Below are 129,835 nucleotides of genomic sequence, written 5' to 3'. Positions count from 1 at the left end.
CTTGTGGAGGAAAGTTGTTATTAAAAATCTCATTGTTAAACATTGGCCCGTGCCCGTCCAGATAGAGCACACCAAACCAATACGGTTCCACGTGGAGAGATTTAATGGGAGAACGAGACAAGGGGAAGGGGCAAGAAGAGGAGGAGGGCAGAGGAAGCCTGCCTTTTGTTTGGAATGTGACGTAACTATTCCCAGGTGGAGGTGCAAATTGAGCCAAAATGTCTTCTGGGAATGCATGGCAGTTGCCAAGGCAACAGTGACCAAATGGTGTGGCTGCTGAAGGCAATTCCTGATACTAAAATACCTCCCTTTTTCTTATCATAAAAGGAAAAAAAGGAAGGGGGAAGCTGATGGTGAAAGGGAATAGGGGCGCTGTGTCTCTTAGGCTACTTCCTGCTGACTTGGGGCGTTGTCAATGTTGGGGTACAGCTGACTTTCACCATCAGGGTCCACTTGGTAAATGTTTGCATCCAGCTCCTCAGTGGACAGCGGCTGGTAATCCTGTAACGGGAACTGATTAATAGTTTGATTAGAAATTTTTGTTATCTGTTGTTGAAGGAATATAGAGACAAAATTAATGAGGCAGGGAGTGAATAGTAGTGCCAGAAAGGGGACTAGAAAGGGTGTTATGAAGGGACTGTCCACTTCCATATAGGGGTTTTCAAAAGTCCAGGAACTGGAGGAAAAGGCAGAATGACAGGTCAATGCCATTTATGAGAAGAGGGGAGGATATTTGTCCAGTCTTAGAGTTGGCTGTTTTATTGTCCATGGTCTGTGGAACTGTCTGAGGATAGATCAGAAGGAACAGGTCCAATAGAAGCATCTGTGTCTGTGACAAGAGATTGGGACATCTGGAGGTCACTTCTCTGGAGTGTCCTGGGTGTAGTAAGCGCCTGGACTTGACAAGATGCTAGAACATACAAATACATATATTTTATAGGCAGAGAATAAGATTAAGCGCATGTGGGAGAAAGAAATTTTTTTCTTAGATGCACATTTGAAACCCAGAGGAATTCCATCCTTTAGGATAGGTAGTAAGTGGGAACTTCGGGCAGGTGTACTTATCTGGGTGGAGTCTATTTGGTCCATGAGAGGTAGGTCTGAGTGGGTTGTCCTGTAGCTTAGAAGTTTACAAAAGAGATAACAACATGGGTTAACAACCTGAATATTCTTTAAGATAAGCTTTTTGTGGAGCAGAAGGAATAAGGATTTGTGATTACAGTTGGGTCCTATAGTGGGAAGTTCATTAGTTGCAAATTTGTAAGAACTCGAATAGGACAGTGGTGTAGCAGGAAGAGGAAATATGAAGCATTTAGTCAATGAAGACCGAGTTCAGGTGAGCAAGTAACAGATTACATCTGTGAAAGCTTCATCTGAACTAGTTGCTAGAAACTGAGTTCAGAGGTCTGTTTCTTAGTTAAGTTACAGTTACCTTAGCTGTCAGTGTAGTCAGAATCTGGGGAAAAATAAACCATAATCTACCATTCGTGTATTATTAAAAATGATAAGAGTCCATCAGTCAACCATTCCCTGTGGTCTCTGTGGTCTTCATGGCAACCTGGGCAGAGTCAGTCTGGCTTTCGAGCCCAGAAGACGCAGAGCTTTTTTCTGTGGAATGGATACGTGTGGCATGAGAAATGATTTACCTTGATTTAGATAAATCATCTGACTCTGAGGGTATCCAATTTTGTCCACTGTGTTTCTCCGCGGTTGTCATAGCATAATTCAGGCAGACTGTTGAAGCTGTGTTCACATCTTCTGAGACCTTGTAGGGCAAACTGTTAAAGGCTTTGGGAACTTCTGTCTGTCATAAACTTAAACATATTAATAATCACCAGACTTCTGACAAGATTGAAGGCTATGTTGATTGGTTACATAAGAGTTATATAACATGTGCCTGTTTCATAGCTAAGAGGAGTTGGGTAGGGTTGCAGGAGGAACACAGAGAGGGTTAGAGCGAATGTTTGGGCATAAAGAATCTCTTTCCTTTTACCAGACTGCTGGCAGTAATTGTGAAGATTCTGTAAAACTGAGGAATTCAGAGTGCCATTATGCGGCCATTTTGAACCATTATCTAATGAATACTGGGTCCAGACATTGTTGCAAAGGTGTATCAATTTTGATGTCCTCAGAAGAGGCATTAATTTTAAAGTTTTGAAATTCTCCAAAAGACATCCTAATGGTGTATGTGGGGATACAGTCAAAGACCTCGAATTTCCCACTGGGGGAAGTCACCAATTAATTTCCACCAGCGTCCCAGGGAAAATTAATGGCAACGGAAGAAATTTGCCAACGCCAGGTATTTGAGTTGTCACTCAGAATCCTGGAGGCTATGATGGGCTCCGACCTGCCAGAAAGCAATCCCACCCAGGCCTGGGGTTTTCCGTCAGCTGTGAGAGCCCAGATCGAGAATGGGGGTTGAGGGGAAGAAAGATCGCTTTCGAGGGAAGCTCTGCCCAATGATCGAGGTCCTATCTCATGAATGTTAGCTAAGGAAACTCCTGGAATCCCAGAAAAAAACTGGCCAGATTTTTGTCTGGGAAAGCAGGGTTCCCCCTGCCAACCGGGAAAAGAAAAGCCTAACAATAAATCGGGGTGGGGGGATTATGCCCGCAATCTGGTAGCAGGAGTGTGGAACTCTGGGGTCTAGGCAGCGAGAACTAGCAAAACGTGTCACGGAAGGCAGCTGCGGTTTACGCAGAAGTCCGTGCCAGCCAGGTGAAGCAAAACTCACATGGTCGAAGAAGTCTCGAACCTCACAGCAGCCAGCAGGTGGCAGTAGAGGCCTAGAAGACCCGGTGATTCAATTTGGAGCAGCGTGAGCAGCAGGATGAGCACAGAACTGTAGCGGTCCCCCCTCGGCCTGTCCTGTCCTGTCGATGCCGAGGCTGGCTTGCAGCGGTGGCCAAGGGGGAGGGGGGGTAGTCACAGGGAAATCAGAAGCTGCGTGCGAGCCACCAATGTTATTAAAAATCTCATTGTTAAATATGGGCCCATGCCCATCCGGATAGAGCACACCAAACCAACACGGTTCCACGTGGAGAGATTTAATAGGAGAATGAGACAAGGGGAAGGGGCGAGAGAAAGAAGAGAAAAGAGGAGGAGGGCAGAGGAAGTCTGCCTTTTATTTGGAATGTGCTGTAACTATTCCCAGGGGAAGGTGTGAATTGAGCCAAAAGGTCTTCTGGGACTGTATGGTTGTTGCCATGGCAATAGTAACTGACCAAACAGTGTTGCTGCTGAAGGCAATTCCTGATACCAACAAAAGTTACTTTCTAGAGAAAACTTGTCAGTATAGATGAAAATCTTCCCAGTCTAGACATGAATGCCCGGCTGTCCTACCGTTCGTTACAAAGCCAAGTTAGTTCAAGGCCTTTGGGGTCCAGAAACAGTAAAGTGACCCAGCTCCTCCTCCAAGATGCCCCCCCCCCCCCGAAATGCTGTGCAAACGGAATAGAAAAGCCTCTTGGAGAATAGCACTCCATCCAGATTTTGTTCCCACACAGCCTTCTGTTAGTGATCCTAATCCCCACGTCAAAGTGGAGTTTCTTTCTCCAAACGCAACTTGTGATCCAAGCAAAGGATCAAGAAATCATAACAGCTTTTAAGGCCATTAACTGAGGAGATTAATTGCCACAATCGAGGAAGACACACTGGTAGAGTTCTGGTAGAGTTTTAACACCTCTGACCACCATCAAGAACCTCGAGTGACCTAGGCATGATGTCACTAAGGAACGAATGAATGTCATCTGGAAGAGAACACTCAAGAAGTCTGTCTAACCAGAGGCTACGCCACGGATGAGATGGCGGTTATCCGTGGTGACAAACTCCAGGTGCGTCTAGGACTCTGGAGGAGCTGTGCGTTACTTTTCTCACTGTGGGGACAAGATGTAAGTGGGGGGAAGAAGGAGGATTGATTGTCTCATGGTCTGAGAGGAGATATTTATCTGGGTTCATGCAAGCACAGCCTGGGATGAGCTCACCTAAGGATGTGCTTCTCAAAATAGGCCTCAGTCATCAAACTATGCATTGCTGGATCTGAAGGCTCGCTGGGGTTTCAGATGCTAGTTTGTGGGTATGTTCTGCCACCTAGTGTTCATATGTGCTCATTACATGATTAAACATGCAAATAGGTTTCTTTTTCCTTTAACATCGGATCTTTTTCCTTTAACATCGGATTTTTTTCTTCCTTTTTTTTTTTTTTTTTTTTTTTTTGGAGCCAGGGCCTTGCGCTTACTAGGCAAGCGCTCTACCACTGAGCTAAATCCCCAACCCCTATTAACATCGGATTTTAATATACATATTTTTAACTCCATAGCCCTCCACCGCTACTACACAGGCACAGTCCAGCACAACGTGCTGGCAGTTCTATGCTGCAGTGCCTCCTGCGCCCCCTACAGTGTACAAAAACCAAAACACCAAAACCAAACCAACAAAAAACAAACCCACCCTCCTTACCTTCTATTCTGTCTAAAGGGTGGATTCTTTCTCAATCCACCTAGGTCCCCCGCTGTGGACTTTTATGTTGGACAAAACTGGAGTAGGCTACTACACATGGATCAATTGGCCATTGTGCTTGTTGGCAATAGTATTCTAACTAGAAACCCTGGTGACCCTAAGGGACAGTAGACGCTTCGCCTGACTCCCAGGCACCAGGCTCCATTCACTAACCGCAGCCCTTCATAGATTTGTGGCAACGCCCCAAACCCCTCCACAGGTAGAGGCCGTGACCACAGACGTAGGCTCAAGACAGATCTCCATTTTAACAAGGTACCTAAAGGTCTGGAGGTTTAGCCAATGAACTTTCCTTCCCAGACTCTCCTCCCTGCAAAAGGTATTTAATCTCAGGCCCACCCTGAGGAGTGGGGTACGGTTTTACTCATCCACTTTCCTCCATGACAATAAATGCCTTAAAACCATGGACTGTCCCTCTTCATTAGGATCTGCTGTAAGGAGCCATGGAGAAGACCTTTGCCTACAGAGTCGTTGTCTAATCTCCTGTAGAAGGCCTCTCTGTGCTCCCAGCCATGGTCGCAGCCAAACCAAGCTCAAGCCCATTGCAATCAAGCCAAAGGCTTTCCCTGAGACAAGCCGGAGCTCTCTCTTTCCCCCTGGGCCCCGGGCTAGAGCCAGACCCAGGCCCCTACTCCGTTCTCAGCTTTCCACAGCTCCCAGCTGCGCCTGGATGCCCAAGAGCCTGAGAACCAGATAGCCCGGGCCTCCTTGAAGGCCTGGGGATTCCCCCACCCCACCCCAGCTATGTCCTGCGCCACAGACAACGCTTCCCGGCCCCTGAAACAGTGTCCCAGAGTGCCCTATACAGCCTGACACCAGCCCTTCCACAGCATCGGGTAAGGGCGGTCAAACTTCCCACATCCAGCTTCCCCGGGCATCAGAGCCCTGTGGCGGAGCAGATGTGGGTCCCACAACCCTACATAGGCTCACATCAGAAAAAAACGTCATCTTCTATCTTCCAGTTCATCATGAAGAGAAGTCAGTGCAGGAAGCTGAGGCAGGATCTGAAGCAGAAGCCAGGCTTTAAAAACAAACAAACAAAAACTCCTGGGGCCACCTGCCGGGGACAGAAGGACTCACAATGGGTTGCACCTGGCTACATCAATCACCAATTAAGAAAATGCCCCACAGGCTTGCCTACAGGCCAATCTGATGGAGGAATTTACTCCTTGTGATTCTATCTTTCAGATGACTGCACCTGTGTGAAGCTGACCCAAACCAAACCCAAACCCAAACCCAAACCCAAACCCACTAACCGGGACTCCACGACTCAAACTTAAAGGGTTTTTTTTTTTAAATGCAAATTTGATGAGTGTGCCCATGAGTAACATACGAACCTGTGACATAGGAGATGCGGGTCTATATGGCTGTTGCTTGCAGGTCCCAGAAGCGCCTGGTAAAATATTGCTACCTGTAATACAGGGGGCTTTAGAGCAGTTACTGTATCGAGAACGCTGTTCTAAATGCTTAGCGGGGTTAACAGATATTTGAAATGGATATTACCTCTGCCTTCATCTCTCAAATGAGGAATCTGAGTACACAGTATGGTCAAATTCAGCATTTTTGGAGGATATATATATATGCAAAACAGAACGTAAGTCGATGCACGCTGGCTCTGAAGTTCAAGGTCTATTGCATTGGACAGACCGGACTCTGCAGATCTCCAGAAAGCCAGGCATCAGTCAGTGGAGGAGCTCTCAGCTGATGCTGGTTCTGTTGGTTTGAGGTTGACTATGAAGACCATTTGAGAAGTCAACAAACTGCAGAGAGAGGTTCGGTTACGCAAGCTTCTCCCTCTACCTTTTTTGAGATAGTGTCTTAGGGTTTCTATTCCTGAACAACATCAGGACCAAGAAGCAAGTTGGGGGAGGAGAGGGTTTGTTCAGCTTACACTTCCGCATTGTTGTTCATCCCCAAAGGAAGTCAGGACTGGAACTCAAGCAGGTCAGGAAGCGGGAGCTGATGCAGAGGCCATGGAGGGACGTTACTTGCTGGCTTGCTTCCCCTGCCTCGCTCAGCTTGCTCTCTTATAGAACCCAGGACCATCAGCCCAGGGATGGCACCACCCACAATGGGCTGGATCCTCCCGCTTTGATCACTAGTTGAGAAAATGCCTTACAGCTGGGTCTCATGGAGGCGTTTCCACAACTGAGGCTCCTTTCTCTGTGATAACCCCAGCTTGTGTCAAGTTGACACACAAAACCAGCCAGTAGAGACAGGAATTCGTGGAACGCAGGTTGACCGAAAATTCACCAGGTGGAGGAAGATCTTTAAATGACAGTCCTCTTGCCCACCCCACCCCAGCCCCTCACAAGTGTGGGGAATCTCAGAACTGCATCACCACACCTGGCTCTGTTATCCAAACTTATGATGCAAATTATGAACTGTGAGACCTCTGGGTTTGGGGTGAAGTATACTGCCATATTGTCTCTCCTTACTACTAGATCATACAAAGGATTTCCCTCCCTAGACCAAAAACGAATGCATGCTTAGATTCTGACCCTAACCTCCAAAGGAAATGACACGGTGATGGCACTTGGGGACTTTGTCTCTTCATCATCACCCAGCCCTTCCAATTCCACCTAAGCAGCCAAGAAAGGGTCACATTCTGAAACTCGGTCATGCTAACCACGCTAACTGTGAGAACCTGACCTGGGTTCGACCCTGGAACCCACGTGGTGGAAGGTGAGAATCCGCTCTCACAAGCTGTCCTCTGACCTCCACACACATGCTATGGTACGCTCACCCGCACTCACACATGATAGTTTACCAAGCAACCATGCAATTCCATATTTAGTTTTTAATATTTACTCTAGAAAATAAAACATATTGGGGGTGGGGAGACGACTCGGTGGGTAAAGGACCCGCCTCGCAAGTGTGAATGGCCAAGTTCAGATCCCCAGAACCCCGTGTAGAGCTGGATGTGGTGGGGTGCACATTTGTAACCCCAGGGGCTCCTGTAGTGAGAATCTTCCCCTAATGAATAGAAATTTCAGGAGACCAATCACTGGGCAAGGAGTAGGCGGGAGTTCCGGTTCGGAGGGCGGAAGAGAGGAAATGGGAAAAGAGAGTGCTTTTGGGGACAGGAGATGAGATGGAGGCCAAATGTAGGTAGAGGACCCCAATCCCGCCAGCACCCACCCCTAGTTCGGGTGGCGGATTGATCGGGATCTGCTACCAGAGGATTTAACTTAGAATGGCTTACAAATGCTGCGCCCAGCGATTATGGTCCCTGTTGATTCTGAACTAAGTTTGTGTGGTGTTTTCCTTCCCGTGGCGACTCGACTGGGTTCCAGAGAGACAGGTAACGGCGGCAGAGTGTGGGTTTGCGAGAAGTGCACCTCTAAAAGCCGTGGGAATTTGGAAGCGTGGGGCTGGCGTGGCAGCGACCCGCCATGGGAACTTAGTGAGCCAGGTGGAGAGATTTTGGAGCTCTGGGTCAGAAAGTCTGCCAGGCTGAGAACAGGCCAGGGCGGTGGCCTGTCTTCGGTGCCTTGAGGCGGTAGCGTGGGGTTCTTATTTATATTTCTCACAACAGGGAGACAGGAGAACCTCCAGAAGCTTCTAGGCCACCTCGCACGGCCTGTGCAGTTCCAAACAACAAGAGGCCCTGATCCAAACAAGATGGCAGGTTAAGGCGGCCACTTGAGATTATTCTCTGCCCTCCATATGCACAGTGCGACATGCACAGACCTGTGCTCACACACACAATCACACACCTCCTCATCCACACATAACTATGCTCACATACTTTACTTTCACTGTGTGTGGGTGAAGGATCCTAGTTCTTAATGAAGCATAAGAGCTATTAAGAGGCTTAGCCTGGTAGAAAGTAGGTGGGTTATGAGGACCCTAAGGGCTTTCACCAGCTTTACACTCACCATCTCAGGTCAAGATTCGGCCAAGTTCCATTCTCCACCCACAGTTCTTGGGAGGAGCAGGGACATTCTTGAAAGTCTTCAGAATGTACTGACTGATAGTCACCTGACCCTCTGACCCCAGGTACAGCTCGAAGGCATGCCATATAAGTTTTAAACTGTAACCTTGCTGATGTAGCCGGTACCTCTAAAAAGTATAAAAACTGCTTGCTATAACATTCAGGGATGCCTTCCGGTCACTCACCACAAGGGGCTGATTGAGGGTCGACCCGGACGGCGCCGGAAAAATAAACCTTACGTTTGCATCGAACTCCGTTCTCGTGTCTCACTTGGGGGGTCTCCCGGTGGTTAAGACTCGATTCGAGCCTTACATGGGCATATGTAACATATAGCATGCATGTTAAATATATTGGATACCCAAATGGCAAAATTAAGATAATTGCAGGAATGATAAAATAATCTAAATTAATAAGAGAATAAAAAGTGAGTCATGCATGGTATTTAAAGTGACCCAACCACAAGGATGTTCACATCATCTTGTCAGTAAAAGGAGCAGACCAGAAGCAGACACCATGTCCACAAATAGGAGAGAAATTAAATTTGGTTCATTTGCCAAGTGCACTAATATTCAGCCTCCATAAATAATGAAGCAAATGCTATGCTCTGGCCCTGAAGGCCTGGGATTAAAGTGGAAGAGTCAACACTCTAGGACCTGTTTGACTGTATTTGCAGAAAAGTTAGAAAACACATATGTAACACACACACGTTCATCCACTATAAAATTTTACGAGGTATCAGTTTACAAAGTATGTGTGTAGGCATGGTGTGTGTGTTTGGTTGCCTGTGTGTGGAGGCCAGAGGTCGAAGTTAATAATCTTCCTCCATTGCTTTTTATCCCAGCTTCTAAGACAAGTCTCTTCCTGAGCCTGGAGCTCTCTGGCTAGACTAAGCTGGTCAGCACACCCCAAGGATTCTCTATCTCTGCCCATGCTGCCCAGCTCTGGGGTGACAGGCACACTGAAAACCTAGCTTTTTATGTGGGTGCTGGGTGTGAAACTCAGGTTCTTACACAGCAAGCCTTTTGCCAACTGAGCCATCTTCCCAGCCCAAATAGTATCTAGTTTGTTTTTTTTTTAATATGTATCTATTATCTTGAACAATGCTTCTGTGTTTAAGTGTGGCTATGTGGGCATGAGTGCAGCTGCAGGAAGAGCCCAGAGGCCTCAGATCCCCCCTGGAACTGGAGTCCCAGGCAGTTGCAACTTGTTAGAAACTAAAGTCCTCTGCAAGAGCAGCACTCGCTCTAAACCACTGAACCACCTCTCCAGCACCAGTATCAGATTTTTAAACATGTGGGTTCCTCCCCACACCCCTGCAAGAATCCGAGTTTAATTTTACTGCTACTTCAAATAAACAGATTATAATTATAAAAAGACTGCTAATAATAGAGACAGCATTTACTAAGATCGAGCTATGTGTTTTTAAGACTTATTTTTGTGGGGCTGAAAAGTTAGCTCAGAGTACACACTGAGGTGTATGGCCAGCCCCACCCCCCACTCCAGATATGTTTAAGATACTTTTATAGACACTGAGATGTGCATAGAAATCCCATAATAACTCCATCAACTATGTGTATTTTTATATTCCTTTTAAGTTGATGAAACTAAGCAAAGAAAGATTGGGGAGAGGCAACTTTCTCTTCAGTGAAGTGTGGGCTGTGTTCTTTGCTCATCAAAAGTGGTTGGAGTCAGGGCCTTTGTCATCAAATTTTTGCTCTGATTCAGGCAACATCCTGCCCACATGAACTCTTTGGTCATTCTGACTCGACACAACCCTTAAAATGCTTGCCTTTCCTCCTTCAGAGCTCTAACGTGAGCGGAGAGGCCGGCTCTTCACAAACCTCAACTCAGGCCACCTTGCCAGTTATCTACAGAAAGAAAAGCCCTTTTTCTCTTCGAATCCCCTGCATTTTGAGAAAAACTACTTCCCTTTCCAAGTCATTTAAAAGAAATTCCTATTGGAAGGAGAATGTAAGCAGGAACTCCTAACAGAAGCACAGAGGTGACACAGATGACAGGGACTCAAGAAAAAAAGGGGAGGGGGGAGGCCGGTGTAAAAAATAAACTTCCGGGGTTGGGGATTTAGCTCAGCGGTAGAGCACTTGCCTAGCAAGCACAAGGCCCTGGGTTCGGTCCCCAGCTCCGAAAAAAAGAAAAGAAAAATAAATAAATAAACTTCCCACTGTCAACTATAAAACACAGTACTGAGCCAGGAGGTGGTGGCACGTGCCTCTAATCCCAGCACTCGAGGCTGAGGCAGGTGGATCTTTGTGAGTTCAAGGCCGGCCTGGTTTACCAAGTGAGTTCTAGGACAGCCAAGGCTCAACAAAGAAACCCTCCTTGTCTTGAAAAACCAAACCAAACCCTATAACCACCACCAACAACAACAACGCAGTACTAGAGACACTGTGTTCCTTACACGAAGTGTATCCCAAAATGGTGACCTGACAACCCAGTGCTCTCTAAAGCAGGCCTCCTGCCCAGAGTGTCATTCACAAAGGCAGGGGGAGATGTTGGCCTTTTGATTTTGGACTCCAAATCTCTCCTAAAAAACTGGCCTTGTGATAAACGAAGCACTGACTCCAGCCAAGCTCAAGCCGTAAGACAGTAGGCTATGTCGTGAAAGAACAGAGACTGTCTTCATGGAAGGCCTTTCCCCAGTAAACCAGCTCTGGAGTGGGAACTGGACCACTGCTCTGCTCTCAGCACCATGGAGGCTACAGAACGGTTGGCTGTTTTCCTCTGTAAATGAGATGATTTATAAAAAAAAAAAGTAATACTGAACAGATAGTGATACCAAGGAGGGTGGGGAGAAAAGAGGAACAAAACAGGGTGGGATCGTCTAATTGTTGATCCCAGATGTCGAAGGTTCTATTTCTAGCTACTTAAGACTCCTTGATGACACATGGAAAAAGTAGAACTCACACACACACACACACACACACACACACACACACACACACAATTAAAAGAGGAGTCTGAAATGTCAGCAAAAGATTTTGTGTTTTTTTTTTTTAAGCCTTTTTACTAGGAAAGCCATTGTGGAACTACTGTTTGCTGGCCTAACAGAAATGAAACCAAGGCTTTCACAGAAGAGCCTCTCGTTCTTCTGCCAAATGCTGAGTCCACAGCCCCATTTCTGCAAGCGCTTGCTTAATGACCGCAGGCAGCTTCTGTTTGATGTAATGGGTCACCCGGAAGAAGAGGTATAACAGAAAGCAGGACCAGGCAGGAACTAAATTAGTCCTTTGAAGGCTTGCTGGGCTGGCATCACACCAGGCCTCTCCAAGGAACTGTCCGCTTCCTGCAAAGGTGTTTGGTAGTCATTCCATGTCGTGGGGGGAAAAAAAGTAATACTTTGTAAAATCTCCATGTTTCTCATTGGACAGAGAGCATGACCCACTCTCAGTAAGTCCTTCTCTACTTCCCTAGGAATTATGATAGTATTTTATTTTTACGTGTATGGGTGCTTTGCTTCTATGTGTAGGTGTACCGTACATGTGTCGTGTCCACAGAGACGAGAAAAGGGTGCTCATTGGGTGCCCTGGGACTGGAGTTATGAGGTGCCATGTGGATGCTGGGAATTGTACTTGGGTCCTCTGGAAGAATAGCCAGTGCTCTTAATAGCCCTATGATTATATTTTTTTATAAGTCAAGGCTGGCCTTGAACCCATGATGATCTGCTTGCCTCAGTATGCTGAGTACTGGGATTAAGAGTTAAAGGTGGGAGCAACCATACTAGGTAATTCTTAAACTGTCACAGCCTTACCTGCGAAGCACAATAAATTTTAAGATTTATTTATTTGTTCTATATGAGTCCTCTGTCGCTGTCTTCACACCAGAAGAGGGCATCAGATTCCATTACAGATGGTTGTGAGCCATTAGCTGGGATGCTAGGAATTGAACTCAGGACCTCTGGAAGAGCAGTCAGTGCTCTTAACCGCTGAGCCATCTCTCCATCCCCCCACAATCAAGTTTTAATGAAAGCTCCATGAGCAACATTTGATTCCCAGGGTTTGTGAAGTTTGGGGAGCCATGTGGTTCATTTGGGCCCTTCAAGAGGCAGGCCTGCAGGTTATCCCTCCATCAGAGACGCTGTGAACTAGAGTAGGATGCCAGGGTTGTAGAAGGGAGTAGTGTCACTGTTGTAATCTGTGACAGTTGTTACAAGACACTTTGTGTCGGTTACTTTCCCATCAGTTGCTTTCCTATTGCCGTGATAAAACACGGTAAGCAAGGCAATCTATAGAAGAAAGGTTTACTTGACTTATGGTTCCTGCTGGGTAAGAGTCCATTACCATCACCAGGAAGGGACAGGCATGGTGGCAGCTCACATCTTGAACTGCAACTAAGAAGCAGAAAGAGTGTGCATTGAGGGTGGCCCTAGGCTTCGAAACCTCAGAGTCTGCTCTGAGGCCACACCTCCAACACCTATCGAGATAGCACCATCAACTGGGGCTACTTCAACCATGTATTCAAACATCTGAGCCTACGGAGGACCACCACAGACACTTGCCTACAGAGCAAATGTTCCTTTGAGTATATGTAGGTCAATGCTCCCTCCCATCTTTCAGAAAATCTGTAGTGAAGGATGCTAAGCGCATAATGACAGAGGGCAGGCAGCAGAGGTGACTGGTTGCAGCTCTCAGTGGAAGCTACAACAATCTGATGTTATAGCAACACAGTGCCAGTTGAAACCAGTGGATCCTGAGAAATAGCAATGGGTGGACTCCGAGAGCGCCCTTCAACTCCCCTGGTAGTTGAGTAAGGTTCCTTTGAGGCTAGATTATCCTCGTGTGCTTTTTACTGTTGTTGTTGATGGTGATGGTGATGATGATGATGATGATGATGATGATGATGATGATGATGATGATGATGATGGGATAAACATCGTGATCAAGAGTAGTTTGGGGAGGAAAGGGTTTATTTCCTCTTACACTTTACAGTTCAGCGGGGAAAGGCAAGACAGGAACTCAGGCAGGTACTGAAGCAACAACCATGGAGGAGCGCTGCTCACCGGCTTGTTCAGCTATGTTTCTAATACAGCCCAAGCTTACCTGCTCAACTGTGACCCCATCCCCAGTGGGCTACCCCTACATCAACCAACAGGCAAGAAAATGGCGCGCACACATGCCCACATGCCAGTCTGACGGAGGCAGTTCTCGAGCCGAGATTCCTCTTCTGAGATAGGTCAGGCGTCTTATGTCAAGCTCTCAGAAGCTAACCAGTACATGGGTGATATTTAAAAAAAAAATGAGGCAGAAAGAAAAAGAAATGAAGCCAGAGAGAAAGGGAAGAAGAAGAGATCGATTCAACATTTCCTAAGAGGAAAGTAGCAACCCGTGCCGCTCATGGCTCGTGCAAGCCACCAACTCTGTTGTCAGCAAACTCAGTAACATCACACAACCATCTGCTCCTTTCTTAAAATACTTGGAGTTTCAGCCCGGTGTTGGGTGTGGGGGTTAAGCTTCATCTTTTCCTCAAGACACACTGAGCAGAGGAGAGAAGAGGTGAGGTAAGGGTTGGGACTCGGGGAAAACCAAAGAAAGACTGGGGAGCTCCCTTGGCTGCTCAGCGTCGGTGGCCTGATCTGTTAATTGCCTGCTGCCACGCAGCCTTGGATTCCAGCTTCACAACAGCTGTCATCATGAAAAATTAACTCTACACTGAGATACAGCATTTAGGAGAGAGGGGGGAGGGGGAGGGAGGGACGGAGGGAGAGAGGGAGAGAGAGAGAGAGAGAGAGAGAGAGAGAGAGAGAGAGAGAGAGAGAGAGAGAGAGAGACTATGGAACTCTTGTTCTCTGTCTGCCAACTTCGACAGCACACAGTTCTGTCTCCTTTGATTTTTGTCTTATTCGGCAGTGTTACTTCCCCCTTGTCACCGATTTCCATGTCACTGGAAACAGCGCACTTTCTTTTTATCTTAACTGAGGCTCCAGATGGGACAAAACAAAGTAGACTACAGATGTAGGAAGGCCATGTATTCTGTACTTGAAGTTACTTGTTACTGAAATTCTGTATTCATAGATGCTTGGTGGCTCTCAAGAGTTGATTTAACTAGCAGTCATTTTCAACAAGAAGATCAAATGTTGGGGCTGAAGGGGATGTCTCGCCAGGTAAGAACACAGGCTGTTCTTCTAGAGGACCCAGGTTCAATTCCCAGCACCTACATATTGGTTCACAATTCCAGTTCCAGGGGATCTGATGCCCTTTGTTGGTCCTTGATGGGTACAAGCTAAACACATGATACAAAGACATCATGCAGGCAAAATATCCATAGAATAAAATAATAAAATAAGATAAAATGCTTTTAATGTTATATTATAAAACTGATGTTGATAAAAATGAAACTCAAATTGCAGGCCTTTCGTGTCATTCTGGGGAAATGGCAGTAAACATGACCATGCTGTTTCTACTTTAAACTCTCTCACATACACTTTTCTCCAGATGATCCCAGTGGTTACGCCTGACCAATGGGAGAGGAGGGCATGGCTATTGCAGTCTATGTTTACCTGGAACAGAACATGGATGTTGAAATCCAAGAGTCTGTCCTGCTGAGAGACATTACTGTTCTCCAGTGGCCTGATGCTACAAAAGTTTGTACAACTTCCTGTAAATGTTGGGTTCCTAACCTGAAAATTGGGAAAAAATGGCAAGGTCTTTGTGTGTGTGTGTGTGTGTTACAAAAATTAAATCAGGAGAATAGAGAGCTGGCTGAGCTGTAAAGAGGACATGTTGCTTTCACAGAGGATTGGGGTTTGTTCCCTGGACCACGTGGTGATTCACAATCTCTACTTCTTGTTCCTGATAGACTTTGACCTCATCAGGCACCCAGAATATAAATGGTGCGCATACAAACATGCAGTTAAAACACTCACGCATCAAGTGAAAATAAGTGTAAACAATGAATTAAAACACTTGAGACAGTACAGAAAAAACTTGTTACTTATTTACTTGGAAGGTGCGCCACAATGAGGCCTCATCATATTTCATTTGTTGCCTGGCTAAAAGCACCAGACAGTGACAGTCTCCTTGGTGCTGCCTATACTAGTGACCGGCAACATTTTTGCAAAACCTGGGCTTAGTTGCTGTCTTAGTTACCTTTCTTCCTGTTGCTATAATAAAATGTCCCCACAAAAGTAACTTGAGGAAAGAAAGGACTGATTATTTTGGCCCCTAATTCTAGACACAGTACATCATGGAGGGCAAATCAAGGCACACTGAACCCGCAGTGAAGAGGAAGATGCTGGTGAATGAAATGTGTTCAGCTTATTCCTCCTTTGTCTACAGTCCATAATCCCAGACCAGGGAAAGGTGCCAGCCACAGTGGGCAAGCCTCCCACATCAATTAACCAAATAAAGATAATCCCTCACAGGAATGTCCCTTTTAAAAATAGCAGAGACTATATAATTATTTCTGTATTTGGAGTTGAGCCTGGTCTCTGTGTACATAGATAATCCATTGAAATGTTCCCGAATAAAGTTTCTTATCAGCTTTAAGGAGTACAGGGTAAGTGTCCTTTCTTTAAAATGCTTTTGTCAAAAGTCTTTCAGATTTCACATTCTTTTTGTTTGTTTGTTTTAAAGATTTAGTTATTTATTCTATATACGTACACTGTAGCTGTCTTCAGACACACCAGAAGAGGGCATCAGATGTCATTACAGATGGTTGTGAGCCACCATGCGGTTGCTGGGATTTGAACTCAGGACCTCTGGAAGAGCAGTCGGTGCTCTTAACCTCTGAGCCATCTCTCCAGCCCTAGATTTCACATTCTTAAAAGGGGGCTAGAATGTGAGTATGTAGATTTTAGTAGATGGACATCCATCATTGAAAACTCTGAAATATGAAGTGCACCAAAATCTGAAACCTCTTAGTTGTTGACATAAATGTCAAATTTTGGAATATTTCGGATTTTCTGATAAGAGATGTCCAACTGGATTGGTGACCAATATCTAGCTCAACACATATTATATTAGTTGCTGTTCTGTTTGTGTGATAGAACGTCATGACCATGATCAAGGCAACTTATAGACCATGTGTGTATTTGGGCTTATGATTTTAACCAGATCAAAGGCTTCCATGGTGGGGGAGCATGGCACTGAGCGGCAGGCATGGGCGTGGTAGCTCTAGCAAGATGCTGAGCGCTCACACTCTTCACCAAAAGCAAGTAGCAGAAAGCAAACTAGAAGTAGGTGAGGTGTTTTACTCTCAAAGCTTGCTTCCAGTGACAGGCCTCCTCAACCTTCCCAAACAGTGCCACCAACTATGGGCCAAATGTTCAGCTGCCCAAGAACATGGGGCTACTTCTCATCTCATCACACATACCATCGAAAATAAGTTATCATGTGTTATTTTGCACTTTTTTCAAATTAATTTTACTTCATGTTCAGTAGCCACATGGAGATGGTGATTAACGTATTTAAAACAGTTTATCTGTGTGTGGTCTTGACTGTCTATGGTCAAAGCATTCCAGGAGCTAGAGAGATGGCTTGGCTGTTGCTTGTACTTGTTGCTCTTGCAAAGGTGCTGAATTCAATTCCTAGCACCCAAGTGGTGGCTCAAAACCATTCAGGAGTCTAGTTCCAAGGCACGCTTCTGGTCTAGCCTCTGCACACACCAGGCATGCAAGAGGAGCACATATAGACATGTGGGCAAAACACTCATATACTAAAATAAGTAGATCTAATAACATTTTAAATAAACTAAACCCACAGAGCAACAACAAAGGAGGATTGAAAATTCAAGGCTAGCCTGGGAAACAAAGCAAGAAACCATGCCTCAAACGGCAAAACAAGACAAAGGTGGCAGTGAACAAACAAGATATGGCTCAGAACACTGCAGCGTGGTGTAGCGTTCTCAGTGGTGGGTCAGGGCATTGATACGATCAGGAAAGCCACTTCAGCAGTAGCAGGGAATTCAATAAACAGGCTTCGCCATGCGGATTTTTAAGATCTTGAAGCTCTTCTAAGTTGAATGTCAACTTAGAACACAGATAAAATTACGGCTGTCTAGAAAGCAGTGAGGTATGAATTTTAAAAGCTTCGAAATATTATACTGCACAAATTTGGTCTGAAAACTTGATAGGTGTGCACTATGAAAAAAAGTATTGGCAACTGTGTTTGCGATCGTGGGCCTTGAAGAAAAAAGATAAATGCAGAAAGAGAAATCTGAAGGTATACCTTGAAGTTGACACCCCTTTCAAAACGTTCAGGGTGTGGAGAGCGAGGTAACAACAGAAGTCTAGGGAAAGATGAGCCAAGTATTCCTATTTGCCTGATTCTTGTCTCTAGTTCTAGCATCTTAAGAAGAGTGACAACTCTGTGTAAACCTGTCTAAGGGAAATGAGGAAGCTGCACAGAGACTGGTAGGAGAGAACATAGGTAAGGTTGGGATAAGATGATATGGGCAGGGTCCTGGCAGATAATGAAAGGCTGGGACATGGAAAAGGAGGAGAAGGAGGAGGAGGAGGAGGAGGAGGAGGAGGAGGAGGAGGAGGAGGAGGAGGAGGAGGAGGAAGAAGAGGAAGAGGAGGAGGAGGAAAAGGAGGAGGAGGAGGAGGAGAAGGAGGGGGGAGGAGGAGGAGGAGGAGGAGGAGGAAGAGGAGAAAACAGCAAAACCAACCACCCAAACCCTGAAACGATTCCTGCAAGTGAAGGCCTGTGGGAAGAAGAACACACAGTTTCTCAACTTCAGGCTCTGTTCAGAGGCAGGAAATTTTCCACTATGGGGGACAGAGGTAGTTCATGTTATCTAAGCTCCTTTTACTTCTGTGAATCCATTTATTTGGTTCCAAATATTAAATAGAGAGGCAGTGTCAAGGGTTTAGTAGTTTGATGACCTGGGTGTTACACTCTGGGGCCAGATCTTGGCTCAACCTTTTGGATAAACCTCACCTTGAATTAGTCACTTGGACACTCTGGGTCAGTTTCCTCTCCCAAATAGAAATAGGACATCCTGTATCTAGTTCTGGCAATACTCTAAGGGTCTGTAACATATAAAACATATAAAACACACAAGCACATGCTTTTATTTCCATGAGATTAGCCACGGGGCCCCTTAACTCAGGCTTCTTGTTTTGTTTTGTTTTTTCCCCCTTCTCACTTTACTTCGGGTCCCATCTTTCCATTTCTGGCTGCTCAAGGCACTTTATTTTACTGGGACAGTGTGGGAAAGCCTAGGAAAAATGCAAGTCTCCAGTAACAAAATTGGGTCAATCGGCCAAGATTCAAAATCTGTAGAAACCGTTTTATATGTTTTTCATCCCATAACCACCATCTATGAAACGATTCAACCACAGGCAGGGTCCCTGAGAAATTTCAATTCCAGCGTTGCCACACAAGAAGATTGAACTCACTCGAGCGTTTAAACCTAAAACTGTGTGTCTACACAAGTTTTTTCCCCCATAGAATCACGTTTTAGAGGGTAGTCTGCCCCTCTCACATCTGAGATGAGACACTGACTTTCCATAAACTTTGACACAATTGCCCCCTGTAACTTTGTTTCATTCTGATACTCTCGGTCTTGTGAGTCCCTCTCTTCTGATAGTTTCAGTGAGTTGCTATCCAGAGAGCGAAGTTCTTGAGTCAACTTACTTGAACTCAAATACTAAGTCTATTACCGTGGGACTAGACCTGAGTTTATCTGAAAATGGAGGAAAATCCCTATCTCAGACGGCTGAAGGTTAATTGCCCTTAAGTACCTGGCCAATTCAATCTTGGCTCTGGGATCAGAAGGCAACGAAGCCAGCAGTTACCTGTCCAGCACTACCCTTGCAAAGGCCTTTGACCTCTGAGGCTCCATTGTCTCCCTGAACATTCAAAACTTAAAGCCCCGCTCAGGGTGTGTCAATAGCGAGTAAAAGTTATGCCCACAAACGCAGCTAAACCGTAGATGCTCACTGAGGCTTTCAATGGCCTCGTGGATGCGCTAGGGCACTGAAGTCTAGGGCTAGGCAACAGAGACACGCCTTTCCAGAGTTACAGTAGCCAATGCCGGCGCTGAGAGGCGTGTCTCCATCTATTCAGGGGGCGTGGCCTCCCGGGACGCTCCAGGGGGCGTGGCGCCTCTCCCCCCCCCGCTGCTTGGCCCAAAGCTCTCTTTCGCTGTGCGCACGCGTACTTCCCGAGAGGCGGAACGGCGGGCGGCGCGCACGCGGCGCTTCCCGGAAGACAGCGAATGGACCGCAAAGGGAGGGAGCAAAGTGCACCCGGGGGCGGGGCGCGAGGCGGAAGGGCTGAGGTCAGCTGACAGGGTCTCGTGACGGCCGGGGCGGCGGCCACGCACGCGCGTTGGTGTTCAGCGCTCGCAGCCTGGTGGAAGATGGCGGCGTCCAGAGCGAGCCTCTGAGAGGCAGAGGGAGGAGCGGAGGGGTGGGGGCCGCGGCGCAGGAACCCGCGGCGATAGGCCCCGGCGGGGAAAAGGAAAGCGAGAAGGGACGGGGCCGGCGGCGCCTCATCCCACTCAAGACGTGGAGCCGGCGGCAGGCGGAGCTCGGGCTGGAGCGCCTCCAGCCTCCTGCGAAGGTAAAGCCGCCTCCGGCTTTGGGTTTCTGCGATGGCCGCTTCCCACCTTCGGGGACTCAGGGGCTCCCGGCAGGGACCACAGGGCGGGCGGCGTTTAAGTTGCTGAGGCTCGAAGCTGCCAAAGCAGTGATCCTCCGCCCTGGGGTTCCTGCGCTCGGACCCTCCCCTCCGACTCTGAGTGACATTTGTCGGGGCACTGCCCTGGCAGCCCCACCCCTCTCTGCCTGGCTGTATTTTCTCCCATCACTATCCTTGTCCCCCACTTCTCTCCGCAACTCTCCCTGACTCGACTCCACACCTCCTTCCCCTGTGGGCTCCGCCCTCGGGATTCCCTCCTGGATGCCGGCGCCTCCGGTTTTCTTGGGTTAGCGGTCCTCCTTCCTCGGTTTTCTTAGGTTAGCATTCCTCCTTCCTTCCTCTAGGGTCCCGCGTAGACTTGCTTGATATTTTTCCCTTGTCTCAGTTTTGTTTCGTTTTCATGGGAAAGGAGGAGTCAGCTGCTCTTTTATTCCTCCAGGTCCTTTATCAAACATCAAGGTTTCCCCTCCAAGGCTTTTTCCTTCCTGCAAAGTACCCTGGCCTGTTCACTGTTGCCGGTACTGGGCTGTGATTTCACCTCTGAACGCGGCTTTTGATGTAGGTGAAGCGGCACTTGGACGCTCAATGAAGTGGGTGTTAAGAGTACAACTGCGTGCCTTTTCCCAAAAAAGCCCCCAATGGTCAGATGTTAAATTAGCCACTCTTATCTTGAAACCGGTTCCCTAATCCCTTGGTGGAAGGATGGTGTAAGTAAAATTCGCCCCCTAACAGAGATGAACTCCCAAAGGAGTGATTTCTCACTCCCACGATCAGCTTTTCCCTTTTATTCTACAGATTCTACAGTTTTTTTATTTCTAGTGTCTCATTGTTAATTTAGCTTACAGCATAAACCCCTTTAATTTTCCATATAAAATGTAAAACAATGTTTAAGTTGCAATATTGCAAATAGTGGCTCTGTGGTAAAATTACATTCAGGGACTGCCAGTTCTGGTTGAGGAAACACTGAGTTTACATTTTGTTTGAAAACAGGAAGTATAGCAAATTAAAGGAGAAAAGAGGAGTCAAAGTTAAGAAACAGGGATGTAAAGAGCTTAAAGCTAGAGTCCTGGGCCAATACCAGCATCAGTATTCCCCCGAGAAGCTATTCTTTTTTTCTAATATGGCAGTAGTAGTCTAAATCATACTAGCAAGCCTAACTGCAAACTAATCAAATCCCTAAGGTAAAAATTTACTAAACATGAATGTCTTCAGTAAGAAAGTTACGTACTGGTTGAAAGCATAAGTTATTTGGTTACCCAGGTAAATGGTAATAATTTGTTTTTCTTAAACTTAGAAGGTTAATAGTGGAAGCTAGTTCCAATAGATACTAGAGTAGAGTTGACATCAGAAGAGCATGTTAAACCTACATTGGCCCCCTTCCCCCAGCACCTGTAATTACACAGGTGAATTTGAGGGGTCTGTTTCAGACTTTTCTCTTGCTTCTCTGAAGAAAGTGTAAAGTTAGGCAGCTACTTAGCAGCCCAGTCTTGTTTGTTGCTAAGGCTTTGGTCTAATGTCTGGCAGGGGTTAAAGTGCAGGTTTTAGTTCATTATGTTTGTTTTAGTCTTAAAATACTATAATTTTTTTTGTACTTAAAATGTTGTTTGTATTTATTTGGTGTGTTTGAGTCCATGTGCTGTGTAGCATGTGTGAAGGTCAGAGGACAGCTTGCTGGAGTGCAGTGTGTCGTTGTGTGGAACCTGCAGATTGAATTCAGGTAGTGAGCTGTAATGGGTGTGTGTCCATCATGTGGGCCAGGAGGATTGAGCTCTGGTCGGTAGGCTCATCTGGAGGTCCTTTAAAACCTTCTCGTCTGCCTTTTTACATAAAATAATTGTTAACATGCTCTTTGCTATCCTGAAATCATTTATACCATTTAGCTTTGATTCTAAGACTAAAAGCTTTCATGACAGCATGGGGTGGGGTGGGGTGGGGTGGAAACAAAAACTAACAAACAAAAAACTAACCAAGTTGATCACTTCAGGGACAGTTTAGGACCGAGGACACAGAGAACCACTAGCTCGCTCAGACCTGAAGGAGGAGTTGGAGAGGGAGGGGTGAAAACCAGAGAAGAGCTTTTGAACAGTGCTTAAGAGTTCAGCTAGGGGGTTGGGGATTTAGCTCAGTGGTAGAGCGCTTACCTAGCAAGCGCAAAGCCCTGGGTTCAGTCCCCAGCTCCGGAAAAAAAGAAAGAAAAAAAAAAAAGAGTTCAGCTAGAACAGTTGGAAAATGGATGAAAGTGAGTGTGCCAGCTTAGAAGTTGTTTACACGAAACTTCACTAGGTACAGTCCTAGGAAAGACAGGAAAAAGCCTTGCTGAGAGTCTCTCATTCAGACCAGGTGGAGGGGAATATAATGCTCAGAACAGAGACTGTATCCCCCAAAGCACAAGGTCACAGGGAGCACAACAGAGGGTCAGACAGACATTCCTCTAGTTAAATCACCTCTCTCCACAGATACACATTATTTTGCCAAAGAATGAAGCCAGTGGTGCCCTGCTGTTACCTGTTGTAAGAACATTAGCCCAGCTCAACTCCCAACAAGGTTACTGTAACCTCGGCACTTGGCCTCACAAAGGAAAGGGATACTCATCTGATCACGAAATTACTCACCTTAGTTTCCACTACTCTATACATGTCCAGCTTTCAGTGAAATAAGAGGAAGATGAAAAGCTAAAAGGAAGAAAGACATTCCTAAGAGAGCAGTTATTGTAGCTACACTCAGATTGATGGAAGTAGATAACGTTATCCAACAGAGAATACTCAAATGCTGGATGTGATGAATAATTTCAAAAACATAGGCACTGAAGAAATGGAACTGAAGTGCTGGAAACAAAAGCATAGCCGTGAGGTGCAGCATTCAAAGACTTGGAAATGCGGATGGAGCGTTGGCTCAGTGGATAATAGAACTTGCTGCTGTTTTTAGAGACCTGAAATTAGTTCTCAGGACTCAGGCTAGGTTACCCACAACCTGTAAGCAGCTCCAAAGGGCTCAGCTCCCTCTTCTGGTCTCTGCCTACGTCTGCTGGCAAATACCACACACGGATATTTAAAACAGTAGAAATAAAATTCAAAAAGGGTTTGGGTAGCCAGGCCATGGAGATGCACACCTTTAATCTCCCCACCTTTATTAATGGTTAAAGCACTATTAGAACTCCAGTGCATAGTGTGTTTGTGTGTGTGTGTGTGTGTGTGTGTGTGTGTGTGTGTGTGGATATGCACACATATACTTGTTTACATACATACTTTTATGTTGTCTATAAGATATATACATACACAGATTTATAATGTTCAAGAACCCCTCTCTGGAAGTTAGATGTAAAATAAGAGGGAGAAAGATACACCATGAAACCAAAAGATAGCTGCATTTCTAGACAGAACCAACTATGGCACATTGTATTTAGTATTACAGACAAGTTCTCTGCAAAACTAGACCTAGTTGTACAACATAAAACTAAAATATTTGTAGAAAACGGGGAAAACAAGTACTGGAACTTTAGTATTTAGACAGGATACCAGAAATATTCATAAAAGGAAGAAATACAGTGTTGAACTTAGGCCTGATTCTGCCTCCCAGCCCTATGCTCCCAAAAATAAGACTCAGACTCAAAATATATTGACAAATACCTTAGCCATATAGCTAGGCCCTTCTCTGACATATATAACTTTAAATATCCCATTTATTCTACCTACAGTCTGCTGTGCTCAGTATCTTGTCACATCTTCCTGGGTGGATCTCCTGCCTGACTCTATCCCAGAGTCCTTTCTCTTTCTTCAATGTCCTACCTCTATTTCCTGCCTAATCCATAGAGCATAGGCTTTTTAATTGACAGGCGATGCATCCATACAGTACACAAGATGTTCTCTCTATAATACAAATTAGGGGGGGGGGTACAAACAGGCTGTATGTTAAGAAAATAACCACACCTCTAGTGGTATATAAAGTCAAGAGGCACTCCGTGTGCTTTCCCAAAAATCACTTTGCTATGTAAAATTGAATAAAAACTTTAATGAAAAATAGGTTAGGGCCACAGAACTGTGAGCTTTCGAGTGACATCGAAAGCAATGGGAACTTGGAAGCAAGCAGCACTGTTTGGCTCGGATCAGTACTCTGGCGTTTTGTTAGTTGCTTATGGACATGAGCATTGGAAGAAGTCACTGTTTTTCTGTGAAGTTTTTGAAAGGAAATGTAAATGGGATGGGATGTGAAGTTTCGAGGTATACGAGTGGATTGTAGCTCTTTGATTTGTGACGTGCATGTACGCGCTTTGAGAATATCTCAGTAGCTGTTCCTCTGAGTACTTATCTGTATTCACCTTATGTTCCCAGTGATTTATAAAATGGTACATCAGTAAACGTGGAATTGGAATCATACTCCTCCAAGTGTTCAGTATGTGCTAGGCAGACACTCTCTTCCAGTAGCCCTAGCCCAGTGTGCCAGCCATGTTGGAATAAGTTAATAATAAATTATCAAAATGGCATTGTGGCAAAACTGTATGCATTTCAATATACAAATAGGTATGGCTACACCACAGTAAGCAAGAAAATTGCCAGACATATGTACCTTTGTATAGAATCAGTTTGTGACAGAAACATGGAAGGGTACAAATTTGTCATCTTGGTGACTTAAATACCACAAGTGGAATCATTGTTATCATTATTTTCCAAACTGAAAAAGGTAAGTATAACCTCTCAGTTTATAGCAGCCCTAGTGCTGGGAAATTGATGTGCATTAAGCCCTGTACAAGATATTTGTTTTTTTACATTTAAATTGATTAAGTTGTGGGGCTAGTTTATTTTGAATACGTTTTCCCCTATGCAAATGAACACTTAGACATTGAGGATGGTTTTCAACTTTGTGTGTATGTCTGTGACTGTGTGGGTGCAATTGACTGGAAATGCCTTTGGAGGCCAGAAGAGAGTATTGGATCCCCTGGATTTGGAGTTTGGGGCAGTTGTGACTTCTTTGCTACGGGTACATGAAACTGAACTCAATCCAGTCTTCTAGACCAGTGGTTTTCAATCTGTGGGTCTTGACGCTTTTGGGCATCAAATGACCCTTTTATTCTTAGGGGCCACCTAAGACCATCAGAAAATACAGATACTATGTTACCAATCATAATAGTAGCACAATTAGAGTTACGGAGTAGCAAAGAAATACTTTTATGGTTACAGGGGTCAGAACATCATGAAGAGTTTTTTTTTTTTTTTTTTTTTTGGTTCTTTTTTTCGGAGCTGGGGACCGAACCCAGGGCCTTGCGCTTCCTAGGTAAGCGCTCTACCACTGAGCTAAATCCCCAGCCCCATCATGAAGAGTTTTAAAGGGTTGAAGCTTAGAGAGGTTGAGAATCACTATTCTAGATTATCGGTTCATGATCTTAACACTGAGTCATTTCTCCAGCCTCTAGTTCAAATTTTTAATCAATATTTTCAACACATTTTCCTTCTGGAGCAGTCAGTGTACTTCTGCTGAGTCCATGCCAGCTGTAATCCCTCTTGTTAGAGAAACTGATTCATAGTCATGGGAACTCTCCAGTCAGCAACTAGCTGAAGCCAGGATAATGGTCATGTTCACTGACTTCAGACAGTTACCTGTGAAGAGTGTGGCATGCTTACCTTATTTCTGTGTGCTCTTAACCTTATTCAGCAGCCCATGTACTGTCATATGGAGTGCTCATGAAGAAATGTGATTTGTAAGACAGAGTCAGAAGCAGTGGTTTTTCTTAATTTGCCTTTGTTAGATCACATCCCCTGAGTAGTAAGTAGCTCATGTATTTAACTGATGTCCTGGGTAAGTAACAGGTAGGAAAGAAAACACCGAAAGCAGTCTGTAGTAATTATTCTAATGCTCTGCTTTTAACTAGTTAGCAGAACTTAAAGAACTACTGTGGTTTTTCACGGAGCAGGCTTTCTCTAACAGATCTAGAATTCTATACTAACTATTGACAGACTTTTATAGGCATTTCTGATTTGTATTCCTTTGATATTTTTGCTGTAGAATCCCTCTCCCTCAAACTTGTAAGTCATGATTCAGAATGTATTTTGAATATTTATCAAATCTTAGAGCAGATAAGCCACATTTCTCCCCAGACCTTTTAAGTCACTGACTTTATTTTTAAAAGTAGAATATTCCTAATTTCAATTGTAATTTAAAGGAGCTGTGTACATTATAAACCCCTTGGCAGAGGTAGAAATAATACAGGCATTTCAGAAAGAACAGACTTGACAATTGTTACTGTTGTGTTTGCTGAGAGGAGATTTTTGCCACTTACACTGCCTGTGTTTTAATAGTATTTATTAGGCAAGGGTATTAACTGTAAAATGTAATTCAAACTGTTTTCTGCAGGATTAAGGGAACTAGAAATTAGCCCCTGTTGGTAAAGGGAAAACAAGTTGAATCATAGCCAGTAAAGGTCTGTGTGGCCCGCGAGGCCCTCCTCGGCCTGGTAGAGCTGAACTTTGAAGTGCCTGCCGAGATGGGGGAGAGCTTGCACATCTGGAGTGTGTCCTTGCAAATCAGTATTCTCATTGAGAGACAATGAGATAGAAATGCGGTCTGAAGAAATCTAAAAACTATGTAGGAACTAGAATATAAACGGTTAGCAGCACAGATTTGAGAAGAATTGAGCACATTTCTGAAAAGATAAATATTCTTTCACATGAAATTTCTCAGTTTGGACAGGGCAGAATCACAATACATCTTACATGAAAATTTATTTTTTAAAATAATAGATGTATCTATCTAGAAATGAAATGTTCTCTCAGATGGAATCAGCATGTCTGACTAAAATAGGAGAGATAGATGTTTCAGTTGGAATCAACATATGCATGATTAAAATAGATCTCCCTCAGCTGGGCATCTGAGTTATACTGCTGTGCAGGAAAGACAATAAAGTCAACTGCTGTGGGGTTGGGAGGTAGCTGGGCACAATGTGAGCTGCCAGGTTGATGCCCAGAACCTGTTTAAAAGGCGGGCAGGTGTGCAGCACCTAGAGTCTGAGCGCTGTGGAGGTGGAGGCAAATGTGGCCTGGGCTTTCTCACACACCAGCTTAGAGTAACCGGTGTTTCAGGCCACTGAGAAACCGGGCTCCAGTTTTTAAAGGGGGGGGCAGTTTCTGACTAACAGCTATGGAGCTTGACCTTCGACTCCCACACACGGACTTGTGTACTGCACACACAACTGCTCTCGCCACTACCTCCCCCATTGAGATTAACTTAGATTTGGGGTTGTATTTTAACCCCTCTTTATTTCATTAAGAAATTCCTAGTTGTCTTGATTTTTTAAGAGAGAGTGGGGCAGAGCTGAGATTATTACTATTGATGTGGTAAACAATGCACTAGCGACCGTACTGTAACTTCTGGACACTTACTGGGGTGTATGATCGTCAGTCAGACATGATGTGACTACCTGCTTCCCTATTTCATGACAGTGTTTTTCTCTAGGGGTTTAAACTCTTCAAGTCACGGGGGTGTGGAGTGAGGTACCCTGAAACCATAGCATAGGCTTCATCCTATTTTAAGGTTATTGTAGGTATCATATACAGTACACATACTGATCTGTTCTTTTTGAAGAAAATACTTTAACTTGGACTTAGTCACACATTAAAACAAAACAAAAGTGACCTGGGTGCTGTCCTTCTGTCCTGTCCCAGCTGTGGGGACGACTGAGGCTGGAGGGTCACCTGATTCGAAGAGTTTGAAGGCAGCCTAGGTAACTTAATGAGACCTTGACTAAAAACAAGACAACAAAGCAAAACCTGGATTAAAGGTCACATAGCAGGTTTCCTCGGTACAACAGCACATTTTATCTAAAACAGCTTAGATGTAGCTTTTTAATCTGGGTAAAAATTAATGTCCTTAGCCATTTTTTAACCTTTTGTTTTCAAAAAGTACTAAACTAATTATAATTACTATAGATTTCAGATCCAGTTGTGAAAATTAGGTTTCTAAGAAGCCAGTGTTTAGGATTCTCCTTTAGTTATTTGCTTCCTGAGTGGCAGTGGATACGTTTGAGATAAACTGTAGCACCTTTTCCAGTTAGCTTCAGTGCTATGACGGTCTGCCATGGAGGGTGTGCCTCGTGGGAAATGGTGACCACTCCACTGTAGGAAAGCTTCCTCAGGAAAGCAAGGCAGACTCAAAGCTTCTCCTTAGCACACTGCACGTGTCACTCCCTGCCAGGTTGGTGAGCTTTGTGTCAGACATTATCAGCCTCCCTCCAGCATGTTGCAGTTAATATCTTCCTGTCATTGTTCTGTGACAGTTTTTATCCATCCATCAATCCGTCTTAATTTTTGGTGCATTTTAAAACAAACTCATAGTTGCAGTTCATTACCTGAAAGCAAACTCTATACTTAGATTTCCTAGACTCAGAATGAGGAAATTAGTCTCTTCCCTGATTATTCCAAATTGTCATATTTATATAAGAATTGCTTTCAGATAGTTGTGCAAAATATATGCTTTCAACAGGTCCAAAACCTTTTTACTCCAATCCCTTTGTTCATTAGTTATATTTTTAAGGATGAATCATCATCCTTGGCTACTTAGTCCTTGGAGTTTATTTGACACAAGCCATGCACGTGTGTTTAATTTTGCAGTACATGCAGCCTTTTCCACTTACAGGCTGCTTGCAGTCTGCTTCAGGCCATGCCTGTGGTCGCTTCAGTTTGCTTTTGTTCAATGTGAGCGTGATGTAAGGCCGGCTAAGTGGACTCAGTTGTTTTGGTTTTGTTGTTGTTGTTGTTGTTGTGTGTTTGTGTGTGTGTGTGTGTGTGTGTGTGTGTGTGTGTGTGTGTGTCTTTGTCTGTGTCAAAGTCATTATCTTCTCAGGAGCATTCTAGTTTTATTCATAAATGACTGTAAGTGGGTGCCAGCCTTACTGCCAGCAATGAATTAAAGTGCGTGACTGTTGTTCGAAAGCATTCCGTCACTGAAAAGAGTGATTTCAGCCAAAACACCGGTAGAGTTGAACCCAGGGCATGCTATGTCCTTGAGGACAGTCCCAACCCTTTTTTATTTTAAATTGTTTTGAGGCAGGGTCTTGCTTTTTGCATCGTTTACTTATTCAGACTCATTCTCCTGACTCAGTCTCCCAAGTTCCAGGCTTGTAAGTACACATCGCCAAGTCTGCCAAGCCTGAATTTAACCTTGGCATTTTAACTTTTATTACATTTCTATTAAAAGAATTAATTACCTGAGATGATGCAAAAAAGGTCTAGTAATGTCATGCCTGGGTATATAGTAAACCATTGACGGTAACCTGTCAGTCAGTGGAGACACCGCAGTATGGTTTAGTTACAGGGGATATGCAAATGAAGTCATCAAAGGCAAGTGTAAGTCGTGATTTGGAATTCCTGAAGGAATGAATGTAGTTTTGCACCTGATGGGCAAAGGCTGGCAAGACAGGATCCCATTCTACTGTTTATCTTCCTGTAAGGTGGGCAGTTATTTATAGCACCTGCCTATAAATGACTCTTGGCGATGCTGCTTGATGCTCCAGCCACTCGGTACCAGGAGCTCTGCAGTTTGCTTCATGAACAACTACTGACTGCTTAAGTGTTTTCACCCATTAACAACTATACTTAAACTCTTAGAGCTTACTAAAAATAGAGATGAGATAATTACTGAACATTCAATTTGTTCATGAAATTTCCTTTTTTTTCCTCAAAAGTTCACAAATGTTTAAGTAAAAATTTTGAGTGCTGATTAAATTAACAGAACACTGTACTTTTGAAGTTAGAAATTTTAGGTGATTTCTTCATCCTTTGGGAATAAGGTAGCTCTGTTTTTCCTGTGCAGACACACACATTCCCGTGATGTGATCCCTTTTTCATCTCACCTAGTCACTTATCAGTGCGACTATGGCTTTTGAAATTGATACGGCAGCAAAACTAATGGTTCCTTCACAGTCTTGGGTGGAAGGTTTCTTTTCACTGTCGGCTTTATGATCCTTAGCGTACACTCTTCCTCTCCTTTCACTGGAGGGAGCTCGTTGGAGCTTCCCCACATGCCCACAGCATTGCTGGCATTCTCTGCTCCTGGGTGTCAGGTCCATTGTGAAGTAAAGTAAGGGCTACCTAACAGCACACTGCCACATCATAGCAGTCTGATAAGCAGAGGCTGCCAGGTGACTGATGTCCCCCAGTGTCATGTACAGCATGGATTTGTAGGACAACAGAGAGAGTTAGGTCTCATCACATGACTGAGACAGTGTGCATTTTAAAACTTGTGAATTGTTTGGCTCTGTAACTGATACAGCAGATAGGTTGAGTTGCTCTACATTGAATTATAGGAGGTTTGGAATTTATAAAAGGTAGAGGAAGAACCATAAATACCGCAAACCCACCTCCACCCCCACCCCCACCCCCACCCCCACCCCCACCCCCACCCCCACCCCCACAATGCCTTACCACACACAAGTGCCAGTAGATACTTGGAAATAAAGGCGAAAATAGAAATGCACAAGAGCTTGTGAATCTGGAGTGGTGTGTTTAAAGCATGATAGTTGATAATTAACATTCCTGAGGTTCTGTTCTAAGTATCCGAGTTGTCTCCTTAGTCTGTACCACAGCCCTTTGGGACAGGTATTCACCCCTATTTTATAGATGGCTGTAACGCAGAGAAATTGACATTTGTTCAGAGTTGTTCAAGGTCACACAGCCAGTGAGTGACAGCTACTCTATCCACCTTTGGCAGTAAGAGTTCTTTTTTAAGTTCACTGTCGTTACCTTGGTGGTAGACGTGTGCTGACGGTGCTTGTGTTATGAGCATGGACGGGAGCTGCCAAGGTCTTCTCAGATAAATCACCTGACCATAGTGCTCTGAGCAGCCCCAGACTTGCGGACACTCAGTTTCTGTGGTTTGATTAAGTTTTCCCAGCTTTCCCCTGGATGGAAAATAGTCAATACATCCTCTTCCCCTTGCTTCTCTTTTTAAAGCCTGGACTGGAACTAGATAGGTGGCCCAATGGAGCCTCAAACTTAAGGTGATCTCCACTGTCATCCCTGAGTGTATTTTGCATGTTTTTCTGCTTTTCCTGAATTGATATTACTGTATTTTGAGAGTTCTTCGTTTATACTATGTTGACAGTCTGAAAGACTTAATGCTGTTTTCAGGCCACCTGTTATTCTTTGGGTCTTTAAAAAGATTTTCCTGAGAGCATAAATAAACTTGAAAATTTAGAAGAGTTAATACCATCCTACTGGGAGGGGTAGGTCCCAGCCTCAGACCAAAATCTGGTTATTTTTCAAAGGCTCAAAGTTCGTTAAAATACCCTTTTTCTGAAGTCTCCTTGAGAAGTACCTGAAGTCATGCTCTGGCAGAGTGCTATCACGTGTTGGTTTGCAACACTGGAAAGTTCAAAGGGTGGCTAGCTGGTTTAGGTGGAAGTGCTTTATGGATTGTTCTCACAGGTGTACAATAGCAGCTTTGGCGTCTTCGGCTTGCATTTTCTGGGGTCCTTTGTTTCTCTGTTTGAATTTGTAGTTTCAGAAGTTCATACAGGGGTTTGATTCTTTCCAGGTAAAGATAATAATTGAAGTAAGTTTTCAGCTATCCCAGGAATGTGCTGTCAATGATACAAGATGGTGTGGTGAGAGTGGATTTCTTGAGGACGAGGGAATTCAGGAAAGTTTGGGTTAAATATATAGAATAAAGAGTTAGGGGCTGGAGAGATGGCTCAGTGGTTAAGAGCACCGACTGCTCTTCCAGAGGTCCTGAGTTCAATTCCCAGCAACCACTTGGTGGCTCACAATCATCTGTAAAGAGATCTGATGCCTTCTTCTGGTGTATCTGAAGACAGCTACAGTGTACTCATATATAATAAATAAATACATCTTTAAAAAAAAAAGAGTTAGGAGACTGGGGTAGAGCCTGATCCATCCATGTAATTAGCTGGGTAACCTTAGGATGTAATTGAATTTCTCCAACTCTCAGTTTAGTTGTCAACAAAATGGGTACCCTCGGGGCCACAGGATTTGATAAAATGAGTGCTAGATGCTTAGTGCAGGCGCTAACAACGGAGTATGTGGTAAGAGGCATTGTGGGGTGAATCACAGTCTCCCTGGCTTGCAGATGCCCTTCAGTGGTTATTAGGATTCCATTTTGAAGCTATGCAGAGATACCAGCACTGAATTATGTTATTTGTAAGATGACTCGACTACATGGGTCCCTGTTTCCTGCCTGCCCCGTTATCACTCAGACATACTTGTCTGAATGTAGCATGACCAGAGAGCAGGCCTTTGGTGCTAAGGAGCAGTTCCTGTCCATAAAGATCACCTTTGCTTTATTGGCTTTGAAGACCGTTCAGCAGCAGGAGCTCCCAGAGTATTGCCCAGAGAATGGTGAGATGTTGTGAAATTAGTTACCAGATTTTAATTTTTTTAGGTTGATTTATTTTATCTGCTTCTCTCTCTCTCTCTCTCTCTCTCTCTTTTTTTTTTTTTTTTTTTTTTTTATGTGTGTCTGGTGCCTAGCGGGGATCAGAGGGCATTAGAGCCTGAGGCTGGAGTTACAGATCGTTGTGAGCCATCTTGGGGTTCTGGGAATTGAACCTAGGTCTTCTACAAAAAACAGCCTAGGTTGTCCTCTGCAAAACAGCCAGTATTTTAAACCTCTGAGCCATCTCTCTGGTCCCAGCTAGAGGAATCTTGATGTGTGGGCTTCAAGTATGTTCCTAATCTGTTGTCTTTTCTGTCAGCATGCTAATCTGCATTAGGAATGTTCCAGGGGTTGGGGATTTAGCTCAGTGGTAGGCCCTGGGTTCAGTCCTCAGCTCTGGAAAAAAAAAAAAGAAAGAAAGAAAGAAAGGAAGAAAGAAAAAGGAATGTAATTTTCCTTTAACAAGCAATCCTGGTAGCTTTTGTTTTCATTTTTTTTTTTAAGATTTATTTATTTCATGTATGTGAGTACATTGTTGCTGTCTTCAGACACATCGGAAGAGGGCATTGGATCCCCATTACAGATGGTCATGAGCCACCATGTGGTTGCTGGGAATTGAACTCAGGACCTCTGAAAGAACAGTCAGTGCTCTTAACCACTGAGCCATCTCTCCAGCCCTTGTTTTTATTTTTTTATAGCATGTGTTAGACCTGCCTATCTGTCCTTGCCTCAAAGTCCTTTCCATGTGTTCTCACCCTTCCTGAAATTTCATCCTTCTGCAAACAGTGTGGACCAGCCAATGCCAGTGACACTCAAATTCATTCTTCAGATGTTTAAGAATTCATTAATCTCTGGCTGGAGAGATGGCTTAGTGGTTGAGAGCACTGAGTGGTTGACTGCTCTTCCAGAGGTCCTGAGTTCAAATCCCAGCAACCACATGGTGGTTCACAACTATCTGTAATGAGGTCTGATGCCCTCTTCTGGTGTGTCTGAAGACTGCAGTGTGCTTATAATCAATCAATCATTCTTTTAAAAAAAATCTTAGTGTTAAAAAAAAGAATTCTTAAATCTCTATTGTCATTAATTGCAAAATTATTTTGCCTTTGGCCCCTTGTAGATTTAGTAGGGATCATGTCTTTTTCTTATAGCTCATACCCTAAGTTATGTAGGGTTAATATTTTAAAATATTCTTACTTTGTATTAGTTTTGAGATGGGACTAGCTATGTGGTACTGACTTACCTGGAAACTAGGTAGCCAGCCTGGTCCCATTGTCCTCCAGCTTTGGCCACCCAAGTGCTAGGTTCCCAGTGTGTGCCTGTCATTAGGCCAGCAGGGTTGCTCCCGTTCTTACTTTATGATACTGTAACAATACCAATTTCTCCTCAAAAGCATTTTTCTTCCTTTTCAGTTTGCTTTGTTATGGACGCAGGCATTCTGTTTCCTCAAGAGTCCAAACCTCATTCTTCAATATCATCTGTTCACCTATTTGTGCATCTTTCTCCTTTATCATCCCAGTGTTTATTTGTAGTACGTGTAAGGGAAGCTGTACCATATGTGCACTCTGGGGGTGCTGCTTGCGTGCGTGCTTGCTCTGAATCTTTAAAGCTAGCTTTCTCTTTGGCATTGATTACTGCCACTGATTCAGAAGGTTGAATCTTGATTGGCTCCTTGAGTTATATCATATACAAAATACAGAAATAAACAAAGTGTCTCTCCCAGTAAAACAAAGGTCACACCAGCTTAAATAAAGGGTCGTCCCAGTGCAGTGTAAGGAAAGGGGCCCAGCCGCATTTGCTTGATACCAGTAAGAAAATACCTGTTGACTGTAAGATAAATTTCTTCTTTCTGATAATTAACAAAGGATTCAAAAATTGGCGTTGTGCTTCTGTTCCTTAGAATATGAATTAATGGTGCTTTTCTAGAAGATAGGACAAAACCTTGCTCGGACTGCCCCTGTTAGAGCATCAGGCTTTATTTTAGGTGCCCATCAGGACTGCCCATGGAATTGTTGCTCTCTCATAGACGCTTGTACACTGTGACCGTTCTGTGTCAGACTTTCTTGTCAGACTCCAGAGATACATTAGATAAATAACAAACTGGGCTTTAGACTCTGAAGAGTACTGAGGCGAAAGTAGGGACTACAGGAGTAAGGAGTATAGAGAGAGGAGGGTGGTAACGGTCTAAAGCAATGTGGTTAGGGGAGCTCTCACTGTGAAGTAGAAGCAGTACGCTCCAGACCATCCAGGTCTGTGTAGAGGGTAAAGTCAGGTTGTGAAAAACAAAGAGGAAGAGAGTAAGGACTCTCTTTGTTCCACAACAGCTCACATACACGTGTCATAGTAGCATTGTGTGTAATAGCCAGAAAGTAGGACCAACAAATGTCCCTCAGTGGATGAGTGAACAAAATACTTATCCACACAGTAGAGCATTGCTTGGCAATGTCCCTTATGTAGGGAGAAACTCACTAGCAGAAAGTCTGTTTCTCACTCCCGGGTGCTGGGACGAGGAGATCTAGGGTGTTTGTTTGTTTGATTAGTTGATTGTTCTTGAGACAGGGTATTATGTAGCTTGGAGCTCACTGTAGATCACACTGGCCTCAAACTCAAAGATCTCCTGTGTCCTGCTGAGAGTACAAACTGCTTTCTGGTTGGACTGATGAGGAGGATTTTGAGTTGGTGATGTCTGTGGAAGGTTGTAACTAAACTAATAGAATCCTGTACTTAAGAGGGTGAATTTATGGTTTATGAACTAGCTTCAAAAAAGGAATTGCCCTATGTAAAGATGTAAAGCAAGCCCAAGCAAGCTATAATTCCTGTCTGAATTAGTACATTTTGGTAAGCATCCTACAGTAATTTTTAGTAAGGTCAGAGAGAAGGGCCCACATCACAGCTGAGAAACCAGGCACCACAAAACTTAGCTTTTGTATATATAAGTTATGCCGTGTCTTCAAAAACATCACCAGCCTTTCGTTAGGAGTCACCTAAATACCATCTTCAAAGTTACCTGGATTCAAGTGTTGTTCCTCCCATGCCCCATGAAGTAAGTGGTTTCTGGGTTTGCATGCTGTTAGGTTACAATGAAGCTGCCTTCTCAGCCCATGCACCGAGTCATCACAAATTCAGCAGCTCTAATCAGACCGATATAAACGTCTCTAAACTCTCAGCTTCACTCTCTTTATTGCTTTGATACAGTCTGGTAATAAACAGTGACACTTTGGTAGTGCTGTCCTCACATGGCTAGGAAATGGAATACTATGCAGCCTTAAATATGTTCTCAATGGATGCTTAATTCTATGGGGAAAGGTACCTCCTTCTGTGGAGGGTGCATGATCGTCTTGTGGTGGGTTGTTTGTTTTGAGACATGGTCTCAGTGTGTACCGCTGAACTCAGAGAGCTCTGCCTGTCTCCATGCCCATCTTGTTTGTTTATTTGTTTGTTTTGAAAAGATGATTTTTTTTTCTAAATAGAAGGAAGGCCGCAGTGCATACCTTTGGATTCTAAGATGAAAGATAACCTCATGGGCAGTTTAGATTTATTATTGTGGACATGTATTAACTTTCCTAATTTAAAGAGTTCTTATTTGTAAATTCTTAGGAAAAACTGTCTAAAGTGCCAAGGACAGCAGTGTGGCCAGCCCCTAGCTGTACTACAAAACCAACTGTAACCATTTGACTCTTGACAATTAACTTTAGGTGCTTGCCATGTATCAAGGCACGGTGTGACAATTTGACAGTACTGGATGAAGTTTCTTCATCTGAAAACTTGTACTCAGGATGTTGATCAAGGACAACATTTGTCCTTGAGCAGCAAAGTCTAGTGGGTCCAGGGAAAAAGAAATGTTTGGGAAGACAATCAGGATACAGTGCTGAACACAGACAGCATTGAGCAGTCCTGTGTTTTTTAAACCTTACAATAATGCAGAGCTAGGGAACTGAGAAATGCTCTCCCTTGCTATGAGGGATTTGGGGAAATTAAAACTGTATAACACTGTATTAAGGGAATCCATACCTCTGTCTTCCAGGTTTCAGCACAAAATGAACATAATTAGGGAAAATAAGGATCTGGCATGTTTCTACACAACCAAGCACTCATGGAGAGGAAAGTAAGTATTCTTTCCTTTACTTTTCTGAATGTCTATAAAGAATCATTTCAGCCCAGTGTCAGTTCTTTAATGGTGAGGCACAACCCAACAGTGTTCTTGGGCTTTCTCTTCAAAGCTTTGTGCTCATTTTAAATGCACATGTCATGTTGGAATGCATTGCTGTCCCCCTTTCTTTTGATCTTTCTAGATTTTTCTTAAAAAAATAGAAAGAAAGAAAAGTAACAAGGGGCTTGGGTTGCTACAGTGTCGCTGTCATCCATCTTGTGCTACAGTGTTGCCAACTTCATTGCCAGTCAGACCTGTGAAACAACCATTTGCCTCTGCTGAGGTTTGGAGCTTTTAAAGACTGTATTTATTTAATTATTTATTTGAATAAAATTTTTTGTTAGAATTTTTTTCTTGGATGGAAACGGTATCATTTCATATTTATATTTGTTTTAGTCAGACCAAGATGTCCTTATGTTCCCTCCCTATGGGCATGTAGCCTTTCGGGTAGCCCAATGCTTGAACACTAGTGTTTCTGACTTACCTTAGCAAACTCACTAATTTTGAAAGATCTGATTGCTTGGATTTGTTTTCTGTTAATTTCTTGCTTTATGAACTTACATGTTAGGGAGCATAATTTCTACCCTTGTAGAGTACTATGTGTGTCCCCTCATAGTTTCGTTGAGCAAAGTTAGAGAAAATTGGTGTGTACTAGGTAGTGTGAATCTTATTCATCCATTTTTAAATTATGTTGTCTCTCTGATTGTCCAGCTGTAGAAATTCTTTAAACACAAATTTTATACTAGATTAATGTTCAGCATACACTGTTCCAGTTCTGAGGGATGACTTCCAACTCTCCTAATGCTGCTCTGTAAAGTACACAGTTTTTAATTTTGATGAAATCCAGCTTGTCTCTTTTGTCTCTCTTGTTCTTTTTGTCATTTATAAGCTGTTGCTTAATCTAAGATTACAATGATTTTTTTTCCTACATTTCCTTGTGTGATTTTTATAACTTTAATTTTGAATTAACTTTATATGGTGTGCAATGAGGATCTACTTGTACCTGAATCACTTGCTGAAAAGAAAAGACTATTCTTTTCCCATTGAGTGTTTAACACCCTTGTCAAAAGTCATTTGACCATATGTGAATTTTCAGTTTGATTCCATTGATCTGGATACCTATCTATGATAAAGTCCCTAACATGTTGTTTTGATTTACTATAGCTTGGTACCCTTTGAGACTGGGAGGGATGAGGCTGCAACGTCAGTATTGTGTGGACTAGTCTGTATTTCTCCTACTGCTGTAGCAATTTTCCGTGCGTGTTAATCTTACTGCAGTGGCTGGGGTTTGAGTGGCATTGTGCTGAGTGTTTTGTCCGCTGGAGGGCGCCACCTCTCGGCAGTGCTAATGCTTCCCACCCATGAGCAGGAGGCCTCCCCTTACTTGGGGTTCCTTTCAACAGGGCGTTCTCCTCAGTCCCCTTTCCTCAGACAGTGGTTTCAGTTTCCTGTGTGCATTGTGCAGCACCAGAATTGAAATCCATTATACTTGCTTATTTTCTGACCAATTTGAATCCGGGTTTAAAGTATTCTTCAGCACTCTTACCATAAAAACATAAACAAAAACGTGATTCAAAGTTTTATTTTGGGGTTGGGGATTTAGCTCAGTGGTAGAGCGCTTGGCAAGGCCCTGGGTTCGGTCCCCAGCTCCGGAAAAAAAAGAAAAAAAAAGTTTTATTTTTAGTTGCTAGTTGAACCTTCTCCCTAAAAATGTATTTAAAAAACACATTCTTCATGTGTTTTTGTTTTTTTTTTTTCCTTTTAGAATTGGGCTTGTTTTCAGAGATTCTAGAGCCATACACATTGCTATTCCAGCTCTGCCATCTGGGGAGATTTACTGACTGTGGCAGTCAAATGAATACATTCCTTTCCTTTCTCTTCACATGCCTCACTTAGAGATAACCTTCCAGATTGTGCCTCAGAGATGTCATGTGACCCGTTTCTGTACCTTTGTGTCCTCCCCACCATGCCTCACTTCCAGAAGCTTCCTGCTTTTACTAGCAGAGGGTTGTTGGTTTTGAGCGTAGAGCCCAGGGCTGGGAAAGCAGCCTTTCTTCTCTACTCATTGTTTTTCCCACTTGGGAAGTCCATACATAATTTAATTACATGTTTCTTCTGAGAGCAAGAAAGGAAGGTTACAGGGAGTAAAAGCACTTTTCTTCCATGAAAACACGATTTTCTCTGTGGCTTAAGCAAGCCACTCCAGGCGGGAAGAAAGGTACAGATGATTGGCTAAAGTGGAAGTGCAGACCCGCTGTGGGAGACTTCACAGTAATACATTGTTTCTTTCTAGATGGGTTTACAAGTGCACACTGCCTAAGGTTCACTCCAGTGTTTGTTGGTAGAGCACATGCTATAAATTTGAGTGGGACTTTAGTATCCAAACAGGATTTTAAGCACAGTAGGGTAGGAAAATTGTCATTTGGTCTGTGAAATTCAGTGACAGATGCTCACATTAGAAACAGTCATGATGACCCTGGAGTCGGGTGAGGGGAGCTGGAGGGGGAGGGAGTGGGGAAAGTGAGGAAGCTGGTAACTTGTTATGCTTATGTTCAGGAATAAGCTGGACAGGAGAAGATATTTTCTCTTTGCTTTTTGGTGTTTTTCTTTGCTTCTTGGTGTTTACACCTAGCAGTTGTAATGAGCAGACAACTCTGAGGGGCTTATTTCTCTTGGATTCTGGCTTCGATGTTACCAGCCTCCGCCTCAGATGAGTCCATCCTGACCTCTCCCCACGCTGTCTATAGAACTCCCTGTAACTGCGACCAGACAGTATGAAATTTGAAAGTATAAACTGGATCATGTCTTTATAGCAGTCTTATATTTTACAGTGTACTGAATTTGTACCATCTGATCTGAGAAAGACTCTGGCCACTGATCCCGACTCAGAACCTGAGGCCTTTAAAATGATGCGTTTCATGGGGTGCCCTTATAAGTGAGGAGGGATCTTGATGAGTTACTGGGACAGAGATTTTAGAGTTTGTCATAATCCATTGTTTCTCTTCCCTGGGGAATACAGTTTCTCATGAGAATGAGCCCTCTTAGGTAAAGTGGGTTTCCACCAGAAACTGAGTATCCTGATGTTATAACCAGAATGACAGATTTGCCCACTTCTTTTATTCTTTGTTTTAAATATGAATGTACTGAAATAGTCATGATCAATAAAGGAATATTTAAGGCATGGAATTATAATCAGTTGATTTTCTAGAAATTTTTTTTTCTTTTCTTTTTTTCGGAGCTGGGGACCGAACCCAGGGCCTTGTGCTTGCTAGGCAAGCGCTCTACCACTGAGCTAAATCCCCAACCCCATTTTCTAGAAATTTTAAAAGCCCCCTCTCTCCCAATTAATATTCATTTCTCTAGCAGGGAGGAAAGAAAATCAGCTGTAGTAATAGCTCGCAGTGATTATTTGCTTACAAGTCAGGCACATAGGTTTAAAGCCCCTAACATGCATTGTTTTTTCTAATTCTTACATTATGTGATACGTATGTTACCCACATTTTTCAGATGAGGAAACTGTCACTTACCAACTGATTAGCCCATCAGGTATTTGAATGCAGGCAGTTGGACTGCCAAGTTGGTGGGCATAACTATTGTGTCCTGGTACCTCCTGTAATAGCAGGGCTCTGTGGGAAGCAGAGGAAATCCTGAAGGTGAAGTCCTGAGTGCATGTGTGCTGTTGATGTGAGCTTGCCGTGTCAAGGGTCCTAGCCTCAGACACATCCCACGGCAATGTTGACAGAATGCAGAAACTGTCCAATGTGTCTCTCTGCCCCTGGGTATTCACAGCCTGAAGACTTCTTCCTTACAAAGACAGCTCTTGCCAAGAATATGTAAACCTGTTTCCTTGATCCAATTAGGTATCATAAAATCCTGCCTCCTATAATCTGTGTAATAGGGCCACCTCCTTGTCCAGTTGCATCCAGTGCCCACCTCTCTGTTCAACCTTGTACAGTAAACATGCAGGGCTTTCAGGCACTGAGGCTCCTCTGTCAGAGACCCAAACCCACCCAACCCCCAGCTTCCTCTGTGTGTGTGTGTGTGTGTGTGTGTGTGTGTGTCTTCTTTATTCCTTTATCTCCCCAAGTTAGTTCCAAGTCCCTAGGGGTTGAGTAAGGACTTCACAGTGCACACACATTCCCACTCTTCTAACCCTTCAGAGCTCTCTAGTTCACTTGTCCTTAGTTTTATTATTAAGTGGACTAACGTTTTGGTTCAGGTAACTGGAGTGTGGGATTTACTAATGAAAAAAAAAATCCTAGGTTCCATGAGAATACTATAGATTTTGAAAAGGTAGCATTCAGGCCTATCCTAAAATGACTTGAGTGCTCAATGTATAATAGGCAGAAACTTACAGTGAAAGTCTCACCGGAAGAAGAATTAGGCCTGTTCTGTGTAAAGCTGAAAGATGGAGCTTGGATCAGAAACTGAAAATTGGAGAAAATATAGATATTTGCTTTCTTGAGAGGAATGATTGTCAGTATCTACAGAATCGGGAAATTACTATTTAATTAGTACCTTTTTAAAATTAATTTATTCACTTTATATCCCAATATCAGCACCCCCTTTCCTCCCAGTACCCCCTTACACAGATCTTCCCCCATTCCACCTTCTCCTTTGCCAAGGGGGAGCCCCCCTCGGTATAAGCCCCCTCCCCCCACATCAAGTTGTGTTTGTCACCATTTTTATAGTAGGACGAGAGCTTATGCTGTAAATTGTGGGCCCTACTCTCATGACATAAACTACTTTGTTCTAACTATGAGTAAGTTTGCTTGGGGTTTTTTTTGAGGCCAGTGAAAGAATTATTTTAAGCTTTAGGAGTATACAAGACTTGAATGATGGCTCAGTGCAGAGGATGGAAGTTTGATTCCCAGCACCATTTTGGGCAGCTCACAGCCACCTCTCACTGTAGCTCCAGGCAGACTGATGCCGCTTGTCTCCACAGGTACAGTGCTCACATCTATAAATCCACAGCTTACAAACTCACACAAAGACACGGGTTTGGACCCAGTTAAAAGAGATCTCTTTTTAAAAAGCAGTATGCACAGGTCAAAAGATTTCGAGACCTTGAGAGATGTTTTTTTTCTGACAGTAACCTTTTCCATACTGTTTCCATAGAAAGGAAAGTTGGGTTTTCTCTACTGTGATAAAACTAGATGATGGGAATTTTCTGCATAAGCAGTTTGATACTGCAGTGGCATCCAGTGGTTATGTCTGTCAGCACTGACATCATGAAGAAAATCATGTCATGAAAGTTGGTTTTGTTTGTTTGATTTGAGACGGGGTTCTCGGTGTGGCCCTGGTTGTCTTGGAACTCACTCTGTAGACCAGGCTGACCTTGAACTCCGAGATCTATCTGCCTGTCCATTCCTCTCCAAGTGCTGGGGTTAAAGGTGTACACCACTACTGCCCAGCTATTAAATTTGTTTTGGAGTTGATAACGGTACTCATAAAGACTAGAAGATTTAAGGACATTATAGCATTTTTATTTATAGAAGTTATGTCATATACAAATAAATATGTTTTATGTAAATGTATAAAGCTTTCCCTATAAAAATCTAGGTGTATATGAAAAAAAAACCTTTTGTTTCTTGACCATTAGTTTCCTGGTATTTAATAGCATAGCTAATGGGTAGTAGACATTGTTTTTAAATAAGTTATTATGTTATATTAGTCCATGAACTATGAAGACTAAATATCCGGGTTCCCTTTAGGCAGATGGTTATATAGTATATGGTTATATGGTATATGGTTATATGGTATATATTTTAGTTCCCAAATAAAAAGAAAACAGGTATCATAGATCAAGTCAGTGATGAGTATTAATTTTTCACTTGAGGGAAATATTTTTATATTCCTTTAGATTATGTTTATGGCATCATTTGTCTTGAATTTCTCATGAATTCTGCTTTGTTTAGTCTATCTCTTTTGTAATTTAATTCCATAGGATTATATTTTTTCTAGTTAGAATTTATGAATTAAGTTTAAATTACACATACAAATCAGTTGCATTTATGCATGTTAAGTTCTCTGTAGCTTCCTTGTAACTTCTGCACCCTTGAATAGGCATGGTGTTGACAGATACAGAATGCTGCCATCACACCAAAAAGTGCTTTTAGACCAACTGAGCTCAGTGGCAGTGTTTTATGAGAAGAATGTTAACAAAGGGATTAAACCACTGTTACTGTCGAGAAGAAAACAGAAATATTTTAAGGTATTGAAGTGGCCAAGATTGGGGGGGGGGTTGGGCAGAATAGAGTAGCAAGAGCTCTAAAGCACAGGAAAAGAAAGCAAAATAAACACACATCAGCAAACTGAAAGCCTGCTGTACAACAGGAGGAAATGGGACGAGCTACAGAATGAGAGAACGCATCTGCAAATTATGCAGTAAAGAACTCCAGGAACTAAACAGACAAAAAATGGGAGGACAAAGCCCTAGGTAGACATTTTAAAAACATGCAAATGACCACCCACATGTGAAGAAATGCTCAGTGTCATTTGTTATCAGGGAAATGTAAGTGAAACCACCAGGTATCATTTCACCTTAGTAAGAATGGCTATCACCAGGAAAACTAAAGGCAGGTTCAGGGAGGGCGGTTAGGAAATGGCCCTTAGGCACTGTTGATTGGAATGTAAATTAGTGTAGCGGAAAGATCTTTAAAAATGCCAAAGCAACCCCACTCATGGCCCTTATATACCTAGCCACCAAAACTAGATAAGATTGATGAAGCTAAAAAGTGCATACTGAAAGGGCATGCCCAATACAGCAGTCAATGCTAGCAGCAAACCACCAAACTGAGAACAGGACCCCCTTGGGGGAATTAGAGGAAGGATTGAAAGAGTTGAAGGAGCTCGCAACCCCATAAAAATAACAATGCCAACCAACCAGAGCTTCCAGGGACTAAACCACTACACATGGACTGACCCAGGGCTCCAACTGCATCTGTAGCAGAGAATAGCCTTGTTGGGGCACCAGTGGGGAAGAATAGCCAGTTGGGGAAGCCCTTGGTCCTGCCAAGGTTGGACCCCCAGTGCAGGAAATATAGGGGGCACATTAAGGGGGATGGATGGGGGATACCCATATCAGGGAAGGGGAGGAGAGGGGATTTATGGACAGGAAACTGGGAAAGGGAATAACATGTGAAATGTAAATAAAGAAATATACCTAGGGGTTGGGGATTTGGCTCAGTGGTAGAGCGCTTGCCTAGCAAGCTCAAGGCCCTGGGTTCGGTCCCCAGCTCCAAAAAAAAGAATAGAAAAAAAAAAAAAAGAAATATACCTAATAAAAAAAGAAAGAAAAGGAAAGAAAAGAGAGAAAGAAAGAAAGAAAGAAAGAAAGAAAGAAAGAAAGAAAGAAAGAAAGAAAAGCTTATAGATACAACAAGAAAAAAAGTGCCAAAGCAGAACTGTTATAGGATACAGGTAACCTATTATTGGGTATATAAATAAAAGAGACAATTTGAAGAAAATAAGCATCTTCAATCTCATGCTTATTTTACAACTATTCACACAAGCCCAGGAATGGTACATTCTAAGCACCCATGGGCTGACAGATGTACAAAGTGTGGTGGTGCATATACACAGTGGATTATCATTCAGACGTAAAATGAATGGAATTGTCATTTGTGACGTGAATAGAACTGAAGGTCACAGTAGGCAGGCATAGAAAGGTGGGCACTGTGTGGAGCTCGGACACATGGGTTCTTACAAAGTTCATCTTGTGGAAGTTGAAAACATACTGGTACTTGCCACAGGTTTATGAGGGGAAGAATGAGCAGCGGCCAGTAGGTGGGCACTTAGGAGTAAGACATCAGGGTAGAGCACTTGTGTAGTAGGTGGGCACTTAGGAGTAAGACATCAGGGTAGAGCACTTGTGTAGTAGGTGGGCACTTAGGAGTAAGACATCAGGGTAGAGCACTTGTGTAGTAGGTGGGCACTTAGGAGTAAGACATCAGGGTAGAGCACTTGTGTAGCACACACGACCTCTGGGCCTGCTCTTCCTGCATCAGTTGCAGTGCGTAGTGGCATGTCTCAGAATATATTGAAATATTATACAAAACACAAAATAGAGCTGTAATGACTAGCATCGGTTTAATGCAGATGTTAGAAGGGACTCGGTAAGGTAGGAAAGAGGAGAAAAAGAACACATAGAAGTGAACATTTTTAACTAATCCGCAGAGAAAGCACATAGCTAATTCTTGGGACATTTTTAGATCTGTAATTGCTATTCTTTTCACTCACAAAATGAAATCGATTCTGTAGCCTTAGTGGTTGTTTTTTTTTCATGTATGTGTATGTAGTATGTGTGTGCATGTATGTGCATTCATGTAGGAAGTTGATATCAGGGATCAGCCTCTAGTTCTCTTCCATCCTGGTCAGTGAGGCAGGGTGTGGTCTCTCAGTCAAACCCAGGCCCGGCTGTTAGGACTCGTCTCCCAGCCTGCTCTGCAGATCCCTTGTCGTCCGGGGCTGCACCAGGCAGGTTGCCATCTCCACCCAGCACTTACTGCTCACAGGGCAAGAGCTTCACACGTAGTGCTTGACCGCAGCCACCCCTGGCCCTGCCGTCTTACTTCTGGATTGCAGATTCAGATTCTTCACACTCAAAGGTGACTCTAGAAAATAGCAACTTTAAATTATTTCTATTGAACATATGATTTCATTTTATATTTCAGGTCAAATATCAATTTTAGAAACCGTGTATTTCTTTTAGTTCCCACTAATTGACTAGTTCTTTGATGTTTTATGACTAGCTATGGAGATAAGTTCTTGCCTGTTTCATCAGACTTCACCTGACTTCACCTTAGGGAGAAATATGTTGTTTGAAGAAAGTAATTTCATTCTTTAGTTTCTTGTTCTACTTTAGACTTAAACATTTTGGGGAAAAATACAGTATGAATTTTATCCATGATAAAAAAATTTACGTCCTATCATTTTCCTGTTGCTCATATGGAAATAACCTCGGCATTGTATTATATGGTATGCTGATTAGAAAAAATGGACAATAAAGAAACAAAAGTATTATTATTTGTTTTTAATACCCATCAATTTCCATTTGTGTTGTTCTTACATTGTTGGATGCATGCCCTTCATTGAAATATGGTCGATTCCCAGGGGCTGTCCTCTTAAAGGAAACTGACTCGTACTTAGCAGTGGTTTCTTTGGATGGGAGTGGGGGGACTTGATGCCCACCTGTGCTCTTCATATTGGGATTTGGCGTGGCTGGAGCTTACACGGGTCTTGTATATGTCACAATTGCTGTGAGTTATGTGTGGGGCTGACCTGTTGAGCCTGGAAGATACCATTTCCTTGTAGCCACCTTTGGCTCCTACATTCTTTCCACCCCTATCCCACAATGATCCCAGAACCCTGGGAGAAGGGGCTTTGATTATGCATGTGTCATTTGGGGCTGAACACTCCATTCTCCTGCGCTCAGCACCATAACTGGTTGTGGGTCCTGTTAGTCACCATCTTCTTCAAATAGGAGCTTCTGAGGAGGGTTGAGAGATGGCGCTCATCTATAGGTGTAACATTTCATCATTAGGAATCAGTTTATTCGGGCTGGAGAGATGGCTCAGTGGTTAAGAGCACTGACTGCTCCTCCAGAGGTCCTGAGTTCAAATCCCAGCAACCACATGGTGGCTCACAACCATCTGTAATGGGATCCAATGCCCTCTTCTGGTGTGTCTGAAGAGAGTGACAGTGAACTCACATATATAAAATAAATCTTTTTCTTAAAAAAGAATCCGTTTACTCTTTTGCCTATTTGGTAGAATAATAGTAGGGTCTCCTCTAGAGTCTGTGACGTAATCTCAGGTCATGGTTTCATGTTGTGGAGTGGATCTTAAAACCAGATAGAAGGTAGTTGGTTACTCCTATGACAGTTGTACCACTCTTGTGCCAGTGGGCATTTCTTGTCAGGCCACTCACTCCTCACTGTGGCTTACACAGTCACGGCTGGGTAAGATTGATGCTTATTGTTCCTCTCCTGTAGTGTATGCGAAACCTCTAAACACTATGAACGCTGTAGTCGTGAAGCTTCCGGTCAGTACCATCTTGATATTTCTCTGTTCTATTGGCTCAAGTTCATAGTGCTTTCAGCAGTAGGGCTTCACTGTCAGGCTGGAGGGTAGCCAAGAGCACTGGCATAGACCCCTAAATATTGTAGCCATTTCAGTGCACTTCGTTTACTGACTCTGATGGACACATAATTGGTTCCTCTTGAGTCTAGGAGTAACTTTTGGTTAATGTACTATATATCTTTTTAAAAAATATTTATTTTGGGGTTGGGGATTTAGCTCAGCGGTAGAGCGCAAGGCCCTGGGTTCGGTCCCCAGCTCCGGAAAAGAAAAAAAGAAAAATGAAAAAAAAATATTTATTTTATGTATACGAGTATTCTGCCTTCAGACCCACCAGGAGAGGGCATCAGATCCCATTACAGATGGTTGTGAGCCACCATGTGGTTGCTGGGATTTGAACTCGGGACCTCTGGAAGAGCAATCAACTCTCCAGCCTGTCTACACTTTTTTTAAAAGTATAAAGCAGTAAAAAGCAGAAAAACTTAGAGCTCTGGAAATGGTTTGATTTATTTTTGTGCCCATTTTTATAATTCAGTATTACTGAATATGAGTATTTTCAGTAGTTATTAGTCATAAAGAGTTTGGTTTTTTTTTTCTCTTCCTAATTAAACTTTGTTTCCCTGAAACTACTTGGTTGTTATTTATTTCTGCTTTGAAAACAGGCCAGTGTTTTAGTTTTCCTTGTCAAGTTGCTGAGTTTCAGCATCAGACTTAAGATGCCTCCATTTAACACCTTTATAGAAGGGGAGGTGGGTGGGCTAAGGGGCTTATGGCTGGGAAACCGGGAAAGGGCTATTTACATTTGAAATGTAAATAAATAATATCCAAGAAAGGAAAAGAGACGCCTCCATTACCCTTCTCCACTTTTTAAAGTTTTCCACTGCCGAGTCTGTAGTTTGCACCGTGTCGGTCTTCACAGTCTTCTGACCGTCTTTACAGTGATTGGTCCTAGTTTTGACATTTATCTGCACAGGCGTGGAGAGGATACTTTCTTCTTTATTCCATGTCTATGGCAGGGAATTTTTTGTTCCTAGTTTTTTCTTACATTTTCTTATGCTAATATGTTGCTCATTGTAATGCTTTGAATCTAAAGAGCTGTTTTTATTTTTAAAAATTTTCTAGTTACATTTCTGCTTTTATCCTTACAAGCCCCTCTTCATCAGTATTACTGATAATTGGAGTAGCTTTTGTTTGGGTTGTTACTTTCAGTAAAGGCAATAAAGTGAGAAGCACGAGCCCCTTCCTCCCTGTTTAAAGTTGCGACACAGAGACTCAAGGGGTAGTTGCTTAAGTAGGAATTAACGTCCCCTTATGTGCTGTGTGGAGCAGTTGCTGGCCATACTTCCCTTCCTTCCCATGGTGGTTTTGATGAAAGAGTACTTTGAAAGAATTAGCCATCTGCAGTCTTTAGTTAAAGAGAAATGGCCTATTTAGAATTCCTCTAGCATCCTGGCTGCTGCCCTACCCACCTAGTCTGTGCTAACATCGCCATGTTTGTGCAGAGGCCGTTCATTCTTCCTTCATTCCCTCCCTCCTCCTTACTTCCTTCCGTCGCTCCTTCCTTCCTTCCTTCCTTCCTTCCTTCCTTCCTTCCTTTCTTAAAATAAATATAACTTTCCTTTGTTTTTACTATATGCATTAGTGTTTTGCCTACACATATGCCTGTGTGAGGGTGTTGGATCCCCTGGAATTGGAGTTACAGACAGCAGTGAACTGCTACATGGTGCTAGGAAGTGAACCCGGATCCTAGGAATTAAACCTGGGTCCTCTGAAAGAGCAGCCAGTGCTCTTAACCACTGAGCCATCTCTCTTGCCCCAAAGTTGTATTTTTTAGGCAGGAATAATTAATAGTTCCCACTAAAATAGGTGGTGGATGGATTTTTAATTCTGATAACATTTTAGAACATTAAATTTGAAAATATAAAAATAAATTATATTTAATCACCATTGAACCATTGATTAACCAACATGTTTCTATTTATTGAAATATGTTGAAAAATGTATTTTGTGTTAATATCGTATGAATTTTCATAAAAAATTTGTTGCTTAAAACTAAACGTAAACATGTTTTTCCTTGTAGGTATAAGCGAGTCTTTTCAGTTGGAACCCATGCAGTTACTACATATAATCCCAATACCTTAGAAGTAACAAATCAGGTAATTTTAATAGAAGTTGTTGGGGGTTTTCATGAACCTTTAAAAGTCAAGATTGCTGCCCATTTTATCTGCTGAAGTCAGCAGTTCAGAAGAGCAGTGTCAGTCTGGAAATGAGTGTGCATACATGATGCCTTGTGGTCAGGACTAGAAGTAAGGCAGTAAGTTGTGTGTGTGTGTGTGTGTGTGTGTGTGTGTGTGTGTGTGTGTGTGTGTGTGTGCGCGCGCGCGCGCGCGCCAGTGCATGCGCTTTCTTCACATGCTGCTATTTCTAGCCATCTCCTCTATTAAATTAGCCCCTTTCTAAAGTTGTTACTATTAGTCAAGCACATTAATGAAGTCACAGAAGAACTAGAACGACTTGATTGTAAAGGCAAGACTGATTGAACATGAGTAAGTGAACATGCTTAGATACAGTCCAGCTTTCAACTCTGGATTAGGTGTGGTTTGCAGAGTCTCTTAATGAGCATGCTCATGACTGTTACTCCCTAGTTCTTCCCACTCACTAAATTGCTTTATGTTAACAGTAACATCACAGTATCGATATTTTTTGTTATTGTCTCTGGTAATTAAAAACCTTTAAGAGAACTTGAATTATAGAATTGCTATAGATGCTGCTCCTCACTCTTCAAACTGCAGTCTTTGTAAAATGTTGTTCCTTTAAGCAGAGAATATGGAATGCAGGAGATGAAAACAAATGGTGCACCTTATTACCTCAGAGCAAAAGTTAAAGACTTCCTTCTTTTTGCCAGTGGCCTTATGGAGACATTTGCAGCATCAGCCCTGTTGGGAAAGGACAAGGAACAGAGTTCAACCTCACATTTCGTAAAGGCAGTGGGAAAAAGTCAGAAACGTTGAAGTTTTCTACAGAGCACAGAACAGAGCTGCTTACGGAAGCTTTGGTGAGAAGACCTTTGTTGTCACAAACGTGGTCTCTCTTCTGACAGTCAAGTGGCTACCTCAAGTCTAGATTCTGAGTGCTGTTCCTGCTCCTGCTCCTGCTCTTGCTCTATATCCTCTGTTAACATGACGCTGAAACGTTTTCTTTCCCATTTAAAAAAAACCCTAGGAAATCCTTTCCTAGGGTATTAGTCTTTCCAGCTGTGTGTGCAGGATGAAGCATTGTTTAATCTGTTTTGCTCATCAGTAAAGCTTCACCGGCTTCACTAAATATCCTTAAACTACAGACGTCCTAACTGTTTAGTATCACAGGCACTGAGTTGTGGCTTTTACCTGGTTTGGGTGGAAAAGCTTGGCTTCTGAGCCTTCCTTACCAGCCTGTTCTCACAAACTGTGCTTGTGTTTTCTCTTCCAGAGATTTAGAACTGACTTTGCAGAGGGAAAAATCACAGGAAGGGTAAGATTAACATTTATTGCTGTGCGTTCTTACGTGAGTAAGTGATGCCTTCATGGTAGAAATCATCCCATAGGGTTGGGGATTTAGCTCAGTGGTAGAGCGCTTGCCTAGGAAGCGCAAGGCCCTGGGTTCAGTCCCCAGCTCTGAAAAAAAAGAACAAAAAAAAAAAAAAAATCATCCCATAACCTGTTTCTGTCACAGTAAACCAAAGGAAACACAACCTTGCCTCAACATTCAAAAGACATGAATGTGGTTTTTACAAGAAAAACCCAGAGAATTAAAAATGGTGTAGGGGCTAGAGAGCCAGCTGAGTGGTTGAAAACACCCGTTATTCTTGTAGAGCACTGGGGCTCCTCCTCTAGAGCCGCTTACCGTCATCCCGAGCTCCAGTCCAGGTTCCCAGGGCTCAGACAACCCACTTCTGACCTGCACTGCCACTAGGCACACAGGTGGTGCCCAGGCTCACATGTGGGCACGCTGCTTGACACACAAAATAAATCTACAGTCATTCAGGCGCTACTTAGAGTCCTCAGTGGCAGAGCAGGTAGCCTTGAAGCAGTGGGAGGGTTGAGGTTTTGGAGGTTTGGTCCTGTCTTTCTGCATCCTCCACATTGGGTCTGGTTTGTATGAAAGCCAGCGGGGTGCTAGCAGCTTTGAGAGAAACCATATTTTTAGTGGAGTCCTGACTTTCCCAGGCAACGCCTCTCCATTAAACCAGACTTCCAGTGAATGGGGATGGGAGGCACTTTTGAGTTTTCTCACAATATATCAAATTTCTTAACCATGTATGGGTTTTACCTTTATTTACATTTCTTTTCCCTGGCATTGGAGATTAAGCCTAGGGCCTTCTCCACCACCGAGCTCTAGCTCCAGTCCTCAGGTTTTAGAGTTTGAAACTGAGACAAGGTCTGAAGCTGCTCACAGAAGCCCTTGAACTCCCTCAGCAGCCCAGGCAGATGATATTCCTCAGCCTTCCAGGCAGTGGGATCGCAGACCTGCACCACGGCATGGCAGTTTCTCCTTTTATAATGGGGAAAAGAAAGCCTTATATATATTCTAGCACTGGTGGAAACCATTGTCTTTTTCTGGAAGTTTTAGGAACTCTGATATGCTAATATATGGACTCTGATATGCTAATAGAGCTGGCCTTCTATCAAACTCTTGTTCTCCTTATGGGCAGTTTTCTGTTGGGTTTAAGCTCCCAAAGCTTTGCTCATTTTAATGCTAGCCCTTGACGGGTTGCCCGGGAACCGTTTCTAATAGTTTCAGTGGACAAGCAGCTTGTTTATCATCGTGGAAGAGCTTCTGTCGGGTTTTTGTAAATCACATCTTGGTGTGCTTATTGTAATTACCTCAGGTGAGTTTTCCGTGTCTCTGTTTGGATGACAACTGCTTCCAAAACTCAGCAGTTTCATCTACTAGCTCCTTCCTTTTGTATTGAGGTAGAAACAGCATTACCTGAGGAGATGACAGCTGTACCTCTCTGGAACAGGGCAGGCCTCCTCTTCAAATGCTGAACTAAGCAGCTCCATTACATAAGTTGAATTTGGTCATGACTCCTGCTATCACCTTTGATATACTCTAAATTATGGTCTTTCAAACTCCCTTAGGCTTGGCCTCAACAGTAGTTCTGAGAGATAGTGGTACATTTCCATCAGCAGAAGCTATCAGCTGAGAGAAATGGAGACTATCCTGTAGAGTGAGTTTGGGTGTTTTGGCAGCCTAGTTGAAAAGCACCATTGTGCTGGGAAGATGGCTCATTGGATAAGAGTACTTGCTGTGCAAGCCCTAGGTTCTGAATTCAGAACCCTCCTTCCTCAACAGTACCTGAAAAGCCAAGCCAGGTGTGTGCTTGTAATCCCAGCGCTAAGAGGTAAAGACAGGGGGCTTCCTGGAGATTCCTGGCCAGCCAGTGTAATCAGTCAATAAGCTCAGGTTCATTGAGAGACCTTGTCAATGTTAGGTAGACAGAGAAAAAGACAGCCAGTGTTGATCTCTTGCCTCCACATGCATATACACAGGCACATGCACTTGCACATGAAGCCATCGAGCACATGAATGCAAACACACCATATTTAGTGTTCTCTTACTGCCCTTCCTGCTGGAGAGGTATGGTCTTGATCTGCCCTCTGTCAACCATCATCAGGGCCCTGCCTATTTCCTTGAGTGATGGAGACACTTATCTTTCTACAGAACTCTTTCTGTGGAACTGTTCTTGTTATGAAACTATAGAACAGTATGCTGAGGCCATGGGTGGGAGCTGGTCCCATGAATGTCGTTGTTGAGTGGTTTAATGTCGGTGGGAGCATTCATGACTGCAGTGCCCTACTTCTAGCAGAACACCTGTGAGACCATTTCTCTTGGTGTCAAAAAATAGTGTTTTGAAGCAACAAACCAATTCATTTTTACTTTTAAGAATGGTGCAGTGCATTCTTCATACAGGATAGGAAACCTGGCGTTTCACAGAGTGTAGAGGAGGGTATTCATTTTATAGCTGGCAAGCTGGTTTCCTTTCTCTGTCTCCCACTTCATCTAATTTATATGTTTCCTTCTGTGCCATGTCATTTTCCTTAGTATCCTTCATTAAATCTTTCTGAAAGATGAGACTAGAAGTGGAGGAAGGAGAGCCTCAGACACTGTGTTAGCATGTCTAAACACACCCTCAGACACTGTGTTAGCATGTCTAAACACACCCTCAGACACTGTGTTGAAGCATGTCTAAACACACCCTTAGACACTGTGGTAGCATGTCTAAACACACCCTCAGACACCGTGGTAGCATGTCTAAACACACCCTCAGACACTGTGGTAGCATGTCTAAACACACCCTCAGACACTGTGGTAGCATGTCTAAACACACCCTCAGACACCATGGTAGCATGTCTAAACACACCCTCAGACACTGTGTTAGCATGTCTAAACACATCCCATGCCGGTTAAATCATAGGAACACAAAGAAAACACTGAAGAGTGAAGGGCTCGCTCGTGCTGAGCACCCGACTAGCCCAGCTTGCGAAGGGATCTTTCTCATCATCCCCAGGCGCCATGCTTACTGTTGTGATCAGAACTCCAAGATAACCTTTCAGTTATGATTTAAAAAATCATACCTCTGGTAAATTTTGGCTTTGGAAGTTTTGAAGGGTTTAGATAGATCTTATGTTAACGTACTGGCCACACCGTCTTTAAATAGAATACTGTGACTTCCCAGGAGTTCAACTTAATCAAAAGTTCAAATCCTTTTCCTTAGAAAACTTACTCATAATACAGTATGTTTCTCTGTCTGTCTATCTATTTAATGTGTCCTTTTGGGGCATGGCTGTATATTATATAATACAGTATGTTTCTCTGTCTGTCTATTTAATGTGTCCTTTTGGGGCATGGCTGTATATTATATAATACAGTATGTTTCTCTGTCTGTCTGTCTATTTAATGTGTCCTTTTGGGGCATGGCTGTATATTATATAATACAGTATGTTTCTCTGTCTGTCTGTCTATTTAATGTATCCTTTTGGGGCATGGCTGTATATTATATAATACAGTATGTTTATCTATCTATCTATCTATCTATCTATCTATCTATCTATTTAATGTGTCCTTTTGGGGCATGGCTGTATATTATGTGTGATTTTTAGGGCCTCATTTTTGGAGTAGGGCTTTATGTAGTGTATGTGGTTTGTTGGTTGGTTTATTTTTGTTTGTTTGTTTTGTATTTTCTGCTATGTTTGATTTTTGAAACAGGGTCTGGCTCTGTTGCTTCTGTTGCCCTGGAACTCCTGGGCCCAAGCAATCCTCCTGCCTCCTCCTCCGAGTGTCTGGCACCATAGGCACATGCTTTTGCCACCTGGATTTCCTCGTTTCCTCTTTCCACTTAGAGGGTGGTTTAAAAATTCTTTCACAACACATTGTAAACCTAAGTCATTGCTAATTAAGGAAGAACATATGTCCTCAGTTAGCATGAATATTCTTTTTTTTTAATATTTATTTATTTTATGTATGTAAGTACACTGTAGCTGTCTTCAGACACACCAGAAGAGTACATCAGATCCCATTACAGATGGTTGTGAGCCACCATGTGGTTGCTGGGAATTGAACTCAGGACCTCTGGAAGAGCAGCCAGTGCTCTTAACCGCTGAGCCATCCCTCCAGCCCAGCATGAGTATTCTTTTTTTTTTTTTTTTTTTCAGAGCTGGGGACCGAACCCAGGGCCTTGCGCTCGCTAGGCAAGCGCTCTACCACTGAGCTAAATCCCCAACCCCAGCATAAATATTCTTAATGAAATCAACAGCCTACACTCTTCCCTGTCTCCCTAACTAAGTTTCACAGCCTGACAGTTTGTCTAGTAACCATTAAAACTTTCAGTGTTTAGATTGTTGTCCTTTCAGCAGTGACTATTCTGTAGCACATTTGCATTTGATCCTGAAGGTAATGTGATTCTCTCTAGAGATATAACTGCTATAAGCATCACTGGAGTGACACAAGGAGACCTGTGATTCTGGAAGTAACTCCTGGAGGCTTCGACCAAATAAATCCTGTAACCAACAGAGTGCTGTGTTCCTATGACTACAGGAATATTGAAGGCTTCGTAGATCTTTCTGATTATCAGGGAGGATTTTGTATACTCTACGGAGGATTTAGTAGATTGGTAAGTAGTTTTTGTAAATAGACATTTTTCAAAGGAATATAACTGGAGTCTGGGGAGACAACTCAGCCAATGAAATACCTGAGGGCCTGGGATAGATCTCCAGAGAACAGCTTAAAAACAATAGCTGGATGAGGTAGCACACTGTCTATCGGACTGTGCTTGAAGAGCAACTTGTGAGGTTGTCATGTCCTCCACACGAACTTAGACACACACGGCTGTAGAACAATTTGAAGAAAGTACTGCTTTCACACTTGATTGTGTGCTGGGGGGAAGCGTCTTCCGGGAGGAATCGTGCTGTTAAGAATCTGGCAGGCCGTAGTGTCACAGACACCTGACACCCAGGATGCTGGCCTTGAACACTCAAGCACAATCCTACCAAGCTACTGAGATTACAGGCTTGCGCCACCACACCCAGCCATGTCATGGCTACCTACGATTAGTCCCTTTGATGCTCTAAAATGAAGAGAATAGTATGCACAGGGTGTAGAACACGTGTGTGCTTCTGTGCGTGTGTACCTGTCTGATGACTTGGTGAGGTCATTTATGTAGGATGCTTCACACCATACAATATTTAGTAGCATTCCATAAATGGTGCTGTAGTCTTTATCAGCATCATGTCGTACCTGAACGTTTCTAAGCTTTCTTTGAAAACTATAATTTAGAAATCTTAGTTATAGGTACCGTCCTCTACTGAGCTGCTTTTTCTATGAAATGTGAGTGAGCATTGGCACTTCAAATCTGGCGCTGGCAGCATGCTTTTGTTTTGTAACTTTGAGTTAATAGGAAAAGGGGAGACACTGCATAAGATGCTGAAATCCTGTTTATTACGCAGTATCCGCAGTAACGTGGATAGGATCGTCTTTGCAGAGTCTTCTCTTTCCTTAATAAGATTTAAGCTGACAATTTCACCTGCAAGCACAAGTGTCTATAATCAGAAAGGCCTACCTACACATTTCCTTGACAGTCTTAGTTCCTGTAGCCATCTTAGTATCCAGGAAACATGTTCCCAGAATTTAGTGTTCTGTGGGTACAATACCCCAGGTAGAGGCAGAGGCAGTACAGAGCACTAGATGCACAAGAGTGTATCTAAAAGGTAGCAAAAGGAGGGCAAACACCGTGATGGGCATGCAGACAGTCTCGTTTATAACATGCAGTTTGCTCTCAGCCCTTTCTGCCCCAGGCTTTCTGTGTTGATGGGAACCATCCTATTCCTTCATCTAGGAACACACAGGGTGGATATTTTCTTACATCTGAGTGTAGACACAAAACATGAAAGCCCAAAGAAAAGAGCTTGTGCCCCCCAACCCCCATTTTAAAGTAGCTTAAGGTCTCCTGTCCAAATGCTGCCTCCTCCCTGGACTGCAGACCTTTGCTGTGATTGACCTCTTAGTGGGAAGTGTGCCTAATTCAGTCATGTGACAGCCTGTCACAGTTACTCAGGCAGGCCATATGGTGGAGTAATACCTGTTAGAACATTCCTTTTATTGCCAGCACGGTTTATTGCTTAATGACAGGAAGAAGAGTTATGTAAATTATCTCCTAAGTACAGTTACTCAATATCTGTCCATGCGTCAATCAACTAGGGAGCAGACTATTAAGGAGAAGCTTGTACCTGCACTAAACATTGACAGAACTTGTCAGTGGCCATTCCCTAAACAGTACAGCACACTACTGTAGTGTAACACTTGTACTCACCAGTGTAAGGATTCAGAGAGGGTTTAAAGTGTACAGAGAACATACAGATTGCATGTAAGCACTGTACCACTCCAGGGACTTCATTATCTGCAGATGTAGGGGGTTCCTGGACCCAGACCTTCTCATATACTGAGAGGAAACACTGAATTGTTCTATAGTTTTGTAAAAGCTACTAACCAAAGTGAATCATTCACTACAAATGTAATACCATAACGGGTTTAGTTAGCCAATCTTTAATTCCTTTGTGTCTGTGGTAACTGTTCAGTTGGAAGGAAGAAAGTCATATTTATAAACATGATCTGACCAGGGTTTCTCAGCAAAAAGAACTGTAGCTTTCTTTTCTGGCCAAAACTAAAATCTTAGTGGGTCATTTCTAACCTGCCCCTTACAATGTCTCTAATGTAATTCTGGCCTCCAGGCACCCAGTCCAAATCTTTCTCCTTAGCTGTATAGCACAGCATTGACTGTTGGTTTGCAGCAACAGCGCCCGCCCAGTGATTATAAACATTCAAATAGTCTTTAACATAATTTTGCAAGAAAACCACTGTCTAAATAAAGCTGTTCAACGCAGAGCTGCCTTGATTGAAATGATATGCTACCCCAGGATGCCCACCTGCCTTCCTAGGCTGGGGGCTTCCTTGGAAAGTGGCATGCTGTTTGATACAAGTAGTAATTGATCGCCAGACTGAGAACTTATGGGATAATGCCTGTTGGCTGAGTTGGTTTATGACTTCATATTGCAAACTGTGTTTTTTAATTTAGTATTTACCTTTTAACTACAATACACTGTTTATTTACCCAGTACATTCTGTTGCCTTTTTTTCTTTAAAGTGTTACATTAATCTCTTTCATGTGGGTTAAGTAAGTATGGTCCTGTTTTAGTTTTTTGATTCCTGACTTAGAAATTTAAAACTCTGTGCAGCATTTATTTGCATCAGAGCAAAGAGAGGAGATCATTAAAAGTGCAGTAGAACACGCTGGCACCTACATAGGCGTCTCCCTGCGGACCAGGAAAGAGCCACTGGAGTTCGAGCAGTACTTGAGTCTCCGCTTTGGGAAATACAGCACCGATGAATCCATTACATCTCTGGCAGAGTTTGTGGTCCAAAAAATATCTCCTAGACACTCGGTAAGAGCTGTGTCAAATATAAAAAATTGTTCTGCTGTTTTGACAGCTTTCTTTAATAACTTTTAACATATTTCCATTTTACTGTTTGAAGGAACCTGTGAAAAGAGTACTAGCAGTCACAGAAACATGTTTAGTGGAACGAGATCCAGCAACCTATAACATTGCAACACTGAAGCCCTTGGGAGAAGTGAGTGAGCCTGCTTGGCTTGAGTAGCCAGCTTCCTATTGATAAACTCTAAGTTTCTGTTTTCATATTTACTCGTTTCTAAGGAATGAGAAGCAGGCTGGCATGGTAGCCCATACTTGTGAGCTTAGCACTTGAGGGGCTGATGCAGGGGATCAGGTTTTTTTTTTTTTTTTTTTTTTGGTTTTTTTTTTCCCCTCTCTTTTATTGGGTATTTTCTTTATGTACATTTCAAATGTTATTCCCTTTCCCGGTTTCCCCTCTGGAAACCCCCTATCCCATTCCCCCTCCCCGTTTCTATGAGGGTGCTGCCCCCTCAAACCCCACTCCCCCATTCACTCCCTCCCTCCTGCCTCCCTGCCCTGGCATTCCCCTACACTGGGGCATTGAGCCTTCACAGGACCAGGGGCCTCTCCTCCTACATATGTGGCTGGAGCCATAGATTGCTCCATGTGTACTCTTTGGTTGGTGGTTTAGTCCCTGGGAGCTCTGGGGGTTCTGGTTGGTTGATATTGTTGTTCTTCCTATGGGGTTGCGAGACCCTTCAGCTCCTTCAGTCTTTTCTCTAACTCCTCCATTGGGGACCCTGTTCTCAATCCAGTGGTTAGCGGCAGGGATCAGGGGTTCTAAGCCGGCTTCAGGTACACATCAAGTCGAAGGCTAGCCTGTTCTTCCTGAGGCCCTGTCTCAAAAATCAGCTACAATAACAAAAGTGAATGGGAGACAGGTATGATCTGTGTTTAATTATTAACCTTTTATTTATTAGTTTTAAGACAATGGAGAATATAAACATCACCTTCCTAATATACAATGAGTATAGCATTTATTTCCATAGTTGTATATGAAATTTGAATGAAACACTTAAACGATTCTTAAATTCTGATCTTATAAGCAGGTTACATTTTATGAATATTGACTTTACAAGAAAAAAAATGATGTCTGATTTGTATAATGAAATACTATAGAGCTAAACATTTAGGGTTTGGGTAAACTTTTTATTTGAATTTTGTTTTTCTTAGGTGTTTGCATTGGTTTGTGACTCAGAGAACCCACAAGTTTTTACCATTGAGTTTATAAAAGGACAAGTTCGGAAATACTCCTCAACAGAAAGGTAGGGTTAGGTTACATGTGTGTGTGCGTGTGTGTGTGTGTGTGTGTGTGTGTGTGTGTGTGTGTCTTTTTATTTTATAATTTTGAGACCATAATATGTGCAGGGCAAATAAATTGATCAGTGAAGGATAAAAACAAAGATAATCTGGAACTTTGAAATTACTTAATTTGGGAGAAGGCATTGTTCATATTTTAAGTGGCCTCAATTAACCTGGTTTGTGTTGATACGCATATCCAGAAACGGACGTAGTCCAGAAGAGGCGTGTCTCATCGGTGATTCTGGGTATTGGCAAGTTGAGCATCTTAACAGAAACACTTCTAACCATGGCACTATTTCAGAATTGCCAAAAACCTAGGGAGCTTGCACATATCATGGGCTTGCGTGGGCACCCAGAACGTCATCTTCCACACAGTGGGCGGCTCTGCAGCAGTGCAGACCCTGGGCACCAGGACATACAGCACATGGGTGAGCCGTGACAGCAGTAAAGAACAAGATGTGTGACACTGCATGCTGTATGGCTCCGCCCTTTGGACGTTTTAAAATGAAATGAAAAGTAAGGGTGTTAGATCAGTGATTGGGTTTTTCCAAATAGACAGAGAGGCACTTTTGTGGTGGTCAGGGTATGTATACATTGGACTATGATGATAAATGTCTTTCATTTATACAGGGTTGTGGATGACTTTTTTTTTTTTTCTTTTCTTTTTTTGTTTTTTCGGAGCTGGGGACCGAACCCAGGGCCTTGCGCTTGCTAGGCAAGTGCTCTACCACTGAGCTAAATCCCCAACCCCGGTTGTGAACGACTTTAATGGGGTGTGCTTTGTGATTAGTGTGTTAGCCCCAGGAAAGCTGTTCAAGATAGATAACCTTTAGACAGCTAAACCAAGAAGCCCAGAAGCCATGGTTTTCTCTCCCTCACATCAGGTCTTACAGGAGTAGGAGGGGAAAGGGCTACTTTGAGCCTGGAACTCCGCCATTCATGCTGAGCCCCAGGGAATCCCCCAGCACATTACCACAGAAAGGCCTGTGCTGCGCTCCAGACCCAGAGGCTCTGTCAGTACCAAACCTAAAGCTTTCTGCTTTTGACTTTCCTTAGAGATTCCTTGTTAGCAAGTTTGCTGGATGGAGTAAGAGCCTCTGGTAACAGAGATGTTTGTGTTAAGATGACGCCGACCCACAAAGGCCAGCGATGGGGGTTGCTCAGCATGCCTATAGATGAGGAAGTCGAGAGCCTTCACCTCAGGTTCCTAGCTGCACCTCCCAGTAAGTCCTTTCCACAGGCCAGCAGGGTGGTAGTTCAAACAACTGCGCATACAAAGCTTTGAATCTCCCGCTGGAACCTTCTCTTCTCTGCAGATGGCAACTTTGCAGATGCTGTATTCAGGTTCAACGCTAACATTTCCTACAGTGGAGTTCTGCATGCGGTGACACAGGATGTAAGATGAGTCATGTTGTTCTCTCTTCATTGTCACTAGCGTTTGCTACGGAAGCGTACGTCAAGTGTTTACTCTTTGTTTACCCAGGGTCTCTTCTCAGAGAACAAGGAGAAGCTCATCAATAACGCCATAACAGCTCTCTTGGCTCAGGAGGGGGATGTCGTTGCTTCAAATGCAGAACTTGAGAGCCAGTTCCAAGCTGTGAGGAGGCTTGTAGCCTCCAAAGCTGGTTTTCTGGCCTTCACTCAGCTTCCAAAGTAAGTTAGCCCTGGTAGAGCGCTTGCCGCCTCACGACCAGGGCTCTGGGTAATCTCCAGGACTTAAAAAAAAGTGCATATTGCTTTTAGAACCGAACTTTATGTAAAGATTTTGAACAACTTAAAATAGAAAATACTGGTAATTTATTTCTTTTATGTGTGGCTAAATCTCTTATATATGATGATTTAGTAGTTTTTATCCCTGAGCAATGAAAAAGGAAGGAAAATAGGGCTGATGGGGGGATATTGGCTCCATAGTCACTGACTTCTGTGTTAACGGATTCAATTAATTGTTTGCCCTTTCATTAATACTAGAGAGGTTTCCTGGTAAAGCAGATAGGGTTAGGAAAGTGCATTCCAGAGGTGGGATTTAGAACATGTATCTGACACTATGCCTCAGTTGCATGTAGATGTGCATAAGATGGCGGGTAGTTTTAATAAGAAGCAGTATGACATTCTGTTCTGTACTTGGTGTTTATTGTGAAAGGTTTCGGGAGCGCCTAGGAATGAAGGTCGTGAAAGCACTCAAGAGAAGCAACAATGGAGTCATCCACGCGGCTGTGGATATGCTCTGTGCCCTCATGTGTGTGAGTACTCTTAGGTTGGCTGCAGGCTCCTCCCATAAATCCATAGTTGTGCATTTCCTAGATTGTTCTCATGGTCATTTGTTTATTCAGTGGACATTTGTCAGCTCCTCCTGCACACTGACCAGTGTGCAGTTCCTTTCAGCAAATCGCTGGCAGGCAGGCTAGTGGATAGAATCACTCACGCATGTGAAATGGGCCCAGGGCACCCCTGAGGCACAGCACTTAGTCTTTGGTGGTGAGGAGGAGGAGGAGTGAGTCTCAGTGCGCCTACATCTCGAAACTTGAGTGGGGATCTTTCAGTTCTGGATAGGCTTGGCCTACCGTGGAAGATGGCATGTCCAAAAACATGCACGAGACACACACACAACAGGTAGTGACTGTAGGCATGTGTGGAAGGGCGAGTGGATGATTGGACTTGAAGCTAGAGGCATATGCAGAAATGATCCCGTAAAAACCTTCTCTGTCAGAACAAAGACCTGGGTTTGTCTTTTTTTTTTTTTTTTAACTTTTTTTTTTTCGGAGCTTGGGGACCGAACCCAGGGCCTTGCGCTTGCTAGGCAAGCGCTCTACCACTGAGCTAAATCTCCAACCCCTGGGTTTGTCTTTTTTATAACATCAACTGAAAGATTTGTTAACAAGGAACAGTCACATGACTAGATTTGGCTTTTAGAAAACCCACTCCAGTAGGACATGGAGGAGAGAGGAATGTTGGAGGTGGCAGACCCATTTGTCGTGGAAAGAAGAGATGGTTAGCTGGGGTAATGACAGTAGCTGAGAAAGCGACACATGAAAGTGACACAGATCTAGCTCAGTGACACATTGGGTGCTTCCAAGTTCCTCCTTTGTCACAGGGTTTTGTGTACTCTCTGGGATTGTACTGTATGTCAAGCTTTATAGGCCATCTTAGGGATAGGGGACAAACACATGATCATGTGTTTATTCTCCAAATGAATTAAAGTTTATTGTCTCAACTATTCCAAATAATGGTGTTGAAGAATTTAACTAGAAGATATAAATACTGTGAAGCAACTGATTTTATGGATGTACAGGACTGGCTACGGTTAATCCCACCAGTCCCTTTTTACAGCTGAGGAAGTTGAGGCTCAGAGGTAGTCACCTGCTTCCTTGCCTTCAGTCAGGTTAGGATCTGAGCTCTGCTCTGACCACCATCAGGCAGCAGTCAAAGGAGAATCGCCTTGAAGGGGAGGCAATGCCTTGAAGGGGAGGCAACGGGAAGGGAATATTTGCTACTTTGCCAATTTTAACACTTGCTTTTAAATTCTAAGTTTCACCATTTCAAATTTAAATGATAAAGGTCTTGGGATGAGGACTTGTTTTGCTTTTGATGAGAAGGCCTGTGACTTTGAGAAAGAGCAGTGCTTGGGCAGTAATTGCGTAGAAAGAGCATGTTCTGTTACTTGTTGGGGAAATTATCAACTCTGATGAGACTCTCAGGAGAAACTCTCAGCTCTGTCTGCTGCTCATCACAAGTTTTCCTTCTGCTGTGGATTTAAAGGCTATGGTTTTTAATTGCTTCCATGTGGAGCAAATGTTTCATAAATGCCTTTTCTGTGACGCCAGCACAGGACACTTCTTATGAGTTTCACTCTTTAATCAACAGCCCATGCATGATGACTATGACTTAAGACAAGAACAGCTAAACAAAGCTTCTCTTCTCTCTTCAAAGAAGTTTCTGGAAAACTTATTGGAGAAATTTAATTCCCATGTGGTAAGTTGTAATTAACTTTTCTTCATGGGAGATGTCATACAGAGATTTCCTAGAAGTGTGGTGTAAACTGGTTTTTGTTACAGTGCCCGTCCCTCAAATGGTTACAGTTCATCTTTGTCACTAGTAACAAAATATTCCTGGACTTTATTAACTAATGTAGTAATTGGAGGTTGCTAATAATATTAGCTAACTAGCAAATGGAAAAGAGTACCAGAAATGCCTTCAGACTTTTATAAGGATATTTCAGATTTTTTTTTTCTTAAAAAAAAATGTTGTGAAATAAATTGTTCTAAAAATAAGTCTCACCATAACTGACTACCAGTCCCTCAGGCATTGAACTTCTTAGAGGCTAGCAATTATGTGAACACAATCAAATTGCCGCAGGTTTACAAATGCCGTTAGACTGCTTTTCTTTTTTCCCCCATTTTTATTAAACAGGCAGGGTGTTTTGCCTGCCTGTTTGTCTGTGCCACATGTGTGTAGTGTCAGTGGAGGCCAGAAGAATGCCTTAGAGCTCATGGGACTGGAGTAAATGCAGTTTTGAGCTCACCCATAATGTGGGTGCTGGGGATTGAACCCAGGTTGCCTGAAGCACAGCAGATATTCTTAACTGCTGAGCCAGCCCTGTGCCCTGTGACTGCTTTATTGACCTCTCTCTCTCCCTCTCTCCCTCCCTCTTTCCTTTCTTTCTGTATGTCCTTCTGTCTGATACTTAATTTCTTTCTTTCTGTCTGTCTGTCTGTCTTCTTCTCTTTCTGCCCCCCTCCACTCAGTTACACATTAACTTTAGTTAGAATGTATATTTGAGAAATGTGGGTTATTCTCTTGAGGGGTTAATTACATTAAATAACTAATCTTGAGTTTATGTTACGTTCTTTAGAAAATAAGTGTGGGTTTACGATATTAACTAATAAGCACTCAAGCGCCATGAGCATTTGAATCTCTGTTGAAAAATTTGAGTCATTGTTTCTGTCTGATACCCAGCATGAAGAAAAGGAGCACGTCATTGCCGTGTCGGGGCTGAAGCTCCCTGCATCTGTTTCTAAACAGTGTGCTGCTTTCTTTCAGGATCATGGGACTGGTGCCCTTGTAATTAGTTCACTCTTGGACTTCCTTACCTTTGCCCTCTGTGCTCCATATAGTGAGACAACCGAAGGGCAGCAGTTTGATATGCTCTTAGAGATGGTAGCCTCCAATGGAAGAACACTGTTTAAACTCTTTCAGGTGAGCTCACATGTCCCTTTCTAATGACTGCACTGTCTGAAAGGCTCCATTAATAATTGTTGCTTCCCTACCTTTCAAAGTACAGAATCAGAGTTTAGGGCCTTGCCTGTGTCCCAGGCAAGCATTGTGCTACTGACTCCACCCGTAGTTGGATCAAAGTGTTTTAAACTGTGCGTGCATATGTGCATGCTTCCATTGTGACAGCATAACCTTGATCATCACCATGTCAGATTTTTAACCCGTGGGTTTCTTGATGTTTTATGTAGAGTTCTTGCTCTTGGCCATTGTTGTGTACATGTTGCTAGCTTAGACGTAGTGAAACGCTTACTTTTTCCCTTGGTAGGCTTAAAGTTTTCTTTCTTCACAAATGTCCACATAGTCAAGGCGAGATTTTGCCAGATTGTTCATAAGCACTGGAAACTATTTGTTATTTTATATGATACTGTAGTATTTATTATATTCATATATTTGTATTCATATTTTATATAAATATTTATGATTTTAGTGCTGTTAATTATAGTATATATTGTTGTTCATGTTAATGTGCCTTTTTCCTAAGCTGTCATAAACCCGACATGCTTAAAACCAGATTCCGATCTGAGTTTGAGCTGTATGTTTCCCCAGTCGGTTTTCGTAGTTAGTCGTTCTCCTGACTTTGTGGCTTATCACCGTGCACAGATTGCATTTGTTCCTTAGGCAGAACAGTAAATGTGTCAGAGAGAAATGCTCTTTTACTCACTGATCTTTCCTCTTCATTTTTAAGCATCCTTCCATGGCAATTGTAAAGGGAGCGGGATTGGTTATGAAGGCAATAATAGAGGTGAGAGAATCATTTTGAAATCTTAAAATTCTTGAAATGTTGATTGATTATTTTCACTGAAGCTGACAAAATTGCCATTCAAGAGGGGAAACTTCTTATTCTCTGGATAAGAGCAGTTGTAGATTTTATTCAGAACCTGAGGGCAGAGGTCACACTGAGAAGGACTGTCGTCTCCAGAGGACACTACACTCACACCTCGCTTATTTGTTGTGACATAAAGTCAGCTTTTTATCCCTGCTGCTTTCCCTGATGTTGGTGGGGGCACTGAGCTCGAGGCACTGAGCCCGTGCAGAGGTCTGCTATGGAAGAGTTAATAGGAGAAGGATGTCACTGTGAGTAACAACAGCAGTCCCTCCACTGGAGTCACTACCCTAAGTTGCTGCCTCTGCGTTCTTTAAAAGATAAAACCATGGGCTGAAGAGCTGCGCTGTGCCTAAGGGCACTGATTGCTCTCACAGAGGATAGTGGTTCAGTTCTCAGCACAGTAATGGTGGCTCATAGCAGTATTTCAGTGCAGTTCCTAGGGATCTGTTGCCCTCTGCCATGTGTGCATATGCTGCACAGATATTCATGCAAGCAAAACACTCATACACAGAAAATAAAATGAAATCTTTAAAAAAAAATTGAAAGACAAAATCATAGTTACTAAACAGTAGCTGCATTCTGCGATGTTTGTAGTGACATCAATCTAAACGGCTTTTGAATGCCTGTATTTTTTTTTTTTAAGATTCTTTTTTTTTTTAATTTAGAGAATACTTTATTAGTTTTTGTAATCAAACCCACGTATATAAGACCTTACATATTTAATACAGTGTGTTACCCCTGTACAAATGGAAAAAACTTAAATTCAACATTTCTAGACCAATATGGCTGTTAATTTCTGTACAGTGCCAACTCAACACAGTAAACGGGGATACTTTTTTCGAAAGTTGACAGCACAGGTAAAGTTTCAAAAAATTCAAATTATATATCTGTATATATATATTTATATTTATATAAAAAGACCAATAATAGCAGTGTGTTATGCATCAACAGCAGCAACAGCTTTTCCAGGTTCTGCAGTCATCTGAACAAAACTGTAGAGACATCCAGAATGCCTGTATTTTTGTGTCATACTAGTAATTTGGATAAAATGTAAGAGGTTCTATTCTTTACAAAACATGGCAGTTGTGGTATGCATAAAAAAAAAAAACTTGATAAAAAGCAAAGAATTCGTTTACCCTTAAGTATTTTATAGGCAAAATAAAGACAGACAGATGTAGATGTCAAACTGGTCGAGGACAAAAGGTTGCTTTTTTCTGTTGTGTATTTAGTGTACACATCGCTGAAGCCTAATTCTCGCTCTCTAGCTAACAGGTTCTTTGTACAGTTTTAGGTTCTAGAAATGGAACCTTTCCATTTTGACTTCCGCAGAGCTTATGGCATGCAGTCCCAGTTAGGACCCTGATGTCAAACAGTGTTCTCTCAACTGTTCTCCCAGCGTTCTGCCACTGCAGTACTAGGACCCGTCATCCTTGAGAAGCAAGGCGCTGAGTGGGCTTTACATACCAATCACAGTTGAATTTATAGCCATTGATTGTAGCTCATGTCTCTAAAAGATATAATTTGTACATACTCTTGGCAAGTACCTCAAACAATACGTAAACCTTAAAGAAAAAATTGTGTTTTCTGGGGGAAAAAACACCCCACAAGAACTGGAATAAAGAGTTTCCCCACACCACACTGTCCATTAACCACGTAACTGACCTACAAATGATTGTAGCAAAAATAAGCCTGACTTGTATGTGTCTTTGATAGGAATTGGTATTCTCCCTAAGCCACCTTTCCCTGCTGCCAGCTTGTAAATACTCTAGAAACCACCGTACTTTAAATCTTAAATTCAGCAAGGCATAATTCATATGGTAAATTTAGCTGGAAACTAGACTTCATTCTAAAGACAAATAATATCTTTAAAATTAGCTGCAGTCCCTGGTGTTTCTTTTGTAATAATTAAAAGTTACTTTTCTCCTTTCCCTCTCCCCTTCCCCTCCCCCTTCCCTTTCCCTTTCTTTTGTGAAAGCTGAAAGTTTGGTGTTATAAAGTTAAAGGAGGGGGCTGGAGAGAAGGCTGGCGGTTAGGAGCACTGACTGCTCCTCCAGAGGTCCTGAGTTCAATTCCCAGCAACCACATGGTGGCTCACAGCCATCTGTAATGGGGTCTGATGCCCTCTTCTGGCATGTCTGAGACAGAGACAGTGCACTTTATATACATATGAATCTTTAAAGAATAGATAAAGTTGAAGGGGTCTGTTCTAGACTGCTGTCTTAGGCGCCATCTTTCCCTTTTCCAAAGGAAGGTGACAGAGAGATTGCTACTAAGATGCAGGACCTCGCCCTGAGTGAGGGCGCCCTACCTCGGCACCTGCACACGGCGATGTTTACAATCAGCTCCGATCAGCGCATGCTTACGAACAGGTGAGTTGATAGAGTCCCCGAAATTCACTTTCTGTTTGGATCAGGTCTGAACACTGTATAAAGCAAGCATTGGGATTACATCAGAGCTCCCTTTTCTCTTGACTATGCAGTTCCATGTGATAGGGTTATGGTGGGAGGATCTGGTTCCTTTTTCTTTTGTCAGAGTCTTGATACAGTCTGGGATGGGAGAGTAGGAAAGACTATCTAGAAGCTTATAAGTCCTCATAGGCCCAGACCATTCATTTCCTGTGACTGTTTACATCACACAGCCCCTCGTGGGAAGCATTCACAGAGTTCATTTTTAAGTAAATTTGGTCAGTTAGCTACTTTATAAAGAAAGAGAAGGGGGGGGATCTTAAACACAATCCCACCCTAAAGTAGGCTTGTTCCAAATCTTGGATGAACCACCTTTCTTCCAGTTGTCACTTAGGTGACAATAAACATAAGTTGTCTTGTTACTCCAGGCTGCCTGAGTTCCACTATTTTAGCTCTGCGGGTTCTGATACAAGACCCTGCCAACTGCCCAGAGCGCACCTGACTCTGAAATGACATTTTCCACTCTATAAGTAGTAGCGTAGACCACTCATGTGTGGTTCCTCGGTTATCGCTACACAAGCTAACCGTGTCGAGTCCATTGAGTTGGTGTGTGTGCATCCACATGTTTTAGTTTTTGCTTTCTGTAAGTGGGTAAGAACCTATGTCATGTTCATGCCATTAAAATTCAAGCCTGTCAGATGGCTCACCTGGGAAAGTCAGCGGCCAGGCCAGCTGGCCTACCAAGCTGAGCCCAGGCTTCTGGACCCATGAAATAAAGGGTGAATAAAACCTACTCCACAGATTGGCCTCTGACCTCTGACACACACACACACACACACACACACACACACACACACAATAAATCAGGGTCATAAAAGAGTAATGCTTTAAAACAAATTAGTGTAGCTATTAGGGAAGGACTTTAAATTGGAGGAAATTCATTAATATTTAGAAGAGTGTCTCAAGTTCCTCTTTACTACATATTCATTTTTGACAGTTTCTAATATCTGAATTATTAATATGTAAACATATTTCTTATAATTATGAAATTTGTTCTTTAAAATTCCTTTCTATTCTAGCTGAGCTAAAGCAGAAACCTTTCTCAACGTCTGCTTTTTTCAGACAGCTAAGTAGACATCTAGTGGGGCTCTGGACAGCAGACAACACGACTGCCACAAACTTGTTGAGGCGCATTTTGGTAAGTCCACCAAGAAAATGAAAAGCTTTTTTCGTATGCCTGTCAGACAGAATTTAATGATGTAACTTACACCCTAACCGGGAAGTCGTGCACTCTCGGGCATCCACTTAGAGCTGCCCAAGCAGCCAAACCGTAGTGTTTGAGAACACTAACATTCTGAGTTTGGGCTTTGAAGGCTGAATTTTCTTTTATTTTGAAAAGTGGATTCTGTGTTGTTATTAGCCACCAGGCTTGTTGGCATACTTGGACAGTTCAGATCCAGTTCCAGAGAAGGATGCAGACCGAATGCACGTCAGAGACAATGTGAAAATAGCAATGGTAAGTAGTACGCTCTCCAGACGGGGCTGAGGTGCTGCTGTGCTGCCCTCTTCTCTGGAAGACAAAGCCTGAAATCAAGAGCTGCTCTGAGCGCTGACAGTTACATCTCATAAGATGTATGGCTTCAAATTGTACAGCTCATTAACTTTCTATACTCAGAGTTGTGTCACTATCACCACAGTCTACTCGTATTAATGATAGTATGGTTTCTCCAACCCATTACTGTAATATAGTCAAGACTGGCTTCCTTTAGAAATTTCGAGTGTCTGAGGTATTTTATAAAGAGTACGGAATTGATCTCTACTGGTAGAAGGGATAAATACTGAATACAAGTTACTTGTAACTTTTCCCCTTTCGGTATCTCTGATATCAGCTCTGATACTCTGAGCTGGGTGTAATGGTGCACACCTTTAATCCTGGCACTGGGGAGGCTGAGGCACAGCTCTGTGACTTCAAGGCCAGCCTGGTCTACAGAGTGAGTTCCAGGACAGCCAGGGCCATAGAGCGGGACTCTCTCTAGATAGACAGAGGATGGATGGATGGATGGATGGATGGATGGATGGATGGATGGATGGATGGGCGGGTGGATGGGCGGGTGGGTGGGTGGGTGGTGGATAATTAGCGTCTTGTCCCTGAGTACATTACATGAGCATTTCTCGTGATGCTATGTAACATTTCTCATGTTGTCTTCTACAGTCCCTACTCCTGAGTTTGTGTGCACCCCATATATCTTTTCGAAACAAATCATGGTGCAACTTGATTGGGGAGGCTAAAGTTTCTTGTATGGGAAATTAATTCATTATACAAGTTTTCACTTCACTAAATTCTTGCATGCCATTTTTTATTTACTTATTTGAAATAGTGTGATCTAACTGTATATAGTTTTAAAATATATATGAAAGTAGCTATGTAATGATTTTAATATTACAGGATCAATATGGAAAATTTAATAAAGTTCCCGAGTGGCAAAGACTAGCTGGAAAAGCTGCCAAAGAAGTTGAGAAGTTTGCCAAAGAAAAGGTTGATCTTGTGTTGATGCACTGGAGGGATAGGATGGGCATTGCTCAGAAAGAGGTATGTGGGTGTTAGGAGGGAGAGAGAGAGAGAGAGAACGTGTGCATGCGTGTCTAAATAGTTAAAGAAAAGGAGGCCATGAATTTGAAAGAGGACAAGGGATTATATGTGGGAGGGTATGGAGGGAGGAAAGGAGAAACTGTAATTATTTTCTCTAAAGAGTACTTTTTAAAAAGAGGTAAAGGGGAATATGTCCTAGATCAGACTCATTGCAGTTACAGGTGTTAATTCACATATTACTGACAGAATACTCAAACCTTAAAAAATTAACCTCACCAATTCTGATTCATATCTTCCTCAGTTACTAGTTTGGGGAAACTAATGATTAAGATTTTAGTTAGGTAATATAAAGAAAGTTATTCTCTTATGTTTCCTCCTACATATTCCAATTTTCATATTTTGCTTTGCACATAAAAAAATACAGTGTACTTGTTTGCCTGTTTTATTTAGATCTAAATGTTTTAAAGATGCTGTTTACATTTTTTAATGTATTATAAATGTTGTGATATTATTCCTTGAACCAAAGTCAGATGTGGAGTTTTGGTTTCTTCTAGCATGTGTCACAGAAGTACCCCGCAGCCTACACACTTCTGTCATGGATGATGCAGGGTTAGGAATGAACCAAGTGCTCTTTCAGAGCCAACTTAGTCAGAGTCTTTCTAAAAACACCTAACAATGTCTTTATTCATAGAGGTTACTTTTTAAAAATTAATTATTCAAAGAAATCAGTTCATTTTCACCTGCAGATAGATTTCCAGTCTGTCTAAGTGTAAAGGAGCAAACAAGTCTATGGATCTAAAATTTGGATCAGTCTAAGTTATTTAGGAGTCGAGCATAGCAGGTTAATGCTAACTTTCTGAGTGATGGTGACTGGTGAAGAGCCACTCAGCTGGCTTTCAGGCCGGAGCACACTAAGGCTGTGCTTGCTGACCAGTGTCGAGCGAGCCTTGCCTCACCTCGCCACCTACTCACTCAAGTGTAGGGCTTTCAGAAATGTGCCCCTCTTCTCTAAAATCGGAATAGCACACTTCCCGTCTCTGTCTTACAGAGTTGTTTTATGTTTAAACTAGATTGTTAGAGCACGTGTAGGACCTGTTTGTGACAGTTCTGCGACAGTATTCGAGCAGTGAAAACAGACAGTTGGTGTGGTTATTTTTTAGTTTTTGAAAATTACGTGTTTCTGGCTTCGGCTAGTTAAGCCCATTTCTAAAGTAACAGTTACTTCAAGTTTTTAATTACCATTACCATATTGTCATACAGTCAAGTAAGTTTTTAGTATCTAACTTCATATGTTACATCTATACATCTATACAACATAAGCTTGAACACAAAGCTACGTACCTAGAAAAGTACTGTTTGTTACAACAGTGATTTAGAGGAGAAAATTTGCATTTTTAATACCAATTTTATCTTACTGATCTTTTGGCATTGTTTGTGTGGGCTAGTTAACATTCTGAGCACATGATCAAAAATATTTGAGTTGGGAAGATGAACTAATTATAATTTTTAAATCATTTATTTTGTATTATTAACATGCATACTGCTTGGTCTGCATAATAGTTTATGAAGGAAACAGTGGTTCAGCTTTGTGGCTGTCTATCCATTGAAACAAATAATATCAGTGGTAAGTGGTCTGTGCCTTTGTTAAACTGACTGGCCAATCCTGAAGAGATCCATGTCTCTCTTGATAGGATGTCCTTGGGGCCTGAATGCTATTAATGCTGTGTGTTGAGTTAGTGGTAGCCTTTGGTTAATGTTGACTAGTATGTTTTGTTGTTGTTTTGGTACATGTGACTTTTTTTTCAGTTTAGGGATTTCCTTTTTTACTTAGGATTTTTACCTTCTAATTTTATACATACATTTTTATGAGGAATTATTATTTTTTATAAAGATTTATTTACTTAATATATATGAGTACACTGTAGCTGTCTTCAGACACAGAAGAGGGCATTGGATCCCATTACAGATGGTTGTGAGTCACCATGTGGTTGCTGGGAATTGAACTCAGGATCTCTGGAAGAGCAGTCAGTGCTCTTAACCGCTGAGCCATCTCTCCAGCTCCAGAGGTATTATTCTTTACTAGTATGAAATTTATATTATTATCATTCTAAACTGTTATCCATTTACATGAAAGGGAGTGAATTTAGTAACGGTGCTGTGTTTGTTTCTTTAGTTTGTTGCTTCTTAAGCTGGGCCCTTACTGGGCCTTACTATTTAGCTCTCCAGCTCCCACCTGAGCCTCCTGAGAGTCTAGTTACAGACCAGCACCACCAATGCCTGCTGGAAATGCCTCTGATTTCTAATGAGAAGTTTTAAGAATTGATTTATTGTAAACACTAAACTTTGAATTATTTTGTACGTAAGTCAGTTTGTGTTAGTTTTTCTGATGGTGCATAGAGTTAAAATTTGTAAACATTCCCATACATAGCCAGTAAATTTTATTTCAAATAGAATTTTGTTACAGATTAACCTTCATCTTACCTCTATTCATTTAATACTATGAGTCTATTTTCTGGCTCTACCTGATTTGCCACACTACTTCCACATTGTTAATTGAAGCCACTCAGTGCTCTGGCCTTGATACACTGAGCATTAGGGTTTTCATGTCTGAATATGTATGGTTATACTTAGAGCAAGTGCCCAGGGCCACAACAGCCTTTAAGGATTGTTGGAGATCATCTCCCCTTCCAATTGCAAATCTTACATAAGTACCTACCTCTGGGTCAGGGCCCTGCGCTCTAAGGGTCTACAACCGTCTAACATTGGACTTGTAAGCTTAGAAACGCAGCTGGCTCTTCTGCTGCAGAGTGAAGATGAGTTATATCGGTGACGGTCTTGTGGAATTTGTAATAGATACAGCTTGCCAGATTTAGGTTCATAGTCTCCTTTTTATATTTTCATCTTAATTTTTTTTTCTTTTTACAATTAAATTCAGGACAAAAACCACATGGTGAGTTAAGCCCTTTACGTGTGTGAAGTGTGCTGAACTGGCGTGTGGTGTTGTCTTGACTTGCTTTGGTGTTTCCGCCGGACTTTACATTGCCTGGATGTAACGCTGCTTCCTTCCCTGTTGGCCGCTTCAGTGCACTTGTGCCTCTTGGCTTTGGCAGTGGTGTAATAACAGAAATTTTTTACACTTGTTACATATTTCACGAATTTTTATTAGTTGCATGTAAATATTTGAAGCAAGTCAGTTTTTGACTTGTAAATTTTACTGGTGATCACTTTAAAGATTTCAAGCCTTGGCGTTGAAACAGTAATTTTTGGTTATATGATGATATTTGAGCATCTATAAGAACCAATGCTAGCAAACGATTGCTATGATTAATGTGGTGGACTGTTTTGCTAAGCTAGTTTCTGTGAATCTGATGAGATTGATGCTCCTCACGTGGTAGGGTAATGTCCTGCTGCCAGCTCTGAGGACTCTGTTTGGTGGCCGTGGAGACTGCTATGTAGTATATTTGTTTTCTTTTCCAGAACATAAATCAAAAGCCAGTAGTTCTTCGAAAGAGAAGACAGAGAATAAAAATAGAAGCGAACTGGGATCTCTTCTATTACAGGTAAGCTTGAGGCCTCTCCTCCAGCCTTGGTAAGCTGGCTGTTGATGCTGGAGGAACCAGGATGGATTGTCTCAGGCTGGGATTACTCTTACTCTGTCAAGATGGGTTCCATTGACACGCTCCTAAAGTGAAGGCAGTCAGCCATCTGAGTTGTTATCCTGAGAATTGTATCAAGGCTTAGAGACGGCTGCACAAGATGTTTCCTGTGGCGTAGAGTTAGCCGCACACCTGCCTTCAGCTCTTAGAAATGGGGTCTTGACGAGGTGGGTGACAGAGGCCTAAACCAGACCAGTAGCTCATGGCAGTGGACATCTGCATGGAAAGATGTGTGTACAAAAGGAGTGCTGTGTGACACACTGACACACTGCAGCTCCCATTGCAAGGGTTTTTTTATTTTTTTCATTTTTCTTTTTTTCTTTGTGGGGGGGGGTGTTACAAAGGCAAGGGACAGGGAAATAAGTGGGTTTGGAGTGCATGATATAAAATTCACAAAGAATCAACAAAAAGTTAAAAAAAAAAAAAAGAGGTGAATGCTAAAGCCCAAGAAGATTTGTGAGAAACAACGGGTACCAGTACCCTCAGATACTCTGCAGCCTTCCGAACACTGACCCAGAGAAGCACAGTCAGGGAGACAAGTGCATGCTTTGTGAAAGTTCTCCAGGGTGACAGAGTGTCCATCGGTCTGAGGTGACGTAGTGTGAAAGCACCCACACTACATGCATCTTCAACTGTGTAAACTGTAGGACATCCTCGAGTGGATGCTTTGGTTCTTATTCCTTGAAAACATGAAGCCCTGACGTGACGCTTGCTAAGGGGCTGCTGACTGGTGAATAGCAGGTGTAAAGTCCCCACCCGGGTTTAGATTTTGTCCACATTCGCTCTAACGCCATCTCCAGCAGTTCTGCAGAGCCCTTGGTCATCTGGAAGTGCCACACAGGTTGTCATCCCACACAGCTCGAAGTTGGATATTGGCAATATTGTTTTCTAATTTGAATTTTTGTTAGCTACAGATAACTTAAATTGAACTATCCATGTTTAAATTTCATACAACTGTATGTAATCTTTAAGTTCAGTTTCTCACCATTTTTATTGAAAACTTCCAAAATAAAAGAATTTTATAGTGATTGTGTGTTTATTATAAAGTTTTATTCTGCTTGCTTAATACAGATTTTATTTTTTCTTGGCAAGGTTTAATAATCTTGTGCTTTTCTTGCTTGTTATAAATAAGATGCAGTACAGGCTGTTGGTAGATTTGAGAAATGCTTGTTTCCTACAGTTTCCTGATTGCATGTGTGTTTAGGTTTAGTCAAGACCATGCTAGATCGAACCTTATTTGGAATTTTAAAACACGAGAAGAGCTGAAAGATACCCTTGAGTCTGAGATGAGGACATTTAACATCGATAGGGAGCTGGGCAGCGCCAGTGTCATCTCCTGGAACCACCATGAGTTTGAGGTACAGCTTTGTCTTCATACCATATAACCCAAAAGAGTGAAAGCATGTGCTGTCTTCCAAAGGACATTTTAAAATATCTATATAGCCATGTCGTTATCTTTCCCAATGTAATATACCAGAAAATATTGAGGAATTTTAATCTTTGAGACAAAAAAGTCAAAAAATGTTATTCAACATTACACCTAAGGATCCTTCATGAGTTTGAATAACTTTGACGTGTGCTTTCAGATCATTTGGCATGTTTCCCCCATACCTGGGAGTTTAGATTTGTTCTTTACTGGAATGTAGATGTTCAAATTATGATTTGCCTCTGGTTGCTGCTTTGTTAAAATAATTGATGTGAAGAGTAGAAAACATACATGGTAGGTAACCTTGTGTTTGAGTGTTAGGTGTATGAGTAGGACCTGTGTGCGTGTGCAGTCGTGTGCCGCATGTTCTTTTACTTATTCATGGAACATGATACTGACCCATAACATGAGAGCCATCTTGTTTGGTATTAAGCATGCTCAGGGCTGTTTGCAACAAAGCAGAGTAACCCAGCACCATACTTCTCAGAGGATATCCTCATTGCTAAGGGACGCATGATTGTATGTAATTGAAACCCGAGTAACAGATTCATTGATTATACACACAATCCTGCTGTCTTTGATCTTTAACCCTGCTTCTAAAGTATGTAATTTAAATGTACTCATCCTCTCCTGGAAATTTTTTCTATACTTCAGTTTGAGGCACTTGCAGTCTCCTGAGTTTCCTTTACTGTCGATTCTTTTCAATTTTCTCTAATCCTCTCTCCTCTTCTGTGTGACCACAGGCTGGCCTGGTGTCTTAGAAGTCCAGTTGCTATAATGAAACACCATAACCAAAAGCACACTGGGGAGGAAAGGGTGATCTGGCTTACACTTCCCTTTGTAGTCCACCATGGAAGGAAGTCAGGACAGGAACTGAGGGCTAGAACCTGGAGTCAGGAGTTCATGCAAAGACCATGGAGGGGTGCTGCTTACTGGCTTCTTGTTCCTCAAGGCTTGCTCAGCCTGCTTTCCTATAGAACCCATAACCACCAGCCAAGTAATGGGACCACCTGCAATGGGCTGGCCTTCCCCCAGACAATCACTAGTTGATAAAATGCCCTAGAGACTTACCTACAGCCCCAACTTATGGAGGCATTTTCTCAAGGATCCCTCCTCTCAGATGACTTCAGCTTACATCAAGTTACATAAAACTAGCCAGCACCCCTGAGGGATTAGTTCTTGGTCCTTTTTATTCATATTCATTGCCTTGATTCATCATCTCGTGATTTTTGTTGCTCTTGTGTTTTCCTCCCACCCCCCATTTGCCAAAAGCTCGTCAGATTTTTGTCTTCAGCTTCGGCTTTCTTTCCTAGATGACTTCATCCTTAAGTTGAGTTTCTCCAGAGTTATGCTATTGTTCTTCCTGCTTGTCTTGTCGTCTTGTGATCTTAGCAAGTCTTATTGTCTGACCTTCAGAGTTATCTAGCGCTCCACCATCCATTGGGCTGTATGAGCATCACTGCCCTCACCTTCACCCCTGTACTCTGTAACCTGACCCCTGTACACAGAGACAGGGTCATCAGAGTGCTGGAGATAGAGCTCAGTGCTGAAGTGCTGGCCTGGCATGTGTGAGGCCCTAGGTTCAATTCCCAGCTTGCAGCAAAACACAGGTGTGAGTGGACTGTATAATTGCTCAGGCCTTGGTGTGCCTGGGGCTTGTCACCTGTGTACTATTAACCTGCGTTCTTGAAGTGACTCACCTGCGTGCCCTCCAACCAGAGTGCTTTGCTCTCATCCTAACTCGTGCTTCTCCTCACTTTTGCTTCCACTTACATGAACTTCCCGGAAACACCACATGGTCCTAACCCAAAGTCTCTCTATGTAATGCTAGCCTCTGCCTAAAATAAATCTTTTTTCCTGAAAGGCCTCATAGTTTGTCTTCTCATCTCCTTCAGGTCTTTTCCTCAATGCCATCATCTGACAGGACTTCCCTGTCTGTCCTGTAACAGCACAGTCCCTCACACTTACACATGTGCTCTGTGCGTTCCCTTTCCTATCCACTTCCTGCTTCACTATCACCCAAAATTATGTACATGGAGTTCAGTTTTCAGAACTACTTAAGATATATTCTTCTCTGTTCCTTTACAACTTCATGCACACACACACACACACACACACACACACACACACACAATATATTTGAAACCTCTTCATACCCCACTGCCACCACCAACTACTCCCAGATGGACCCTCACAACTTCATTCCTAATTATAGTTTCCATCCTGGCTCTCCTGGAACTCACTCTGTAGACCAGGTGTGGCCTCGAACTCAGACATCTGACTGCCTCTGCCTCCTGAATGCTGGAATTAAAGCATGTAACTGGCGAAGTCCAATTAGTGCTGCCCCATATGTGCTTGGGTGTGAGGCCATCCACTGGAGCTTGGTCAGCCTACGAAGGGCCACACCCTACAGTACCTGATGTTCCCTTCTGAGCAACCATAACTGTAGCTCTTCAGCCAGATATAGGGTTCCCCTTGACATATGCTTGAATGTTGACTGGCTTGGTCTTATGAAGGCAGCCACAGCTGTGTTGAGTTCATGATTGCACAGGTCCTCTATACCCAGAAGACACTGTTCCATTCTGCTCCTCCTCAACTTTCAGCTCTCACAATCTTTCTGCTTCCTATTCTTCAATGTCCCCAGAGCCTTAAGGGGGAAGAATGTAATATAGATGTTCCCTTTAGGTCTGAACATTCCAAAGATACTTGTTCTCTGCACTTTGACTAGTAGTGAGTCTATGTTAATTACCATATGCTACACAAATTCTCTTCAATAAGGACTAGGAGCTGCATTCATCTGTGGGGACACAGATACATGCTTGAGATTTATTTAATTTTAAATTTTTATGTGTTTAGGTGTAGGCTGATGTGAGTTTATGTGCACCATGTGCATGTGCCTACAGAGGCCAGAAGAGGCCTCTGGGACTGCAGTAAAAACTGCCTGATGTAGGTGCTGGGGACTGAACCCAGTCCTCTGCAAGAACCGTGTGTGTTCTTAACCCCTGAGCTACCCCTCCAGTTCCTGGAATTGTATACTTAGAAGGCAGTGTGATACTCATGTGTGGGACCTGTGATCCTTGGCTAGAACCACTGTACCAGTCATAAGTTTCCTCCTATAGAGCAGCCTTACATCTAAGCAGCACTCTTTTTTTTTTTTTTTCCTTTTTCTTTTTTTTTTTTTCGGAGCTGGGGACCGAACCCAGGGCCTTGCGCTTGCTAGGCAAGTGCTCTACCACTGAGCTAAATCCCCAACCCCCAAGCAGCACTCTTTTTAACAACTTCTAAATCCCCAGTGTACAGAAGAGAGTAGTGCCAGCATGTATGTCTGTGTACATGTGTACAGTGTCTTTGTAGGCCAGAAGTGGGCAGTGAATCCCTTCAGACTAGAGGTACAGCTGGAAACAGCCGTATGAGGTTCCACAAGATGGATGCTCAGTAATAGAAATTTGAGTACATTGAATATTCAGAATCTGCTGAAGAAAAGGAAAGTGGATATAAAATACTAATGTACATTTTTTAAAGCAGTTGTTTTAGGCTTTGTATAGAGAATTTTGATAATATGATCAGGGAATTAATTTTTACAGCTATCCATAATTCTTTCTGTGTGATAAGCAGCCTAGGTTGTGAGGGTCCTGGTACTCTTCCAGAGTCTGATCCTGGGGTTTTCCCTCACATATCACCTCCCCTGACAGTCAGATGTGCTTACCATGTTGATACCATGCTTTGACATGTTGTCCAGGCGTGAAGGACGAGCTGAAGCAGCGTTTGTGAGGCAGGCAGGCAGGCAGGCAGGCAGGCAGGCAGGCAGGCAGGGCTGCAGGGAAGACTGTCCCGTTGTGTACAACTGAGAGGCCTTGCATAGCATGTCACAGTGTAGGAGTAATGGAGGCAGGGAGATGGCTCAGTGGTAAACACTTGCCATGCAGGCGTGAGGATGGACATTCAGACTCCCAGCACCCACATGAAAATGTTCACTGTGTCACTAGTGCGATAGCACTGGCTGGTCTTCAGAGGTTAGTTCCTAGAACCTCATATAGCTGTTTCCAGCTGTACCTCCAGTCTGAAGGGATTCATTGCCCCCTTCTGGCCTACAAAAACATTGCACACATGCACACAAACGTACATGCTAGCAAAATAGTCATACATATAAAAAAAAACATAAGGGGGGCGGGGGCATTGCAAGCATGGCAGCACAGGTCTGCACCTCCATTGTTGGTCAGGGACATGTGGAAACAGGCAGATCCTGTAGCTCTAGGAACAGCCGGTCTAGACAAGATGGTAAATTCCATAAAGTGGAGGCCTATAGAGGGTTATACCCAATGTTGACCTCTGGCCATTACATGTGCTTGGATACACACACACACACACACACACACACTTACCTGTTGTGTTTGTTTTTAAATGATAAACCCAACCAGGCATGGTGATGCACGCCTTTAATCGCAGCACTTAGGAGGCAGAGACAGACGGATCTCTTGAGTTCAAGACCAGCTCTGGTCTACAGAGCAAGCGAGTTCCAAAACAGCCAGGGTTACACAAAGAAACCCTGTCTTGAAATATCAAAAAGAAAGAAAACAAATGTTAAACCGTGAATAGGAAAATGTGTTATAATCTAACTGGGGTTTGTATTTGTTAATAAGGTTAAATATGAGTGCCTGGCAGAGGAAATCAAAATAGGAGACTATTACTTGAGATTGTTGTTGGAGGAGGATGAGAATGAAGAAAGCGGATCAATAAAAAGATCGTGAGTCTCTTCGTATCTCCATGGATTATTGTCGCTGTTTGTTTCTTGGTTGTTTCTACTGAATCTCTTTTTAAATCTAGGTATGAATTCTTCAATGAGCTCTACCACCGCTTCCTGCTCACTCCCAAAGTTAACATGAAGTGTTTGTGTTTACAAGCCCTTGCCATCGTTTACGGCAGATGCCATGAAGACATAGGGCCCTTCACAGATACGAGATACATCATCGGGATGTTAGAGAGGGTAAGGACGCTGGGGGGAGGGGTGCTGGTAGAGAGCATCACAGCTAAGCAGATGGCATTGTCACAGTGACTTTTGCATGAGTCTCTCTGTAGTATCTATTACAGTTATTTCAGTTGAAGTAGAGGCATAGGACAGTAACAAAGGGGTTGTTACAGTTTTACAAAGTTTATTCATCTGTTTCTCAGCCCTTGATTTTGAGCATCTTTGCCAACTTGAAGTATAGGTGAGAGTAAGCGCTGTGTAATAGAAATAGTGACTCCTAGAGTTGAATCTTTGGGTTTTCATTTTGGAAAAAAGTCATAAATGTTTCTGACATACTAAATTTCAAAATGTGAAGACAGTGAAGTTGCTTAGAACACCAGTGATTTTAAAAAGGAAATATGTTGGGCTGGAGAGATGACTCAGCCGTTAAGAGCACTGACTGCTCTTCCAGAGGTCGTGAGTTCAATTCCCAGCAACCACATGGTGGCTCACAACCATTTGTAATGGGATCCAATGCCCTCTTCTGGTGTGTCTGAGAACAGCTACAGTGTACTCACATACATGAAATAAATAAGTAAATCTTTTTTTAAAAAAAGGAAATATGTTAGCTGATATTTTATTTTATTCAGCACTGGGTGTGGTGAACTGAGTGGGATGCACTTGGTGCAGAGCGTGCCCTTCATTCTTGCATTAGTCTTTATGTTCTTCCATTTTAACCATTTAAATGCTAACACACTGTGTGGAAGAGAGCCATTTCACCAGTTTTCAGCATAGCCATCCATGATTGTTGTCAACCCTGAGCCATCACTTTCTGTAGCATTCATGAGGCAAGCAGCACAGCCAGGGTGCAAACCCTGTCGCTAGCACTAACCCGAGCACACCACTGAGTTCTTTGTTCTCTTTAGTGTGTGTGTGCGTTGGTTTGGGAGGGGTCTGGTGATCAGGATCTTTCTCAGTGGCCTTGGCTGGCTGCAAACTTAGTCTAGCTGGCTTTGAACTTAGGATCTTCTTGTTTCAGCCTTCCAAATGCTAGAATGAGAGCCTGCACCACTCTGTCTATTGTGCAGTCCAGAATCCTAACTGGAGGACTCAGCACACTGTGCTCTAAGCACACGCCTTTCCCTATTTACTGATGTTCATTTTAGTGAACACCATTTGCCACGTCCAAGGGTCTCACTTCATGGCTCCTCAAAGCTGGTATAGGAGCCTCTATAATGACTTACGAATATCTTCCCCTCTGGGAAATTAGATAAGTGCTACAAAAGTTCATGTAATAGAAAACACTTAAGATTGGAGTAATTGACAGGCAGACAGCTATAATTGTCTCTTTAGTGTTTCAGAGCTGACATTTCGTAGGAGCTATCAGTTGATTTTGGGAAGCTGTTTCTGGATCTCTTATCTGTTGTTGACAAAGTTGTCATTTATTTCATTAGTGCACTGATAAACTTGAACGGGATAGACTGATCCTCTTCCTGAACAAGCTGATCCTTAATAAGGTACAGTATTCTCTGTAACTACACTGTCATTTCTAAGGCATGTGTCCAAGCACTGCTAACCCAGAGGTGGTTCTTTAGATGAGAAAACTGAGTTTATAGGGGGAATGGTTTGCCAGTTTTCCTGTGTGTTCTGTCCTGGTGTTCAGGTGCTAAGTGAAGCCTAGTCCTTTCCATTTACAGAAACAGACAGGAGGTGCCGGAGGTGTGGCTCAGGCCAACTTACCCATTGTGTGTGCAACCACATAAGTTGGAACATGAGAGAGTTTTTAATGTACCATTTATTTCTGGTTATTGGACAACCTGTTTACCAATGGGCAGGATAATTGTAGGACTAGGGTTTACCATGCCACTCTGTCTTATTGAGGGAGGGAAGTGCTTACTCAGACCACATTTAAGTGGAAATTCTTACGAGAATGCAATAGGTTACAGCACCTATTGAAGAGAAGGCTTTAGATTATGCAATGTGCTTTCCTCTTTCAGAAAAACGTTAAAGATCTCATGGACTCCAACGGCATTAGAATCCTCGTGGACCTGCTCACTCTCGCACATCTCCATGTGAGCCGAGCCACAGTCCCCTTGCAAGTACGTTCGCTCTCTAGCTTCTCGAGCTTTGTGTTCTTCGGATACAGTGTTAGAATCACTAGTCTCTTAGAAATCTGCAAATGGGTTTATGTCCATAGCCAGTAAAACATTTCTCTAGTAATTACAGTAGCGTGAATACTGGGAGATTAATGCATGCCAGAAAAGGAATCACTACCCCCAGAATCAGTTTTGTTACTTGGTAACATATATCTTTTATGGTAAAGTGGCTTGGCTTTAATACAATGTGACCTTTCAGTTGATTTTATTGGATTCCTACTGGAGCATCGTCATTGACAAACATCAAGAATATGTTTTGCCCTAAGGCCACTGGGGGCATTATTCAAACCACACATAGGACAAAGCCAGTAGGCTCTCTCTGGTACTTTATTTAAAAAGAGATCTATATTTTAGCCTATTTGATGTTTTATGTTTTTAAATATAATTTAGAACATTTTTCTGGTTCAAGATATTTATGACAAAAAAGCCTTTTAAATATTTTAGAATGGGACATTTTGGGGTTCAGGTATGACTAATAAAATCACAGCACTTATTAAATCCCATTATAGTATACTAAGTACTGTTCTGAATACAGTCACACTCTGAACCCCTCAGTGGCCCTGTGTGGTGGTCACCATCACGTTTCTGTTTTGCAGCACAGAATCTGAGGAGCAGAGAGCCCAAGAACATTGCCACAGTCACCTGAAAGCTCAGAGCCAGTTAGAGCCAAGAAGCTAATTTTTGCTTTATTTACAGTTTATTTAGCCATTTTGTTTTATTTACATTTTAACTCTGAAAGCTGATCATTGCAGGGGTATTTAGAGACCATGGTACACAAAACTTATATAAAAACTCTAACCTCCCAAAATATTAAAAAACTGTAAGAATTATCAGTGTTGCTGAGAGAAAATTATTTTAAAAATGTAGTTTTTCTAATTTTAATTAGTTCTGTCTGTGATTCTAGAATTTGGCAGCATTCTGAGCTAAGAAAGTAGTTGGCGGTGCTCTACCCAGATAGGCAGCTTGTATTACAGTCACAGGGAAGGGGGTGGCTAGAGGTTGGAGGTGAGTAAGACACCGACTACCCTCTTCCGCCTTACTTGAGGATGTGTAAGCGGTTGGGTGTCCATGAATGACTAAAGCTACGACAGGCTGAGGCTCCACTGCTTGCACAGGACTAGATTAGGAAATGCTTCCATTGGAGTGTGGGGCTTCCACCTGAGTGTGTGGGGCAGCGTTCTCTCGGAGAGCAGTGTAGGGAGGGGGTGGGAAGGTTTAACCTGTGCTGCTCTTCTGACTCCGACCCTAGCTGCTTACTGAAACTCAGTTTGTTCCCCTTTCCCAAAACTCTAAGATGTTGGGTATCATAGTTTCAGGTTCATATTTGTTCATTATATAATTATTTACAGTATTCTTTGCTACTGAAATTTTAGTGCCTTGGGAATTTATTAATGGCCATAGGGAAGATAGGTATCCTTAAATTTAGATAGATGAGTGAATTTAGGAATTTGTTTGTTTATTAAAAAAAAATATCTTGGGCTGTTCCTTGGGCATTTGATCCTATTTCTGAAGGAATTTAAAAGAAAAAGTTGAGGCCAAAATTTGGTGCTGAGTAGGTTGTTTTATGGCATCTGCCTCAGAGATAACTGAACTTTCCTCTACCGCAGAGCAATGTGATCGAGGCTTCCCCAGATATGAAGCGGGAGAGTGAGAAGGAGTGGTATTTTGGCAACGCAGACAAAGAAAGGAGTGGGCCGTATGGATTTCATGAGGTGTGTACTGTACAAACTTCTTGTCATCTCTACTCTGTTGTTCTCTTTGAAAAAGACTCTTGCAGACTTGACAGATACCAACAACCCAGAAGAACAGCATCGTATCTGGCAGGTTTTGCCTTCTATGCCCTCTAATTTAGCATTCCTACAGATGTGCAGCGTTTTCTTTAGACACTGTTTTCATTCATGGATATGTAAGTGTTTGTAAATGTCAGTGTATACATAGCACACGTACACGCAGGTGATGGGTATCAGACACCCAGACTGGAGGGATATGTTTTTATGAGCCACCTAATGTGAGTGCTGGGAACTGAGTCCTCTGGCAGAGCAGGAGTCCCTCTTATCTTCAGAGCCATCTCTCCAGCCCCAAGAAGTGCAGTGTCTTTAAACTGGTTTCTATGTTCAGTACCAGTATAACTCTGTTTCCTCCTACAGAATTTGGTGACTTAAGGTTCTAGAGATGCACGTCTGTGTTCAGAATGATATGTCGAATCTTGTAAGGCAGTTGTCACAGGACTGTCAGGAGCAGTGTTGAGTTTTCAATAAATTACTGTCCCAATTATATACATATGGTACTGAATAAGTTTGGTACCAAATAGATTTTTAACAGTATGGGGTAGGGTCAGAAAGTGTTGATCCTGCCTGTGCTGATGTTTTACTCTGATCTGAGCTGCTTACTGAAGCCCCAGCTCCCTCCCCTAAAACTTTAATATGTTGAGCATCATAGTTTCAGGCTTCCCATGGTATGATCAGGCTTTTACTATGTACGAAAGCTCAGAGAATAATATCCGATCATTCTGGAAGCAAGAGCGTCCTCTTTCACCAGTGTTTGACCCTGCCCTCCCTCTTCAGCTCAGTCAGGATTTGACCAAAACAGATTTAAGAGAGCCAAGCCTTCTCCTACATAAGTTGGTTATTGTCCACTGTGCATTTCCCAGTGGTCTTTGTACTCTTTTGTTGACCAATTGAGTGCTTATTCTTACATTACTAGTCAAAAGTGGGTTTCTGAAAAGCTACTGCAAGACCTTGTGTATCCCTAGGATATTTGCTGTGCTGCACATTGCTGTCTCATAGCGATTGTTTTTCTTTATGCACCGTACCGATATAGAAAACATTGGCAAATGTTTCATTTGATATTGTGTTTGTAATAATGATGCCTTCAATCAATTAAGATGCAAGAATTATGGGCCAAAGGAATGTTGAATGCAAAAACCAGATGTTGGGCTCAAGGCATGGATGGATGGCGACCGCTCCAGGCGATACCTCAGCTTAAGTGGTGCCTGTTAGCCAGTGGGCAGGCCGTTCTGAATGAAACTGACCTTGCTACCTTAATACTGAACATGTTGATCACAATGTGTGGATATTTCCCGAGCAGGTACAGTGTCATTAATATTTTTATGACTAACGGGACTCTTAGATTTCCTCACCCCCTCCACCCCATTGTGTGGATATGTACTCTGTAATGTCTCAGGTTACTATAGCGGTCTTAACAGAGGTGTCCTATGTGACTTGTAATACTGCTTCCTTGAAACAGTTATAAAGAAATAGTCAGCAAGTTATATCAATGTGGTAAAAACTGAAAACAACCTTTTCTGGGTGATACCCAATAATCTTCCACCATTTGTGTTAACTCTAGCAGTGGTAACAATCACAATATTTATATGGGTTGGGTAGGAATGGTGGGAAGCAGCTATTTGTAGTCCAAGTCAGAGGTGGGAGCCAGGTCCTGATGTGCCAGGCTAGCCAGGCCTGCTGCTGAGGATGGGGTGATGATCAGCCCAGAGCTCACCTCACAGGACCATGCACACGAGGATCAGTTTCCTGTAACCAGCACATTTGTCACCTTTACCTAGAATATTTTAGTCTTCATGAAATATTTGTACACACATCATTTTGTTTTAATGCTATTGTAAAGCTATCTGATAGAAATTACTAGAAAATACATATAACACTCTGTTCAGCGACAGATCTTTAAAAATCAGATTAGATTCAAAACCATACAGTTAATACTTAGAAATAGTAGTGCATTAGTTAAAGCTGTATTTGAAGAGTACTGACCATCATGAACTAAGGTTTAAGTGTATTTGACAAAGCTTGATGGGACCTTTGGGGGACTGTCCACACAGTGTGCTAGACAACACCAAGTTAATCAATTAAATAATAAATAAGAGTCTTTGGCTCTTCTAGGGTACTGTTTTTCAAGGAAATCTTATGGAAGGAAATGAAGTCATATTAAACAGCCAGTAGATTTAAACCAAATACCTAATCATGTTCCCAGCTGTATGAGAGCTTAGTCTTCATTTACAAAAGAGGAAGGTAACTTGCTTCATGCCTAGTAGAATGCCATATGCTCTGAATATACAACTTCCAGTAAATACATTAAATGTTGACTCTAGAAAATATTTTCTAGGGATCAGGACAATGCCATCATTCGCCCTTTACCCAGAGTGAAAAGACTGCTGTCAGATAGCACCTGCCTTCCCCATCTCATCCAGGTGGGTCACTCGTGTGCTACCAAGCGAGACCAGTATTGTAAAATCACAGGATTGTACTGTAGCTTTTGTCTTTATTTCATTATAATCCATTCTGTTTTCATAAAGCTGAGCTCCATGGTGCATTTGTTTTATTTATTCACTTTGTCCAGTCTTGTTTATTTTTGTGTGTATGGGTGTTGTCCTGCATATATGTCTGTGTGCCATGCGTGCCCATGCTACCCCTGGAGGCCAGAAAAGCATATCAGGTTCCCTGGATTGGGCTTGACCCCTGGTTGTGAGCTGCATTGTAGGTGCTGGGAACCAAATCCAGATCCCCTACAAGAGCAGTCCGTGTTCCTAACTGGGGAGCCATCTCCACAGCCATGGCTCTACATGCTAAATTGGGTGTTTAATCAGGGTATACTGGGGAAGATTGCATATCCAGGACCTACACATGTGATATCTTCAGATTCCAGATTCATCCAAAAGGGGTTTTATTTAGAATCTATTCTTCAGAGTCACATCACTGTGGGAACTGCAAGGCTGTTCTCCTCTGTGCTGCAGATTGACATGGAGCTGCATGGATACAGCAGCTACAGACGAGGGTGTGGTCATTTCTCTAACGGGTGCAGCACACCTCACCGGGGTTTTCCTAAGGGTTTGACTGTTGTTATCTGAAAGGTTTTTTGGTTTGTTTGTGCTATGTTCTGTTTTGTTTTTGAGTAACCACTTCAGGACTTAGATATGTAGAATATCCTAAGATTTCCCTTCTTTCTGCATTGTGCTGATCTTCTGGAATTTACAGTACCTACACCCAAGACTAGCATAAGCTTTAGAGATTTTTTTTTTTCTTTTTCTTTTTTTTTTTTCAGAGCTGGGGACCGAACCCAGGGCCTTGCGGTTGCTAGGCAAGCGCTCTACCACTGAGCTAAATCCCCAACCCCCAGCTTTAGAGATTTTAAGTGAACTCCCTGTCTACTTCTTACTCCATTCTTAGAAGTATGCATTCATTTTCCACTAGCAATAATAGACCTTATTATTTGTAGTGATAATTTTTGTCATTTTACATTGAGAGTGATAGTTTATATGTTCTTACATTTATGCGTTACATTATATGGAAATCACTGATTTCTGAACTTGAAAACGTAGTTAACACCTTTTTTATTTATTTGACCAGCTTTTGTTATTTAAGCGTCAGCATACGTTTTAGTTACCTTTCTATTGCTGTAGAGAGACACCGTGACCAAGGCAACTCTTATAAAAGCGACCATCAAATCGGGGCTGGCTTACAGTTTCAGAAGTATCGTCCATTATCAGCATGGCAGGAGCATGGCAGCAGGCAGGCTGGTGCTGGACAGTTAAGCTGAGAGCTACATCCTGATCCCATCAGGGAGAGGAAACTGGGCCTTTGAAACATTATAACCCACCCCTAGTGACACACTTCCTCCAGCACAGTCACTCCTAATCTAATTCTGTTAAAGAATTTTACTCCCTGGTGACTAAGCAGTCAGATTAAGGAGCCCACGGAGGCCATGTATTCAAGCACCAGAGTGTGTTCATACATATGCCTTCATACTGTGGACATCTGTTCCGATTTCTAAGTGAAAGTGCACTGTACGTTTTTTAACTATGACCAGTCAATCCCAGAAGATCAAGCGAGTATGTATCTGAGGTAATGGCAAAAGAAAGGGGTTTGTGTTCATTGGACCCTGTCAACATGAAGATATAGTACCCAGAAAATCATCTCCCTAACATGCTCCAATGTTGAAAGGTAAAAAGTAAATGCAAGAAGCATTAGATTTGAGGTCAAGATGGTTGAAAAATGTTTAAGCATTGTCTGTGTAGAATGAAACTTGGTCAATGAAGGGTATCTATTTTGATTAACAAAACTTTTTGTGGTACCTGAAGAAAAAGGGAAAATGTGGTGAATTTAGCCCCCATCCCTCATAAGAAATGTTCTCATCTGAAGCTCACCATGTAAACCTGGCTTGTCCTGAACTCAGAGCTCTGCCTGCCTCTGCTTCCTGAGTGCTGGGATTAAGGCGTGTGCCACCATGCCCAGCTAAGCCTAGCATCTTCTGATGTTATATCTGCCTGTTTATTTTATACTGGGTTCAAAATATTTCTTAAAAGTACTTTTTCCTGTAGTTTTTTCCTCTGTAGGAATACTTTATCTTGCTGGAACACAGGTAACTTAGGAAGTTTTCTAAGCACTGTGCCCTGCTTACATAGGGCCCTGTGTCATGTAGGATGCTCACTGCATTGACCATGACAACACAGCTTAAGGATTCAGTGAGTGGTATAGTGCACAGTGAGTGGATGTCCTCGGCTTCCTGGTGCAGGATAACTTGAAATACTCTGTTGTTGATTGATAATGTAAGGCAAAACTCAAGATTTGCTGTTTCCCTATACTAATCTCAAGCTACATCTGTCCTTAACATTTGAGAAAATCCTGTATAATTGCCCTTGATTATTCCTTCCTAAACCCCATCACAGAGTAGAACAATGTGACTGCCTTGTTAAACAGATATGACATAAAGCAAGAGAAATTTAAGAGAGAAACTTAAAAGATTCTCTCTCACAACTGAGTCTAGACTATTGGTCTGTCGCCAAGAGCCAGTCCTTACATTACCCTCTGTCCTCATCTCACCTCAGCTATCTGCCTGTCAGTGGAGCCAACGCTTACAACCCTACATTATATGATGGTTGCGGTTTTACTAGTAGCAATTGACTCCAAATTTGGGATTCTTTGGAAGCAAGTATTTATTGAAAATTGAAATCTCACCATTATTGTGTAAATAAGTAAAACTAAAATGGCTTAGCACACATTAGAGCCGTTATGCTGAGATCTTTGTGAGCCTGTGTGTAGTCAGTGGCCTGAGGTGGCCGTTGTCTTTCAGAACTGTGGTAGTGGCAGCCTCTGAGCTGCACGTTAGCCCTGCTCTTCATCATTTCTGTTGTTCTCCTCGAGTCCAGTGTCCTTCAGAGAGGTTTTCATAGTTTCACGTACTTGACACTAATGTAACACAGACACACACATGCTCATGGGTGTGCGTGCGTGCGTGTACGTGTGTGTCCGTGTCTGCACAGAAACACACATATAGACAACACATACATGTACAAGAGAAATACTCTCAAACAAGCAACCTTGCTTGTAACAATATAACAAAACTAGCTTAGGACACATTCGGGCTTTTACCTGACCATATTTTGATCGGTTCTCAACAGTTTACTACATTACTATCTGCAGTAAATGTATAATGAGCCCTTTCCAAATCTGTTTCCAGTCTGGTATAAGTTTATTGAATCCCATGGGTGTAAGAAATGATAACCTCAGCATAACTTACCAAACAACATTTTATTTGCTTTTTCAGTTACTGCTGACCTTTGACCCTATCCTTGTTGAGAAGGTTGCTATCTTGTTACATCACATTATGCAAGATAACCCACAGTTACCTCGCCTCTATCTCAGTGGAGTGTTCTTCTTCATCATGATGTATACAGGTTCCAACGTGCTTCCTGTTGCCCGGTAAGACTATGAAGACACCCTGTCTTAAATTACTTCAGTTATATGTGGGTGCACTCAAGAGGGATTTTTGTAGCATTGCTTTTTCATTATATTCATTATCTTAATTAAAATATCTAAAAATTTGAAAAGTAGAAGAAAAAGTGGGAAATTACTCAGAATTGCACTAGTTTATTAGAACTAGTATTTGAAATTTATTTTACTATATGTATATATTTAATATAAATACATTTATATGTTATACATGGAGTTTTATATTTTGCTGTCTAAAATGAATATTTTTATATTACTATGTAATCTTAAGATGATCATCAAGATCTTTATGGCACATTTTATGCCTTCCATTAATCAGATATTAATTTGGGAACATGGATTCCCAAAAAATTGGGATATGGATTCCAAAAAGTTGCCCTTTTAACTATTTTTTACCATTTTAAAATTTAATAATAGTCCAGTCTTTAGAAACCTAAAGACTGGGTTGGGGATTTAGCTCAGTGGTAGAGCGCTTGCAAGGCCCTGGGTTCGGTCCTCAGCTCCACAAAAAAAAAAAAAAAGAAAAAAAGAAAAAGAAAGAAACCTTAAGACTAAAACTTAATCGGTTTCTGTATCTGAAAGATACTCAATTTTTCTTTCTAGGTTTTTGAAATATACACACACCAAACAGGCTTTCAAGTCTGAGGAGGTAAGCACAGTGACTGACCCTGAGGCGCTGTCTCGCTCTCACTAGGTGTGTGTGGGTCCTGGTTATCAGTGCAGAGAGCGGGCACCACGTTTAGTGATTTGTTCACACTCTTTGCAGTATACCTTATTTTCATTTTAAGCAGTCTTAACCTTTTTATACTTAGACTGAAATCACAACTGTGGATTACCCCTGATTGCCTTTGGCGGTTTTTATAAAGATTTAGTCATAAACTTGACATTTCTTCAGATTCATTACAGAGAGACGTCATTGCCATGTAGTGATTGGCAGGTGTTTCACATGTGCTAGATGTTTACTAGAGCATTTAATTTTTAGAGTTTACCCAAAGCTAGCTATTGAAGAGCATTGCACTGCTTCAGTGTTAGACACTAGATAGCAATGAAGGCTTCATAGCATAGCCTGCAGTAGCCACTGAAGGCCTGAGAGTAACAAGTTTGCCTGGCACTATTGGAGAGAAACAGATAGTGGCAGCCTTTTACTTCAGACAGAAAAAGGTAAACTAAGTAGTAAGAATAGAAATAGTGATACTTAATAGTATATCTAATATAGAAATATAGATAGAACAGAATGGTCTTTAGTGATCGAGAGACGTAGTGATACTTAATACAGTATTGGTCATTTGGGCATCCTTTCTCCTTTACTTCTGTGCATCAGTAGATAGGTAATATCTTAAAACAAAACAGCTGGGCATGAAAGTTGTGTGTGTGCCTGTGTGTGTGCTCTCCTGTGCACCTGTGTGGAGGCCAGAGGTCAACCAGAGTTGCCCAGCCACCTCGGTTTTTGAGACAAGCCGTCTCACTGAACCTGAAGACTGAGGTTTTGCCTGGGCTGGCTCCTCGGTGAGCTCCAGGGATCTGTCTGTCCTCGTGTCTTTGTGCCATCTCCCCCCATTCCCAGTGCTGGGGTCACAGCTCATGCTGCCCACTATGATAAGGGTTCTGGTCATCTAAATTAAAATCGTCATGCTTGTGTAGGAAGCACATAACGTTAGTAGATGTCTCCCAAGATCCTGAAAACTATTATTTCAGAAATTATTCACTTAAATATTTTGAAAATATTTAAAAATTACAGCAATATTTTTTATATGTAGGAATTACCAAATAACAGAACTCTAGAAAGCAGAACAGCAGATTTTTTCCCAGCAGTTTAACAGTAAATTTATTATTGTTAGTAAAAAGTCTGAAAAGGCTCTCCTTTGAATTCGTTTCTACACCGAGTGGTAAATGCTTGCTTTCCATTTCTAGTGCTATCCTGTAGAAGGAGAACATGTAATCTAGATAGAGGGAAGAAAGGCATTTATGTTCGTTAGGACCATCCTAAGAAAAAGAGTTTTAAAATAAAGCATGTTAAATTGTGAGACAGATTTAGACTTCTTGATCCAGTTGGTTGTAATTATGTTAAAGTGAACCCACTTATGTCCCTTAAATTCCATGCACATTGTTTGAGAGCAGCCTCTTAGGATCTGAGTTTCAGGCCAATGACATGCGATGGCTGAGCAGGTAAAGGTGCTTGCTGCCAGACAAGGGAGCTGAGCTGAGTCTCCATGGCCATGTGGTGGAAGGTAAGAAAGAGCCTTCTTCTGCAAGTTGTTCTCTGACACACACACACACACACACACACACACACACACACACACACACACACACACCTACCCACCCCTAAATAATTCTCAGAAGGGGCTAGACTTGGTTTTGAAAGCAGCAGGTATGGATAGGAAGTGTAACAGTTGGGATAGTATGAGGCAGATAATGGCTGTCTGGATGTCTCTGTAGCTCTTCCTTGTTGTCCATCCCTGTTATCCATGGCCACAGGTTGGCTCATCGTCCTTACTCCTGTGTGGTGATGCAGGTGAGCCCTGAGACCGAGAAGGCTGCTGCAAAGCTGGTTGTTACTACTGTCCTTGGTGTCACATTTCACTGTGTTCCTCCAACTCCCTGGAGAACAGAAGTGGTTGGTTCTAGTTGGGCACTGTTTTTGTATGTTTGTTTGTGAGTTTTGAGACAAGGGCTCTCTATTACATCCCTGGCTGCCTGGCCTTGAACTCACAGAGATCTATCTTCCTCAGTTCTGGAAGTGCTGGGATTAAAGTGTGCCCCACCATGTTTGGCCTTGTGCTCCTTTCTTGAAATGCTCGAATTATTCACTTGTCAAAGTCTTTAAAGGTAATTTTATTCTAAATACATTTATCCATTTTTGTTGCTTTTTAAGAGTAAAGGACAAGATATTTTTCAGAGAAGTATACTTGGACACATTCTTCCTGAAGCAATGGTTTGCTACCTAGAAAATTATGAACCTGAGAAGTTCTCTGAGATTTTCCTCGGTGAATTTGACACTCCAGAAGCAATCTGGAGCAGTGAGATGAGGTAAGTGCTGGCTGTGGTTGTGTCACATTTGTTGCTGGTCACCTGGCCTGCCTTCCAGTTGCAAAGAGACTTCTTACCAGTTCCTTCAGGTTCCTGTTCAACTAATAGGCTTTAACGAGGCCTGGAGTGTTGCTGATGGGAGTTGATAATTACTGTTAATAGAGCTTCTGTAAAAAGTATGGTCTGTTATCCTAATGGCAGTGCAATTAAGACACAGCTTTTGGGTTCTTGGAAGTAGGCCTGTGCCCCACAAATGTTGCCTGCGTTCATAGAATGGATCAAACTAGAGATGCCCACAGGAATTTTGATTCAATGTTTTCTAGCAAGCATGTCTTGAATTACAAGGAAAGACTTGCCTTGGGGGAAGCCTATGAAAACACAGAAAAAGGCAAGACACAGAAATGCATGACAGTATGGCATACACCTCACCTGTACACGGGAGACCTGGCTATTTTTAGGTCCAGGGTGATGGCTGCCTTTTGGAAGCCCTCACCTCTCCGAGTCATTCAGTTCTCAGACCAGCAGTATGGCGAAATGCTCTGAGCAGCATTAATTTCATTTTATAGTTGAGTGATTCTGAATATTTATGTAATTTCCTTGCATGATTACCCATGTTTCTTGTTAAGTAAAATAATCCTTCCGAGTGCCTGAGTGGAAGCTTCTGTGATTGTAGGCGCCTCATGATCGAGAAGATTGCTGCCCATCTTGCTGACTTCACACCTCGCCTGCAGAGCAATACAAGAGCACTTTATCAATATTGCCCCATCCCGGTTATCAATTATCCACAACTAGAAAATGAACTATTTTGTAATATTTATTACCTCAAACAACTTTGTGATACACTCCGCTTTCCAGATTGGCCAATTAAAGACCCAGTAAGTTCAGTTTGTTCCTTCTTAAACTGCAAAAATAATTGTCAACCCTTCTGAATGTGTTTTCTTCCTGTGATAAGAAGGACAGTGGCTTTAGATACAGTGCTGCAGCCTGCAGTTTGCCCCTGCTTGGGAGGGTCCCGCTGGAGACTCTTGTCTCGGAGAGCGTGAGAGGGGCAGACACATTGTGGGGGCTGGGGGGGCAGATGGACAGACAGACAGAGGAACGCTCTGCTGTCTCCTCAGCAACATTACTGAGTAGTTTGCTATACATTATACATTTTGGGTAGATTTTGAACTCTGGAAGGTATTTAAAATTTTACAGTTTTTATCTTTTATGACTAAGACAACTTTCACTCCCTGGCTCTATGAGACATTGATTTTACCAAGCCTTGATTCATCTTTAAAGTGGTGGTGATAGAAACGTTAGCCGGTGTCTGCAAAGGAGATTCTAACAATTGAGTGTTCACTAAGCATAGAGCTCAGATCAGTCCTGGGGTGACTTTGGGATTCCTATAACCTGAGCCCTTGCATCTGTAGAAAGCTGGGATAAAATAGATCTGGGTGGCCATGCCTGTTACTTTTTCTGCAGCAGAACTTACCATCTAAAAGATGCAAGAATGTTTGCCATTGGTCCCACAAGTCACTGCCTCTGCACAGTGTTACAACCAAATACAGACAAGCCCAGCACTCGTTGAGATAGAACTCTACAGGATAGGAACGCTTTCAAGGTTCCTATCCTTTCATGTTCTATGGGATAGAGGTTTAATGTCAGCCCCATCATTTATTCACTGGGAAATGCTTCTTACAGAATTTTAGTGTTTTTCAGATTATAAAGAATTAGCTTTGGTATGGAACCCCTCTGTTTCCTTGTCTTTTGGAGGTTGAGGCAGGAAGGTTGCAAGACCAACCTGGCCTATATCAAGAAAAAAAAAGATTCTGACAGCCGTGTAAAGTTGTATGCTCCTTTAGCATACAGGGCTGAGATAGGTATTAGCCATTGTCTTCCCCTCCTCTGCAGCTTCCTTAGTTCTCTGTTTTACATTTGTTTGAATGTCTGCATATCAATAATATGTAGATGATCTTAAAATTTCTACAGTGTGCTTGCTTTCGGAGTACAGTTTATCTTTTACTAATTGTGAGGTTTTCTATGGTTTCTGTTAAAAGTTAACAATAGAGATACATTGGACAAGAATAAAAATAAAATTAAACAGAAGGAAATTCTGTACCTGGCTGCCAGCACTGTTAAGATTGGATAGTCTAGAAATGTTGATTTAAATAAATACATCACAAATATTATGTAAATCTAAAATTATATTTTGAATTATTTTTACTGGATAGAGATTTTTACTCCTTTGTCTTTAAGGTTAAACTTCTGAAAGACTCCCTTGACGCTTGGAAGAAGGAAGTAGAAAAGAAGCCACCTATGATGTCCATAGACGATGCTTATGAAGTGCTTAATCTGCCCGTAGGCCAGGGGCTGTGAGTTACTTCAGTATTATAGTAGTGGATGTCTGCTTCAGCTTAAGACATTAATATCAAGGATGCCATTTTAGAGAGCCATGCTTACTGATACACCAGACCTGTGAGGTCATCTGGAACCCTAGGCACTGACTTTGTTGACATTACAGACTTACTGACCACATTACATCTCCTGTTCTTGTTGGAACCATTGCATTTTATTACTTGAACTGTTCTGTGCAGTGGGCCTAGCCCTCACCAGGCACACGGCTCTCATGCACACACTCGAATCCCACTTCCTCCCACAGTGTAGGCTGTGCTTGGGGAAGGTCTGCTGGAAGCATGTCTACCCAGGACACTACATTCAGATAAGGAGCATTCCTGGGACGTTTATAGTACTCACTGCACACGGTAGAAGAAAGTGGCTTGCTTTTAGAGAACAGAATGTCATTGTAAAGATTTCCTACTTACTGAGACAGTAACAAGAATGTAGTTTATAGTGGCATTTGACAAATTGTTGCATTTTAAAATATACTTCTTATTTTACCAAATCCCAAATATAATTCTGTAATTTTTTAAATAGATAATATTAAAACTATATTGTAAACAATTAAATTTTATAAGTTAAACTTTGCTTAGTGAACTTTTAGCTTTTATTTCACCCATAAAGATAACATAAAAATATAATCTTACTTAAATCTTTACTGGATTTAATTGGATGCCTAATGTATGGTTAGTAATACAGTTCCTGACATGCGGAGGTGAGAGCATCAACAAACATCACGTAGGTGATCGTATGAGTCCTTTCACATGTGCCTTACTGTCTTTACAAACACTTTCCTTCTTCCAGGCACGACGAAAGCAAGATTAGAAAAGCTTACTTCAGACTCGCACAGAAGTACCACCCGGATAAGAACCCAGAAGGAAGGGTATGTGCTGCCTCATCCCAGTACTCCGTAAGAGCAGGCTTAGCCACAGCTGCGGCTCTCTCTGTGTAGAGTTAACTCTAATGTCTAACTTATAATAGTAATAGGTAGATAGATTTTATTTAACGTCTAACATATAATCATGATGGATAAACTGTCTGTCCTCTCCATACAGCTTAAATAATGTTCATGGGGTTTAGGTGTCCCTTTGGTTCTTTTTCTTTTTTGTTATTGTTGTTTTTTGTTTTATCTTTGTTTTTTTTCCGGAGACAGGGTTTCTCTTGGCAGTTCTGGAACTCACTCTGTAGACTAAACTGGCCTTGAACTTTTGATCCGACCGCCTTTGCCTCCCAAGTGCTGGGATTAAAGGTGTATGTCACCACTGCCTGGCTGATACCCAAATTCTTACCCTAAGTGAAGAATTAGGAAATCAGACATATACAGTATTTCTGAGAAGGAAGGTTTGATGTGGAAAAGATGCTGCTTGTGTGAATGTAAACATTTTAAAAGTTAAAGGTCTGGTCGGCTTTTAGGCTAGTTTTTGTTTTGATTTAGTTTTAGTTTAAGGAGTTTAGTTTAATGAGTTTTTGTTGTTGTTGCTTTGTTTTGTGAACTTAAAGCAATCCAAAACCATCTCAAACAAGTAAAATAAAATAGAAAGCTTGACATTATTTATCAGATTGCTAGGCTTAACTTTTTAGATACTAAAATTCTGTATAAAACTATTATAAAGAAACTGACACTTGTCTGGTTCCTATGCTGCTAAGAGTGTTTCTGTGTAAACCATTTACTGTCTCCGCATTGCGGGGTCCTCATGAAGACACTGAGGGTACACACTTTCGCAGATTAAAGAAGATAACACTCAGTAAGTGAGCAGTAGCACGGGGGCCAGACTGTGTATGTCTATCAGGTCAGTGTACTTGCCACAGAACCGGAGACCCAAAAGTGAAAAGAGAGAATGAACCCTCGAATCGTCCTCTCACCCCCACCCTGCCCCTCCCACACAGATGAAAAGGGAGCTATTAACTGTAGTTCTTACCAGTGACTTTCCTGCATTGAGTCAGTCTCTGGTATATATTAAGTTTTAAGACAAGATCTGACATATTTCAGGGTAATTGCCAGCTCTTCTACTGCCAGGGTTCACCTTAAACTCCTGTTGCCCCTGTCCTCTGGGACTGCAGGCATGTATCACTGTGCCCAGCTTACCCAGTGCTGGACTTTAAACCCAGGCAGGGCTTCATGCATTCTAGGCATGTGCCTTACCAACTAGGTACGTCCCTAGGCTCTTAGTATATGTGTGCTCACACATATTTAATGGTATATGTAAATTTGTATGCAAATATTTTTTCTTAAAATTGAAATCCTTGGATACTTACTCGAGAAAAAAATGTAACACCCTTACAGAATACCAGCTAGATGGCAGTTAGAATGAATTCCTTAGTGTGAAGATAAAATAGTTAAAGAAATTGATACAAGTTATAATAACCAAGTACCAATTATGTCTTAAGTTTTAATTAGAAAAATTCCTATTAAAACCTAATTGTCTGTGATTATATACAGGACATGTTTGAAAAAGTAAACAAAGCATATGAATTTTTATGTACCAAGTCAACAAAAATAGTGGATGGGCCAGATCCAGAGAATATAATTTTAATTCTGAAAACACAGAGCATCCTTTTCAACCGCCATAAAGAAGGTAAATCCTGTGCCATGGGTTGTGGCTTATTTCCTAGCTGATCTTGAGTTCCTTGTTCTGCAACATAGTCTACCAGATTCAGAATTGTTATCCTGACAGACTCTTGGAATTGAGTTTCTGGATCAGGAAAACAGCTTTCTTCCAGAGGAAGGCCTTCAGTATTTCACATTGCCAGCAAGGTTTTATTATTCCTTCTCAAATGATGCTTCTGTTCTGTGGTGCTACACGGTTAGTTCTGTGTCTTACCATCTAGCAGCAAGCATATTAAATTATATATAAGATAGTAAGTAGAGTCAGAAACTTGAAGACCATTTACTGATCTTCAGTTACACTGCCCGACCTGGCTCCAACAGCCTCAGGTGGTGGAGAGCAAGCACCAAGCAAGTCTGAGCATTGAAAAGCAGAAGAAACCTGACGAGGTGTTATCCATTGCACAGCCCCTGCTGTCATTCCTAAGTCGCCATGTCCTCTGGACTAGTTAGAAAAACTGGTCTCAGTGAAGTAATTGTCATTTCAGAATTGTCTAAAGCACAGATTACCTAAAGGTATATTGAAATACTTGATTCTTTGTTGAGTTTCTTACAGCACATAATCTGTTGACTTAAGAACGATGTAAGATGATATGGAAAAAGAAGGATGTGAGAATCCATGGTGGGGATTTGAGAACAGCATTCGATGTCTGGGGATTTAGGATGAGAGGGAGTTGGGATTGGAATTTGGAAGGGGCAGCTGAGAATTTAGCAATTGGATCATTGAGAGAGCTTGCTCTAGGCACTTTGGTATATGTCTTGAAGAGGGTATGTACATAAAACATCTTAGCTATGTGGCTTCAAGAACTAAGAATAATGAGGTTATAAATCTGCATCTAAACCTTGAATACACATGTGTTTGTTTTGAACACATATGTACATGTTTACTTTGTTTCCTCTTAAGACAGGTAGTTATTGATCAGCTTCAAAATACAGAAACACTTCATTTTTATTACAGTGGAATTACAGAGGTGCTTAAAGATAACCATGGCCCAGGAGGCTGCAGAAGTGGTCAGTGGTTAGGACTGACTGCACTTCCAGAAGACCCAGGTTCAGTTCCCAGAACCCACGCGGCAGCTCACAACCTTCAGGACCTCTAGTTCCAGAGGCTCCAGTTCTGTCTCTGGCCTCCAGGAGCATCAGACGTACATAAATATGTGTACGTGAATGCAGACAGCACACTCATACACATACAAATAGATGAACAAATGTGGCGTGACTAGTTATGTGCATATCCTTGCCTCATTCACTGGGTTTTTTCTTCTGCAAACACTGCACCCGTGCATGGCAACTTTCACCTCTACCTGTGGTTTTGTACTTCACCTGTACAGAACAGAATTGGCCAAATAGTTAGTACATTTCCTATTTAGTATTTCTAGTAACAATTCATTTTTCAGGATTTGTCAATGCTTAAATAGATAGTAAAGCAGAAAGAGCAGGGAGCCTGTTCTTAGAAGCTAATCACACTCCTCCAGAATCTGATTCTTCTTAAGAGAGTTGTATGCCGAATGGCAGTGTGATTGCAGGAGCACTTGCTGCGTCTCAGCGTGTAATCTGGTGAGAAATTATAAAGGTCACCTGTATGGCAGAAAGCAGAAATTCTGCAAAGTCAGTTATCTCCATGCCAAGTGCACTTAACTTACTGGAAAATATTGTGGTTCATTACATGAGCTCACCGGAAAGAAAGGTAAATTAGGAGACATTTAATATGAGGACTGTTCATTTATTGAGGAGCATAACTGAGCCATGGTGTGACATTAACACTGTCTTTCTGTTACTTTAGAGTTACAGCCTTATAAATATGCAGGATACCCCATGCTAATTAGGACTATAACAATGGAGACTTCAGATGACCTCCTCTTCTCAAAAGAATCACCACTGTTGCCTGCGGCTGCAGAGCTGGCTTTCCACACAGTCAACTGCTCAGCCCTCAACGCTGAGGAGCTCAGAAGAGAGAACGGCTTAGAGGTAATGGGGCTTTCCACAGCCGAGCTTTACATGTGTCCAGGCACAGTAAGTGGCTCTTAAGCAAATACATGTAGTGCAGCTTTTCCTTTTCCTTTTCCTTTTCCTTTTCCTTTTCCTTTTCCCCAGCAGATAGCTCAGCGTCACAGTCTCTGGATTCTAGTGCCAAAATCAAAGGTAAAGGGAGCTCATTTTATCGGAGTCAGAGTACTGAGCTCCAGGCGGTGAAGGTGATGTTGAGTCTAAAGTAGTGACTGGGAATGCTTTTCATAGGCAACAAACCTGAGGCCCTTTTTTTTACTTACTTATTTAACAGATGTCAACTGAGTTAGTGTTTAGTTACCAAACATGTCACATTAAAAGTTTATGTGTTCTTATCCCTGCTAGAAAAGGTTTTTTACCCTTCAAGTCAAAAACGGAGAGTTAATGGCTTACTTTTTTCTTGACAGGTGTTACAGGAGGCATTTAGCCGCTGTGTGGCTGTCCTGAGTCGCTCCAGTAAGCCAAGCGACATGTCGGTGCAGGTGAGGCTGTATGTAGATGGGCAGGTCAAACATTAGCGGGGTGTTCTAAAGCACAGGTCGCTGCCTTCCAGCCTGCACGCCCTCACTATAGGGTGGGCCGTGGGTGTGATTCGAGCAGGTTTGCAGCAGGAACACTAACTGTCCTTGCTGCAGTAGCCTTCCTCTTTTTTAAGAAGGTAGAGAGCAGTGTGCTGGCCCTAAGGCTCCCGTCACCAGCTTCACACACTGAGCCTTTCTATCATTCTCTATTCATTCACCTCTGCACCTCTCCAGTTTTCTCCTCCATCCTCCACCAAGTATATTAACTGGCTAATGTTTGTGAAGGTTGGAAGAGTTTGATTCTGTGGTAGATAACCCATTATGAATTCACTTCATTTCTCTAGTCTTAGGTTATATCTTAGTTAGGGTCTTATTGCTGTGAACAGACACCATGACCAATGTGAGTTTTATAAAGGACAACATTTAATTGGGGCTGGCTTATAGGTTCAGAGGTTCAGTCCATTATCATCAAGGTGGGAACATGGCAGCATCACAGCATCCAGGCAGGCATGGGGCAGGAGGAGCTGAGTTCTACATCTTCATCTGAAGGAAGCCAGGAACAGACTACACATCCCCAGGCAGCTAGGAGGAGGGTCTCCACAGTGACACACTTCCTCCAACAAGGCCACACCTTCTGATAGTGCCACTCCTTGGGCCAAGCATATGTAAACCATCACAGGTTATAAATCATTTGAGTTTTGGCTTTGAGTTGCAGTTCCTATATTGAAGTGGCTTATATGAAAAGAATTTATAGTATGGTGCCCTGTTAAGAAATGCACAAAACGGGGTTGGGGATTTAGCTCAATTCGGTCCCCAGCTCCGAAAAAAGAAAAAAAAAGAAAAAAGAAAAAAAAGAAAGAAATGCACAAAACACCTTAACTAGGAATCCCACGAGCTCTTTTAAAAGTATATGAAGCATTAGGTTTTCATTCTCTGCTATATAATCCTTGCATTTTATTGGAGTTTTCTTATAACACTTTTAATATTTTTAAAGAACAAAAGTATTGGCTCAGTGGTGGCACAAAAACAGGCTGTGATGTGTTTGTCCATGGTTTGCTGACTTCTGCACCTGTAAGAAATCTTAAGATTTCTGCTAATCCAATCAAAATGTCCTGTTTAATGTTAGAGCACCCCACACAGTATTAAGCATCGCCCTCACATCTGTGCTGATTTGTTTTGTTGTGTCTTACATAAGGACTGCGCGTGTGACTGCTTCTGTCCCTTGTGCTGTTTGCAGGTGTGTGGGCACATAAGCAGGTGCTACAGTGTGGCCGCCCAGTTCGAGGAGTGCCGGGAGAAGATCACAGAAATGCCTGGCATCATCAAGGACCTCTGCCGAGTGCTGTATTTTGGCAAGGTATAGCTCACACCTGTCACACCTGTCCTTGCTGGGTAATCACCCTGGGTTTCCTTTCAAACTGCCAGTACTTGACTTACAGCCATGTGCTTACCAAAAACATGAGTAAATCACTTGTGTCTCTAAGTATTCTTGTAGAAAGATTGCTGTACACGATGGGGCTTGTTCCTATTCTGGCTGGCACACAAAGATAACACTGGAGTGACATAGCTAGGAGAAAAGAGTCTGACTTAATTTCCAAAGAAGAGAAGAGAGGATGGGACTAAAATCTAATCAGGGGCAGGACTTGGTAAAACCTGTCATGTGGTCACTGCTAACCATGACAGCCTCCGAGATGTAAGAATATGCTGGTTCCCAGGAAACTGCTGAGAGGCCAGCTCTGAAGACGCTGTGGCTGATGGGAAGAGAGGCTTCAGCCCTGTCGAATAGAAGGGATGGAGGTGCAGACCTTGGAATGAGGCAGCTGGGCCTGGGAAACCTGATCAGAGTTACTCAGCTGCTTCTGCTTGATGCCTTCCGATTTACTAGAAACAGGATGCTGATGTGAAGCTCAAACCTCTGATTGTATTAACAGTTGCTGTTGGTGCCTTATTGCATTTAGATGACAGTCAAGAAAGTGGATTCTTGGAGTCTTTGCACACTGTATGATGTTTTCACCCTGCAGATCAGTTCTTTCTTCTCCTTGCAGTGTATCCCACGGGTGGCTGCCCTTGCAGTAGATTGTGTCAGCTCTTTTGCTGTGGATTTCTGGCTACAGACACATCTATTTCAGGCCGGAATTTTGTGGTATCTGCTTGTGTATCTGTTTAACTATGACTATACATTGGAAGAGAGTGGCATTCAGAAAAATGAAGAAACAAACCAGCAGGTAACTTTAGCCCAAAGCCATGTAGACTCTTAGTAAGTCATTGGGAAGCAAAGCTTGAGCCTCTCAGAAATGCTGTGTTTCAAGGTGGCTATGGACTGCTCCTGAAGCTAGCAGAATAGTCCACAGTGACTCAGTCACCGCACAGCCCAGACTGCCCTCCTGCCCCCAGCCCTCCAGTGTGGGGATTATAACTGTGCACCACATACCCAAGCACTTTTGGTTTTAACCCCTTGTTCTTGAGGGATTTAATTTAAGGCAAGAGAATCTAAGGAACAGAGATGATATAATATTTTCTGTTACTCAGAGTCAATTTTACAGTTTTAGAATTATGTTTATGCAGTTTATATAATAAGGAGATATAATAATATACCAGGGTATTGGGACTAGCTCTTCACAACACCTTTGTACTTGTCTGACTTTTACAGTTTTGGGGTTTTTTTTTATCTTTTTTATTTCCTGGTTTACATTTGTTGTTGTTTTTAGTATATATTTCCATCATGTGACTCTAGCAGTCAGGCATACCTTACTACCTGTGTCAGTCAAGGTTTTACTGCTGGGCACAGACACCATGACCAAGGCAACTCTTATGAGGACAACATTTCCTTGGGGCTGGCTTACAGGCTCAGAGGTTCCGTCCATTATCATCAAGGCGGGAGCATGGCAGCATCCAGGCAGGCATGGTGCAGGAGGAGCTGAGAGTTCTACATCTTCATCTGAAGGCTGCTAGCAGAATACTAAGTTCCAGGCAGCCAGGATGGGGGTCTGAAAGCCCACACCCAGTGACACACTTATTGCAACAAGGCCATACCTCCTACAGGGTCACGCCTTCTCATAGTGCCACTCCCTGGACCGAGCCCATACACACTGTAGCACTGTCTCTTCCTCCTGCTCCTGCTCTCGAGTGAGTCTGTAAGACACTGCACTGGGTACAGATGATCGTGTTGGTGCTGAACGTTTCTCCAGCCTTAGCACCTTTCCAAATGCATCAGCTCTGTGCTGCTGATGTGATGCTCCTGTGCTGCCTCTTTCCATTCTGATCATTAAGATGTTTCTGTTGTGTCACTCATTAAGGAGACATACGTACTTTAATGTCTTATTTTTTATAACAGGAAGTAGCCAACAGTCTTGCCAAACTCAGTGTCCATGCTCTGAGTCGCCTTGGTGGGTATTTGCCTGAAGACCAAGCCACCCCAGAAAATCCGACCGTAAGGAAGAGTTTAGCTGGCATGCTGACGCCCTACATTGCTCGAAAGCTAGCTGTGGTTAGTGCTACTGAGGTATGGACTAGCCCTAACCTGGGCTTGTGAGTAGTGGAAGTCCTTTAAGTAATAAGTCCAGGACAATCCCTATTGCTCTAAGAAAGCTGAAAATTGAATATATATGTGCTTGTTCTCTCAGCCAAAAAAGGAGTGCATTGTGAGTTTATGGCAGTGACAGCAAACCTTAGAGTCTAACCTCTGGGACGGAGAATTAGCTTCATGTTTCTCAGTAACAGAGCCACCATAATTCTTACCAGCCTTGGGTCACAAAGGACTCAGACAAGAGAATGGGTTTGCAGTGAGTCAGGAACCAAGTTTGTTTAGATGTCTCTTGTAAGTCATAGCTTATTCTTACTGCTACATAAATATATTTATACATCAGTATTTATACATAATTCATGATGAAAATTAATACTACTTCAGTGGCCTCACAGCATGTATGTCCTCTTTGTGAGGGCATTGGGAAGCCCTAGGAAAACAGCATTGGAGAACTGAACTGTAAAGCTGCACTAAGTACGTGCTGAGTGCTTTAGGTAGGAGAAGCTTCAGGCTAAAAGGTTTAATGCAGCGCCTAGGTTGTTCATAAAGAAAGATTGGTAGAAGCCAACCTTGGCTACAAAATGAGACCTGTCTCAAACATAAAACAACAAAGATATTAAATGAGCAGGTCAGACCCCATGTTTGGTGTTAGAAAACTAATGGAGTGGTGGATATGAACAGATGTTAGCTGTGCTCATCCTGGTAGCAACAACATAGGACCGGTTTTTGTTTTTTCTTTTCCTTCTTGATTTTTGTTGTCTATTACTTTTGTGAGAAAAAAGTCCTCAGGCTTCTGAAATTCCAAGTACTTGTAGAGTTTAAGCCCTCGCTTGTTTTGTAGTGGATTATACTTGTGCTCCATATGGGGGCGCAGTTCCCCTAAGGAGGGACCAGCAGTGTTCTCCCCTGGATCTTTTACTCTAGTTTGATGCTTTTTGCTGACTGCAAACATCCTCCTCAGAAATACCAGCAAGTTGATGAGTACTGTCTACAGCCTTAAAATGTTTTATTTCAAAATCAAGTCTTTCCATAATTTATATCTGTATTCAATGAGATTTATTTTAAACTGCCAAATCTCTGAATGAGGATTTTTCTAATCATTAGTTTTCCTCTAGTTATAACCTTCCCAAACAGTTCCCATAGCTGGGAACCAGACAGTAACTATATGAGTCCATGGGGCCACTCTCATTCAAACCACCACACTTTCTTCCTGTCTTAGAGCTTAGGAAATGGGGAGTGAAAACACTTTGCAGTCACTCTCTTGAAGTGTGGACTATGTGTTTACACTTACAGTTGAAAGCCAAAGGGAAGCACCGTTCCCTGCAGGCTCCTCAGCTATAGCCACCCTCACCCCACCCCATTTTAGTTTTCTTGCTTAGGACTGTGCTTCCTAAGACGTAGATTTTGTTTGCAAGTATATGTATGTGAAGAAGTGTGGTGTCTCCTTAGATCCTGAAGATGCTGAACAGCAACACGGAGAACCCGTATTTGATGTGGAACAACTCCACAAGGGCAGAGCTGCTTGAGTTTCTTGAGTCTCAACAAGAAAATATGATTAAAAAGGTATGTTAATTTTTATATTTTCTTAGGTGACTTATTCTGGTGGAATGAATCTTGATGAAGCACAATGTGCTATTCACCAATTAGAGGTTTAGTCAACAGCTCTAGCCACCTGGGCATTTCAAGGCTGGTCTGGTGTTGTATGAAGTAGTCCTTAGTATGGCAGCTGGGAGCACCTACTGCTCCTCGGAGTACCAGAGCTGTATTCCCAACCCTGTAAGCAGCTCTTAATTCATGTAACTATGGCACCCGGGGGATCTCTGATACATCTGCCTCAAAATCACCTAGACTCACCTGTACTAACCCACACAACAGGCTCACACACGTAATTAAATCTCTAAAATATTACATTTGGATCTTCTTATTGTCACTACTTCTGTACATTTATCATCTGTTTAAGATAGTAATGCACTGGGAGAATTGGGCACTTTAATTCAATTTATTACTTCACACACACACACACACACACACACACACACACACACACACACACACACACACTTTTGCCTGGCTGTGCCAAGTGTCCACTGGAGGAGTGAGAAGAGTAGTGTCATGGTCTGCTTTATCTGCCAGCTCTAATTCTTGCCTCATCCAGTGCTCTTCTGCGACTTCGGGATAAGCCCTGATAGTCTAGTAAAGCCCTCTGTCCCTGTGCCTGTTCAGCCATGACCAGCACATGTGTCCTGCCCTGTTTGCTCTCTCGCAAAGTGGGTGCCCTTCTTGACATACTCAGTACATTATTACACAAAGCAGGGTAGATTTACAGACTGGACATTAGATTCTTACATCCTAACAGTCTTGTTTTTCGTTTTGTTTTTTAAGGGTGATTGTGACAAAACTTATGGGGCAGAATTTGTCTACAGTGAACATGCCAAAGAACTTATTGTGGGCGAGATTTTTGTTAGAGTCTATAATGAAGTCCCAACATTCCAGCTAGAGGTAAGTGCATGGCTTTAATTTTGTCTGATGCTGTTGCTCATACTTCCTGAGGTCTGGTGACTCGTTCACATTTCACTGAGGTCTGGTGACTCGTTCACATTTCACTGAGGTCTGGTGACTCGTTCACATTTCACTGAGGTCTGGTGACTCGTTCACACTTCACAGGTTGGAATTAAGACTTGTTTCCTGGCTGAGAGCTGTAGAAGTTGCCCTGGGTAGGTGTGTAACCAGATAGCCCATGAGCCTCTTCGTTGAGATCGGGGGTTCTCAACTTGTAGGTTGAACAACCTTTCATATCAGACACTGCATATCAGATATTTACATTATAATTCATAATATCATTATGAACTAGCAAAGAAGTAATTGTCTGGCTGGGGATCAGCACAACATGAGAAACTGTGTTAAATGGTGGCAGCGTCAGGAAGGCTGAGAACCGTGGGCGACAGTTGAAGCTTGAGTTTCAGGAAGCTCATAAGCAACTACTTAATTCTCAGCTACTCATTTTCTTTGCTGCTTTGAGGGGAAGGCAAGAATTTTGTAATTGCATAGCTTATAACAAGAGAAGTAAATTATAACGTGTGTATATGGATGTGTGCATGCATAAGCTCTTGCTTTGTGGGCCATGCTAGCCTTGAACTCAGAATTCTCCTACCTTACTCCCCCCCCCCCCCCCCCCCCCCCAGTACCTAAGATTACAGACATTTGCCACCAAGTTGGGTGAGAAATAATGCTTTGTTTTAGAATTTGTTCTTGAAATGGGAATTTACCCAATTATAATGTATATTATCATTCACAGGATTAATGTATTTAACTAGCTAGCCAATAAAATAAGTTAAGTGGTTATTAAAAACCCTTGGAGAGCTAATCCCTGAATTTCTGTTGTAACTGTATATACTTTTTATATTATAAAGACATAATTATAAAAATCACATTGTGGATGCTCTTATTAGATTGGTAAAGGGGACAGACATCCTAATTACTTGTATAGTAGTGAAAGTGTAAAATCTCAGAAAGTTAGGTAAATTTTATTAAGTTTGGGCTTTCCCCACTCCTTGATGGAGTGATGTATGCATAGTTGTGTTCATTTGTATTTGATCACACCCATTGCGTTTCTTGAGGTTCTTCTGTTGTAAAAACCTTCAGTATAGGCTATTACGATGACACTTCCATTTATATACATTCATGTGCTCGGCTTAGGTTCCAAAAGAGTTTGCTGCAAGTCTGTTGGATTACATCGGCTCTCAGGCCCAGTACCTCCACACGTTCATGGCTATCACTCATGCTGCAAAAGTGGAGTCGGAGCAACACGGGGACCGCTTACCAAGAGTGGAAATGGCTTTGGAGGCTCTGAGAAATGTGATCAAATACAACCCAGGTGTGTGATTGTCCCTTGATTCATAGCAACACCATTATAACAGAGCAGCCAGAGAGTTCCAAAACATTCTCAATTTATTGTGGAGAGTCAGGGAAAACCTCGCCGGCTTTTCCGCTCCATGTGATATAATAATAAAGGGAGTTGACTTCCTGTGGTCTCCTACCTGTAAACTAGGCTGGGAGAAACGTCGGGTATATTTAGAATTCATGCATAGGAAAGAATAAACTGCAGTAACGTCGTGTGTTAGTGTGCAATCTCACACTACTGACAGAGGCTGGCATACCATGTTCTTACATGCGTGAATTTACTAGACGATCTCCATGTTGCCTCTTTTGTGCTCGGCACAGTACTGTTTGCATATGGATACTCATTTTTAAAAATTGCCTGAAGTTTTTGACGTATAAAAAATGAAATAATAGAAAGATTGAGAGTTCTTCCCTTGAATGTCTTTCAAAGGACATTCAAAAGGTTCCAATGACCACCAAAGCACCTGGTTCTGGATGGGTACGGTGCAAGTTAAAGCTATAACCTAACACACCCTCCATTTCTAACTTAAGCCAGCAAATAGAAACCCTGTACAACATAAATTCATTTAAATTTTCTAAAAGGTATTTATTTACCTTCTTCAGTGAATATTGAAGTGCTATTAAAATTTTTGGCTTTTGGCATTTGCCAAAGTTTTATTCAAATAACCAGTAACAATATTAGAAAAAGTATTCATTCACAAGATACATTAAGATGTAATGAAAGACTTTAAAACCCAGAGAGAGAGCATCATACTGTATTGTTTAGAGCTGGCATCGTAAAAGTACTACTGGTGTTGTGAGGCCCAGTGAGACTTCAGCACAGGAAGTTTGTGGTTGGCCCTAGAATGGCAGCACGACAGGGCAAGCACGGGACTCAGCTCCGAGCCCACTGCTGGTGTTCTTGTGTTAGGATTCGTGCTCTCCGCGCTCTCCCGAATCCCAGCGATTAGTGGCGACTGATCTAACCTACTGAGTAGTTTGAAATTGAATGAAAGCAGCGTGTGGGATGTTTTCAGTCACATTGACTTGTTGGGGATAAAGGCCTCTAGAACCTCAAACGGTTACCCTGTTTTTATAGTGTGAGTAGCAGCAGTGTGTTGGCTTACTTGACAAAGGGGGTAAGAGTGGAAACACCCTTGTTCTGTTAGGAGAAATCCTTGGTGCCTGTGTATCAAATGGTTTGTTATATGGTATTCATGTGGCAGAGTTCTGTTCCAGTCTTAATTAAAGGCTAAATGATGTCAGATTCTCCCAAAATTCAATTAGGTTGGGGGAAGGGATAATCCTAAGGTCTAGACACAAGTGTGTCCAGTCTAAACATTGCAGATCATTGTCTTCAAAGTGTGAACGTGAAAGTAAGTGACTCATCGTCATTGTCACCCCTCCCCAAAACCAACAAGCCCCACAGTGCTTTGGTTCACTTTATATTGTGGTGGACTGCGTTTCTGTGTCCTGAGGCTCCTGCAGCCTGTGGGCTGTGGGTGGAGACCACTAGTAGAAGGAGTGAGTAAAACCACCATCGTCTATTTAACACTCGCATTTGTATTTGGACTGATTATTTGAAAAGTTTCTTGTTTTCAGTCTGGGGCTAGACTAGGCATGGAAGCAAACCCAAGAAACTCTACTGTTCTGCTGCTCATGGCCTAACCCCCTGGACAGCTTCCACATGCCCTCAGAGTTTCAGAGACGTCATAGCCAAAGCCTGCAACTGCACCTCCGTAAATAAAACAACCGCTGCTTCTTCTTGTTCTCTAGGTTCTGAAAGTGAATGCATTGGGCACTTTAAGTTAATATTTTCTCTTCTCCGAGTCCATGGAGCTGGTCAGGTGCAGCAGCTGGCATTAGAGGTAAAAGTGTTTTGTACTAAGGAATGTTGTATTTCCTACCGCTTACTGTCAATGGCTTGAGACTTGATAATTATTATTTAAAATTAATGAAAGCCTGTGTTTATTCATTTTGTCTATTAGGCCAAAATTGTATATATTTTTAAAATTGAATTAAAGAGCCAATGCTGGACATTGTCATGCAGGGTGGCTCTAGCTGTAGTTGTTGACATGCATGGGGCCTGAGTGTCTTGTAGAGTGTCGTGTGCAGTGTGTTAGGGACTAAGCATTTTTTACTCAGAGTTTCATAACAACAGATCCACAAGAGGAGAAGGCAGCTCCCTGTCTTGGTGCCCAAAGAAGGATGTGCTATGACCTGGATGCCTCCTGAAGATTGACCCCAGCCTCCCTCCTCTTAACTGCTGTCTCTCTCTCATACCTAGCACAGAAGTAACTGTTTGAGCAAGGCTTGCAGGCCCCTTGGTGCAGGGTTAGGGTATCACAAGCCCTCGGGAGGTAAGGCTCCCAGAGGAGTTAGAGGCCCTTTCTCAAAAGGAATGAAGCCATTAGTCCCATAGGGTGCCGTTAGGATGCAGCTGTTGACAAGGTCTCGAAGCCCCGGATCATGGTAGTGTTTGTCCAGCCAACTCAGTAAGGTCTCAAGGTCATCCTCAGATGGCCGTGTCATTGCAACTCATGGTTTATTACTGAAAACATCACTTTCAACCCTGCAGGAGCAGGTACAGAAGTAGCTTTTAAAAACAAGCCAACAACACTGTATAATGTGTCCTAAAATAACCTTTCTTGGCTCATCACATTCTTAACAGACTTGATTAATTATTAATTTTCTTTATGTTGAAAAACATGCTTTACTATTTACTTCCTTCAGGGTTTTTGGGGAGCAGGTGGGGGTTCAAGGTTTATTGTGTCACCCTGGCTGTCCTGGGGCTCACTCTGTAGAATCTCTGCCTCTTCCTCCTGAGTGCTGGGATTAAAGGCATGTGCCACCGCCACCCAGCCAGCTCATAACTTTTTTTTAATTATTTATTTACATCCCAAATGTTGTCTGTCCCCCTTCCAGTCCTCCCTCCCAGAGTTCTTCCCTCCATCTTCCTCCCCTGTGCCTCTGAGAGGGAGCTTCCTTCCCCCATGCCTCTTTCCTGGGGCATCAAGTCTCTACAGGACTAGGCTGATGAGAGCTCTCCCACTGAAGCTAGACAAGGCAGTCCTCTGCTACATCTTGTAACTTTTTTTTTCTTTTTTTCGGAGCTGGGACCAAACCCAGGGCCTCAAGCGCTCTACCACTGAGCTGAATCCCCAACCCCATCTTGTAACTTTTTAAGCAAACATTATTAGCTCTGGAATACAGTGTTCTGAAATGCTAGAAATGGTTCAGATGGCATCAGTCTTCAGTTCTATACACAGTGGCTAGAGAAAGAAAAATGCATCAAATTCTGTATAGTGGCAGTTAGAGCAGCTTGTGTTAACTACTAAGGACACTTCCGCCTAAAGCAGGAGAGAGTCATAAGGACCAGTTGCCCCTAACTGCTCCCCATCTCTCACTACAGTTGGGGGTGGGGGGATGCAGTGTTTCTCAGATGATCATATTAATGGCCAATCTTTTGAAATTAAACTTTTCTAAAAATTAAGTGCTTTGTCTTCCAAAATGTCACTTTTATAAAACCACCACTTCATTTAATTTAGGATCACAATTATTTAATGTCCTGTTAATTAACTTTCAGGTTGTGAATATAGTGACATCCAACCAAGACTGTGTCAACAACATTGCAGAGTCCCTGGTTTTGTCCAATTTGTTGGCTCTTCTACATTCGTTGCCATCAAGTGAGTATGTGCACCGATGGGCGTGGTCAAGTGAGCATGTGCACAGGTGGGTGTGGTCAAGTATGTGCACAGATGGGCGTGGTCAAGTGAGTATGTACACAGATGGGCGTGGGAACCACAGCCTGACAGCTCCTGGGGATAGCAATTTACAGTTGACACAAAGCAAGTGTCATCCATGTGGAGTTCTGGAATATTTGAAGTAGTATTCATGATACTAGATTTGTCTTTCTAGTTATGTTTTGTATAAGTGAATGAAATTATGTTGTTTCCCATATAAAAGTAGAATCTGGGGAGTTAAAGAAGTCTGAAACCTCAGGAAAATAACCTGGAGTGTCAGTTTCTTGAGCAGAGTCTAGGTATGAGTAGCTGAACATGTGCCAGTGTTCGTGCAGTATTTTAATTAGAAGACTTTGGATACTAGAAAGCATGCTGAAGATTTCTTTGCACTTAGTCCTATGCCCGTTACCGTTTATTTAACACCCATAGAGGCACACCAAGGAGATTGTAGGATGTGGCAGCCTGCTCTCCTGAGTACAGCTTGTGCTGATGCAGGCTCCTTGGGAGCAGTACAGTTGCCCACCACCATCGTTGGTCATGGTGCCATTTCTAGCCCTAAGGACGCTTTGTGGGAGGTTATTGACATTTCAACCATTTGCAGTACAGCTCAAGTGAACAAAACAAATACTGTGATAGTTCATTAGTCACCTTTGCTGACTTCTGGATGGTGTGTGCACCTTAATCCTACCTCTCTTCAGTCTGAGAGCTGGGCCTTCCTGAATCTTCTTGTACTGTTTGTTGTTTCTTCATGGTCAGTTAGTTGAATGGAGTTGTATTTTTCTTAAATACTGTTTTCTTTTGAATAAGTAGAAAACTTAGAATAGCTTTAATATGGTAGCACTCAGGAGGCAAAAACAAATGGATCTCTGAGTTCTAAGCAAGCCAGGGTGACACTGTGAGATCCTGTCTCAAAAATAAAGAAAAAAAAAACAATAAAATAGCAACTTTAAAAACCATTTGCAGATTTTTATTGTCATACATGCACATTTAGGTGGTTTTTCCTTTCTTTTTCAAGCTTTGTAAAACGTAATGCAAAGCCAAGCTGGTAGGTAAGGTAAAACACCATAGTTTAAAGTGTCAATTTAGAAGCTAGAGAGATGGCTCAGCATTTTAGAGCACTGGTTGCTCTTGCGAAGGACCTAGGTTCAGTTCCCAGCATTTCTGTGGCAGCTCACAATTCACAACTCCAGTTCCATGGCATCTGACACCTCTTTTGACCTCTGAGCAACAGGCACAAATGTGGTGCACAGATATCCATGCAGACAAAATGTTAACACACATAAATAATTTCTAAAAAGACAAAATATAAATTTATTACTGCTCCATTTATATAGCATAGCCTGTACTTTATTTTTACAAGTAAAATATCTGATATTTAGATATTTCAGCCTGTTCTCACTTTCTTTTTTTTTCCTTCAGAGCTGAGGACAGGCCTTACGCTTGCTAGGCAAGTGCTTTCTCTACCACTGAGCTAAACCCCCAGCCCCTGTTCTCCCTTCTAAGGAGCATTATTAGTACTTGGATCTCAGCCAGTGCTCGTCAGCCCCTCCTTGATGTCAGCTCTTCATTCCTTGGCCTCTTGTCTGTCATCCCCACTTCACTCTGAGCAGACGGTGCATCAGTGCTGGAGGGGGAGCAGGCTGTGTCCAGAAGGACACTTGTGTCCTCAGAGTACGGCTCTTAGTTCAGGCGTTTCTTTCCCCTAAGACGCTAACAACAGGTAGAAATCTTAGGTGTCTAGTAGGATGTCCTCTGGATGTCAGGAGGTAGTGACTGGGGCAATGCAGGAAACAGGGAGGCAGGAAGACAGTGTAGCATAGTGGACATGGGTGTGGACTTGAGAGGGAAGCAGACATAGGTGAAAAGACCAGCCAGACCACCAGTTCGCTATGAGACCCTGGGCTGGGTGGACTGGGCCTCAGTTTGATCACACAGCACAGCCATAGTGCACTTGTCTTGCTGGTTAACATAAAGGTGAAGTGTAATGCTGTGACACAGTGGTACAGGCTGAGTCTGCACACATGGGTGCTCTGAAAATGCGAGCCGACGGTTAATGCATCCCTGACACGTCCTTTGCTCTGCAGGCCGTCAGCTTGTTCTGGAGACTCTGTATGCTTTGGCATCAAATACAAAGATAATCAAAGAAGCCATGGCAAAAGGTAAGGTACACCGTTCTTCTCATCTGTCCAGCTCAGTGTGCTAAGTTCACCTTGAACTGCTCTGCAGTCTGGTAAAGTGGAATGCATAAAAGCATTGTTAGAGCTCTAAACATTTAAACAGCTGGCCAGTCATCGTGGTGGCCCCGTTCCCAGCTACACAGGCTGAAGCAGGAGGCTTGTTTGAGCCAAAGACTGGGTCAGACTGGGCAAAATAGTGAGACCTCATTGAAAGGCAGACAAGAGATCAAAAGTATAAGATGTAATGAGTTGAAATTATATGGAAAATGAATAGAGGCTGTACTGATGAGAAAGTCACTCTGCATTTGAGAGTTGATTCTTTCTTTCTTTTTTTCTTTCTCTTTCTTTCATAGGAGCTTTGATTTATTTACTGGATATGTTCTGCAATTCAACACACCCACAAGTTCGATCCCAGACAGCAGAACTTTTTGCCAAAATGACAGCAGACAAACTAATAGGTCCAAAGGTGAGCACAGAATATCAATACTCTGGTAATTTTGTCATGACATTTGATTTCTTGTCTGTCGGGGATGACAAGGACAGGAAATGCTTTTCTATGGAAGCTGAGCTTGCTGCTCTGTTTTCTGTGCTAAAACTCAGAAGGCTCAAGAGAGTATGGAGCAGGGTGATAGCTGCTTACTACCCTCTCCGAGAGAAGAATTGGGCTGCGCTGGGGAAGTGGCTCAGTGGGTAAGATTGCCTGCTGTGAAAGCCAAAAGAATTTGAATTCCCAGCACCTTGATAAAAAGATGTGCAGGCCCTGTATACCTGTAAATCCAGCTTGGAGGAGCTGGGGAGGAGATCTCAACAACAGATGGTTTATAGGCCAAGCCACTATCCTGCTCTGGGCAGCTTACGAGCATTAGGGTACAGTTTGCTGTGTATAAGTCTTCGGTCCAGCGTGTGCAACAGGTTAGGGGTCAAGTTAAATTTTCTGCACGGGAAAGTCTCTCTAACTTCACACCACTGCTCACAGGTGAACCAGTGGGCCATTCAGTCATGCTAAACTGATGGTCGTGTTGCACATACATAAACCTGTACAGAGAGTGTTCTGGAAACCTCACACTGAGCTTCTGAATTTTTTTCTTGGGTGGATATGTTGGTTGGTCAGTCAGTCAGTCTCAGCCTCGTGTGTGCTGGGATGACAGGCATAAGATCCAATGCCCCACTGAAGTGTTTTCAGGTTCCTCAACTGCAGGGAACAGAGAAGTAACTAGCTGGATGGAGAAGTATGGCAGCTCATCTTGTTAAGGCTACCTTGGCGTTGACCAAGATTTATCTTTCCTCCCTCTTTTGCTGTTAACGCATCTAACCTGTGACATAGATTGCTCTGTTAATCTGTCTTAGAAAACTTGGAATAAGTCAGATATTGAGTTGTTTCCGGTAGGCCTTAAACCTCTGAACTTCCTCCCCTAGGTTCGAATTACATTAATGAAATTTCTGCCCAGTGTGTTCATGGATGCCATGAGAGACAACCCTGAAGCCGCTGTCCATATATTTGAGGGGACTCATGAAAATCCAGAGCTGATCTGGAATGACAGCTCCAGAGATAAGGTTTCTACAACTGTGAGGGAGATGATGCTAGAGTAAGTAAAGAGGGGCTCCCTGGGGTGGGCGTGGACCTGCCCTGCCTGTGCCCCTGCAGCATGTTCTGAAGGTTAGTTTGACTGAAGTTTGCTGTTCCTACCCTCTTTTCCCCCAAGGCACTTTAAAAACCAACGGGACAACCCTGACATGAACTGGAAGGTAAGCCACACTTTAATCTTACAGTTTTTGTTGTTTTGTTTGTTGTTTTAAATTCCTGTTGAGTCAGTTTGTCACCCTGTAGCTATCAGTTACTCTGTTCTTAAGACACATGGGTGTGCCCATTGGAAAGCCAGGCTTCAAACACACGTAAAAGTAGTAATGCTTAACATTTGGACTGAATGACTAAAGGCGTCGTTGTAGGCTACATTTAAAGGAATTATTATAATTATATATTATTAAAAGTATTATAGTTATATATTAAAATTATAATTATATATTACATATTATAATTATTATTAAAATATTATAATTTTATTGTGTCTAAAACACAATACTAATGATTATTTTTTGTTCTGGTTTATTGTATGAAGATTTCATTAGTGGTCTTACATTTCTCATTTCACAGACAAGTGATAGGTAATTTAAGATGGCTTACTAGTGATTCTTTCTCCTCTCTTTCAAGTTGCCTGAAGATTTTGCTGTGGTGTTTGGAGAAGCCGAGGGTGAACTTGCTGTTGGAGGAGTTTTCTTGAGAATCTTCATTGCACAGCCAGCTTGGGTGCTGAGAAAACCCAGAGAGTTTCTTATTGCACTGTTAGAAAAATTAACTGAGCTCCTAGAGAAGAACAATCCACATGTAAGCTTCATCAACGAAGAGTTGCTAAATATTCTAGTTACGTTTCCCTCAAAACCTCATCCTCACTGACAGGGAGCATCGGCTCCTCTGAGATCACAGCTCCGGGGCCAGGGGTCTGCAGTGGTAGAGTATTTACCTCGCAGATGCATGCTCTGCGGATGGCGGTGTCCAGCACTGCATGGAAGCCAGACTCACGAGAGCAGCTGCATTTGAATCCGGATGCACATGTTGAGGAGGGGTGGGGGGGATGTTCAGTAGTGAAAGCCTTTAGTAAAATGGTTGTTTATGGAACAAAGTTAGAGCTGCATATATTGAGAAATGCCATTTCTCACAGTGGTCGACACTCTAAAAGGTTTCCTACCCATACAGAGCTGAAGAGAAACATTAAATGTTAGGTTTTCCTCTGAAGCTTTTGTGCCTGGCAGACATAACCCTTACCACAGAACCTGTCAGCAGGATGTCACAGGACCTGGGTGAATGGGTTGTGCCTGCCTGTCCTCACCACTGCCAGGGAAGCAGAAATGATGGCTTGGTCTTTGCTTGGTGTCCAGGTCAGCCTTGCAGATCGGTTAAATACATATGCTAACCAACACAGATTAAAGAGTGCAGAGACCAGGCATTGGTGCATTGAGCAGGCTAACCATAGAGCAGGCTCTTTAGTTAGATGGTTCTGGACCACCCAGACTACCAGGATTAGCTCTGTGGTTTCTTGAATCTGCCTTAGCTGCCATGTGCAGTTTGACCTACCCATGAGGCTGGGGTTGTAATGAGTTCATGTGCATGGATTACCTGACTTAGTGCCTGCCACATATCAGTCCTTGGAAATTGTAACTATCATTAGCTTAGTTCTTCTTCTCTTGCAGAGGGTCTAGTGAGCTTATTCCTCTCTGGCCTCTGCAGGAACTGCACACATGACACATGTATACAAACATACATGCAGGCAAAACACTCATGCACACAAATCATCCTAAAAATAGAATTAGCATGTCAAATATTTACCGGTGTTCCCCTCCAGAGCTGTGTTTCTCTGATGCTAACAGTTTTGCTGTCACATGGTTCCCTGGAGCATAAAATTCTCAGCACTAAGTATGTAGCTTGGTTATAAAACACTTAGTATTCGGAAGGGCTGTGCGCAGTCCCCAGTCTCAAAGTGACAGAGGGGAGAGTGGAGACCTCAAAAGCTAAAGTAAGGGACACCCATAAGGAATGTCCTCATGTGTCACCTCTCCTTCTAGACCATATTCTGATTTCTGTGTTCCTTTCAGAGGGAGGGTGTGTGTGTGTGTGTGTGTGTGTGTGTGTGTGTTCTATAATCAGAAGATCTACTATAATGGTAGCTAGATCTCTTAAATATAGGTCAAACATTTTTATTCAGAAAATAGAAATTCTCGGCTGCTCTAAAATCAAATCACAATGAATGATCCCCGCAGCCAGGTAGTGATGTCTATGTAAATATTCTAAGATCTGAAACAGTTCTGGATTGAAGCATTTCACTTAAGGGTTTGTTGGCACGTGATAGGAATTTCTGTAGAACTCGGAAACACCAGCTACTTGTGCACCCTCTTGAATTCTTGCTGCTGTGTCATAGTAGCATGTGTGTAACCCGGTCTTAAGTCCTCACATAGCCATTTAGGAGTGATGGTTTACCTCTGCATAAGAACACAGTGTACCTGCCCAGTGAGGGCGCCTGAGAATGCAATGGCACATTCTTAGGGCCTTAGATTTTTGCCCTTCGATCAAAGAGAACAAAGTTTGCTGCTCTCTTAAGATGTGTAAGTTGGATTTCAGGTGTCAACGATTGGAATTTTTGAGTCCCTGGCTTTGTACAAATGTGTTAAGGCAGTTTAAGAATTGTTTCAGTGCTTCATGGTTTACTGGTTCTCTTGTTTTGTTTGTTCTTCCCAGGGAGAGACTCTGGAAACACTGACCATGGCCACAGTTTGTCTCTTCAGTGCACAGCCTCAGTTGGCAGATCAAGTCCCGCCGTTGGGTCATCTTCCTAAAGTTATCCAGGCGATGAATCACAGAAACAACGCTATTCCTAAGAGTGCGATTCGGGTTATTCACGTCCTGTCTGACAATGAGGTATTGATGAGCCGCTCAGGAGCCTCCACAGTTGATGTACTCTCTTTGATGGCACTTTAGAGTCTAGAGCCCATTCTACCCACTCAGGTTTTCTGTCAGTTTCAGTGAGATGATTAGTAGGAATGGAGCTCCGCTCCCTCACAAACAGCACAGTGGGTTTTAAACAGCATTTGTTCTGGAGATCGTAGCTTGCTCTGTGTAATAGTCTGCTCTACAAGTCTCCTTGTCTTCCGGGCCCTTAGCTGTGTGTTCGAGCCATGGCATCTTTGGAGACCATTGGCCCGCTGATGAATGGCATGAGAAAGCGAGCAGATACTGTTGGCTTGGCCTGTGAAGCAATTAATCGGATGTTCCAGAAGGAGCAGAGTGAGTTAGTAGCACAGGTGAGTGACTGAACAGTTTCAGGGGGGCAGGCGTGCTGTGCGGGAGGCCTCAGGGCGTTGTGGGTGCTGATTTATATTTCGTACACACAGAAAAAGGCTCACCAACTTCCTTTCTCTTTTCTTTTTGCACTCACTCTTAGCTTCTCTGTAAAAATACTCCGTTCTCTTTGAGTTCTGTTCATTCACTCTAGTTTCTTTAGACTCGTGTTGAGCGTATAAAGGCTCCTCACTTAGTAGAAACCAGACTTAGTGGGTATCAGTGTACGAAGGGAAAGAATAATGTAAAGTCAGGCAAAAGCAAGCTTTCTTACTCCGGGGCAGATACCACATAGCCTCACCTGTGTGGCCATCATGCTCCTGGAAGCAGAGAATGTGGACATGAGGCCAAGCTGGGAGATGGGACAGTGTTGGTCAGAGGTAGAAAGCTGCAGTTTGTGGTCTGTTGCGCTATGGCAACAGGAGAAGATGGTGTGCCACATATTGCCAGACCACTAAGGGTGCATGCACCGTCACTTCACTTTTCCCACTAAAAACAGGAAAGAAATAAAAACTTCTCCAGTCACCTTTCATCTTCTACCTTTGACAGCATATGGCAAAGTATCATCTGCTGACCTTAAACCGAGACAAACCCCACATCTGTGCATAGGGCTCAGCTTACCCGCCAGCCCTCCACCTCTGTAAACAGGCAAAGGTACTAAACGGCATGGATCTGAGGTGACTGGTATGAGCTAGTCTGCCGCAGAGGCTCTGCTCGTCTGAAGTGGAGCCAGCGTCAGGCCCATCTCTGTGCACACCACAGTAGTTATATGACACCGTGTTGTTATTTAGCTCCTAGCAGGCTGATAACTCCGTGATGATGCAGAGAGTGTCATAAGAGGATCCAAGGGTCTTAGAGTTCTTCAGAGGCTGCTGCCTGTTATGCAGTGACACCTTAGTGTAGACAGCCCTACTGCTGTGGCTTAAAGCCTGGCTTCTGCCCCTCCGGGTTCCACGTTTAGATTTTGTTATGCCTAGCTCTGGTGTACACTTGTTTTCCCTATGTGCACTGAATATTTTATCTGAAATAACAATTGTGCTTCATTCAGTACTGGGAAGATTGTATAATTGGTGCATAGCATTAGAGCAGTTGGTATAACTGAATAAAAATCACTTTATGTAAGAATGTCGGGGTTGGGGATTTAGCTCAGTGGTAGAGCGCTTGCTAGGGCCCTGAGTTCGGTCCCCAGCTCCAAAAAAAAGAAAAGAAAAAAAAAAAAAAGAATGTCATTTCTATTTAATACTGAAATTAAAAAATCTGCATCTGCATTGAAATGCTAAGAACAGGCTGTCTGCTGTGGCTACGACCCTCATGGTGAGGTTACACCTTTGGTCGCTGACCTGCGTTTTCTTCACAGTGTTCATATAAATGCTGACTATCATTCCAGGCTCTGAAAGCAGAGTTGGTCCCATACCTCTTAAAGCTGCTTGAAGGCATAGGCCTCGAAAGCCTCGACAGTCCTGCTGCCACCAAGGCCCAGATTGTTAAAGCTCTTAAGGCAATGACTCGAAGTCTGCAGTATGGAGAACAGGTGAGTCTGCACAGAAGCCGCTGTGCTCCTGACTAGGAAGTGTGGTCAAAGGCAGGAGCCTGGCCTTTGGTGAGCTGAGAACCTTCCTAAGTCACCTACAGGGGTGGCCAGGTTAGTCTTGCATAACTGTTCCCAGCTACAGTCCCTAAAAGACTTGCGGGGCCTTTTCCCTGCAATAGTCGCAGTGTGTTCTTCGCTTCAGGAAGAAAACAAGTAGAGGCCTTAGTGTGGAAGAATTTGGAACAGTATAGAATCAGGTGCCATTTCAAAGATCTGAACATCATTTTAAATGTTTTTATTAGTGCCCGTAAAGTGCTGGTTTCTTTTCCTTCACAGAACCGCTCTGTGTTAATATGTCCCAGCTACACATATGGCAATTTCAGGCCTCTGAAGGGTTCACTTTTCATCTTCACTTTTATTTCATTTTAACAAGGGGGTTGTGTGTGCTTGCACAGGTACATACATGCCAAAGCTTACCTGTGGAGGTCAGAGGACAGTTTGCAGAGTCTGTTCTCTCCTTACACTATGAATCCTAAAGATTGAGCTCAGCTTGTCAGGCTTATGTAGCAGAAGGCGCCTGGACCCCTGAGCATCTCAGCCCCTCCTACTGTTGCATCTGAAGGAAGACTTCATTCTCTTCACTGACGTGATGTCCCTGTGGTGTGTCAGTTTCCTTTCCTGTTGCTTTGACAAACTACTCTGGCAATTTTACGGGAGAAAGGCTTACTCTGGCTCACAATTTGGGGTCCACTGTGGCTGAGGATTAGGGTGTCAGGAGCTTGAAGCGACTGGGCACATTGTAGACACAGTCAGAAACAGAGCAATCGGTCTCTGCTGCGCTAGGCAACTTTTTCCTACTTCAGTCTAAGATGCCACCAGGGAGTAGTGCACTCTCAGTCAGAGCGAGCAGCCTTCCACGTCAGTCAGAGCGAGCAGCCTCCCACGTCAGTCAAGCCGTTGCAGGCAGTTTTCCACAGGCATGTCCAGGAGTACATTGAAGTTGACAATTAACATGACCATGACAAGTCACCCCTTGTCACCTTGCTGCAAATACATCATTTTTAAGCCATAGTCTTCCACTCTCCACAGAGACTTAGGACCACCGTATTACATGAAATACACAAAGTCTGACTTCTTAAAGTCCCCACAGTTATCAACAGTTTCAACACCTTGTGTCTAAAGTGCCTTATCTGTGTGTTTCTGTAAAGGTAAAGCCAAGTTACATGCATGTAATGACACTAAGGAGGGCACTCAGGCTTAGCAAGGAGTGATCAAACCAGAGCCAGATCGAACTCCAGGTAGTGAACGAGAAAGCCCAGCTCTATTGCACCCTCAGAGGCTTGTAATAAGATGTGTTGGCCTCCAAAGAGCGTTTGTTGCTTCACTTTAACCTTTCCCACAGATCCAGGACTCACTGCATCTGAGGCTGTGCCCTCACAGCCACATGGCGTGGCTTCCCAGGGACGCTGTGTGGACACTGACCTAAGAAACTTATCTGGCCATAGGTGCTCTAATGACCTCCTTAAATCTTGTTCCTTTCATGTCTTCAAATCAGTCCTACATGGATGATGTCACCAGGTTCTGCCACCAGCTCAGGAGGGTCCCTCCCCAAAGAGCGTAACTGCGTTGCTTCTGTGCATTGACTCTGAGGAAACATTTGCAGGGGTTGTTCTTGAACAGGAAGCCCATTCAGTGTAGGTTCTCGTTCCTTAAATGAGTCTGGAGCATCATAAAACAGATCTCTGAGGGGCGGGGCTTTGCCCAGGGACATGCTTTCTGTTGTCCCGGTGCAGCATGGGAAACTTGTTTTCAATGATACTAACCTCTTTAGCATCACCTGAATGTTCTCTTTGGGAATTTGCTCTGCTGTATGAATTAGTCTGTTATCTTTAATTTAGATTTCACCCAAGCTCTGGGGACAGGGGCAGAATGATTGGGCCAGACTCAGCCAACACGTCACACAAGTACCCCCAGCCCAGCTCCTAACAAAGTCCTTGTTCTCCACAGAAAGTTCATGGCTGGGCTCCGACTGTTCTTGTCTCTCCACATTCCTGTCTTCTGTGTCCCACCAGAGTATCCCACTGTGCTCTCTTTTCTGGACTCAAGGTTTTCTAATCCACACTTCCAAACTCTTCAGATTTCCTCCTTCAAGCCATTTCCAAAGGCCCGAGGCCCACATGTTCAGAACAGAGTTTCCTACTTTAATTAAAGCAGTTGAGTCAGTCCCCTGGTCATACCCAGGTTATTCTGGAGCAGTTCTCAACCTGGGGTCACAACCATCAGAAACACATATTTCCCGTGGTCCGAGCAACCCCCAACCATCAATGTATTTTCATTGCTACTTTATAATTTTGATACTGAGCAGTGTCTCGAGTTCCTAAATCCACTGGAAATAGTGTTTTCCTGTGGTTACGCCCCACAGGGTGAGAACCACTGGTCTAGATTGTTTTACGTTGATAGTGTTAGCCATCACGCATAACAGGAAGTCAGCTGTAGAGAACAGCTAAGTTCCCACCTCAGCAGCACTGTGAGCACACCACCCTGCCTCGCCCCCAAGCACATGCATTACCGTGACAGGAACTCGGTCTGTCTGTTGTACGTGTTTCCTTTTAACAGTGGAGTTAGTCCATGTTGTGGAATGTTAGTTTCTTTATGTTTTTCATTGTATATACGCTTGCCACAGTTTCTTTGCCGTTCATCCGGGTGAAGGTTGGAAATGTTCACTTTGTGTTTATTTTACTAAACCTTCCCTTACTGAAATTAGGCTTCTGTGTCTCTGAAAAAGACATTTTTTTATGACTCTGGCTTTCTCTCAGTATTGAAATCACTTAAAATGACACGAAGGAAGACAGGGGGCAGATGTTGCTCAGTCCTTAACTGATACGTCTCCAGGGGCTCTAAACAGCAAGTGGAGCTCCCTGTGTCCCACCTGTCTTCCCTTGACCTGTATTGGCATGTCTAGGAATGAAGTTCTTCTAGGGGCCCGGACACCCACCCTCCACTTCGAAGGTGAACAAAAGGACACCAGCTCTAAAGCCAGAACTCTTTCCTCCCTTCTCAGATCCCCATGCGCTATTTATTGCTTCCTGCCCAAGCTGGACTGCTGCCTGCCATGGTGCCGAGGCATGAAGAGCTGTCCTTCAGTCACACACCTGACTGAGCTTTCCTTGGGACTGACTGAGAGACTCTTGATTGTAATACTTAAACCCTCTTCAGTTGTTTTCTATACACTTTTACTTTCCATCTCAGTCTTGTGTACACACACACACACACACACACACACACACACACACACACACACACACACACATTCTGTCGTGTAGTTCATAGAATGCCCATTTTATATATGGTATTCTGATGTTTTGTTTATTCTCTTATTTTCTGTGTGTTGTTCATAATCTCAAAAGACACAGCCCGCCCTTTGAAAGACTGATTCAAGGTCATAACTCCAATTTTCAGCATCTCCTCCCCAGCCCGTCCTAGGTCTGGCTCAGTGGGATATGCCCTGCACAGAGCCTGAGAGAGAGTCAGTGTGTGATGGACACCAGGTCCGCTGCCCTTCTGGCTTTAGACGTTAATGTTTCCTGCTTGGTTCCGTCTTTTCTGAACCTAGAAATTAGGGACTGGTTATCCTAGTAATCATGCTAAGTAGAAGTTGTTTTCCTTCTCCAGGTGAATGAAATCCTCTCTCGATCTTCAGTCTGGAGTGCCTTCAAAGACCAGAAACATGATTTGTTCATTTCTGACTCACAAACAGCAGGATACCTCACAGGTAAGTCAGACCTCAGGACACCTCACGAAGCCGTGGGCCACTTCCAGACTTACACTAGCATTCCTGCCATCACCTAAGCATCCGGCTGCCATGAGTGAGGGTGCTGTGAGCACGTCATAAGCCCAGTGGAGTGTGGTGTGGTGTTTGTTAGCTTGGTCCGGTGAGGTAGAAACACTGTAGGTTAGGTGTGCAGTGTGCCTGTGCTTAAGTGTTTAATTTGAATGCTTGAAAAGAATGTGTCCGAAACCTGATTATCCAAACAGAGAGGTTTCAAATAATTGTGTATAGAATTTTTTCTTAAATGTTTTCATTGCAGTTTTGCTAAGTGTCTTTCCCATGGGGAAAGTATGTCAGTGCTGTTACAAATTGACTGCCGAGGGCTCGGAAGACGCTACATGATGCTCAGGAAATGTGCTCATTTGACACACAGGCTGCCTGGTCATGTAAAGCCATCCTTTTCATCACTGGCTTTGGCCTGAAAAGAGACAGTGTTGAGTTGCTAAACTAAAGGCAAAGCATGCCTTGGTCTCTTACCAGCATCTTCAGCGGGAATCGAGCCTAGTGGTAGGAAGGCGGTAGCTCTCCTGAAATGGTAGCATACAAGGAGGTAGCAGCTGATGCAGAGAGAGAAAGAGAAAAATGTTAACAGCCAGTTTTCCCCACACAGCCCCACTGTTTTAGTAATCCTGATGGTTCTCACAGAAGTCTGTAAAAATCATAAAGATTTGGTTCTCAGATTTTCAAATCCAGCAGATTTGGAAAATGGTTCACCTCTTTCAATTTCCCACATAGCCGGGACATCCCTGTTTCCCCTTCTTGTGACCACTTTAATATCAGTCACTCCTCATGACTAAATCCATAAACATCTGAACTGTGCCGTTGGTCCTATGGGTTGTTTTCTATGGAGAGATACCGAGTGTTGGTCTCCCCAAGCCTTCCTCCCTCAGGTAAAGCTGTGTGTCTGCTAAGAGTGCATTCGCACGCGCAGAAGGCCTCCTCAGAGTGTTTCTAAACAGTGGCAGCTCTCAGTGGCAGTATGGATGGAATAGCTGGGGAGATAGGGCCTAGATTTCCTCGCCAAGAATGCAATTGTTGCCGCAGTGGTGCTGTAAAGACTGGGGGCTGCTCTTCAGGAGCCTCACATGATGCTTCTTGTTCTCTGTCTACCCAGCCTTCATCACATTCACGTAAAAGATGTCCCTGATGCCACTTCTGTAGCCGGGGTTGTGGCTAGAGCAGATGGGATTTCTCTTCAGACCTGGGCCTGCTATGGTCCTGGAGTTGGGAGTGGGGTGCAAGAAGAGAAGTGTGTCCTGTCTGTGCCTTTTCTTTTACCCACGTCCCTGGATGAGTGAGGCCTCCAGGAAGCAGCAGTGATGTGCTTGCTGTAGGATCTGTAAGTGACACGGCTGGGCAGGCACAGCCAGGGGCAGTGGTATAACCCCAACCCTCAGCCCCAGAAAGGGCTGGAACTTGTGTGTTGTGCTGAAGCCTGTAAGCAAGTTCACACTGGACAGGCTGGGCTGTGAGCCGTGCTTGCCTTAGATCTGCTTCATGCCTGGCACCTCACCCACCAGACTGGAACGTTTTCCTTTGAGATGTTAGTTACTTAAAGTTTTCCCACAAATTCTACTCTACTCCTTTGAAAGGATTACCTACCCGTGCTTCAAGGGTTCAGCCTCTGAGTTACCCTGAAATTGAGGGATGCTACCTCACCATTGAGCTGCCAATGCCTTTTGATGTATGCTGTGTTTAATCAGAATTTAATTAAAACCCAATCTTTGCCAGGTGGTAGTGGCTTGTTCCTTTAATTCCAGCACTTAGGAAGCAAAGGCAGGTGAATCTCTGAGTTTCAGGCCAGCCTGCTCTACAGAGTGAGTTCCAGGATGGCTAGGGCTACCCATCCTGTCTCAAAATGTGATGGTGGTGGTGGTGGTGGTGATGATGATGATGGTGATGGTGATGATGATGATGATGATGATGGTGAGAGGGTTAGTGATGAAGAAGAAATAATAACGACCAATCTGGCCAAGTGGCTTCCCTCAGCCATGTCTGCCTTATCCTCTAATACCTAACACTTGGACAGTGTTCTCATGAGCCCTGGAACTTCCACTCTTTTCCCACTTATCCCTGGAAAACACAACTGCTGTGTCAGCTTCTGAGATTCAAGATGTTCTTTTCAGCCCAAGGAAGCCATTAGGAGCCAGAGGCACAAAGCAGAGAGCATCTCAGACTTGCTGGGACTCAAGTGATGGGAGTAGGATTAGATGGCTGGCTCCTTTGTACTCTCATCACTTACAGCTTTGATTACTGTCTAGGAGTTCCGATTTTTTTTTTTTTTTAGTTTAGAATGGCCTTCATGTCTCTGTTGTTTTGCCTGTGCAAGATAGTTAAGTTTAGGAAGCATTTGTATGCAACTGTGAAGTTTTTGTTTGTATGACTATGGTGCTCAACAAGTATCTCTGTGTATCAGTACCCCATCACCCTTGTGAGTTTGCCCAAGACTCCCCAGTGACTTCATTGTTGCCTAATTTAATATGTAGCATTCGGGGTTTGGTGCCATAACCTCCTACTTTGATAAGAATCAAATTGAGCCCATGTCTTGGTTTCTCTTTCCTATGGCATGAAAAATACCCTGACAAAGGCAACTTAAGGGGAGAGGGTTTATATTAGCTATCGAAGGCACAGTTGATTATGGTGGGGAAGTCAAGGCAGCGGGAGCCTGAAGTAGCTGGTCACATTACATTCCCAGTCAACAGAAGGAGATGAATGTGTGTGTGCTAGTGCCCAGCTCCTTTTCTCCATTTTATATCCTCTCAGATGCCCTGCTGAGGGAATGGTGCCACCCACCGGGACAGGTCTTCCACCTCAATTAACATAATTGAGACAGTCCCCCACAGGCATGCCCACAGGTTCATCTGTGAGGGGACAATTCTGACCATCAGAGCCCACAGTCTGATTGCTTAGAGACCACACCACTCCCTAGTGTTTGTGGGTTTGCTCATCTGGGCATGTTGAGAGCAGTGTGGTGCTTTGGCTCTGAGCTGCACTGATGGATCAGTTTGTTTGGTGGTCTTCTTCCTGAGCAGTCTGTGGGAGACCTGGTTTGCTGAAGGTGATAGTTGATAGTGTAGGCTCCCAACACCTAAAAGTACATGACTCCAAGGACCCAGGCACTCTGGTTAACTTCAGCTCATTCAGGCAGTCACCTGTGACCTCGCCAGCATTTGCACAGTGTGTGACAGCCATTTCCCATTCAGTCAGGTGCTCAGAATCTGAGAAATGAGACGGAAGTGAATTGTGGCCTCTGTCCTACATCAGTCCTGTTGCCTTACCTGCATCCAATGCTCTGCTGTGTGCATGTCCTCACAACTCCCTTGCTGCTTACATTTCTTTTCTCCCCACCAGGTGTCTCTCCTTCCCTTCTAACTGGCAGCAGCCCCCTTCACCTCAGGAGTGGGCTTTAGAACTGCTCTGCCAGGCAGCTTGCTAACTTCTGTGTAGCTCTCTGAAGCAGGTAGAGAAACCTTTTGCTCAATGCATGCTGCTCGCACCACCTTTCCTGTCCTAACCCTCCAGTGTACACATTTGCCATGTTTCCTCTGACTCAGCTAAGCACTGCCCCTGTGCAGCGCTAAACCAGTTTCTCTCACAAGCGCTTGTTCCACTGTGTGGTGCTTCTGAGATGTAAGCAAATGTCTGTGGTACTCAAGGTCAGCTCCAGAGGCCAAAGCCCTAGGACCGCTGACACTTTTCCAAGTGCCACCTTTTCATGCGCTAGAGACGTTCAGTGACAGAACACATGGAGACTGCAACTAAAATGCTAATGTCTCCTGTGGAACATTCTTTTGACCTACGAGAAGAATGTCCAGACCCTTCCTCTTCAGAGAGAATTTACGTAGTGAGCTGTGTTCACTGGGTGTCGCTTATTAAAGTAGCCTTTTTTTGCACCAAGTGAAAACTGGTTACCTAGAGTGTCCTACTCAGAAGCTGCTTAGAGAATCCTGTCGTGAATCACTTTGAGATGGGCTGAGCGGGGGTGGGGAGGCGTCTCCGTCTGTTTGTTCCCGTGTTTTCCATGTAGCATAGCTCTTTAAGTACCCTGGATTTCTGTTGTTGTTTTGTCTTTTGCTTTGTAAAATTGAACTTCCCAGGGAAAAGAGGGAAAATTCCCTGTTTCTACACTGGTATTACTGCATGAATTTTGAAATTATTTCTAACTGTCATATAATAAAGGCCAGCCATGAACACAGGTTCTGTATCGCTGCCTGTTGGCAGCTGCACGTGTAGGTGATGGTTAGAGCTTCCCCTGGCCTGGACTGGGCACTGGAGCCCGTGTCCACCTGACCGATGTGGAAAATGCCTGCTTTCCTTCCTCTCTTGCAGGCCCTGGAGTTGCTGGCTACCTTACTGCAGGTGCGTCCTCATCAGCCATGTCTAACTTGCCACCTCCTGTAGACCATGAGGCAGGAGACCTTGGCTATCAGACGTGAAACACTCAGAGACAGTCCATGCTGAAGGCCAGTACTGCGCCCACATTCCTCCAACCAACATGTCGAAACAGACTCCGCCTTTCTCCTGGTTTCAAGACAGTGTTCTTCCTTTTTCTATACATAGATTTTTATTTAGGAGAAGAGTCCATGATTCTGACGTGTCTCGTTCTGAGAAAGCACTCTGTGGGTCAGCCACCTGGGTACACAAGAATTTCTTCTTCTTGATGTATGTAAGCACATTTTGTTCCTTTATATCTGTTTACAAGACTGTGAATCAAAAAGACAAAACTTTCTTCCTAGTTTTTATAATGTTTTTTTTTTTTTTTTTAATTACTGTGACTGTGGGATTAAGCTGCAGTCTACAAACATTGGGCTAAATCTTATCCCCAGAAAAGGGCACCTTCCTCTCCTGCACCAGGTCTCCATGGCCGTCTTCCTCTCATCGTCAGACATTAGATTTCTGTCCCTCCACCTGTGACCAGACCCTCAGTCATTAACTCTACGAGAGCTCGGTGCACATCGGTGCGTATGGCAGACTTCACCAAGCTGAACGACAGGGAGCTTGTGCAAAAAATTAAAACTAAAAATGGATGTCAAGATGTTATGTAAGAGATTAGTGTAATTGTGAAATGTTCTATACATTATCAAATATATAAAGCTTTCTATATTGAATGTACATTATACAGATCATTCATATGTGTACATAAAATTTTAAAAAATAAAGGGAATTGACTGCTTTGTTAATGAGATATGTGTGGTCTGTAATTTTAGCCTCTGGAGATTTCTTCCATGTTCACTTTTGGGGGGGTGGAACAGCAGAAGACAGGCTCACACTCGCATGCTGCACCCACCTCTTCATTCCTAAGCAGAAACAGCAGCTCAGTTACTGTTTCTGTCGTGTTAGGAGTGGGCCAGACTGCTAACCGCTGCAGGGGTGTGGTGGTCTAATGTTTCAGGAGAGGTAAGGAGCCAGAGAATATTTCAGATAACATCCTGGTGCAAAGGTCTTCCAGTTAGACCACAGACTACAGGAAATGTAAACATGGAAAGTCATGCAAACATTTGTCCACATCCTTGTTTTGGTTTGGTTTGAGACAAGGTCACCTCATTGTGACTCAGGCTGCCCTCAGGCTTGTGATCCCATGTGTGCATGGGAACTGTCCAAGATGTAAAGTGAAACAGTAGCAGGTAGCAGGAAGGTAAATACAGGAGAGTTGGCATGGTTAGTGGACAGAGACCTCGAGAGAGAACCCTGCCTGAAAGTCAGAAGGGGCCACTTGGACTCTACAGAGTGGCAGAC

General features: G+C 42.9%; 1 protein-coding gene and 1 long non-coding RNA gene across 4 annotated transcripts; one reads left to right on the top strand and one right to left on the bottom strand.

Annotated features, from left to right (window-relative positions):
- Window positions 1-19,740: 19,740 nt before the first annotated feature.
- Window positions 19,741-129,284, top strand: Dnajc13 (DnaJ heat shock protein family (Hsp40) member C13). Of its 3 annotated transcripts, XR_015626809.1 has the most exons (57): window positions 19,743-19,977; window positions 36,455-36,535; window positions 48,740-48,815; window positions 49,565-49,714; window positions 50,128-50,169; window positions 54,611-54,811; window positions 57,429-57,635; window positions 57,727-57,822; window positions 58,839-58,930; window positions 60,024-60,190; window positions 60,284-60,363; window positions 60,451-60,620; window positions 61,108-61,207; window positions 62,829-62,936; window positions 64,005-64,160; window positions 64,924-64,980; window positions 67,312-67,433; window positions 68,592-68,667; window positions 68,890-68,985; window positions 69,916-70,059; window positions 73,537-73,619; window positions 74,920-75,073; window positions 79,782-79,885; window positions 79,966-80,125; window positions 81,541-81,603; window positions 82,084-82,185; window positions 83,850-83,954; window positions 85,127-85,329; window positions 86,365-86,449; window positions 89,803-89,957; window positions 90,591-90,636; window positions 92,863-93,017; window positions 93,691-93,892; window positions 95,256-95,371; window positions 96,201-96,279; window positions 97,837-97,972; window positions 99,785-99,969; window positions 100,416-100,490; window positions 101,767-101,886; window positions 102,575-102,754; window positions 103,864-104,031; window positions 105,502-105,615; window positions 106,435-106,551; window positions 107,749-107,926; window positions 109,708-109,799; window positions 111,518-111,617; window positions 113,759-113,833; window positions 114,205-114,317; window positions 115,268-115,437; window positions 115,555-115,597; window positions 116,061-116,234; window positions 118,140-118,319; window positions 118,562-118,702; window positions 120,127-120,270; window positions 123,943-124,042; window positions 127,451-127,559; window positions 128,429-129,282. XR_015626809.1 is itself a non-coding variant. In NM_001108776.3 (56 exons), exons 2-56 carry the CDS (start codon window positions 36,468-36,470, stop codon window positions 128,533-128,535), a joined length of 6,732 nt encoding a protein of 2,243 aa, NP_001102246.2. In that variant the 5' UTR covers window positions 19,741-19,977; window positions 36,455-36,467; the 3' UTR covers window positions 128,536-129,284. The 3 variants fall into 3 exon arrangements, 2 of the variants coding, with proteins under 2 accessions (NP_001102246.2, XP_087418991.1); NM_001108776.3 differs by lacking the exon at window positions 127,451-127,559 and having other exon boundaries at window positions 19,741-19,977; window positions 128,429-129,284; XM_087562865.1 differs by lacking the exons at window positions 49,565-49,714; window positions 127,451-127,559.
- LOC148004331 (uncharacterized) lies at window positions 29,855-32,833 on the bottom strand. Its single transcript, XR_015628034.1, has 2 exons — window positions 30,437-32,833; window positions 29,855-30,400 (listed from the first exon to the last, which is right to left on the bottom strand). It is a non-coding gene; the product is annotated as an uncharacterized LOC148004331 (long non-coding RNA).
- Window positions 129,285-129,835: the final 551 nt, after the last annotated feature.

The sequence above is a fragment of the Rattus norvegicus genome, chromosome 8, assembly GCF_021556685.1.
Source record: "Rattus norvegicus strain SHRSP/BbbUtx chromosome 8, alternate assembly SHRSP_T2T, whole genome shotgun sequence".
NCBI lineage: Eukaryota > Metazoa > Chordata > Mammalia > Rodentia > Muridae > Rattus > Rattus norvegicus.
This window is presented reverse-complemented; position numbering and strand designations above follow the sequence as displayed.

Bases quoted from the DNA above. Each gene is read 5' to 3' on its own strand.
- Dnajc13 (NM_001108776.3), top strand. From the start codon at position 36,468: ATGAACATAATTAGGGAAAATAAGGATCTGGCATGTTTCTACACAACC. The intron at 68,986-69,915 runs GTAAGTAGTACG...TTAATATTACAG, and splicing joins ACAATGTGAAAATAGCAATG to GATCAATATGGAAAATTTAA. The intron at 93,018-93,690 runs GTAAGTGCTGGC...CTGTGATTGTAG, and splicing joins ATCTGGAGCAGTGAGATGAG to GCGCCTCATGATCGAGAAGA.